Source organism: Carettochelys insculpta, chromosome 1, assembly GCF_033958435.1.
Source record: "Carettochelys insculpta isolate YL-2023 chromosome 1, ASM3395843v1, whole genome shotgun sequence".
NCBI lineage: Eukaryota > Metazoa > Chordata > Testudines > Carettochelyidae > Carettochelys > Carettochelys insculpta.
The window spans coordinates 307,300,889-307,445,067 of NC_134137.1; the positions used below are offsets into that span (position 1 = coordinate 307,300,889).

Consider the following 144,179-nt stretch of genomic DNA (forward strand, 5'->3'; position numbering starts at 1 on the left):
CAGATCAGGAAGAAAAAGAGCATGTGTAGATGCTCTGAGGACCCCTTTTTTCAAAAAAAACAGTCCTCATGGCGCCAGATATTTGAATCCCTGGCCCATTCTTTTGAAAGAGCGGGGGCTGTGTGGATACTCTCTATCAAAAGAGTGGATTATCTTTTGATCTGCTTGTTTGTGTGTGGATGCACTCTTTTGAAAGAAGATCTCCCTGAAGATCTCTTCTAGAAGATGATCTTTCGAAAGGTTGCTGTAGCGTAAATGCAGCCATAGAGTAGAAAGGGGAATTTCCTTTGCTGTAGTTAATCGACCTGTTCAAGAGCGGTAGCTAGATCAACAGAACAATTCTCCTGTTGTTTTAATGGCAACTATATGGGGTATTAGATTGGCTTAACTATGTCAATCGAGTGTGAACTTTTTATATGTATCTAGGTTGATCTAAATTTTAATGTGTAGACCTGATTCTCATGTTTCATAATTTTTTTTCAAAATTCATAAGCAATACAGTTTACCTCTTAGTTGTTACACCAATCCCTCACCTTCTTTCCCCTATCATTGTGATTTCCACTGTTAAATAACTTGCCTTGGACTGCAAATGTCAGACAATTTTTTATTTGCATGAAGTGCATCACATAAATATTAAGTAAATAGTGATATTGCATTGCTTTTTGGTGGGAATAGGCCACATGAATATTGGTTACTTACTTTAATGAAGGTGCATTTGGTCTGTTTTGGCACAGGGTGATCTTATGGACTGCCAGTTATACAAGTTATGTAAAGGTTTCCATCGAACACCATGGCGCTGAAACTCATTTAAACAACCATAACGACATATAGTCTAATCTGGTATGGGTCTGTCAGGCCTAATGGTCTGGTGAGATTGTGATGTGGCCAGCTTAGAAGAAGAGATGCATCTTTGCTCTGAGAGCTTAGGGTGCAAGTATTATGTTTTGGCCTGGGGAGGGGAGGGGGAGAATTGAATGTGTTTGTTTTTGTTATCCTGCAGCCCATGAGACCTGTGTATATTGTGTTTTGGCCAAGAGACTGAAAGTACCAGGCTTCAGCCTGGGGGGGATGTGTGGGTATTCTGCTCAGCTTCCGGCTGTAGAAAGTATGCATACATGTATGATGACACTTGGGATTTGGTGTGGTGACTGTGACTATTCACAGTATGTGCGAGAGAGATCACACTTCAAGCATGGGACTGCACTGTAGCCAGACAGCCAGCCCCCTCTCAGACCAGCATTGCTGGGAACACAAGGGAGCCAAAACAACAGGGCACTTAACATAAATTCCAGCACAGCCTTTGAAGCTGTGAGAAGCACGGGTGTGCTGCTGCAATGTGCCTCTGGGAACATATACAACGATTAGGCTCACAGCAGACAGAGAAGCTGTGACAGACATGGCTCTTAGCCCCTACTAAATAACGTGATGCACACACACCCACATCCTAGGTGGGAAAATATTTACCCTAATAAAGGAATGTCCAGTAGTCGAAACTTATTGTTTCTCTCCCTTGCAAGTGTAAACTACTCTTGCGAGAGCTGGCGTCGCCCAGACAGACCAGCCCCAATTTGGCATAAGAAAGGAGAAAGAGAATAAAGGAGTACAGAGGTATAAGTATGGGACCTACAGCACCATGATTTTTGAGTGCTTTTCACTATCTATCTGCTGGTCAGATAAGTGACAGCCTCCCAAGGCTTCTGCAGCTAAGAGGGTCCCTGAGCCTTGTCCCTTATTCGTCTTTCCGCGGAATTGAGTGACCGATCCTGGCTTGGCACCGCTGGAATCGAGAGATGCAAGGAGGGTAAGAAGCACCCACACCTGATCTCCTATCTTTAGTGTACACATATTTTGAAATAGAGCTCTATACTTTGTTTTCTTTCTTTGGGATTGTGGCTTCAGCTTTGTAACTTGTTTGTGTGTGTAACATCTATACATTTAAATAAGTAGGCACTAGCAATTTTGTAACCACATGATTAGAATCTAGTTTAATAAATTTTGGTAACCATTTGTGCATAAGCCTGACTTGTTTCTCTGGTTTACTGTAAAGCAGCCAACACAATTAAAGAACCTCAGCCATTTTGGCTATAAAGCCTGGCCATTAGGTGAGAGTACTAAGAGCCTAGCGTTGAGTTGTGCCGCCTCCACGGGGCAAACTCTTGGGGCGCCTGTCAGTCAATCCTGACTGCCCACTGCGAAGGAGCTCTGAGCTCTAGCAGTTAAAGTCACGGGTGGTTAGGACCTTGGGGCATCTGTCAGCCTAGCCCGGGCTGCCCGCCGCGAAGGGACAGTGCGTCCTAGCGGTTAAAATCACGGATGGTATAAAACGGGCATAGCTGGCACCTCACCAAACATCCTTGGCCATCGGCTAACACTGCACTCATGCTGAATGTGTCTGTCAGTGTATGACATGGTCACACCTGAGGCTGCCCGGGGCAGTGTGGGTGAGATCTCAAATGGGACCTGGTGTGCAGGTGGGTGGGTGAAGCTGTGTGTTGTTTATGGTGTGTGATCACATGTGGGGCCAGGGACTGTGTGTGTGAGGTATCAGGTGGGGCAGGGAGCTCTATCAGAGATCTCAATAGCGGCCAGCCTCTGTGTGTCTTTGATCTCAGAGGGGCCATGGGTGGTGTGGTCAGGGTGTATGTGGTGATCACAGGTGAGTCTGCCTGGAGCTGTTTGTGTGACATCTCAGGAAGGGCAGGGGGACATGTGTTGATCAAACCTGGGGCCAGGAATAATGTGTGTGTGAGATCTCAGGTGGGGGCGAGGGCTGTAGTTACGTTGTGTGTGATAATCACATGGGGGCCGGGGGCTCTGTGTGTGTGTGTGTGTGTGCGTGTGTGTGTGTGTGTGTGTGTGTGTGTGCGTGTGTGTGTGTGTGTGTGTGTGTGAGAGAGAGAGAGAGAGAGAGAGAGAGAGAGAGAGATGATCACATGTGGGGCCGGGGGCTATGTGTGCGCGCTTTCAGTTGGGGACTGGGGTTGCGATCACGCTGCGCGTGCTACGCCCTCACCCGGGGCGACCTGTTGGCCATGCTGCGGTCTTTGCCCGGGGCGTGCCTGCCCCCGCATGAGCCCGACCTCCACGCGCGGCCCATGGTCCTGCCCCTCGCGGGACGGGAAGGGGCGGAGGGGAGGGGGCGATGCCGGACAGCTCCCGCCCAGGCCCGCCCCCCGGCGCGCGCGCGTTGCCTAGGGACAGGCCAGGGCGCGCGGGGGGAGGGGGGGAACGTGGTGACGTTATTTCTATATGAGCGCGAGCGGCGGGAGCTTGGGTCTTTTTACCGCCAGTCGCGCGGCGGCTCCTCCTCGTTCCTGAGTCACTGCGAGCTCCGGCCCGGCGCAGGTACCGGGAAGGGGGAGGAGGCTTGCGGGGCCGTTGGCGGTAGGAGCGGTGCGGGCGGGATCCGCTCAACTCCTGGTGGCGGGGGGGTGTGGGAAGAGAGGCCGGGCCAGGGCCCCTGGTCCGGGTTGGGCGGGCAGGGGCGGGCCGGGCCCGGATGCGGCGGGGATTGGGTAGGGCCGGGCCGGGTCGGGCCGCGCCGAGTCAGTTGTCCCGGTGTCTGCGCGGCGCGGGGCTCCTCCCCTCCCGCGGGGCCTTTCTGCTCCGCCCCGGGGAACCGCGCCGGATCTGTGCCCTCCCCTGGGGCCGCCATGGCCGCCGGGGTCGCGCTAGGCCGCGCTGCCCCGGGCCGGGCTGGAGGAGGTCGGCAGGCCTGCAACACGTGGGGATGGCGCTGCCCCGGCCGATGCGGGTGGAGAGGGCTGGGAGCCTGGTGCGGGGGAGGCTGTCTCTGGGCGGATTGAGGGAGGTGGGGGTGGCTGTGGCGGGTGGGGTGTGTATAGAGGGGAGTGTGGGGCAGGCGATGCGCCCGGCGAGGGTAGTGAAGGGTGCCTTGTGCTAGCGCTGCTCCTCGTTCTCTACTCGGGAAGCGTGGATGCTTCTGTGCTGCGCAACTTGTTCCTGCCAGCGGGGCCCAGCGATGCAGAACCTGGCGGTGGGTCGTTTGTGCTCCCCGCCTTTTCAAAGAGCTCCAGTCAATGCTTGCTTCATAGCTTCTCCTTTCTGATGTATGGTATCTAGTGAGTTGAGTGGTAGGTGCCAGTCCCCTCCGGGTTTTCCTTTAGGTGCTTACTCTCAAGTCCAAGTAAAGGTCGCGTTTAGAGTACCATTTGTGGCTGTAAGTGAGGAGTAGTAGCATCACTTGTCAGATGGAAGCTTGATGTATTAGTAACTTCCACAACCTGAATACATTTCCAGCAGTGTGGAGGGGTTGTTTTTATACTGTTCTGACAGTAAAACCCAGTTTTATGCCATTTTGACTTGCTGATGACAACTCACATTAATCCAAGTAACATGCAACAGGAGTCAGCCAGCTGGTGCAGCCCCCCTGCCTGCTGGCCTCCAGCACCAGCTGGGGGAAGCCAGGGTGCAGCCTGAGACCTTGCTAGTCTGCCCCCCTGCCACTCACTATCAAAACAAAAAAGCAGTCAAGTAGCACTTTAAAAGCTAACAACATAACTTATTAGGTGAGCTTTTGTGGGACAGACCCACTTCTTCAGACCATAGCCAAACCAGAATAGAGGAACAGAACAGGTCTGTTCTGGTATGGCTGTGGTCTGAAGAAGTGGGTCTGCCCCATGAAAGCTTACCTAATACATTATTTTGTTAGCCTTTAAAGTGCTACTTGACTGCTTTTTTTGTTTTGATAGTATATAGACTAGGGTGGCTCCATCTCTGTTACCTGCCACTCACTGGTCAGTTTCCTGGCTCAGCAAGTGAGGGGCAACCAGATCCAGGGGACAGCCTGGCTCCCACCTCCCCTCCACTTGCACTGACCGGCCCTGCTGCGCTGGTCAGTTTCCTGGGTCCAGCTAGTGGCAGGCAGTCAGGAGCCTGGTGCAGCAGTGCAAGTCAGTTTCCTGCTCTTTGCCACTGGCAGGAGTTAGGAAACTGACCAGTGCTGCTGCACTTGGCTCTGGGCTCGCTGCTGTTGATAGGAGCAGGGAGCCAGGCGCAGCCAGGATGCGACACCTGTCCTGACTTACGTGTTGTTGCACACAACTTGCATGTAAGTTGAGGGATGTGGTCGTTACTGTAGTTGCATAATGTTACTACTAATTTCAGAATGTGGACCTCAAAATCCACTCACCACCAAGATGCCAGTGAGGCCAGGGAAGGTACTTACAGCAGGAATTTGGATATAACTTAATACCCCTGCCCTCCCAAAAGTGCCTAAAGTAAATAAAGGGGTAATCAGTATGCTAATATTTTCCTTAGTATGTATAGTCAAACATTCAGTGCCTTCATAGCAGTAGCAAAGTGAGATTCTTAAGATTTGTTAGCTTCCTTGCTCTTTTATGGAGCTTGGGTGGTAGAAGACTCATATATGGCATCGGGGGGTAGTCATGTTAGTCTGTATCCACAAAAACAAAAAGATCTGTGGCATCTTATAGACTAACGTGTTTTGGAGCATAAGCTTTCATGGGCAAAGACCCACTTTGTCAGATGAAATGTAGTGGAGATTCCAGAGGCAGGTCTAATTATAAAACTTAAGAAAAGGTCCCAGTCAAGTGGAAGGCCAGAGTTGATGAGATTGGCTCAGTCAGGAGGATGTGGCCCATGTGTGTAACATGTTCTTGGGAATAGTTAAGACCAGCAACAACAGAGGTAGATGCTAAGATCCTCACAGAGGAAGAGCAATCAAACAATTGAAAGACTGGCTTAGTGGTAGAAGAGTACTAGAGAATTCTGTTCCATCTTGCATCAGGAGAAGCAGAGAAAGAGAGTCTGAGAGTGGCTTAGAGCTGTGGTGTCCAATCATTTCTGAAGTAGTAATCTACATAGTGAGCTAGCCACATTATTTTGAAAATATATTTATTGTTCAAGCCAACTGGCCACATGTGACTACTGGCTAGCATGTTGGACACCATGGGCTTTAGAGTCTCTATAGCAGGTTGGGATCGTACATGTATTTTGGGTCTGGTAGGAACTTTAAAAGTTTACCAGTATTATACTGAACTTCAGTTGAAATAAGAAAGTGACCTGGTTTTGGTCTGTAACATATTTAGAAAAAATGTTTTAATCCATCATTTAGACAAACTTGTGAAAATGTTTACCTATGTGAAAAGATGACATTGAGCGGAGCTATTCATTGTGCATATATGTTGCAAAGCTCCCCTGCAGCTCTTCTTTCTTGGTGTCAGACTTCTAGGCAGAGACTGCATTCCTGAGAACATAACCAAGTTATGCTAAATTAAATTTCTGCCCATCAGTGACATGGGTAGGAAGTTGTCCATTATCTGTACTTCCAAAGTACAGACTAACCACTGAATAAATGTTCCTTATCAGAAACAAAGCAAATTAAATAGCTGTCAGAGGAATAAAAAAAAAATATGGAGGGTTTGAGTGTCTCATTAGTTTGTGTTATCCCAGTGGATGCAAGATACAGCTTCCATCTCTAATGCATCACTCGGGAAATGTCAGTTATGCTACAGTGGATGCTGTTACAAAACCTTTAGGTGTTTGTCTGTGATAGTATTTGAGCACCAATTGGTTTTGTGACCTGCAGTCATAAGACTTTGGGCTTTGTACCTGTTCCATCTTAAACTAAACTGATCAATAATTATGTAGGGAACTTAAGGAACAGCAAGGTTCTCCAGAAAGCAGAGACACTTCTTGCATTTTGAATATGTTCATCCATTATTCTGTGGACATGTATGAAATCTGGCTGATCTACAAAGTTGGGTAGCAGACTCGTTTCTAAATTGATACTGAACCAAAACTTCCGGTTATCACTAGGATTTAAGGGTGCCACCAGATGAAGTTTGAAAGCTGTTTTCTGATAGTGTCGTTTAAAGCCTGTGGCTTTCAAGAATATTGAACTGGTAGCCAGCTCACTTTCTAGTTTGGGTAATTGAATTTGATCTAATTCTTATTTGTCTTTAAACAGTAGATTTGTAGTAGTATCTTTATCTGTAGTATCTTAGAGCTGCCACCTGTTGTATCCTAAACTTGGTACATGTTGTAGATCTTTTTTTTTTTTTTGTAAGTTGCTTTGGGGTTTTCTACACTCTAAAGTGGCATATAACTAAAGTTAATTAATTAAAATAAATAAATGCCACTTAGCTGATCCTGGCTTGCAGAAGCATAAGGTTAATGAACCAACACTCATGTCCATCTAAATCCCATCTAGGTTTTAGTTTTTATGTACAAATGCTTGGTACATACTCTTGCTACTTATATGTATGGAAGATTTTACAAAATGTGTTTGAAGACATCTTCATTTAGTGCCTGCCTGACTGACTTGGATTTAAAAACACAATGGGTGAAACCTGCAGAACACTTCTTGTATGCATTTTAACCGTTCTACTAGATGCAATCAGATTAAGTGCAAAGGGGACAAGTAATTGTTAAGCTTACATTTGCAGGAATACTCCTGAGTTTGATAAACTAGAATCTTAGCAGCAGCAGCATATGTTAGAATTGATCCAAGACTTCCAGTGGGTACCAGGAAACTGAAAAATTCTGCTCTATGCATTCAACAGCTTATGTTTTCTTAAATTCTTCCTGTGAAACTGTTTTTGTGTTTTAAGTAGTTTGTTCAGTTTCAGGACAAACAAGGTCTTTCACATGTGAATTTTTTGAAGGTTTTTTTTTTTTTTTTTTGCTCTTAGCCAGCACTGTTTAGAACTCTTCAAGCAGGAATGGGCAACCATGGATGATGAGTGGGCCACGTGCATAGCCCTCCTTCACCAGTGGGCTTCAGCCTAGTGGTGCTTCACCTGTAGCTTCTCAGCTGCCTGTCTCCCCCACATGCCTCTCATGACCTGATGCATGGAGTCCTGCACTTCCTACAAGCCCCCCCACTCACATTTTGGAGTGCCACAAATCTGCTGATTCATACTTGTCCCTGCTTCTCTCCTCCTCCTCCTCCTCCCCCACTCCCCGCTGGAATGCAGTAGATGATTTGTAGTGTTCCAGCTCTGGGAGGGAGGGGAAGAAGTGGGGATGGAGCACAAATCAAGCAATTCACAGCCCTCCAAAAGTTCTGGGAGGGAGCGGGAGGTGTAGGAAGTGTGTGGCTCCAGTGTCCCAGTGTGTGAGAGGAGCCTGAGGGAGGGAGGCAGGCAGCCTTAAAGTGGGGTTGTGTAGTCTCTGAATACTTCAGAGAATTCCCTTCATTTTACATTTCTTGCATTGAATTTCATCTGCCACTGTGTTGCCTGGTCATCTAGCATGTGTCACCTTAAAAAGTAGGAAATAGGTGTTGGTGCACAGCTGGAGCAAGAGGAAGCTGAGTCACATACAAGTAACTTATGTGATTTTTTAAGTTAATCTAATGTTTTGTTGTATTGACTGTATCTGCGCTGAAAATTGTAACAAAACTATTCTTCCGTGAAATAGGTGGGGGCCTTAATTTAGACATGGGGGCTCTTGTGATCTCTGACAGTTGTACCACCATATTTTCTTCCGCTTTGTTGCCTCTACTTGGGGCTCCAATTAGTGGTAGAAAATACAAACTTTTTGTAAAATTTCATTGCATAGGCTGGGCTGAGTGGCCTATCAGTTTGATAATGTTTTGTCACCCACCTTGTTCACCTATTGTGTGGTAAAACTGCAGTGTTTCAAAGCCTTTTGTAAGTGTTTCCAGTTCCGGTGAGAAAATGCTCCGTCCTAGTTACTTCACTTTTTCCTTTGTCACTTGCTGCCTTTGGTATGTAGACTGAATTGTGTTCTTAGGATGAATCAAAATTAATAGTGGATCATTCATGCATCTGACAAAGTAGGTCTTTGCCCATGAAAACTTATCCTTCAAAATATGTTAGTCTGTAAGGTGCCACAGGACTTATCGTTGTTTTTAAAGATACAGACAAACTCTGCTACCCCTCTGATACTTGTACTTTAGTTGCAGAAGTTGAAAATTGTGTCATGAATGAGGTAGCAAACTGTAGGAAGAGAAGGTTGTTTTGTGGCTTATAAGACAGTTAAATGCTGCTCCTGAAGAAGTGGATTCTGTCTTTGCCTCTAGCACAGAATTCCTGTATTGTAATGGGCAAGTCACACAGAACAAAACTCTACAGTCTCCTTTCTGTCTCTCCCCCCTCCTCCCCTTTCCCACTTAGAGCCCCTTGGGGGGTAGTTTGCAGAAGCGTGGATCACTTGCTGCTTCAGCAAAGATCAGAGAGAGCTTTGCTGTGAATATCTGGAGTGCTCTACAGTTTTAGGTGTTCTAAAAAATCAGACTGGGCCTGTCAAACTGGGCTCCCTAAATGAGTTGAGATTTGAGTCTTGGATTTTATCTCTGTCACTTCCCCCCCCATGTAGAATCTGGATAATGCCACTTTACATTGAGGGATACTGTGGAGGTAAAAGCATAAATGTTTGTGAAGAACCAAGATACTAGGATGAGTACTATGAAGCTCATGAGGTGATCAATAATTGCAAGGTTTGGATGGTGTATAAAGGACACACTAACTTTTGAGGTTAAAAAGAAATATTCATTCAGTGAACACTTTTTTCAACATGTGCAGTGAATGAGGTTTAAACGTTCTATAGAAAAGCAGTACAGGATTATGTAGTTAAAGACCAGCAAATAAACATGCCCTAGGCAGCCTGAGCTGCTCTAATTCTGACATTTCCAAACTTCTGAGTGACTTTATGGTCTCAGTCTACTCTTGGATCTGTTCAAATCAGGATATTTATGGAAAAGGGAGAAATACTAAGGTTAAGTATATAAAACCTCAAAACACTAGGTAGTTAATGAGTTTTGGGACATATGTTTATAAATGAGGTTACAGGTGATTCAGAATTGCATTTTGGTTGGCTCTTCAGATATTTTTTTCCTCAAATAGCCACAAACTAGTACTTAAAAGAAGCAATGTGGGAGTAGGAAAAGGAAAATCTGGAAAAGTGTTGAAACTTTCCCATCTTTCCAAAACCTTCAATTGTAGTCCATACTTTGTTCTAGAACTGATTTTTTTTTTCATAGCGGAAGTATATATCCCGGAATCATCTCAGACTATCTTTTAAAACTTGAAGCAGTTAAGCCCTGTGCTAATAAAAACTGGAACATGGTGGCTATCATTTGCATAGTAAACAGTACATCACTAGAGTGATATGGGCAAGGGCCTGCAACCTGCAGCTCTGGAGCCACATGTGGCTCTTCAAGGATTTCTGGCTTCCAGTGCTATATTTTTGATAAACAGTGAACATCTAAATGCCCAAATATGAACAACTCATATCTAAATAGCAAACTGTGTGTGTGATCTCGAAAGTTGGATAACTCCCCGAGCGTCCTCCAGAGGGAGAAGGTTCAGGACTGAAAGTCAGGAAGACAGCAGTACAAATGCAAATGTAAAGTGTGAGGAAACTGAATACAGTAGAACCCCAAGGTATACGTGCACTCAAGTTCTGCAAATCTCTGGTTAATGTAACTCTGAGTGCTGGGGAGCTGGTGCCTGGCTCAGGGCTGCCCACCACTCGGGGAAGCTGGGAAACTGGCCAGTGCAGGAGCCTGGCTCCCAGCTCCACCCCACTTGCAGGAGACGGGAAACTGACCGGCACTGCTGTGCTGGTCAGTTTCCTGCAGCCCCCCCCCCCCGCCTCCCCCCCCCCCCCCCCGTAAAGCAAAATTTGACTTATGTGGGATTACACAGGAATGCAACCTCCACATAAGTTGGGGGTCTACTGTGTATGATAAGTTCATGAATGTCCTTCAGTAAACACATATCACGTTACAAACCATTGTGTGTGTGTGGTATTCTTAAAATAGGGGTTACAAAAAATATGGTTTGATGTTGTTAAGGACTGTCTGGTATTCGCATGCATTGCAGCTCTTGAATTTCAGTCTTTTAGCCAATGGGGAAAAAATGGCTGCTCTTGCAATTTTGGTTGCTGACTCCAGCCATGGACCTCATCACTTGACACTTGCATAGACACATTTTTGTTGTGGCTTATTGCTATAGTGACTTTTCCAGGCTGCAGTAACAAACTTCAAGACTGCTGCCGGATGCCTTCTCTGATTCTATGAGTAGCGAATTGGTGGTTGAAAACAGAAGAGGTTACTTTTTTAAAAGCTGGTTTACAGTTTATTGATGAGAGACTAGTTTCTATTGGAATAGGCATGGACTGTCGCCAGCAGTAGAGAAGTTAGCTACTCAAAGTTACAATGGCTTCAGGCTTGGAGCTGCTGAATTTTGTGCCTTGTCAGATATCACATTTCAAAAGACCTCTTCAAAGTACTTAATTTTAAAGAGACTAAGAATCTTTTTAAAAGCTTTATTCTGGAACAGATGTTTACAAATATGCTAAATGTAAGACAGTGGAAGAATATCCATTTTCATGGAGCAGCTCACCCAAGGTATGCTACCCAGGAAAGGTATTTCGAAATAACAGCTGGTTGTTTGAAATAACTGAGTGCCTCCATGATACAACCACTATTTCAAAATAGCAGATTGCTTATTTTGAAATGGGTTAACCTCATTCCATGAGGAATAGTGCCTATTTTGAAATTTGGGCTGTGTAGACCACAAATAGAGCTACATGTGTGCCAGTGCTTCGAAGTTTGATGCTTTGAAGTTGGCGCAGGGGAGAATTAGCCTAATGAAGTGCTGTATATTCACCGCAGTACTTAATTAGTAATCTCCTGTGGCCCTGGTTACCATTCCTCCTTTGAAGTTGGGAGCAAGTGTAGACACAGTCCATGAGTTCTTAACTGGTATTCGCTTATAGAGGATTTGAAAGCTGAAGTCTCGTGAAAGTTACTGCTATCTTGGGTAGGTCTAAATAGCAAAGCTATTTTGAAATAACTCCGCTAGAGTCCACACACTGTAACCTCTATTTCAAAATAGTGGCCATTTTATTTTGAAATTGGTAAACATCTTTTCACAAGGAATAGTGCCTATTTTGAAATAGCTGTTTCAAGGTTGAGTCTGTTCTGGTCTGGCTATGGTCTGAAGAAGTGGGTCTGTCCCAGGAAAGCTCACCTAATAAACTATTTTGTTAGTCTTTAAAGTGCTACTTGACTGCTTTTTGTTTCAAGGTAGGTACTGCTAAGATAGGGAATAGCATGGGGTGCCCAACCTATTTTCATTGGGGGCCCACATGGTAGGTTGTTTTTTTTTTTTTACATGTTCGAGGGGATGAACACAAAAGAGCCTTAAACCCATGTGCCTCCCATCCCCACCATCCTTAGGCTTACCCCCTCTCAGTCTCAAACTCCCCCTCCCATCTTAAACCTCTCACAGCCCCAAACCTGGGATTAATTTAATTTACACAGGAGCTACAAGTGCTGCTGCCCCCTGCTGCACCTTCCCTGGGCCATCATCTCCTCATTGTGGCTGCGTAGGTCCCCCCAGCTCTCCTACGCCTTCCCCCACCTGCAGTGCTATTTCAAAATGCAGTTTTGTGTGTGGCAGCACCATTTCAGAATAGCTATTTTAGAATATTTTATTTTGGACGAAGGCTGCTGTGTAGACATTTCCTTAGTCTCCAGGCCCATAACATTGATACTGGGCACAAGCTGCTTGGGCACTCATGAAAAGTTAAAATGAGGAATAGACACTGATGGAGGTTTCCACCTTGAATCACTAGACTGCATTTGTTGGAAACGAGGTTTCATTTTCAGAGGTATGACCATCTGTAACTCCCATGGATTTCAGTGGAAACTGGATACACCAGAACCTTTTGATTATCCTGTGGTGATCATTTAAGAGGCAAATGACAAAATGAAGGAAGGCTTCAGTTCCTGATACTATTTTTAATGTACCTTATCAGACCACTGCTGCTGAATATCTGAAACCTTGATGGCAGTTCTAGCAAGTGCTTGGTTGTGTCAAGGAAACAACTCTCTGATTTGCCGTTACACTCCCTTGATAGGCCTAGTCTAACCTAGGGGTGAGCAAACTTTTTAGGTCATGCCCTTCTTTTTGGCCCTGCAATAAGTAAGTCCCACCAAACTGTGGGAGGACCACAGGAAGGGATGCGGGGGACATGTTCAGGAAGGCGCTGCTGGGAAACTCCAGGGGATGCCCCAAAGGGGGAGGGGTGCTCAGAGGGAGGACCCTAGTAGACCCATTTTAATTAACTGAGTTGTTGACCTAATTTTTTTTTTTGGCAAGTCAAAAAAATCCTACTGGTGATAGCTCCCTCATCTGGGACCTGAGTGGTCCTGAACAAGGGGATTTGCCTGGCATGGGGAGATCAGGCCTCCTGGCTACTGTAGGCTACCTGCCCCCAGGCTGCTGGGGAGGGAAGGATGCTCACCTCCTTCAGGGCTTCTCTGCCCCAGCTGAGTTCCCCGCTGCTGTAGGGCTGCTGGCTGATTGCGTCCCAGCCAGCTCCCTGCTACTGGGCTTCCAGGCTCCCATGACTGGGGTCACTGTGGCAGTGGGGCTCTGTCAGCCAGCTCCACGCAGCTGTGGGGCTGTTTACAGGGCTCCATACCTAAGCCAGGGTTCCTGTCTGTGCCCTGCCATTGGGCTTCCTTCCCTATGTGGGCTGGGCTCCCCACAATGGGGCTCTCTGCCACCAGCAGGGCTCCTCTGCCGCCCAGCAGTTAGAGCTCTTGTCCAGGTGCTCTCTGGTTCAGCAACATTGGTGGCCCTGCCAGACAAGGGATGTAGCTGGATGAGAGTGCCAGATGAGAGTTTTAGCCTACACTAGTCTGATTACAAACAGAACTTATAAGGCATAGACTATGCATAAGATTTATCTTTTTTGTGGGCTTTTTGTTTGTTTAAACCATATGGAATATATAAAGCTGATATTTCTTTAAGACATTTCAGAGAAAAGACTGATGCAGGTCTGTCTTAGTGAGCTGCAAGTTTTAGTGTTTTTGTTTGTTTTTTTTTTTAACTCAAATAATGCATGGGTTTATTCTTGGAAAATTGCTTCCGTATTTAAAGCATGAATATTATTAATTCCTGGAAGATAATCTGTTTTACAACACAGGCTGAATCCATGCTTGAAGTGTAAAATAGAATTCAGTCTTAACTGTAGAGCTGCAATTTGCATGTCCATATTTCACTTATGTAACCATATTTTTCTTTGATGTGAGACTTTATTTCTAGAATTGACAATTCAGTTTGCGCTTGGGCGTTTTAACCTAGGTTATTCAAATAAATGTTAATGGCTTTCATACCATTTTTAAAACTTAGCAGTGATTTAAGTGTAATGGAAAACTGTCTCAATTGTTCTGTTAATTTTACTGTGGGGTCGTATTGTTTTCCAAAAATCTTGTTTGTTTGGTTTTTTTTAAAGAATCCCTTGATTTTTATTTTAATCCTAGAATCATAGGGCTGGAAGGGAACTCAGGAGGTCATCTAGTCCAGCCCCCTGCTTCAAGCAGGATCAGCCCCCAATCAGACTGAGTTTATGAATTAATGTGTGTTCAGGCAAAATACAGTTCAGTGTAAAAACAGTTGATCTGAAGTAACAGCAGTTGCACGAGTGGCTGAAGGGATGACTAAGCTTTCTTGCCTTGCACCTGGAGTAAAGCTAGGGGTAGCAAATTCAAGCAGCACATCACAGCAATGCAATCCCCATGTGACCGCCTGTCTCCAAAACTAGAAGAGACAACAAAGCAGCAGCATTCTTGTGAACCTTTGAGTACTGTACTAATGACACCCCTGATGTGAGAGTTGGCTTATCTAATTCAATTCTGTCCTACTTTTACTTCATCTGTCAGTTCTTGTTTCTTCTCTTCCGTGGCACTCTTGCTGCCCATAAGTAAATTGTTCCTATGGCGAATGTCTTTCTAGGCACTTGTTCCCCTCTATTTCTACCAATGTAATCCTTTTTTGAATACCATTTTTCATTTCCACACAGAGGTGTGTGCATGTATGTTTTTATGAATGTCGTTATAACTTGAGTGAATGGTAGTCTTGTAGCAGGTTAGTTTCCATAGTTGGAGATGGGTTGGCAGCCTGTGGCTCCGGATGCTGCTGCCACTGACTCCTGTTGCGGCACCCTGCCCTGCCGCCGCTGAAATAATGGAACGAAATTGAATCGGTTTAATGGCCAGCAGGGTGGCAGGAGGGATCCGACTGTTAAACCAATTCAATTTTGCTCCATTATTTTGTTGGTGGCAGGGCAAGGAGCCACCCATGCTGCAAATGGGGGATATGCTAAACCTGCAGGAGAACTGTGGGGAGGGGCAGCCCTGCTGGAGCCACTCAGCCCAGCTGCAAAGGAGAAGGGGAGGTGAAGAGGGGCAGTGACAGATTTACTGGGTTTTGCCCGCTCCTGAACTCACTTAAGCTGATTGATTGTTTGGATTTTTTTTAACTTTCTGGGAAAATAAAACAGAAAATGTACATGATCGTATTTTCAATAATGCAGCATTTTTATGAAGTTAATTTATTTTGGATTCCTTAAAGGAGTATTTTTCTATTTCATTTTTAAAGTGGGAATTGTATCGAGTGGTTTTTTTTCTTCACTATAAACTCTTATTTGCTATGTTTTTTTAAAAGGGGGACTATAGTCAATTTTTTGTTTTGAATAACATTTTCTTCTAGTTCTCAAATTTTAAGCTGTGATTTAACTGTAGCAAAACAGAGAACTACTCCAGATTTCTTGTGGTGGTGGTTTTTGTTTGTTTGTTTGTTTGTTAGGTTCATTGAGAAGCAATCCTGTTCTAGGTTCATTCTTGGTTTAGTCTTTCAGCTTTCGCTCAGTTGTGTCAGTTTTGAGGACTGTACTTGATTTGGTGATTGTCTTGTTTTGAGAAGCACTCCCTTCCAGGCATATCCTATTTTCCTGGCACAACCAAACCCTTACATTGCTTTAAGTTAAAAGAGGAAGCTGGATCCCCTCTGACTCTTGGAGTTCTTGATCAAGTGGACAAACTCTCAGGTATATAGTAGATTTGTAAAACATAATTCCATTGTACATTGAATTTCATCTGTGATTTTTGTTGCCCGGACACCTAGTTTTGAGAGTTTTCAAGCAAGCTCACTCCTCCCCCATCAGATTTCTCAGTCTCTCCTTGTTGATAGACATGCAGTCTACCCCCCACATTTTGGCCACACTTCGCCTCTAATTTCTGGGGCACATGGGTTATTGCTCAAGCCAGACTAGGCATAAGATGCCTCCTAAGCATGGTTGGGTTCAGTTTACAAGCTGAACAGAGACACCATAAACAAATTTTACATCAATGTCCAACAGGATCAAATGACCCTTGTAATACAGCACTCCTTTCTTCATAACAAAAGCACCTAATAAACATTTGTGTCTTTTGGTTTTTGATTTTTCTTTTTTTGTGCTCACTCTCCCAATATTTCTGACTCGTGATGCGTCCCTCATATGATTGAGTGCATTTCTCAGTAGTACAGGGCAAATAGTCTGTAGTGGGGACATGCCACCATATCAACCTGCTTGAGCTCCGATTGGTCAGAAACATATGTGGTCAATTCCTTCCTCTGATGGAGGACACGCCTACCCACCCACACACAGGCCATGATGGCCAACAATGCCTGCGTGTACTAGGTAAACTACTGCAAGTTGCTAGGTCTTATTCCCCCGTCCTAGAAGTAATAAAGCTGTGGAACTGATACATCTCCCACAACATCTTAGTGTCAGTGGTTCATCTGGGAATATACAACTATGGTACGGCCACATCTTGAATAGTGTGTACAGATGTGGTCTCCTCACCTCCAAAAAGATATTTTGGCATTAGAAAAGGTTCAGAAAAGAGCAACTAAAATGGTTAGGGGCTTAGAATGGGTTCCATATGATGAGAGGTTAGAGATTGGGACTTTTCAGTTTAGAAAAGAGGGGACTGGGGAGGGGTATGATAGAGGTATATAAAAGCATGAGCGATGTAGAGAGGGTGAATAAAGAAAAGTTATTTACTTGTTCCCATAATATAAGAACTAGAGGACACCAAATGAAATTAATGGGTAGCAAGTTTAAAATGAGTAAAAGAAAGCTCTTTTTACAATCACACACAGTCAACCTGTGGAACTCTTTGCCAGAGGAGGCTGTGAAGGCTAGGACTATAAGAGTTCAAAGAAGAGCTAGATAAATTCATGGAGGTTAGGTCCATAAAAGGCTATTAGCCAGGGGGTAGGAATGGTGTCCCTGTCTCTGTTTGTCAGAGGCTGGAGATGGATGGCAGGAGACAAGTCACATGATTGTTGTCTTTGGTCCACCCCCCGCCCCCGGACACCTGGCACTGGCCACTGTCAGCAGATGGGATGCTGGGCTAGATAAACCTTTTGGTCTGACCTAGTGATACCCATTTTTATGTCTTTGTGATGGCCTATGGTCTCAGCTGTAGATTTCTGCATGACCACCACTAGAAAGGAGAATTGGCCTATTCTTACAGTGAGGGGCTATGGAAACTGACTTGTTTGCTATTTGCCAGAACATGTCTGTAGTACTGCTCCAGTATGAACCCCTGTCTACATAGTCTCATTAACTCACTTTTCCACAAAGAGGGCATTCATACCACAGCCAAAGGTCACTCTAAAATGATTTCTGCATTTCACATAAATCACCTTATTGGGCTTTCCAACCAGATTTCATGAGAATAGCATGGGATCTATCCTCCGCACACTTGATGTGGAAAGAGCCTTTTGACAGGACAAGGGCTTCTGGAAAATCTCCAACACTCCCTTCATTGCAGATATGTCAAAAGCAGGGGTTGAGTACCCCTGATGTGTGGCTTGAGTGGGTGCAGCCCTTGGAGCTCCCCTCCCCGTTCTCCAGAGTGTTGTGGGAGGGGGAACGTGGAGCCCTGACCCTCGAAGGCTGGATTCTGACAAGCTGGGTCTGGATCTGTCCCACTGGGCCTGCTGGGCAGGGAACATGTCCACATGCTGCCACCGCTAGTCCCCCTCCCCACATCTGGGGACATGTCAGTACAGCACTGCTTGGAGACACTTCACCCTGCTGCCCTGACTGACCAGATTTCTGGCCAACCAGTAGCAGGGATTGGTACTTGGGAGTGACAGAATAGCTGTGTAAGGTAGAGCCCCTCCATTGCCCACTCCACTTCTGCACCACTTTCCTGCTCAGAACCCACCCTGCTCCTGCATCCCAGCCCACTCTTGCACCCTTCCTGCTGCCCAGACTCCACACCCCAAGCCTGCTTCCTGGCAACCACTTCCTATTGTGAACCCCTCATTTGTGACCACAGCCCAGGGGTTCCATAACATCTAGTGCTGGACCTAGTGTGTGGGGGAATGAGAGGAGTATGTTCGTTTTGTTTTGTTTTGTTATTTTAGTCATAGACTCAGGGGTTGGAAGAGACCTCAGGAGGTCATGGAGTCCAAACCCTGTTGAAAGAAAGACCGATCCCATCTAAATCATCCCGCCCAGGACTTCGTCAAGCCAGGGTTTAAAAACCTTTAGGGAAGGAGAGTCTGCCTCCTGCCTAGGTAACCCATTCCAGAGCTTCACCACTCTCCTAGTGAAATAGTTGTTGCTAATATCTTGCCTAGACCTTCTCCAGTGCAACTTGAGATTGTTGCTCCTTGTTCTGCCATCTGTCACTACTCAAAACAGCCACACTCCATCAATGAGGATTGCTGTGGGTTTTTTTTGCTTCTCACTTGTGTGGCTCCTGATTTTTGTTCTCCATCCTTGGTCAAAAGGTGCAGCAGTGTCAGTTCAGAGGCTCTCTAGGTAGATTAAACTATTACCAATTGTGTAAGGGATCAATCCTATCTTTAGCACATACACATTGCACACAGTCAGTTTCCTCATTTGTTGCATTCTCCCAAGAGAATCCTTATATCAGAAGTATTCAGAGTAGCAGTCTGCACATTTTGCACTTTCCTTCTCAGAACCCTGCTTTTCTGGGGGATCTGGCTGCAGACACCAATTTTGGTGCCACAGTGTTGATATCAGACATTGTTCTGAAGTTCCAGCCACTTTGTGGTGCAGTACTGCTCAGGATAAACCTACAGTGAAATGCTATACAGATACTCCTTGGAGTTACTCACCTTGTGCAACAACTATGGTTCCACAAGATGTCTCTGTGTGAGTTTTCCATGACCTACCTTTCTTCCCTCTGCTTTGGAATACCAGTAGTTGACTTTGTGGAGAAGGAACTGAGGATGGAATGCCCATGCAGGATGGCTAACCTTGTGGCAGGAGAGGAGCAGCACATACATACCGCTACTGAAAATCTGTCTGTAGTGCAGGGCACAGACACACACCCAATGCTGAGCACCCATTGGGGTGGGGAATGCATCTCTTAGGAACAGTTATTACTGTGCAAGGTGGCTATCCTCTTGTATTAATCTTGGCAAGCAGCATAAAACAAAAGTCCTTAAGCAGGTGACTGAAAGCTACCTGACATGGTACTTGAAACAGGAGCTACGGGTAAATTGTTCCCTGAGCTTCAGAATTTGCCTTTTAAAATAAGCCAAAATGAGGCAAAAATCCCAGTGAGACTTGCCCTGGCATAGTAGGTGGGAGGAGGTTGGGGAGGGTGGCTGCTTGGATATGAGGGAGGGAAAAAAATCCTGCAATCCCATGTTGCACTTGAAATAGAATGAATGTGGTGCAGGATGATAGCAAACAAAATTGTCCAGTGGCAAATCAATGTAATCCCATTAATCATTCCAGAGCAGTATGCAGAACGCTAACATAGATTATTTAAATGGTTGGAGCACTTCACTCTTCCCCCCCCCCCCCCCACCCCCAGTTGTAAAATTCCTAATTCTTCTTTTGATATCAAACTAAAGATGGGTAGACACAGAAGTTGAAGGAAAGACTTCTTCCTAAACACACAGTTTTGTTTTCTGGCACTTTGGTAACTGGTATAACAGCACTGCTGGCTTATGTCATCAGTAGGTGCTGCCTTCCCCCTCAGCCTGCCTCAAATTGCCAAACCCTTTGCTTGAATATCTTTGTCTCCTCTTTGGGTGTGCCAGGCAGTTTCAAAGGCCAGCTGAAGACTAAAGCTAATTCTCCTCCTCCTCCTCCTGCTCCCCCAAGCGGGAACCCTCTTTAGTCATCCCCTGTTCCCATGGAACAGACCAGATATGACATGGATTCCAGTACGAGGACGTATGATCGCATGGGTTTGTTTGTTTGGGACCAGTCACTGTTTGGACTTAGAGGACAAACAAAACTATTCATAAGTATTGAGTTGGTCACCAAACCATCCAGGTTCTGAGGCATCAGCAGTGGCTCTCGTTAGTACATTTAGAATTATAAACAGAGCCACATTTCATATTTCTAACTTCACATACAAGACTGATACATGGACAAAAATAGGATAAGCACATTCAGCAGATTGTAACTGTAAAATTGATATGTGACATGACCTATTTTGCCTAAAGCATATTTGAGTTACTCCATTTATAGGCATATGCTAATTTTCAGAAAGCTTGGGGGGCCCTGGGGCAGTGGTAAAGGGGGTTACACGACTACTGGTGACTGGGGAAGTTGTGAGGAGTCCCTGAAAAAGATGGGCTTTGGGGGAGTGGCACACATGGGGCTTAGATGGGGGATGCAGGGAACCCTAGTGTGTGGAATAAAGTAGGCCTATAAAAACTGATGTGAGAGACTTAGTGTGGTTTATAAATCAAGAAGGGGTGAGAGAGACTGGAATGGAGGTAGGAAGACTTAAGGAAGGCAAGTGGATAAAGTCTGAGGGGACTGAAGCAAAAAGCAAATTAGCCAAGGAAAGGGACTGTTTAAACTTTAGAAAGCATGGTGTTTTTTGACACACACCTATTTAGAAGGTGTCCTATGGTTGCTTCCTGAGTTTGTGTTGTCATACTTGTTCCTAGCTCATGTGAACTGGTGAGAGGGGGGATTCTATGTAGGTCCGCGGTGTCTGATACGCTTGTCATTCACCATAAGGTGGCAAACTGGACCCCACAGTGTGGCAAAACGTGCCTCCTTAGAGCTGCTCTTGTGGTGATGGCCGCGGCTCCTCTCGCTCCAGCCCCGGGGCCCGATGTGGCTCCAGCCCCATAAGGGTGGAGAGGGAGACATTGATGGGCAGTAAGGTAAAGAATACACTGCTGAGGGACATAGTGAATGAATGGTATTGGAGGAGAAGGGAGGGTAGAGTGCACAGGATAAAAAGATTGGCAGAACAAGAGAAGGTGCCTAAGAAATAGGAGTAATGTTAGGAAGGGAAAGAAAGTATATGAAGCAAGGGACATAGTGAAGTTTATATCCTAAATAAGCAGTGTTTCAATTACGTGTCCTGTTTCTTTTCTGTAAGGGCTTCTCAAAACACAGAAGTTAAATCCATTTAACTCAAATGTATTTGTAATTGATCTTGTTAAATTTTACTTTTTTTAAAAAAAAAACAAAACTGTCAACTGTTTTCATAGGGGTTTATTTAGGATTAGCTAAAAGTGTTGCTGCTCAGTTTAAAATAATTTGAATTCACTGGCAGAAAAATATGTGAATGCAAAATGCCCATTTGATTCTGGAAGATTCTGCCTACCCTTTAATGCCATAGCTCATGAGGCTATACAAAGGGAGCCTTGGAAGTAGCAAGGAGCAGTTCAACAGGCTGAGCAAGTGCAGAATGACAGTGGAGTGTGACTTTTTTCTTTTTGGCTGTTTAAAGTCCCGCAGGTGATGTCTGTATGGGAAGCTGGGCCTGAACAGGGGACAGCAGCCCTAAACTTATAGCCGCATGCTGTATACTCCATTATATTTGTGAAGAAAAGGGTGAAAGGCTCAGCATGTGGAGGCTGAATTTGAACAGCTAGAGACTAGGACACATCACGAGGCTATAAGGATCAGGAGTGCCTTGAGGCAGCAAATAATGCTGAAAGCCAGTATGTTTATTGCCATGCATGGAAGTGCTGGGGTTGTTATGCTGGTAGGTGATTCTGACTGCTCTGTATAGTGAACTAACTAATTTAAGCTTTAGACCTCTTAAAAAGTCTCAATGGCAGTTAAACCGTACATAAAGTCGCTAACAGTCCCAATTACAACAGCTTTATTCATGAATAAAGATGCAGAGCTTTATTGTTCAGGTGGTAGTTGTTAGCATTAGCTAGTCTTTGTTAATCTGCAGGTGGCTTTGAGCAAGCTCCTGGCTGCAAAGGGGAAGAGGGGTGGCACTAAGTTCCCACCTCATGTGCCCTTGAAAATTGGCTTGCATGCCGCTCTGGGCACCAGTGCTGGTGGTTTGACTCCTGAACTACAAAATTACCTGTTGCATTGCTGGGGTTCATTTACTTTTCATTTAGTGGAACAGCAGTAAGATGGAAGGCCTAAGGCCATACAGCACAGGCCTGGTTTGAGGCCTGAGGTCTAGCAACAATGGACAAAACATGGCTGAAAGTAAAGCTTGGCTGTGAGTAAGAGGCAGGCCTCTGCTAACAGAACTTGGCACAGATAGGGCTGAGAGTACAAAATGCTACTAGTTAATTGGTCCAGCTGCAGAACAATAGTCGGTATAAGTTGAGATCACAAAGTCTCACCAGCTCATTAAAAAAGACCTTGATACCTACTCCTTACAGATGCAGACCCAAGTTCAGGAAGGGGTCTAAAATGACAGCATGATAGATGGAGCTGATCTAGCTAAACCATGAGGTAAAGGAGGTGGGTTGTATCTAAGCAGCATCAGAAGGTGGCAACCTGACAGCATCATTGAGTGGTAACCTGATACGTCAACAGTGAGGTGTGCTTTGTTTGTACCCGTAAATAACGTGATGTCTTGGGGACTGTTTGTGTCAGTCCATGGCAGCAGGTGCATAAGTACAGGGTATCGGTACAGTATACTGTACCTAACAGTTGTTCTTCTTCGAGTGTCCCCGTGGGTGCTCCACATTAGGTGTCGGGCTCGCCCGGCGCCGCAGATCGGATCTTCCAAGCAGTTTCTGCTGGACCGCACATGCGCCGGTGCGCGCTGCTCCCTTGCGCGTTCCTGGCCACGTGCGCGATCCAGTCCCCGCCAGTTCCTCTTAACTGCCGTCGGCTGCAGACGGAATCCGACTAGGCTACGGCCAAGTTAGCGTATTCCATGGTTTTAACTGTTGTCTTAAAAGTTTTCAAGTTCTTAGTCTATTGTTAAGGTAGCCAGTTGTTGTTTTCCAAAAAAAAAAAAAAAAAACAAGAAACAACAAGCTGGATGGAATTCAGTCCAGTCCTAGTAACAAGCGGAGCACCGGAGGCCAGGAGCCTAGGGCCATTAGCCCTCCTGCCACAGCTATCCGAGAGGGGGAAAACAGCACAGAGAAGGTGCTAAGTACCCCATTAACAACTAAAAGACTCACCAACAGTCCTCTTCAGGATTCAAGAAATGTGAGTCTTGCCGAGAGGCAATGCCAGCGTCTGATGGGCACAGTCACTGCATAAGGTGCCTTGGGGAATCCCATGTCACGCAGAAATGCTCCTTCTGTGCAAAATTAACAGCCAGAGCAAGGAAGGACAGGGAGATGGGGCTTAAAATGCCGCTATTCGACGGCCCTCCAGCCAGACGTGCCGGAGCGGCCGCAGCAGGAGGGACCCTCCGGGGCCCATAAAAGGAAAGCTGCCTCCCTCACCCCATCAGCACAAAAACGGAGGAAAGTCTCCCCAACCCGATCCCTGCCGGCAGCAACAGCGAACGGGACGGGAGGAGCGCACAGCCCCCAGCCACAGCAACAGCTGATCGGCGGTGGCACAGAGAGCCACGTTGAGGCGGCTCAGCCTCCAATGATCAAACAGCCACCCCGCACCGCAGGCAGGGCGGCGGCTAAACAAGCGCCAGTACCGACGGCACCGCAGGCAGCGGCACCGACCCCCGGGGAACCGGCGGTGCAGAGCATGCAGGCACGCAGCCTGCAGGCACCGGAGGACGCCGCCCATGAGCGTGCCGAGCGCAGTGCGGATGGGGCCAAGATCCCCTGCACGTCAGGGGGCGGAGCCACCCCTCAAGGGAGGGGGAAGGCTGCACAGAAAACAAGGCACCGCAGCCCCTCTCCAGACAGGGCTGCAGAGTTGCTTTCTCTCAGCCCTCCGCTCATGCTGCAGACTCCAACTAGAAGGCAGGGGTCCCCCCTAGCCTACCCGGAGCCCCCGTCCCCATTTTTACAACCAGCCTCGCCCTGGCTGGGACCACCTTCACCCTTCTTGGGGTTTGAGCTGCTGGAGTACTATCACAAATCGCTCTCTCCAGTGTCCCAGGTCTCTTGACGATCTCGCTCCCCCAGACGCAGGGGGTACGCACCAAGGGAGTGGTCCAGGTCACCTTCCCAAGAACAGTGCCCATGCTGCCATGGTCGTCCCTATCACGCGGGGCATAGACACCACCGGCAGTCTACCAGGGAAAGATCCCCACAGACGGTCCCGTATCCCCGAGGGCAATCGCGAATGGGGACAGAGACTCAAGTATCTCAGGGGGAACTGGTTATGGAACCCCGAGATTTTCCCTTGCAAGCTTCCAGCGAGCGGATGTACCATCGCCAACAGGAACCAGAAGGGTCCAGAGAGGCGTATCCTAGTGGTTCCTCGCTCTCCTCCCCAGACGAGGCTACGGCCCCGGGGGGGGTCCATCCTCCAGACGATCTCAAACAGTTTCAAGAGCTGTTTAAAAGGGTGGCCTTCATGCAAGGCATCCAGACAGCAGAGGTGCAAGAGAAACACCATAAGCTCCTCAAAAATCTGAGACCTCCAGCCTCCTCCAAAATAGCAATACCGCTTGACGAAGCAATCTTGGAGTCCGCCACTATGATATGGCAGACCCCTGCGACTATTCCGCCTGTCCACAAGAGAGTGGACAAGAAATACTTTGTGCCGGTGAAGGGCATGGAGTCCCTGTTCAGCCACCCATAACCAAATTCCTTGGTGGTAGAGTCGTCGCAACAAAGATCAAAGACATCTCAATTCAAGACAGGGGGAACAGACAAAGATGCCAAGAAGCTAGAGCTGTTCGGCAGAAAGGTCTACTCCTCCTCCACTCTACTGTTGCGAATGGCAAATTACGCAGCGCATCTAGCGAACCACAATTTCAACAACTACACTAGGTTAACCTCCCTCATGGACTCGCTTCCAGAGGACAAGAAACCGGTGCTCAAGGCCATAGTGCAAGAAGGCTACGCGGCCTCGAGGACGGGAGTTCAGATCGCCCTGGATGTTACGGACACAGCAGCACGCTCCACAGCTACGGCAGTGGTGATGCGAAGGGAGTCCTGGCTCCAGACTTTGGGTATACCGAGGGATCTGCAGGCAAAGATAGTCGATCTTCCCTTCGACTCGCAGAAGCTGTTTGCTGAATCAACTGACTCGGTCCTTCATTCCAGTAAAGATTCAAGAGCCACATTTAGAACCCTGGGGATTTATACCCCTCCATACAGAAAGAAAAAGTACTACCCTCAACAAAGACGGTACCAGTACCAGCAACAGCGTCCCCAGTACCACAGGGGTTACGAGCAAGGGCGACATCAACAGCACCAGCAGTACAGAACTCCAAGGCGACGTTCCCAACAGAGCCGTGCGTCCTCGGGGCAGGGCCAAAGGCCACAAGTTTGACACACAGATCCAGGGCTGCGCCATCCCTACCATCGCACAAGATCATCCAAAGCGGTTATTCCACTATCGCCTCCGTCCATTCTACGACCAGTGGCAAAGGATCACCACAGACAAATGGGTGCTGGAGATCATAGCCACGGGATACGCGATCCCCTTCCAGCCGCTCCCACCACCATGACCTCCACCCAGGCCCCACCTCCAGGAGGCCTCCCACGTAGTGAGGCTCAAGCAGGAAGTAGACCATCTCATGCTCGTAGGGGCAGTGGAAAGAGTGCCGGAGCAACTGCAAGGGAAAGGGTTCTACTCCAGGTACTTCCTCACGGAGAAAAAGACAGGAGGCTGGAGGCCCATCTTAGATCTTCGAGGCCTCAACCGGTACCTGCGCAAGCAACACTTTCGGATGATCACAATCGCCTCCATCCTTACGGCACTGGACGATGGAGATTGGTTCGCAGCCCTCGACTTGCAAGACGCGTATTTTCACATAACTATCCATCCGGCTCACCGACGATTCCTCCAGTTCATGGTAGGCAAAGAACATTTTCAATACAAGGTCCTACCATTTGGCCTCTCCTCGGCCCCCAGAGTCTTCACCAAGACCTTGGCAGTGGTGTCAGCCTACCTGCACAGACGGGGTATTTATATTCCCGTATCTGGACGACTGCCTACTCAAAGGAGCCTCGAAGGAGGAGGTACTACGCATGATACGCATCACAGCAGGCACGTTCTCTTCGCTCGGCCTGGCTATCAATCTGGCAAAATCAAAGATAGACCCCACACAGGACATAGAGTTCATAGGGGCACGCATAAATTCTATTACAGCGAGAGTGTATCTACCAGAGACACGCTTTCGGGCCATCGGCTCCCTCGTGCAAGTCATCACCTTCCGCCCTACGGTGCCGGTTCTGACGTGCTTACAGCTGCTGGGCCACATGGCAGCAGCGACGTTCGTAGTACAGAACGCCAGGTTACACATGCGCAGCATGCAGCACTGGCTGGCGAGCGTGTACAAACCGGCAGCACACACGGTTCACAGGGTGGTGTCGCCCACAACAGAGGTGCGCAAATCCCTGCGATGGTGGGTAAACCCCAAGAACTTGCTAACAGGGGTACCCTTCCACCAACCACAAATATCGGTTTTTCTTACTACAGATGCCTCCCTCATAGGGTGGGGAGCACACATGGGTGAAGAGGTGACGCAAGGGCTGTGGTCCTCCATGGAGCAGTCACTGCACATAAATATACTGGAGCTCAGAGCAGTGTTCAGCGCCTGCAGACGCTTTGGAGACCGTATACAAGGCAAAGTAGTCTGGATCAGTACAGACAATACCTCCACCATGTTTTATATAAATCGGCAAGGAGGAGCTCGGTCCCGTGCCTCATATGGGGAAGCAGTCCGGTTATGGAACTGGTGCATCGCCAACAATATAATCTTGAAAGCCTCGTACTTACCAGGCGCTCACAATGTGAAGGCAGACCAGCTGAGCAGGCATTTCGCACTCACGCACGAGTGGGAGATCTGTCCCGATCTGCTATGACCGATATTTCATGCATGGGGTTTTTTCCCAGATAGACCTGTTTGCCACTCAACACAACAAGAAGTGCCCACGATTCTGCTCCAGGGCAGGACTGGGACGGGGGTCCCTGGGGGAAGCCTTTGCGATCTCCTGGAGGGGTCCCCTGCTTTACCCTTTCCTCCCACAGTTCTGATCCACGAAGTCTGGCAGAAAGCCAGGAGGGAAGGAGCCCGAATGATCCTGATAGTCCCAACGTGGGATCGACAGCAACGGTTCCCCCTACTCCTGCGCATGTCGGACCGTCCACCGATGCCCCTTCCGGTGGCGCCGGATCTGCTCACGCAAGCCCAGGGTTCCATAGTGCATCCGCACCCCCAAGGCCTGCGACTACAAGCGTGGTTAATCCATGGCTCAGCTCCCTAGAGAGCACGTGTACGGAGGAAGTGCAACGAGTCCTAGAAAGTAGCAGGAGGACTTGGACCAGGAAGACCTACAAGCAGAAATGGACTCGCTTCACGGCATGGTGTTCTACCAAACAGCTAGCCCCCCTTTCGGTGCCTATACCTGTAATATTAGAGTATCTACTGGACCTCAAGAGAGGAGGACTCTCACTATCCTCGTTAAAAGTCCACCTTGCCGCCATTTCGGCGTTCAGACACGAAGAGGAAGGGCACATGGTGTTTGCCCATCCCATGATTACCAGGTTCCTCAAAGGGTTGGTAAACCTATACCCCCCTCGGAAACCGCTTCCACCTTCGTGGAACTTGGACCTGGTGCTTAATGCGCTAACGGGACCGCCGTTCGAGCCTTTGGCCATGGTTTCCCTCCGCCTTCTTACGATAAAGACGACCTTTCTTCTCGCAATCACGTCAGCTCGCAGGGTGAGGTGAGCTTGCGGCAGTCATGGCAACGCCACCCTGCACTGTTTTTTCCAAGGAGGTGGTAACCATACGGCTGCATCCAGCCTTTGTTTCTAAATTTTCTTCTGAGTTTCACGTTAACGAACCTATTGTTTTACCCTCGTTTTATCCAAAGCCTCATAACTCTAACAAAGAGGCGCACCTACACCTTCTGGACGTGAGGAGGGCGCTAGCCTTCTATATAGACAGGACCAAGTCCTTCCGGAAAACGGATAGATTCCTAGTCTCTCTCGCTCCCAAATCGAAAGGAGGAGGTCTCTCTTCGCAGAGAATCTCGAAGCACATCGTATCCTGCATAAAAATGTGCTACAAACTCAAAGACTCCTTTACTGGCCACGCCCAGGGCTCATTCCACTAGGGCGGTGGCGGCATCAACAGCCTTTTTCAAGGGCGTTGCACTAAAGGACATTTGCAGAGCGGCGACCTGGTCATCCTATGACACCTTTGCCAAGCATTATGCCCTTCGCAGGGTATTCCCAGAGGATACCCAGCTCTCGACAGCGGTCCTCTCGGGGACAAGCTGTACATGATCCGATTACCCATCTCCTATCTTGGGTTACTGCTGGGTAGTCTCCTAATGTGGAGCACCCACGGGGACACTCGAAGAAGAAAGATTACTCACCGTAGTAACGGTGGTTCTTCGAGATGCGTCTCTGTGGGTGCTCCACTACCCGCCCATCCTCCCTGCTTCGGATCTCTGTTTAGTGTTTTTCAGGAGCATCCGAGGCGGTTGGTCAAGGAACTGGCGGGGACCAGATCGTGCACGTGGCCAGGAGCGCGCAAGGGAGCGGCACGCACCGGCGCATGCGCGGTCCGGCAGAAACTGCTTGGAAGATCCGATCTGCAGCGCCGGGCGAGCCCGACACCTAATGTGGAGCACCCACGGGGACACATCTCAAAGAACCACCGTTACTATGGTGAGTAACCTTTCTTTTTATACCTTGCTTGACAATAAACCCTGGCTGGGCATCTTCAGTCCTTATCTGGTCTGTGGTTTTCAGGGAACCTTGTGGGGTCTGCTGAGATTATTGATCCCATGTCATTGAACACGCACGCAAGTAGCTTTCTGGTTATCATCAATGGCGCCAAAGACCCATGAGGACACAAAGGCAGTAAATCCACCGAACTACAGGAACAAAGATTGCTTTCAAACTAAAATAAATCATTTACTACAAAACAATCATCGTAGACACATCTGTACTTTGCAGTGTGTGGGAATGGATAAGATGAAGCTCTGTATGTTTGCAAGTGCATATTTCCAGGTATCATATGCAGCCTTGTTTGGGCTAAACTAGATGGGAGTGGGGTTTGAGTGTGGTGGACATTGATGGGAGTCTGGAGGGGCTGGATAGTGATGGAGCTGGTGTGGAGTGCAGCAGGTGCCAACTGGGAAAAGCATGGTGCCCTGACTGTGTTGATGATGTCACAGGGAAGCATGGGGAAGAAATTTGGAACACTGGCGGCAGGGGAGGGTGGGCATGCTGCTCTTTCATCTGCTGCACGAGGAGTGTCTGGAGAGTGTCCTCGTGATGCTCCATGGCTTTGTTCTGGGCTTCTGTGTTCTTCCATTCCCTCCTCCTCGATGTCCCATCTCTCCTTCAAGTATTTCTTTTCAGCGCTGGACCTGCAGCATGACGTCATTCAGAAGGTCTCTTTTATTTTATTTATTTATTTTTTTTCTTTTGAGCTCACTTTCATACTCTGCACAGCCATTCAGCTGGCAGTTGCAAGGCAGGGTGGGATCCAAGGTTATATCTGAAGCTAGAAGGTCACATTTTACAGAGGCATCATCTGTCAGCTCTTGATAGAGCTCAGACACAACTATTCTCAAGAACACACACTATTCACATATCTATCAGTAGTTGGCTGTCCCAAAGTGATCGCAGATAAGTCACAAGACTCCCAAAATGGTACGTAATCCCAGGGGCAGGGAATTTATTGTTCCAGGACCTTAATGTACTCTGGCGATGTCTCTTGGGGATAGCCAACACAGAGAGGGGGTGGTTCTGCAAGTGTTCATAGCTGTCGGTGGCTCCTTGTCTGCACTCCCTTGGGAGTTCTCACGCTATGCCACCCCTCATGGATTACTGCTCTCCACTGGGGACAGTCCTGGGAAAGGTTCTACCAAATGTCAACACCAATGCTACACTTTTTTCATGTGTGCCTTCAGTATGTCCTTATCGCTTCCTCTGCCCTTCCTTCAACTCAGAAAACAGTATGTTTTGGGAGATGTTGATCAGGCATCCAAACCATGTGACTAGTTCAACAAAGTAGTTGGTGAATGATAGTGGCTTCAATGTTGGCCATGTTAGATTCTTCCAGGATGTAAATATTTGTGTTTCCATCCTTCCAAGAGATAGGATTCTTCCGAGGCAGTATTGATGATATTGTTCCGAGTGCCTTCAGATGCTTGTATGTTGTCCAGGTTTCACATGCGTATTATGTGTATGCATTTGATAATCCTGCATGACTCTTTCAGAAGCAAGCTAGGAAAATGTAGGCTGGATTGAATTACTAGAAAGTGGCTGCACAACTGGTTACTCTGAGAGGTTATCAGTGGTTTACTGTCACTCTATCTCATAGGGGCCTGCTGGGGTCAGTCCTGGGTTTGATCGAATTTCAAGTCTGTAATGTGCTTATTAAGTAGAGTGTGCTTTTAAACTGTGAAGAGGACATCAAGCCGAGAGGTGTTGCAAGCACTTTGGAGGAGAGGATTAGAATGCAAAATAAGCTGGACAAATTACTGAATTGGTATGAAATTCAGTGAAAACAAGTGCAAAGTACTCTCGTGAAAAGGAAAAATGAAATGCACAACAGTAAAATTTATAATTAGCTAGCTGGTAGCACTGCTGAAAAAGGATCTGAGGATCAGATTGGATCATAAATTGAATTTATTAACAATGTGATGCAGCTGCAAAAGAGTCATTTTAACATGTATTAATGAAAGTGTCCTATGTAAGACCTGGGAGATTAGTTGGTGGGGCCTTACCTAGTGCACTGTGTCCAATTATGAGTGCCATATTCTAGGAAAGATATGGACAAACTGTTGATAGTCCAAATAAGAGCAGCAAACATGAAGGAAGGGTTAGACAATCTGAAAAATGCTATTGTTTTCTCAGTTAATCATGTCCAGCAGGCAGAATTTGGTCAGTATCTTCAAATATGTGAAGAGCTATTATAAAAAGGATGGTGATCAGTTCTCTCTGTCCACTAATTGTTTGTCCAGAAGCAACAGGTTTAATCTGCTGCAAGGGAGATTTAGGTTAATGTTTGGAAAAACAGTTTAAAGAGTAATCAAAGAATGGCAAAGGCTTCCAAGCAAAGCAATGAAATCTCCATCACTGGGGGGTTTTTAAGAACAAATTGGGTGATCCAGGCTTAGTTGGTCTTGTCACAGGGAGCTGGAGTTGGTAACTTCCTGAAGTCTCTGTTAGCCACACATTTCTTCTGTAATTTAGTGCTGTGTGCATGCCTAATGAAGGGATACTTCTCTTACTGCAGCATAGTAACTATATTGTAAACTATTGCTGAGCTTTGGAAACTACGATAGCATACATCTTAAGCAGTTCCTAAACTTCATTCTAATACATGTGATGTTCGGTGGTCATTGGCTCAGTATATAAAATCTAATGCTGGGTTGTTTTTTGTTTTTTAAGGGTCTCTGAGGTCTGAGAATATGGCAGACATTGACAAGTAAGTTTACTCTTGGATGTTTACTTGACTAAAATTTTCACATGATATATAGATTAATCCTGTACTTTCAGCTGCTGTGATCTATGAATAGGTTTTTTTTTTTTTTTTTCTTTCCTTCCTTAGGCTGTTTCTACACAGGCCACTTCCTTTGGAAGTGGCATGCTAATACACGGAGCAAAATATGCTAATGAGGCGTGGATGCAAATTCACTGTGCCTCATTAGCATAATGCCATGTGCATGTAGAGGTGTGGCCGTGGGGGACAGGGGGAAGGCTTCCAGAAGGAAGTCCTCCTTCCGGAGGCCCCTTCCCGCTTCTACACAGCATTTTCACATGCATTGCAGCCCTTGAACTATTGAGGTTTTTTACCGAATTGTGAAAAAATGGTTGTTCTTGCTATTTTGGTTGCCGACCCCTGTAGTAGGACTAGTACAACATCTCTGGCAGCACCTTTTTCAGGACAGGTTGAATTTGGAAACTGGTTCTTTTAGCTTGACAGAAAAAAAAATCTTAACTCCTTACATTGAATGTTTCTACTAGCAAAGAACAGGCTGAACTTGACCAACAGGATATGGAAGATGTTGAAGAAGTGGAAGAAGAAGAAGCTGGAGAGGATGCCAACAGTAAAGGTAACACTGTAATGTGCTTGAATCCAAAGCCATTATGTTAAATGGATTTCACTTTTCTCAGTTTAAAGTGATTGCAAATCGTAAGCATAAGTCTTAATGCTTTTAAATTCTGAATCCAGAAAGGTAGTGCTCATTTAAAGGGGTTTATCACTTCATGGTTATTGCTGTTCATATGAATGAGAGCAGACACAATTCAGAAGATGTTACCTATGTTAATTTTGGACCACATCAATTGACAATCAATGTGTCTCTCTCAGTACTCTCAAATGAACTTGACTGCTCACTTAATTTAATTTCACAGACAACCATTCATTCAACTTCAAAATGATTCAATCATGATCAATAGAAATCCGCTAATGCCTAAAACTGGTCTGGAGGAAAAAAGAGAAACCAATGTACATGCTTATATCTAGTTAATAGAACATTGTTCATGGTATGCAATCCATGTGGAAAATGTTGGTGTGTTCATTGTGTTGTTAGTTTTGGATGATGAAGATAGAATTCAGAGAAGTAAAAGTGAAAACAAATGGCCAGAAATGCTTTTATCGCATCAGCAGTGGGAAGCTTGTAGTTCAGTTGTTAGAGCTGGTGAAAATGTCTGTTTAAAGTAACTAGCTGAGGAGGATGAGGGCAGTGTAGGTGAGGTGAATGAATTTTATGAAATCTCGAAAAGGAGAGTTAACTTTTGTGGTCTGAAAAGGATGAAGTGCTGAGGTTGGACTGTGAAACAGACTGATAAATAGCAGTAAATTCCCTTAATCAGAAGGTATAGCACCCAAGAGTTCTCAAAGAACTTGAAGTAGGTTAAATGCTTAAAAAATGCAACCAAGTTTAAAATCAGCTAAATACTGTAGCATGTATTGTACCTACCAGCAAAAAGACACCTAAGGGCACTTCAGTGTGAGGCAAACTTGGGCTGAAATAGTTAAAAAAATAGCTCTATAATACCCGGATGAATATATCCGCATAGGGACTAAGCAGTTGAACTTCAGTGGAATAAAACTGTGCTTTTCTAATACAATCTAGCCCTTCAGCATGTAAGCAATATAGGGCATGTAATAGACTTGCTTGTCATAATTTGTTTGGAATTTCAAGAGCCTGTTCAAAAGTTCTTTCCTGAATTCTACATTAAGGAAACCAAGTAGTCGTAGATGAGAGTTGACAGTTCTATCAGATTTAAAAACTTAAGAGTAGGACTAAATGGTCATTTAGCAACATGGTGAAAGATAGACCTTTTGAATGCCCTAAAATACTGTACTAGTGTTAAATATTTTAAATGTGATAAAACTGCAGAATTTGAAGTTGTGTGCTCTTCTGTCCTCTCTAGACCTAAACCGGAAAGCTGTCTGAAATAAACAGTTCAATGGCAGAGAAGTCATTGTTCACAAATTCAGGGTCATCCACTTTGGAGAAGTAAAACTGCAACTATTTCTTGAATATTACAGCCATCTAAATTGCGATCATGCAGAAAAGACTGGACTGCTAAGTGCGTAATTGCAGTCAAAGCAGCAAACAATTTAGACTGTATAATATTCAGAAGAAAATAAGTCTACCATCTTTGCAAAAAATTGCCAATCTGAAGTATTGGCTACATCTACGCTTATGAAAAACTTCGAAATGGCCATGCTAATGACCAAATTGAAGAATACTAATGAGGTGCAGAAATGAATATTCAGCACCTCATTTGCATGTTGCTAGCCACAGCACTTTGAAAGTGCTGAGTTTCACTCGAACGTGGCTCATCTACAGGGGGTCCTTTTTGAAAGAACCCTGCAAACATTGAAATCACCTTATTCCTATCAGCTGAAAAGGACCGCTGTGTGCAAGTGAAACACAGAACTTTTGAAGTGCTGCGGCCAGCGGCATGCTAATGAGGTGCTGAATATTCATTTCACTACCTCATTAGTATTTGATTTGTATTAGTATTTGTTTCAAAGCTTCTCGTGAGTGTAGGTATTGCCACTCTGCTCAATTCTGTGAGAGCTTAAAAAGATGACCGTTTAATTTGGCATACAGTAAAACCCTGAGTTATGTGGGGGTTGTGTTCCTGCAACCCCCATGTAACTTAAATTTTCATTCAAGTCGGCATGGGGAGCCAGGAACCAGGCTTCCGCTTGGTTCCCAGCTCCCCGCTGCTCCTGGGACCCAGGAAACTGACTGGTTTCCCAGGGCTGGTCAGTTTCCTGGCTGCTTCTCCCTGCCTTCCCCAAGCCACACAGCTTTCAGCCTGGCAGAGGCACAGCTGGAGGGAAGGCAGGGAGAAGGGGCTCTTAGCCTTCTTAGCTGGCTGCTGCTGCGGGCAGCTACGCAGGCTGACAGCCACAGAGCAGCTTCAAGTTGTACTTAACTTACGTCAAAATGAGTTGTGGTTAACTTGAAGCAGTATATTTTGGGGGTTTACTGTACGAAAGTGTGTGTATACACGTGCGCACAGCCTCTGACAGTATAAGATGAAAGATGTTTAGTGAAAGGTTACTTTAAAAAAAAAAAAAAAAAAAGCAGGTTGAAAGGGAATTTTTACACATTTTGGAATAATTATCCTATGGAATTCCTTACCACAAGATGTCAAAGCCAAGAGCTTGTCAAGAATTAAACGATGCTTTCATTATCCATATTAATATACACTTTTATTTAATGTATTTATAGGATATAAACATCCATGATTCAAGGTCTGATAATGGTTAGGAAGAAGCTTCTCCACTGACTAAGTTACTTTAAAGAGAGGAGGGAAGGTGGAGTTCTTGTACATACCTTTCTGAAGAATCTGGTACCAGCCATATATAGATAATGTGAATACACAGCACTTTTAAAAGTGGGATTAGGTGCATGGGTGGTCTGATTTGACATGGCAGTTTGTTCCTATTTCACGTTACATTTTTCTGATTACTGAGTTACTTATAATTTTCTACTAGCATTTTTCAATTGAATCTTTCAGGAAGTAAACGCTTGCAAACTAGTTACTGAATCCAATTCTGGTTTTGATAGTTGTACAAAAATTGTATGTCATTTTTGGTAGACTGTATTGACTTATTGCACAGTCCCTGCCTCTTTCCAAAGCAAAAAATACAAATCTTACTATCCTGGATTTATTTGCTTCATTTAGTTTGAAATAGGAGACAAGTTTTTAGACAACGTTTTGGTGACATCTTATAAACCTGTGTTTTCTGGCAAGAACTGTTAATAATTCAGTTAACATTTCATAAACTAAAAATCTCAAAGCTTTCTCTGTTTTTCTGGAATGGTCAGCTTTCAGATTTTTTTGAAATACTCAGAATAAGAGGGATCTTCATTAACCTTTGTACAGGATATTTAAGGCACGTCAGTGGAGGAAAATGGAATGTTAAATACTCCTATTTGTGCTGAGCTTCCTTTGAACATGTTTAATATTAAGGATTGTCACCCTGGCATCTTCCCTACTACTAAAACAAGTTTCTTTCCAGGTTGGCTACAAGATTAGCATTATGAATTTCCAAAACTTCTCCTCTTCTTGGTTTTACTTAGCTCGGCAGCTGACTGTGCAGATGATGCAAAATCCTCAGATTCTTGCAGCCCTACAGGAAAGACTTGATGGTCTGGTAGGAACATCTACAGGATATATAGAAAGGTACAACTTGTTCTCATTCAGTAGTTACAGTATCTTTTTTATATAATCTTGCTCTCTGTGGAAATGTTCACACCACTCAATGTCTTCACTTCCAGACAATTAATATTAATACACCCCAGACTATATTCTCTGGCCTAACGTATCAGAGGAGAGAACAGGAACTGAGTTCTCTTGTGTGTTTTGTTTGACGAGTCTCAGTAAAGAGCTTAAAATAAGGCTGTCATATTGAAACCGCTTACCATTAAAAGTCAGTACATTTGGCCTCTCTCTATTTTGAGGTTGCTTTCGCAGTCTTGTGGTATTTATTGATGAGAAAATTGGAGCTACTTTTCAGAAAGTGTAGATCAGTTTCTGTACTGATCAGTGGTTTTTGTTTTTTTTGTTTCGTGTTACCCTTATTACAGGATGTTTAGGAACTTGTAGAATGATTAAATGACACAACCTCATTTAATCAAGAGTTAAGGTTGCCCAGTTTACAGCTCCATGCGTTTCCAGAATGTAGAGTTCAGCAAAAATGCAGACTCAGAAATCCAGGAAATAGTTAGGTTGTGTGAGCATTTACCTTTAACTCTATCACCTGGAGCTGGGAATTATCTGCATGGACTTTAACTGCATTCACTGTTAAGTGGAGCTGTTGAGTGGTGGAGGAATAAGCTTGAGCAGTTTAGAAGAGTTATTGTGAGAAGCTTGAGATCTGGGTCTCTGTACATTCTGACCCTCCCCACCATGTATCTTATCAAAGGAAAGATACACAGGTACTTTGATTCTTCTAGTCTGCGTCACTTCAGTACAGAATTTGGTAGGTTGTGTCAGTAGCTTGGCCCTAGGATCATCTTGGTAAGGGTGTTGTCATCAAATACAATGAGAGCAGTCAGTGGATGTAAGTTGGAGGAAGTACAGGTCAGGGTGGTATGTACAGGTGTTAGTGGGTTATGGAGAGGTACAAGTGGGGTTGAAACATGGTATTCTTTCCAAGAAATAGTTTTGAGCACATGGCAAGGGCATGGAAAGCCCGTTCATTGCAACAATAGGGCAGAATGCAGATACATGAGCTATGGGCATTTTGGGGCACGCTGCAGTCATGTCAGTAGGTGTACCTCTAAGTTTTGTAACAGCTTGCTGGAAATGGAAATACTTCATCTGCGGAGAGCATAAGAACAGCCATACTGGATCAAACCAAAGGTCCATCCAGCCCAGTAGCCTCTCTGCCGACAGTGTCCAGTGCCCCAGAGGGGTGGACCGAAGACAATGATCAAGCAATTTTGTCTCCTGCCATCCATCTCCAGCCTCTGACAATCGGAGGCCTTGGGCACCATTCCTACCCTTGGCTAATAGACTTTTATGGACCTAACCTCCATAAATTTATCTAGCTCTTTCTTAAATTCTTTTATGGTCCTAGCCTTCATAGTCTCCTCTAGCAAGGAGTTCCACAGGTTAACTATATGTGCTGAGTGAAGAAGAACTCTTAGTTTTAAACCTGCTACCCATTAATTTCATTTGGTATCCTCTAGTTCTTGTATTATGGGTACAAGTAAATAACTTCTCCTTATTCACCCTCCCCACACCTGTCATAATTTTATATATCTCTGTCATGTCCTCCCTCACTCTCCTCTTTTCTAAACTGAAGAGTTCCAATCTTTTTAGCCTCTCCTCATACAGGGCCTGTTCCAAGCCCCTAATCATTTTAGTTGCCCTTTTCTGAACCTTTTCCAGTGCCAGGACATCTTTCCTCAGGTGAGGAGACCACATCTGTATATAGTATTCAAGATGTGGGCATACCATATATTTATATAGCGGCAGTAAGATACTCCTGGTCTTATTTTCTATCTTTTTTTAAAAATACATAACATCCTATTTACCTCTTGACAGCCTCTGCACACGGAGTGGATGTTTTCAAGGAACTATCCACGATAACTCCAAGATCTCTTTCCTGATTAGTTATACCTAATTAGCCCCCATCATATTGTAAGTATAGTTGGGGTTATTTTTTCCAATGTGAGTTACCTTACATTTATCCACATTAAATTTCATTTGCCATTTTGTTGCCCAGTCACTCAGTTTGAGATGAGACGAGCTTCCAAAATCCCCTCTATTTATAAACCATGGAAAAAACAATTTTGAAATTTTCTGCAAACAAGAACTTCCAAACTTGGTTGTGGAAATATTTTGTTTCAACCTTTTCACAACGTTTGTGGTAATAGGTAGTTCTATGCTTCTGGGAGCCCTCAGAAGTCCAGGCTGCTGAGGAGACAGACAAGCTGTCACGAAACCAAGCAAGTGTCCATTGAAATTCTACTGGCCAAGTTTAGGTATGACTAATTCTGTTATAAGCCCCTCTGTTCATGTTTATTCCAGTGAAGCTTGGCTCCATAAGCAGATCTGAAATTTTTCTGTAGGATAGACAAACTTCCTGAAGAGACTAACTCTGCTTCTCATTTAACTATACATTCATGAAATTGGCTTGCATTCAAAGGAACAAATGCCAACTGGATGTTATCTTGTGTCTGTTCTTCTTTCACTTTGAATCTTTTAGACTGTTGCCTCTCTTTTTGGAGCTATTGCATAATGATGCCTTTTTAAACTGCTTATAGGTGACACTTGCTGAATGAAAAGACAGGGCATGCACAGATAATGGATATATAAATCTCAGTTGAAGTTTGAAATGATTTGACACTAACAGGTCTGCAGTTTACCTTTTAATCCAATATAATGCTTCTGTGAAAGGGGTTAAATTGCATTAAATCACTCTCTGGCTTGAATTTACAATAGGTGTCCAATATTAACCTGGTGGCCTCTAATGCAGAGAAACAGGTGTATGTATGTCTGTTTCTTTCATGTACAGTTACTGGGACCTGTCTGGTGTCACTAGGCTTGTAAAATATTACTCTAGTGACCTCAACTTAATGCTTATCATATACTGTTTCAACAAAACTCTTTCTAATGTTTTTCTATTAACATTTTTAGACAACGAACTGACTTTTTTTTTTTTTTCTCCCCACTACTATTTTTTCAAGTTAAAATTGCCACAGAACATTAATGAAAATGTGACCTTTAAATTTTGGAACATCTCATTTTAGTGTGTGAAAGTAATAATGTAAATTTCAATAATGGATGGATAAGAACTTTTTTTTTCTGAACTGTAATGAATGTTCTGTAGTAAATATTGCAGATTGGTTCTTCAGCAATAGCCAGATGCTGAATTATTGGTGGCCTATGGGAAGTCTTCCAAATTTTCTTTGTGAAAATGGGTAAAATATTTATGTATCCAAGCATGAAATCAGTGACAAAATAGTGATAGGAGAGCAAAGAAAGGGTTTTAAGTATTTTCCTTCTGTTTGTCCTGTGTTAAGTAATTCTTTCCCACAAATTAATTAGCTCAGACTTAACTGAGTTTCGATAGCCATACATTGAATAAAGGGCAAAAATTCAGTTTCTACTCCTAGACACGTCAATGTCACTATGTATAATTCCCAAGGAAGGTACTCGGCTTGTAAGAATACCCAGTTTATTCTCCAGTTCAAGTAATGTGCATTTTTTCCCCATGAAGTTTTTGCATAAAATACTTGAGTACAGATCTTTGGTTGTAGTATGGCCAGTTCGTGCTCTACTGCAATTGGATGTAAAGCCACTTACATTGGCTTCATGTTTAGGAAGCTCCCTGGCTGGCACCAATAATGGTATCCTACGGTATATAGGCTCTTGACACCCTGCACTTGAATGTCAGCTTAGAGGGCAAAGCTGGGGACTACTGTACATCCTGCTCACAGGCCCTGAGATTAGCTTCTGAAATTTAGAGAGCTTGCTATAACCTGGTGACTGGCCCAGTGCACAGCCAGTCCAGGACAGGAGGAGTGTTGCAGCGCGATTCCCACACAAATTCCACTGTAGCCATATCAGTTGTAGCTGAGCCATTGGAACATAATCTTTTAAATATATATCATCATTGGAGCCCAGATGTATGGAGAGCATCTAGATGACTGCATGTTATGTTAATATTTCAAGGAGTTGTGACCCAGATTATAAATTACATTAATCAGTACTGTCAGCACTTTCCCAGCAAATTCACTTAAAATACTGATCTACCTAGACAGGGATTGGCAACCTTCAGCAACCTCTGAGAGCTGGGGGTCAGGTGGGGCATGCCCGTGGACAGTCAATGTCAAGGTACCCTGTAAGCTGTGTGGTTCTGCAGCTACCTAGTAAGCCTCATACAGGGGCTCAGGACTGTGGCAGCTCCTTGCTAGAACCAGAAGAACGTGCCTCTTCACTGCTGGCAGCATGGTGGAGCTGCCATGGTGGGGGAAAGGTCCGCTGCTCTGGCCCCAACAGCACAGCCAGATTTAAAAAATTGTCTTCATGGGCTTCAGCCCCAACCTGAGAAGGCCCCTTTAGGCTGGGATCCTGGGCTTCAGTCTGTAAAGCCCCTGTGTTTTGGGCCAGCTCTTTGTGGGGAGGGAGGAGAAATAGCTCTGCATGCTGCTGTTCCTCTTGTCTTCTGCCCTTCACCCCTTCTCCCCTCACCTCCCCAGCTCCTGGCAACTGGAACCACCTCCCTCTGAGCGCAGAGAAGCTTTGGCTCTGCTGCTCCTGTTGGCCAGGAATTGCAGCCCGTGGGAGGTATGGGAGACAGTGCCCATGGATGAGCACGGGTAACACAGAGCTGTCTGTTCTCCCTCCCTTCCCCTGCATCCCCAGCCCCTGGCTCCCTCCTAAACCGCACACCCCACCTCTGAGCCCTCTTCTTCATAATAACTCTGCCCTGAGACTGTTCCTAAACACCAGACACTTCAAACCAGAATCCTGAGACTCAGAGCCCCTCAGCTCTACCCCCACCACAGATCGTCCACATGCAGAGTAAACTTTGTTACCAGCACCAATATGGAAGGGGGGTGGGTGGGTGGGTGAGGGTGGGTGGGTGTGTGTGTGTGTGAGAGAGAGAGAGAGAGATCACCTCCATATTAGTGCACATATCAAAATTCATTCTACATGTGGGCCTAAAAACTTAAAGGGAACACTGGTTCATGTAAACAAAATGTTTCATGGCCCACCAGTGGATTACCATACCACCCCCGGTCTAGGAAAACTTCTTAATTTGTGCAAATATTACATAATGTGTTGCGACTACAGCAACATCCTGGTTCTCAACTGGCTAATATACAGATGTAAATCTCAAAGTGACTTGATTTCCTTGAAGAAAATAGTGCGTTGGGGGGGCGGGGGTAGCTTGTCTTCTTGATGCATTGGCCATTTTTTTTATAAAGAGGAGGGAGGAGAGCAGTTTCCTGTTAATCATTTAATAAATGACTTACAATTCAGTTAATACTCTTCCTACTTAGAGAGCAGCCTATCATTATTGCTTAGGCTCTTTAGGCAAATCTTTTATGATAAAACTTACTGTTTGTCTGCATTCTGTGACATGCTTTGACCCTAGCTTTAATGAAACTTCAGGTTAGGTTGAGTTTGCACTAACCTTGGATCAGCATGGTATAGCGAGGCTTGTTCTCATTTGTTCTTCTGTGAAAAGTGTACATGTGAAAAGTAAAACCGCATAAAACAAAACCTAGCTGTAGTGTAGAAGGTGGCTATAGGGCTTGGGGAGACATTGAGAAGGGAATTCAATGTGTGTTCATGGAACACTTCTGTTAATAATAGTAATGCTGTGTAACTGAACCTTACAGCTTGCCTAAGGTAGTTAAGAGACGCGTGAATGCTCTCAAGAACCTTCAAGTTAAGTGTGCACAGATAGAAGCAAAGTTCTACGAGGAAGTTCACGAGTTGGAAAGAAAGTATGCTGCTCTCTATCAACCTTTGTTTGATAAGGTAATGACTGTGCTAATTTTGACTTTTGTTTGAAAACTAGGCAATTGTAATCCTTCCTTTTTGAGTTTTAAATGGGAATAAAGCTCTGTGATGTATAAGTATAGCTGTATAGTGTTACAGTCCCTTACGAGGCCAGTTTGTGAAACTATCTGCCCACGCATGAATTAATTCCAGTAGGGTTATCAATGACACTAGCCTTTAACGTAAGACAGGATCTGGCCAGCCAAGCTGCTGGATCCAGCCCATGTGAGCCTCGTTCAACTCCTGGCCTGCTTCACCCTCATTTGGTTCTCAGAAAAGCTGGCTGTGGGACTCTGTCAGTGCTGGGAGGGCTGGAGAGTTGCCTCATGCTGCTCCCCCTCCTTTGGCCGGTTTCTGGACAATACGAGCTACACAGCAGCATAGGCAGAATATGAAGTACCTCTTCCCTTGACCCACAGCATTCATTTTAAAACAGCACCTCCTGGCTCTTGCAGCTGCTCTGAGCATGTGCAGGGTTATGGAAGGCTGGGGCCCTGGCCAAAGAGTTTCCTGGTCTGCTCACTGGGACCCTCCTGACCACAGACTGCCTCTGGCACCCCAGCCCCTCCCTCCTCCAACTCTTTGCAACTCTACCCATTGTAATCCAAAACCCTCTGCACACCACTGCACTCATACCCCTTAACAGACCCTTCACCCCTTCATACTCCTCATCTTTAGGTCCCAACCCCCTTGCAAACCTTGCCCCCCAAGTCCCTACCAACAGTCACAACTCATCCCTGCACCCCCTCCTGTACTCCTGCCCCAGATCACAGTCCTATTGCACATATACTTCTTTTTGGACCATGCATCACCTCCTGCACCCCAGTCCCCTGCCACAGGTCACAACCCCCTCCTGCACCATTATACCTTACCCCAAACTCCCTTCTACACTCAACGTCCATCCCAGACCCTGCACCTCCTCCATTAATAGCATGGAAGAGTGCAGCCCCTGACAACTTTCCAAATTTTTTGAATGTTTCCCTACCCCACCCCCCCACCTCCCTGCAAATCAAATTATTGCCCACCTCTGCTTTAAACAGTGTGATTTAAGCATCTCGTAACCTATGGCTACCAAAACAATATCCGTATGAGTCCTGTCCAGTCCATTGCAGTGTGAAGTCTGACTGGGGCCTCTTCTTTTTTGGAGCTGGTAGGAGTACAAGGTAAGTTTACCGTTTAGTGGCAGAGGAGGCCAAGAGGCAAATACAGGTTTTTCTGCAAAGGCAAAGCTTTGATTGTGGTAACTGTAACTCTGAAAACATACAACTTACTGGGAAGAGTGGTTTATTATGGGTATTGTGTACTTCAGATTTAATATTATAAAGTTATACAGATTTTATATTTAAGTAAAGGTGAGAGACTTTGTGGCTTTATTTTCTAGCGAAGTGAAATCATCAATGCAATTTATGAACCTACAGAGGAAGAATGTGAATGGAAGGCAGATACTGAAGAAGAAATTTCAGTGAGTATCTCCACTGTATTTGAAGAAAGTAACTGATGGGACATTTCAAGCATTAACACGTTATTTTAACAAAATTTAAAATGCCCATTGTGAAATTCTCATAGTAACTTTTTTGTGGCTCTATAAAATAGCTATAGAGCTTGGATTTTAGTTGTGGGCACACTGATCTTAGCATAAAATCCATATGCTTTAACAGAGTGTCAGGTATTTGTGATAAACTCTTACTAATTTTAGAAAGATTAACATTTTTATTTTATCAAGGAGGAAATGAAAGAGAAGGCCAAGCTTGAAGAAGAGAAAAAGGATGAAGAAAAAGAAGATCCTAAAGGAATTCCTGAGTTTTGGCTGACAGTATTTAAGAACGTTGACTTGCTTAGTGATATGGTTCAGGTAGGTAGTGACCTAAAAACAAATGTAATCAAAGTCTTTAAACCTTTTACTGGTGTGCTCTTAGAAGTTATAGAATTGGTGATTTCATTGGGCCGTTTGATATTTGTACTGTATCGTATTTCAAAGGCTATGCATAAATTAAAGGGTTTTGCCAACAAAACAGAGTTTTGTTGGCAAAACCCACAGGGTGTCCAGATTGCCAAGTGCATTCTGTTGACAGTAAGTCAACGTAACAGAGCACTTTTGTCAACAGCAACTCACGCTCGTCACAAGGAAGAGCACCACTGTTGACAGAGGTCCGGCAACAAAATGCCAGTCTGGATGTTCCGGGGCAGGGGGCTGCTCCTGTCGACAGAAAAGGCCTCCGGGGTCACTGCACCAGCCCTGTCTTCTTTGGTTCTGGGTGGCCTTTTTGCCAATAGAGTGGCCAGGCAGTCTAGACAATCTGCTCTGTCAACAGAGCACCTTTTCAATCCACCTTGCTATCTGGCCGTGATCCGTCGACAGAAAATATCTTCTGACGCAAACTTCGGCTGACAAATCCGTGTAGTATAGACATAGCCAAAGTGCTTTGTCAATGAAATGATGTACCATACTCCCATGGCTATTCAGTTTTATGCATCATATTCTTTGTGCCATTTACATTCCTTACACAGGCCTTAGTCATAGAGCTGGAAGAGACGCATACCAAATGCTGATAAATTGATTTGAATAAGATTGAGGAGGCTTACTATAATGGAAATTCTTTTCTGTGCCTGCTTATTACTTTACTTTTTGACCTCTAGTCAAATATTTATATAAAACTCTCTTCCAAATGCTCATCGTAGGTTCTTAGTTAATGTAAAACAAATATTTAAATGTATCTGTGTGAATTTCACTCCCAATGTTTTTTTATTTTGTATCTTAACCCAAATGCTACTTGTATGAAAACACACTGTGCAGTGATTTTTAAATGTGGGGTTTTTTGCTTAAGGAACATGATGAACCTATTCTGAAACACTTAAAGGACATTAAAGTGAAGTTCTCAGAAGCTGGTCAGCCCATGGTAAGCATAACATTTTAGACAAACTGTATGTCTGCATGATAACATTAGAATTGACATGGGGTACACGGTGATGATGATTGCTACTCAAATATCTTCTGCCTTTTGGATTCTGAAGAATTTTTAGTTTGTGCTGAGCGATAAATGGAACTAACATACTGTTAATACAAACATATATTATATGGTCACATGGCTCTTGTATCACTGCAGTTTAATCAGTTAGACACAGAACTTAGCTTTAGTCAGTATTTGCAGATAGAAGTTTCAGATTTGGACACAATTTTTAAAACATAGCCACTTAAGCTAGCAGTTGGGACATATAATTGTGGTTTGCAAAGAAGCTAAAATGACTAACTTCTGTAGAAGCCCATAGGATTAACTCTACATTATAATCCACAGATGACCGTTTGTCAGGTGATTTCACTGCAGATTTCGGAAGGTATGAGGCAGAAGATAAAAAACCTAAGTGCCATTGTGAAATTGAGAGAGAGTTTTAGATTTGTGATCAAATATATTAAACAGAATTGACACTAAGTCAAGAGTTGCATCCTCATTTGGGATATCTGATTCTTGGATATTAGATGTTAAACGTGATTGACATTAAAGATGAATAAATACTGCTCTGTTGCTAATGACGTTGTCTTTCTGCACTTTTTCCAGAGTTTCACATTAGAATTTCACTTTGAAGCAAACGACTATTTTACAAATGAAGTGTTGACAAAGACGTACAGAATGAGATCAGAGCCAGATGATTCAGATCCCTTCTCCTTTGATGGACCAGAAATTATGGGTTGTACAGGGTAAGTGTTAACATGGAATTATTTTTGAAGTTAACCACCTTTTCATGGCTCTTTCTGTGCTTGGATTGACTTTATATTTCACTCCCTGAGATTTCTGTGTTTGGCTATGTATGAAATGCAAGAACTTTGTGCACTGCATCCAGTCACAGTTGCCTCTAAAATTTCAGACAATGTTAGGCAGCAGTGGTCAGAATCTTGTTGACTCTGGAGGGAGAAGCAGTGGGATGGTCCATTAATGAATGAGGAGTACATGAAGCCCCATCCAGCTCTTTATTATAACTGCAGCCTCAAATATGTCTGCAATTGTGTAAAGAAGGAAAAGTAAAAAGCTGGTACCTAAACACTGTTCAGGGGTATAACTTGCTAACCTTCTGAATATGTTTCATTCTCGGGTGGATTGATCATTATTCTTTCCAAACTTTTTATGTTGCATCATTCTGTCACTTGCTCTTCTAAATGAAACACACGGTTCAGCAAGATGGTCCTGCAATAACTGCTAAATTTAGACTCCTTAAACTTCTGGGTGTAGCTCATTTGCAATGTTTGTCAGATACAGAGATCCATGCAATCAGTGCTTCAGGAGTGAACTTTTACTAACTTGATTTTTGCTGGTTGTCTGAACTCCCTGCCTTCCCAACTATTTTTGTTCTTAAGTTCGTTTACTTAGTAACCGAGTGGGATTCATCCTTTGCCTGTCTTTGGTAGGTTGTGCCAAGAGCCCATGTGAGTCACTGTGCAGCTTTGCAGACAATCATTACTTTAGCAAGTGACAAGTCTTTGAGTGATTGCTCATGAGCATTCCAGTGTAGGTGTGTGTGTGCATGTGTTCATACGCATGCCCAGTTGCTGGACAATTTTTCCCCTAGCCAGTAGCTATTGGAACAGTGCAACTCCTCCTGGAGTTCCAGTATAATGCCCAATATAGGTACCACAAGTCTCAGTCCCCAGTTCCTCCTGCAGCATCAAAGCAGAGAGAGGATTTCCCAGGCGCCATTTGGTGAGCTGCGCCATGGGCATACCTCAGAAGGCCGAGCATCGACACCAGTAAGAAGGACCGTTCACTGTTCCCTGTAGCTGCCATCGATGCTGGAGGCATTCAGAGCGGCACAGAATCTCCTCCAAACTGCAGCACCCTTCTCACTTCCAAGGACAACAGCGTCCCTCAGGCAGTTGTTACATCGTCCTCCCTCCCTGGACAAACCCGCCACGATGCAATGGACATCTGTGCTCCTGGCACTGCCTGTGACTACAGTGCAGACTCGATGCAAGTGCCCTCAGCACAGGCGCTGCCTTGGTCTTCAGTGTCAGAGACATCCGAGTCAGTGTCCTACTTCTCTGGTTTGGGCAGGCGGAGGAGTGCCCGTTCTTTCTCCTGTTGGAGTTGATGCTCAGTGCAGTGGCAGCAGCCACTGAACTGGCAAGCCAGCACCACAGTGACCCTTTTGAACCCTGTGGGCATTTCAGGAGAGCCAGGGGCACTTAATCCAGCTGCAGTCCCGAGCCCTGTCACTGCTGCCAGCATCAGGCACTCCCTCAGTACTGTGTTCGGCACTGGTGGCTTCGCTAGGAGCCCTGCTGCAGGATGCATTGTTGGAGCAGCTACTCTCCAGGGAAGGTTTCTTGTCAGCACCTTTGGTCTTGGGGCCGGTACCGTTGTCGGCTCTGGGGTACAGCCAGCATCATAAACAATGTGACCAAGTTACCTGCCAGGATGTCCAGAATACCCCCTATCCCCCTGGCAGAATCACTCTCCTGGGGTTAGAGAGACCAAAGTTCAGCCCCCCTCTTTTGGGCAGGGTGGGGTGGATAGCTCAGTGATTTGCGCATTGGTGTTCTAAACCCATGGTTGTGAGTTCAGTCCTTGAGGGCCATTTAGGGATCTGGGGCAAATACAGTTTTTAAAAAAAAAAAAAAAAAAAAAAAAAAAAAAAATCAGAGGTGGTGATAGGCCCTGCTGTGAGGGCAGGGGACTGGATTTGTTGACCTCTGAAGGTCCCTTCCAGCTCTACGAGATTGGTATATTTCCATAATTCATTTCTATTCTAGGTGTTGCATGTTGCACCATGAGTGTACAAGCTGCCATGTGTCCCAGGAGTTTCATGCCAGACTTCAGCTACATCCCCTCCAGTTGTGGCTCATGTCAGTATACTGCCCTGTGAGGGACAATATAGACAAATTAGTAACGTTGCTGAAGCAGGTGTTGTGGACCCTGCATTAGTGGCTGGACACTCAGACCATGTGCGCAAGGCTGCGGTTTAGGACTCCCTGGCCTTCACTGTCCCTGGTAATGGACATGTCAGATTTAGGCTGGGGGGTGCATCTGAGGGAGTGCCGCAGCTCTATGCGGTGTTAGACCTTGAGCTTCACATCAGTGTGAGAGAGCTTAGGGCAATCAGGTTGGTGTGTGAGGTGTTTAGGAACAACTTATAAGGGCATTGCATGTCAGTGATCAGAAAGGACATGACAGCAATGTATAAACAGATGGAGGTTTGCACTCCTGTCCTCTGTGTCAAGAGGCCTTCAGAGTATGGGAGTTCTGCATTCATTACAAAAATTTCCTGCAGGCTCATTGCTTACCTGGGGTCCCCAGTGCCACAGTGGACCACCTCAGCAGGTCCTTCGTGAACCATGAGTGGTTTAGTCATCTGGACGTGCTAAAATCAGTTTTCCAAGTTTGCTATCCCCATGTGGATCTGTTTGCTGTGCACCTCACTGCAAAGTGTCCAGTGTTTTTGTTCTCACAGAAACCGAAGTCCTGGGTGGATGTGTCTGATGTATCCTGGATGGACGTGCTGCTGTATGTGTTCACTCTGGTTCCCTTCATCCACAAGATCCTCCTCAAAATTCGAGCAGACCAGGCATCCGTAATCTTGGTAGCCCCCAGTGTGGGCTAGGCCACATTGGTACTCTGTTCTGTTGGACCTGTTGGTGTGCAAGCCAATAACACACCTACTACGCCCAGGCCTATTGACTCAGGAGGAGTGGCAGCTCCTGCACCCTAACTTCATATCCGTTCACTTCACAGCATGGAAGCTTTGTGGCTGAGTGCCGTGGAGCTTTCCTTCTCAGATCCAGTGAGGGAGATGCTTTTGAATAGTAGAAAGTCCTCTGTGAGAGCCACTTACTTGGCAATGTGGAAAAGGTTTGCGGTTTGGTCATCTCAGAAGGGGTTGTCTGTCTTGCAGTCCATAATCCCCTGTATTCTGGATTAATTGGGGCTGTCCTTTTCTTCCATCAAAGTACACCTGGAGGCTATTTACGCCTTCCTTCCTGGTCCAGGCCTTTCATCAGTGTTCTTGAACCCTGTGGTTGAGACTTACGAAAGGCTTGGAAGTAAGGAGTTTGAAAGGGGGCTTTATCATCTTTGCCAAAACCAACCCAAGGTCCCAGAAGGATAAGGTGTCCCAGCCTTCTCCATTTCCCTGCTGTTTCTAAGTTATGAAACAGTCCTTCTGGTGGTTATCACGTTGGTCAGAAGGATATCTGAGTTGAGGGCCATCTCAGTGGACCCACCCTATGTGGTGTTCCACAAAGACAAGGGTAGACTGAGGCATCACCCAGCTTTCTTGTTGACACAGAGAGAACACCTTCAATCAGGATATTTCATTACAGGCTTGTCTACACTACCATCTTCCTTCAAAGGAAGGATGGTAATTAGGGTGTTGGGAGTTTACTAATGAAGTGCTGCCGTGCATAGGCAGCACTTCATTAAGCAAATTCCTTCCCTCTCCCACCCTCCACGTGGCAACTTTGAAGATTTTGAGGAGTTGCTCCAGCACTTCGAAGTACCAGCGGGTGAGCTGTGGCTAGACGTGTGCTGGTACTTCAAAATTTAAAACTTAGAAGTTGCTGCGGGCGCGGGGACTTGCTTAATGAAGTGCTGCCTGTTCACGGCAGCACTTCATTAATAAACTCCCAACACCCTAATTACCATCCTTCCTTCGAAGGAAGGTGGTAGTGTAGACAAGCCTTGCCTGTGTTTTACTCAAGTCTTGTGCTGCCCCAAGGGAGCAGAGTTTATATACCCCCAGATGTCTGTAGGTCTTTGACTTTTTACATAGACAGGAGCAAGCCATTCAGGAAGTTGCAGCAGCTGTTCTTGACTGTAGCAGACAGGATGAAAGGCCTCCTGGTTTCATCCCAGAGAATTTCCTCCTGGATAGTGGCTTGTATTAAGGAATGCTACAGGATAAGAGGGGTTCCTCCTCCTTACATCAGGGCTCACTCTGCAAGGGCACAGGCCTCTTCCACGGTATTCCTAGCCCATGTCCCTGTTCAGGGAAATGTGTAGGGCTGCTACCTGGTCTTCAATTCGTACCTTTTCAGCTCATTACCTTATCATGCATCATGCTAGAGAGGAAGCTGCAGAGTGGGAAGGGCTGTTCTGTGGTCATTCTGGGACTCTGACCCCTCCTCCTAACATGAGATTGTATTTGCCTACGTTGGAACGCACATGAGCAATCACTCGAAGAAGAAAAGACACTTACTTCTGTAACTGGTGTTCTTTGAGATGAGTTGCTCATGTCCATTCCAAAACCCTCTTGCCTTTGTCCACTATCTGAGCAGTCCGCAAGAAGGAACTGAGCGGGGGAGGGGGCAGGGCAGGCAGTTGTTATATTGGGCACTATATCTGTGCCACTGCATGGGGCTCCACACTGACCCAACAGCTACTGGCTAGGGGGAGAATTTTCTGGCTACTAGGCATGCGCGTGCGCACACACACACACACACACGCCTACGTTGGAATGAACATGAGCAACACATCTCGAACACTTCTTAGTATCTGAGACTCTGCACACCTCTATTTAGAACTAGATTTCCTTCTCATTTTTCTTTTGTCTCTGAGCTATGCTCTTATCCTTCCCCCTGCAGAGGTTTAAGAGTGAAATGCAGCATATGAGGGTCCCAAAGAATTATTCATGCAGGAAATAAATGTGGTGGGAAACTTTGCTTATTAAACTTATTTATATTAGAAATAAAGAAGGGAAACTGGTTACGGTAAAGTGGTGTGTGGGTGTGGGGGGGAGGGGTTAAGTTGTGGATTGGCAGCAACTTTGGGGAGTAGAATGAGTGTACTCGTGTGTGCTATTGCTAGTCCATTTTTTTTTTCCCTTCAGATATGAAATTTGCAAGATTACCTTTAAATATTCAACTGGCTATACTTAAATGTTTAACTATATCCTCACGTTAGTGGTATCTAATGGTAGACTAGCGGTGTGTAAGAACAATCAAGTTGTAAGCAAATCCCAATTTGACAGCTTTTTTCTTAAATTTTTGCAGGTGCCAAATAGACTGGAAAAAAGGAAAAAATGTTACTTTGAAAACCATAAAAAAGAAGCAAAAACACAAGGGACGTGGGACTGTTAGAACAGTAACAAAAACTGTTTCGAATGACTCTTTCTTCAATTTCTTTAGTCCCCCTGAAGGTAAGTAGTGTGTGGATTCATTTGCAATGAATTATTTGAAGTATCTTTTAAATTACTTATATTTTTCCCCTCTTTCTTACAGTTCCTGAAAGTGGAGACCTGGTAAGTTGAAGAAATTCAATATACCAAATTTGGAAAGAATGTAGCCTACTTTAATTTATTCTAGCTATTCATGAAATAAGGGAACATCTTTTAGTATGTATTTTGGCTTGCTTTAGACGAAGAAATATTCAGATAGGATAAGAGTATACTTAACAGTAAGTTGTAATTAGTATGTTTTGGGATTGATGCTTTGAAGGGCAAACTAGCATTTTCATATAAATGTTAAAATTTGAATAAACTTGTGGCTCTTGAAAGTAAGGAGCCAATACCAGCATAAGGTAAGTGTCTAACATAATTAAATCTTTCTTCAGAATTTTTACTTTAACCTGCTTGGCTGTTTACCCCATAAATGCTGTTTCTATCCACTTTTCACCACTGTTTGAGTGGTAATTGTTCAGGTGCCCACAGATACTTTGTCAGCTCTAGTGTTCATCTTGACTGACGATAGTGGGAAGCATTACAGAAAAATCCATATCTATAAGATAAAATGTCTTTTGTCATAAACATTGAAGCTATGTCTACACTAGAGTTTTGTTGACAAACCCCATGTCAGTTGACAAATAGTGGACCATCCACGCTAAAAACTCATTCTGTTGACATACAGTCAGCAGAAATGGGCACTTTAGTTGACAGCCTTCTACCTCTCCCACATGAGGTAGAACGCCTTTCTTGAAATCTGTCGACAGAAAGGCTGCGTGAACACTCCAGGGGACCTCTGTCAACAGACAAAGCTTCCCTGTTTGCTGTGCTTCCGGTTGGCCATTCTGTCATGAGTGGCCAGGCAGTCCGGCCACTCTGTCGATAGCGTGGATCAGAGAGCGATTTGCTTTCATGTGTGGTCGTGATCTGTCAACAGAAGTTTTCTCAGGAGATATCTTCCAACCCTAACTTCTGTCGATAGATTGCTGTAGTATAGACATAGTCTGAATGTAGATGATGATTGTTACATAATGGACGTGCCTTTTTATCAGTGGAGATTCTGAATATGCTGCCAGAAATGCCACAACTAGTGCAAACTCAGTCCCTAGGTATTTTGGCATCTATTTAGTGGAAAAAAAGTGACAAATCTGGCCATTTTTGGTTTGAAATTTTCTCCCCCCTCCCTCCCCAAGGTAGACAACTGGATTTCCATTTACCTGATTCTATAGATAAGAGTGGAAAAATTTCAAGTGTTGCTCTCCTCTCTTTGGGTTGTCAGTGTAAATCTAACTTAAATATCAGATATTTTGGAGCATAAAGCTTTTGTGGACAAAGACCCGCTTTGTCAGATGCATCTGTCTGATGAAGTGGGTCTTTGACCATGAAAGCTTATGCTCCAAAATATCTGTTAGTCTATAAAGTGTCGCAGGACTTCTTGTTGTTTTTTGAAGATACAGACTAACTTGGCTACCTCCCTGATACTTAAATATCAAGCTAATTAAATTATGGGTGAATAGATTACTGTCACTTTTGGTTGAACTGCTTGGTAGACACACAATTTTAGCAGTAAGCTGAGCCTTTTAAAGGATTTGGATATTAACGTTTATCAGCTAATTAAGAGGTTTTAGTGCTTAGCAAACTTAGGAAGGCTATGAAAAGCCCTACAATGATCTGGAGAAGTGAAACTGAAGAAATGGGGAAACTTCATTTTTAATAATTCTGTGAGGAAAATTTTGATCTGAAAGCTCAGGAACTCCAATGTATTGTCATTTTTGTGTGTGTAATTTGTACAAAATGTTACTTTTTGCCATTTTGCTTTTTTCAATGTGGGCAAATGCATACATTGTCTGTTTTACCATAGTTTGCAAGTTGTCCCTTTAGTTACGATCCAGTAAATGTAGAAATTCCTGAACATGTCCCCTTGTGCAGAACTCTCTTGAATAGCTGATCACATCAGACTCCTAAAACAAATAAGTTACGAATTTATCACTTCACTGTTTCTTCTAACATTTACGTGCAGGACGATGATGCTGAAGCAATCCTTGCTGCAGATTTTGAAATCGGCCACTTTCTACGTGAGCGTATAGTTCCACGATCAGTATTGTACTTTACAGGGGAAGCTATTGAAGATGATGATGATGATGTAAGTTTTTTTTAAACTGTCTAAAAATGCTCAAATAATAGTACAGGTTGAAACTTTCATCCAGGACTCCCTTGTTTGGCTGGACAGTGGATGTTGCTGGACAAGACAGCTTCTTCAGCTGCACAGGGCTGGAGTGGCACCGGGAAGGTGGCCCGCTCTAGAGAGCTTCAGAGGCAGCCCTGGGCCAGGGAGACGGGCTGGGGAGTCTTGTGATGTGGAGCCAGCCCTGCCAGCAGCCCCGGAGCAATGGGAATCCTGGCAGGGTCAGGGGAGCCCAGCAAGCCTTGGGGTGCGGAACTGGCTGGGGCAGGAAGCTCTGTTGGCAGCTTTGCTACTGCAGGGACCCTGGCCAGTCAGGGGGAGCCTGGCAGCCCTCAGGGCAGGAAGCCTGGTAGGCCAAGGAGCCCCACCAGCAGCCTGGCAACTTCAGGGCCTCAGGTTGGGCTTGAGGAGCCCAACAGCCCCATGGCAGGAAGGTGGCTGGGCCAGGGCGCCTAATTGGCAGCCCCACAGCAGCAGGGACTCCAGATGGGGCCAAGGCAGTGCCCCACACCTCAGTGAGAAGCTGGCTTGGGCATGGAACCCCAGCAGCTGTGCAGCAGCAGGGAGCTCTGCAGGAGTGGGCCACCCTCCAGGCAGCTTGGGGGGGCGGGGGGCAGGGGCTGATCTTCCGTCATCCAGCAAATCCCCTCATTCCCGATACGGTAGGGCGAGGGAGGTACAACCCGTATTAATAAGATTCCTAATGCATAAGATTTCTGTTGCTTTAGTGGTGTTTTGTGTGGATTTTTCTGCACAAATCTGTCTGAGCACTTCCAGTTGTGTTCAGGGTAGGCCCTTACATGTGACAAAACCCTGAGGGTTGTGGTGGCCACTTTCACTGTAGACAGACATACCTTAAAGCATTTTTTTCCCAGATTGTTTTCTGTGGAACCGTTCTGCGACGAAAATTCCATTGTGGCTTTTCAGAGAGTGACTTGCAGCTCTGGACACTGCTGCCACTGACTTCTCTTGAGGTGACCTGCTGCAGCTGAAACAGTAGAACTAAATTTAATTGGTTTAATGGCCAGCAGGAGGGATCTAGCCATTCAACCAATTGAATTTAGTTCCATTATTTCAGCAGCAGCACACAGCCCCTCATTCAACCTGCTACCCAAGCCACCTCACCCCTCTGGTGGGTGTGGCTCTGCTTATCCATGCCAGCCTTCCTTTCACTGGGTGCATGTGGCTGCCCAGCGTAGGCTTCCAGCCATGCCACAAATGGGTTAGTCTCAAGGACCAGTTTGAGGCTGGGGTGGGTTAACCCTGTGTGTGTGTGTGTGTGTGTGTGTGTGTGTGTGTGTGTTGGGGGCAGGGGTGTTAATCCTGGGGATGTAGGGGGTGGGGGCGGCTTGGGGCTGAGGTGGTTTAAGCCTCTGGGGATGGGGGGTAAGCCTTGGAGATGGTGGCCGGTGGGGGTAGGGGGTCAGGGAGCCTGGAAATGGGTTTCCACAAAATACTTTCATGTTTAAAAGGGTTCTGTGGCCAAATAAAATTGGGGAACACTGCCTTAAAGTATTACAGCAGCACAACTATGACTTTCCTTCTGTAGCACTTACCATGTAGACACTTGCTACAGCAAGTGTCTAGAAAGGATTTCTCATTCGCTGTAGTAAATAACTTAGCCACTGTTTCCCAGTTAGATTAACAGATGCAGTTCGGTTGACAGAATTTCTGTGTTAGAGGTAGGCTAGACTGAACTGTTCATACAGAACAGGTAACTTTCCACAGCGCTGAAAAAAATTAAGGCCAGGTCTTAAAGGTATGCTAGTGTAAAACACTGAGGCTATGTCTACACTTCCACCTTCTTCAAAAGGGGGCATAGTAATCAGGCTGAGGGGAGATTACTAACAAAATGCTGCAATGCATATGAAGCACTTCAAAGTTGCTGTGGGGGAGAATCAGTCTGATGAGGTGTCAAACTTCACAGTATGGGCGTGCCATGTAGCCACGGGCACTTGGAAGTGCCTTTACTCACCACTTTGACACTCTGAAGTTGGTGTGGGGGAGAATTAACCTTATGGGCCGTGTCTACACTAGCCCCAAACTTCAAAATGGCCATTTAGAAGTTTACTAATGAAGTGCTGAAATACATATTCAGTGCCTCATTAGCAGGCGGGCGGTCGCGACACTTCGAAATTGATGCGGCTTGTCCCGATGGGGCTCCTTTTCGAAAGGACCCCGCCTACTTTGAAGTCCCCTTATTCCTGTGAGCAGATGGGAATAAGGGGACTTTGAAGTAGGCGGGGCCTTTCGAAAAGGAGCCCTGTCGAGACGAGCCGCGTGGCGGCGAGCCGTGTCAATTTCAAAGTGCCGCGGCCGCCCGCATGCTAATGAGGCGCTGAATATGTATTTCAGCGCTTCATTAGTAAACTTTGAAATGGCCATTTGCGTGGCCATTTCAAAGTTTGGGGCTAGTGTAGACACGGCCATGAAGTGTCAAAGTGGGGAGTAAAGGCACTTCCATGTTCCCGTGGCTACACGGCACGCTGGTACTTTGAAGTTTGTCACTTCAGAGTTTTGGGGGGGGGGGGTGCGAATTAGCCTAATGACATGCTTCGTACGCTTCTCAGCACTTTAATTAGTAATCTCTCATCAACCTGATTACCATGTACCCTTCAAAGAAGGGAGCAAGTGCAGGTGTAGCCTGGCTCTTCCATTGGCGCATGACTCCACACAGTGGCATGAGCTCATCTATGCTGGATGTAGGGTCAGAAAATGCTGACTACAGAATAGGGCCCATTTTGTTTGTATGTCTTCTAATCTAGACAGAACTCACTGTTTTAAAAAAAAAAAAATCCATGTGTATATAATGTAAAAAAATACTTAACTTTTGAATCATAATTTTCTTTTAAATCATGCCAGAATTTAAGTTGCTTGGGTAAAAATAAGATAAAAAATCAGGTCCAGGATTACTCAAATTGGGTACCCAAAATTAGTATGAATTTGTAGCCATGATCTCTGTCTTGGTTTTCAATCTAAAATGAGGGGTAAATACTCAATCTCAGAGGTGTGAAAATAATATTTGTGAATCACTTCTGTACTTTTATTGTAATAAGCATCATAGAAAAGACTGAGGAAATTATTAATTTTGTCTTTAAATCAGGTGAAATAATGTAAATGAGGGGCTCATACTGAACAGTCATAAGAACCAAATTTTGAAGTGTTGCCTGTTAGAGGGCATCATTCTTTGTATTCAAAGAATGAAACAACCTTATTTTAAAAATATATGATTGTTTCATAGTAGAATATATATCTAAGGGTGTCAGATTAAGGTTGCACAAGAAGCCCTAATTCTGTATTTTCCTAACCTGAGTTCTTTGACTATTTTTATTTATTTTGCAATCTGAATGTTCTCTTTACAAGTTTTTAGTTCCATCTTCCTTTGAAAGAGCAAATGAGGGAGGGATTCAGTCTTGTGGCCATCATATTGAGAAATGGATCGTGAGTAGCATTGGAACCTTTCGGTCCACTGCCACTTTTATGCTAAGGAAGTTACCTGATTAGGAGCAATAGGTTGTCATCCTGTGTTTATTGTGGGCAATCGTTTAGATGAGGATGAAGCACACTTTGCCATTGGGTTCATAGATACTTGCTGGCACTGGCAGAACTGAAACTTGATCTTTGGTTTCTTGCTAGCTCTGAAGGAAACTGTTGTACTAGGCATAAGTTCTTCTATCTCCTCGTGCTTTGGTGCACGTAACAAAATTTAGTCTGCCCATGGTTGGAAAGAATTAGGAGGAACATTGGCTGGCACGTGCAGTCTGGTCAGCACTAGGAGCTAATGGGAAGCTCAAGCCGTGCTCAGCGAAGACAATCTTCGGCAATTCTACCTGTTAAATCGTGGCAAGTCTTGACTGAGTGTGTGCAAGCTTCAGTCTTCCACAGACTCCTAACTCCACCAAATTTGGGTGCATTTCATGGGGACACCAAAAGGCTCATCCCTGCCAGATTTCTAATTCCCACTCCAAAGTTTTGAGTGTTATTCAGAGACAAAGTCACAACAGTTTTGTCAATATTAATACATTATCTCTTCCTAGCTATATTCTTTAAAAAATTAAACCTGAGGCTGACACTTGGCATGGAAAACTTCAGCCAGAACTGTTAGTTATGCAACTTTTTCCAGCTAAAAACAACTGAAAGTGGTGTCTTACTAGGGGAAGAGCCAGAGATCAGTGATAGGTGTGGCTTCCAACACTGTCTTTAATAAAATATATACTTATGCCTGTGAAATAAATATGTTAACACTTAACTATAGGCTTTATTCTTAAAGTAGAAGACTGCTTCTTCTTCGAGTGTCCCCGTGGGTGCTCCACAATAGGTGTCAGGCTTGCCCGGCGCCGCAGATCGGATCTTCCAAGCAGTTTCTGCTGGACCGCGCATGCGCCGGCGTGCGCCACTCCCTTGCACGCTCCTGGCCATGTGCGCGATCCGGTCCCCGCCAGTTCCTCTTAACCGCCGTCGGCTGCAGACGGAATCCAAACTAGGCTAAGGCCAAGTAGTGTATTCAATGACTTTAACTGTTTTTCTTTAAAGTTTTTCAAGTACTTAGGCTACTGCAAGTTAGCCGGTTGTCTTTTTTGCAAAAAAAAAAACAAAAACAAAAACAAAAGCAACAAACAAACTACAAGCGGGACAGCTTCAATCCAGTCCCAGTGACAAGCGCCGGAGGCCAGGAGCATAGGGCCATCAGTCCTCCTGCTGCGGCAGGCCATCAGAAGGGGAAAACAGCACAGAGAAGGTGCTAAGTACCCATCTAACAACTGAAAGACTCACCAACTATGTCCTCTTCAGGATTTAAAAAATGTGAGTCCTGCCGAGAGGCGATGCCAGCGTCTGATGGGCACAGTCTATGCATAGGGGAGTCCCATGTTGCACAGAAATGCTCCTGTGCTAAATTAACAGCCAGAGCAAGGAGAGACAGGGAGATGCGGCTTAAAATGCTGCTTTTTGATAAGGCCCTCCAGCCAGACGTGCCGGAGCGGCCGCAGCAGGAGGGACCCTCCGGGGCCCATAAAAGGAAAGCTGCCTCCCTCACCCCATCAGTGCAAAAACGGAGGAAAGCCTCCCCAGCCCGATCCCTGCCGGCAGCAACAGCGAGCGGGACGGGAGGAGCGAGCAGCCCCCAGCCGCAGCAACAGCTGATCGGCGGCGGCACGGAGAGCCACGTGGAAGCAGCTCAGCCTCCGATAATCAGCCAGCCGCCCCGCACCACAGGCAGGGCGGCGGCTAAACAAGTGCCGGTACCGGCGGCACCGCAGGCAGCGGCACCAACCCCCGGGGAACCGGCGGTGCAGAGCGCGCAGGCACGCAGCCTGCAGGCACGGAAGGACACCGCACGTGCGGCACCGCCTTCGAGCGTGCCGAGCACAGTGCGGACGGGGCCGGGATCCCCTGTGCGTCAGGGGGTGGAGTTACCTCCTCCAGGGAGGGGGAAGGCTGCACACAAGAGGAGGCATTGCAGCCCCTCTCCGGACAGGGCTGTGGAGTTGCTTTCTCACAGCCCTCCGCTTATGTTGCAGACTCCAACCAGAAGGCAGGGGTCCCCCCTAGCCTACCCGGAGCCCCCTTCTCCATTTTTGCAACCAGCCTCACCCTGGCTGGGACCACCTTCACCCTTCCTGGGGTTTGAACCGCTGGACTATTATGCAAAATCGCTCTCTCCAGTGTCTCGACGATCTCCCTCCCCCAGACGCAGAGGGTATGCACCAAGGGAGTGGTCTAGGTCACCTTCCCAAGAACAGTGCCTATACTGCCATGGTCGCCCCTACCACACGGGGCATAGACACCATCGGCAATCTACTAGGGAAAGATCCCCACAGACGATCTCGTACCCCCGAGGGCAATTGCGACCGGGGACAGAGACTCAAGCATCTCAGGGGGGACTGGTTATGGAACCCCGAGATTTTCCCTCGCAAACCTCTAGTGAGAGGATGTACCATCACCAGCAGGAACCGGAAGGGTCCAGAGAGACGTACCCCAGCGGTTCCTCGCTCTCCTCCCCGGACGAGGCTACGGCCCCGGGGGACGTCCATCCTCCGGACGATCTCAAACAGTTTCAAGAGCTGTTTAAGAGGGTGGCCTTCACGCAAGGCATGCAGACAGCAGAGGTGCAAGAGAAACACCATAAGCTCCTCAAAAATTTGAGACCTCCGGCCTCCTCCAGAGTAGCAATACCGCTTGATGAAGCGATCTTAGAGTCCGCCACTACGATATGGCAGACCCCTGCGATTATTCCGCCTGTCCAAAAGAGAGCAGATAAGAAATACTTCGTGCTGGCGAAGGGCATGGAGTTCCTGTTCAGCCACCCACAGCCAAATTCCTTGGTGGTGGAGTCGTCGCAACAAAGATCAAAGACATCTCAATTCAGGACAGGGGGAACAGACAAAGATGCCAAGAAGCTAGAGCTGTTCGACAGAAAGGTCTACTCCTCCTCCACTTTAACGTTGCGAATGGCAAATTACACAGCGCACTTAGCGAACCACAGTTTCGACAACTATTCCAGGTTAACCTCCCTCATGGACTCGCTTCCAGAGGACAAAAAGCCGGTGCTTAAGGCCATAGTGCAAGAAGGCTACGCGGCCTCGAGGACGGGAGTTCAGATCGCCCTGGACGTTGCGGACACAGCAGCACGTTCCACAGCAACGGCAGTGGTGATGCGAAGGGAGTCCTGGCTCCAGACTTCGGGTATACCGAGGGATCTGCAGGCGAAGATAGTTGACCTTCCCTTCGACTCGCAGAAGCTGTTTGCTGAATCAACTGACTCGGTCCTTCATTCCAGTAAAGATTCAAGAGCCACACTCAGGACCCTGGGGATTTACACCCCTCCATACAGAAAGAGAAGGTACTACCCTCAACAAAGACGGTACCAGTACCAGCAACAGCGCCCCCAGTACCACAGGGGTTACGAGCAAGGGCGACTTCAACAGCACCAGCAGTACAGAACTCCCAGGCGACGTTCACAACAGAGCCGTGCGTCCTCGGGGCGGGGCCAAAGGCCACAAGTTTGACATACAGATCCAGGGCTGCGCCATCACTACCATCGCACAAGGTCATCCGAAGCGACTATTCCACCATCGCCTCTGACCATTCTACGACCAGTGGCAAAGGATCACCACAGACAAATGGGTGCTGGAGATCATAGCCACGGGGCACACCATCCCCTTCCAGTCGCTCCCACCGTCACGACCTCCACCCAAGCCCCACCTCCAGGAGGCCTCCCATGTAGCGAGGGTCAGGCAGGAGGTGGACCATCTCATGCTCATAGGGGCAGTGGAAAGAGTGCCGGAGCAACTGCAAGGGAAAGGGTTCTACTCCAGGTACTTCCTCACGGAGAAAAAGACAGGAGGCTGGAGGCCCATCTTAGACCTTCGCGGCCTCAACAGGTACCTGCGCAAGCAACGTTTTCGGATGACCACAATCGCCTCCATCCTTATAGCACTGGACGATGGAGACTGGTTCGCAGCCCTCGATTTACAAGACGCGTACTTCCACATAACTATCCATCCGGCTCACCGGCGATTCCTCCGGTTCATGGTAGGCAACGAACACTTCCAATACAAGGTCCTACCGTTTGGCCTCTCCTCGGCCCCCAGAGTCTTCACCAAGACCTTGGCAGTGGTGTCAGCCTACCTGCACAGACAGGGGGTATTTATTTTCCCGTATCTGAACGACTGCCTGCTCAAAGGGGCCTCGAAGGGGGAGGTTCTGCGCATGATACGCGTCACAGCAAACACGTTCTCTTCACTCGGCCTGGTTATCAATCTGGAAAAATCAAAAATAGACCCCACGCAGGACATAGAGTTCATAGGGGCTCACATAAACTCGGTTACAGCGAGAGTATATCTACCAGAGGCTCGCTTTCGGGCCATCGGTTCCCTCGTGCAGGTCATCACCTTCAGCCCTACGGTGCCGGTCTTGATGTGCTTACAGCTGCTAGGCCACATGGCAGCGGCGACGTTCGTAGTACAGAACGCCAGGTTACACATGCGCAGCATGCAGCACTGGCTGGCGAGTGTATACAAACCGGCAGTACACACCGTTCACAGGGTGGTGTCGCCCACAGCCGGGGTGCGCAAATCCCTACAATGGTGGTAAACCCCAGGAACCTGCTAACAGGGGTACCCTTCCATCAGCCGCAAATATCGGTTTTTTTCACTACAGATGCCTCCCTCATAGGGTGGGGAACGCACATGGGCGAAGAAGTGACTCAAGGACTGCGGTCACCCACGGAACAGTCACTACACATAAATATACTGGAGCTCAGAGCAGTGTTCAACGCCTGCAGACACTTTCGAGACCACATACAAGGCAAAGTCGTCGGGATCAGTACAGACAATACCTCCACCATTTTTTATATAAACAGGCAAGGAGGAGCTCGATCCCGTGCCTTATGCGCGGAAGCAATCCGCTTATGGAACTGGTGCATCGCCAACAATATAATCTTGAAAGCCTCGTACTTGCCGGGTGTGCACAATGTGAAGGCAGACCAGCTGAGCAGGCGTTTTGCACTCACACACGAGTGGCAGATCCGTCCCGATCTGCTACGGCCGATTTTGCACGCATGGGGTTTTCCCCAAATAGACCTGTTTGCCACTCAGCACAACAAGAAGTGCCCACGATTCTGCTCCAGGGCAGGACTGGGATGGGGGTCCCTGGGGGACGCGTTCGCAATCCCGTGGAGGGGCCCCCTGCTTTATGCGTTTCCTCCCACAGTGCTGATCCACAAAGTCTTGCAGAAAGCCAGGAGGGAAAGGGCCCGGATGATCCTGATAGTCCCAACGTGGGATCGACAACAACGGTTCCCCCTACTCCTGCGCATGTCGGACCGTCCACCGATGCCTCTTCCGGTGGCGCCGGATCTGCTCATGCAAGCCCAGGGGTCCATAGTGCACCCGCACCCCCAAAGCCTGCGACTGCAAGCGTGGTTAATCCATGGCTCAGCTCCCTAGAGAGCACATGCACAGTGGAAGTACAGCAAGTCCTAGAAAGTAGCAGGAGGACTTCCACCAGGAAGACCTACAAGCAAAAATGGACTCGCTTCACGGCTTGGTGTTCTACCAAACAGCTGGCCCCCCTTTTGGTGCCTATTCCTACAATACTAGAGTATTTACTGGACCTCGAGAGGAGGACTCACTATCCTCGTTGAAGGTCCACCTTGCCGCCATCTCGGCGTTCAGACATGAGGAGGAAGGGCACACGGTGTTCGCCCACCCTACGGTTACTGGGTTCCTCAAAGGGTTGGTAAACCTATACCCCCCTCAGAAACCGATTCCACCTTCGTGGAACTTGGACCTGGTGCTTACCACGCTAATGGGACCACTGTTCGAGCCCTTGGCCACGGTTCCCCTCTGCCTCCTTACAATAAAGACGACCTTTCTTCTTGCAATTACGTCAGCTCGTAGGGTGAGCGAGCTCGCGGCAGTCATGGCAACGCCACCCTGCACTGTTTTTTCCAAGGAGGCGGTAACCATACGGCTGCATCCAGCCTTTGTTCCCAAAGTTTCTTCCGAGTTTCACATTAACGAACCTATTGTTCTACCCTCGTTTTATCCAAAGCCTCATAACTCCAACGAAGAGGCGCGCCTACACCTCCTGGACGTGAGGAGGGCGCTAGCCTTCTACGTAGACAGGACCAAGTCCTTCCGGAAAACGGATAGACTCCTAGTCTCCCTTGCTCCCAAATCGAAAGGAGAAGGTCTCTCCTCGCAGAGGATCTCACAGCACATTGTATCCTGCATAAAAATGTGCTACGAGCTCAAAAAGACTCCTTTATCGGCCACTCCCAGGGCTCATTCCACCAGGGCGGTGGCGGCATCAACAGCCTTTTTCAGGGGCGTTGCGTTAAAAGACATTTGCAGAGCGGCGACCTGGTCATCCTACGACACCTTCGCCAAACATTACGCCCTTCACAGGGTATTCCAAGAGGATACCCGTCTCTCTGCAGCGGTCCTCTCGGGGACAAGCTGCACATAATCCGATTACCCACCTCCTATCTTGGGTTACTGCTGGGTAGTCACCTATTGTGGAGCACCCATGGGGACACTCGAAGAAGAAAGAGAAGTTACTCACCATAGTAACGGTGGCTCTTCAAGATGTGTCCCCGTGGGTGCTCCACTACCCGCCCATCCTCCCCGCTTCGGATCTCTGTCTAGTGTTTTGCAGGGGCACCCGAGGCGGTTGGTCGAGGAACTGGCGGGGACCGGATCACGCACATAGCCAGGAGCGCGCAAGGGAGCGGCGCGCGCCGGCGCATGCGCGGTCCGGCAGAAACTGCTTGGAAGATCCGATCTGCGGCGCCGGGCGAGCCCGACACCTATTGTGGAGCACCCACGGGGACACATCTCGAAGAACCACCGTTACTACGGTGAGTAACTTCTCTTTTCTTTGTTGAAGCTTATTTTGCATTCTTATTTGCACAATAAATGGTTTCAGTGTTCATTATATGTGACCACTTTTAACCTGGATCTAGAAAAACTTTTTGATTAGAGCTGAATTAAAGTTAAATGCCCCTTTGGGCCGGGGGATGTAGAAAGTAATGCATTTTAACATGGAAATTCTTTGGTTTCCGCATACCTTACAAAAACATCAAGGAAGACTATTTACAACATTGTACAATAAACCTTTTTTTTCCTCTCTTAGTATGATGAAGAAGGTGAGGAGGCAGATGATGAGGTGAGTTATAAAAATGGGTTAGATGAGTATGTATGAATACTTCATTTTGGGGGAAGCTTTTTTCATCTCTGACAGCTGATGCAGTTTGCAAGTTACTGAAGTTTCTTAACAGTAAATGCAAATGTTCTGTGTATTTCTCCAATGTGTAAGACTTTATTGGTTTAGCTGTTTTATAAACGTAAGTTTGAAATGACAAAAGCAAAGCTGAAAGATATTAATTTGCCATCAGATGCATGCAGATTTTGTACTAGTGGCACAAGTGTATTTAAGGGCAGAGCTTTCATCCTAAAAGTAGTATAGAAATTTATTCTAAAAGCTAATTCAGGATAAACACAGATACCCAATTCAATGTTCTTTTCATTCTTCATTTTGTCAATTCCAAGCAGATGTGTGTGCACCACATGCATGATCTTTGGAAGATTTTTTTTTTTTTTTTTTGTTTTTCCCCTTAACAGTACCTGTCGGATTGGCTGTGGAAACCCCCTGGAGCGGCGCCTTCATGGTGATGTATGTAGTTCCTTGCTGACCTACCACCTCTTGTTTTTTGCCTTACTGTAAATCATGGTCATTGGAGCAGCGTCTGTCTTGTTCTTCAACATTTGTTGCTCTTGGCAATTCCAAGGCCCACCTGCCTTGCCCCTGTTCACGTATCCGGCAAGAAGGAACTGAAGAGTCAGTAGGTTGGTAGGGACCTTTATACATTGCCATGAAGGCACCACTTCAGGAGCTGCGCACGTAATTTGACAGGTACCAGTAGGGAGAAACCTTCTGATTTTTACACACATGCCTACTTGTAATGGTTATGTATAATGCATCTTGAACAGTTACGAAGCGTAGATAACCAGGTTATTTTTACGCTGATTAAAACTTACACATATCAGAGGAACCTGTTAACTGCACTCAGTGCATTTAATTTTAAACAAACACTTTATTTGATGCTTTCTGCCTTTCAGGAAGGAGAAGAAGAAGCGGACGAAGAAAATGATCCAGATTATGACCCAAAGGTGGGTAGTGCCAGTTAGTAGTATTAGGGTATTTCATTAAAATAGCTTATTCAGTTAATTTAAAGTGACCTTTAAATCTGCAATATCCAACTCGTAATTCCTGTAACATAGTTAACTAAATTGTTCTCTGAGATGGTTTTAATACCTCACTTTTTACTTTAAGTTTTGCCAAGCAACATTGTCACTCAAATTTTATTTCAGTAACATTTTAAAATATGTGGTTAGGGTTTTCTTAAAAAAACTGAAGTATTACAAACAAGTTTTTTGTGTTTAATAAATACACAGAAGCAAGCTTTTTTTCAGCAAGTTTTCCTATTCATAAAGAAAATAAAATTTTACTTCATCTTAAGTAAATGCTGTTAAAATCTTCTGTAGTTGGATAAATTTATCATTAATTTGGCTAGTGGTTGTAACAAAGTTTATCCTGCATTTGGTTGCACCATCAAGGAGAACATATCCTTTTGGGTTGGGTGAAATTTCTTAAGGGTGACTAGAGCTGTATTTTAAGACTAAGGAGAGGATTTGGCCTGTCTTCCTTGAAGATGATCATTTTTGTACCAAGTAGAACCTACAAGAGAGCTCTAAAGAAAACTAAACGTAGCTCTTCTGATGATAAGCAATGGGTTATATTCCCTCCTTTTGTGACAAGGAATATATCGCTTGGCTGAGAGCCCATCTCATTGCAGTCTTTCCCTGCACGCTTCCAAAAAAGGGAAACATCATAGATGTTTAGTGGTTAGAGAACAGAGACTTCATGATGACATTAAAAGATGGCAATATGAATGTTCAGAAAGGATTGCTGATTGTGTTTTGCATACTTCCAAATTTGATGCAGATTCTCAGCTTAATTTGGGTAGTATAGGGCATCTGAAAATTCTTACTCTTCCTCTACATCAACCCCTTATTCTAGATGAGCTAGTGGGATTTTTTGAAACCTAATCGTCAAAATAGATAGCATTTATCCAGCTACTTCTGGGACTGCTGTGCGCTGATCAAGGATCTAAATCCGGTCTTAATGAAGACTATTAGTAACTTTTGAGGTGGGGACCAAACCATACTCAAATATGCATGATGTTGGAAGCACCACTGTTACTCGGATGACAATGGATAGTTGGTTATATCCATTATAAGATGCCTGCTCGGGGTGGTTTCAGAAAAAAACATTGCAGAAAAGGGGGATGCTCATAACATTAAAAGCAACTTGATCATACTTTATCCCCATTCTACACATTGTTAGGCAGATAATGCAGATACTTGAAATACCTGTAGCTCAGTGGCTTTCCATCTGTGCTCCATGGACCCATGGGGTCGACAGACTCAGGGGTCTGAAAAAGATTGTCTGTGGTGATAGCTTCAGATTCCAGAAAAGGCATTGTTTTCTGTCCAATCAAAAGTATGTGAATGCTCCTATCTACAAGTCAAAAATCCAGAATTGTTGTCTCTACCATAGAAGCCCGTGGTTTAGAGCCCATTCTCATGCTGCATCTATTGCCATGTTGAACATGTGCAACATTTATAATTTAATTCTGTTTCTTCAGTTTTTGATCAAAAATGTCAATGGCTGTGGACCACTGCGTTAATTTCCAAAGGTGTCTGCAAATGAAAAAAGACTGCAAACCACTGGCTTAGATACCATGCTTAGTATGTCCAGGATTTAGCAAGATATGAAACCCCTTTGCCAGTTCTTCCATTACCACAATTGATTGAGACTTGTCCTTAATTGAGATTATGAAGAAAATAGTTAGTGTTAGACAGACTGTGCCATATAATCCAATGTATATCTTACTACTCACCCTACCATATTGTTCGTAGCAAATTAGCTGTAAGCTTGCATTTGATGTCTAGGGGTCGGGTTCTGCTGACTCATTTAGGTTGTCATTTCCAGATCCATCACCCTGTAGGTCGGTCATTAAATCACTTTACGTGTGAAGGGTATTCAGCATGTCATCTCAGTGACCATCATCCATTTTCAGGATTTTATGCTTTTGTTAATGATGCAGGTCAGGAGCCAGGTTTTCAAAAGGTGACGTCTGCTGTGTATGACGTTCGAGCAGTTAAACTTTCCACTACTGGTAGTCATTTGAATTTGTCCATATCTTATAAGATTTGGCTTTCCTTTTAACCCAGGTAACACACTCAATGGCTCTTTTCCTGAGCAGTGCAAACAGGGATTGATTTGTATGTACGTCACTTGTGACAAGTGCTGCGAAATATGGTCTTAGAAACCACAAGCACCATGGTGTACGAGTGTTGTTTTGTTAGGTTGTATGCCTTGGGAGCCTTGAGGGGAACATTTTATCCTTCATGCCATCATTATACATGATGACCTGTGCAGTGAGCCTGTGTTTGGACTGCTGATGCTCCTGGGGTTAAGGAAAGACCTCCTTGGCTCAGAATCCTGAAGTATAGGAGCATCCTACAGCAGGGTGATATATCTGTTATGAGGAGTGCTGTGTTGCTGCCAATGGCTACTGCAGCTCCCATCCAAAGATAAAAACAGGCATCCTCTTGTATTTAGTTATTCAAAGATGGCTTTAACGTACTGAGCTCATCAAGAGGTTTGAATACCCGGTGGTATAATATTATGTACAGTGGGGATAAGGGAGAGAAGATGCAAGATTCTGAACAGCTGAACTGTTAATTCTGAAAAGCTTTTAATTGAAACTTGATTTCCTTGACAGCTTTGATAAGTGGCTTAGAAAAATAAGTTGATATCTGTACACTGACTCTTTCCCACTCTTCAACAGAAGGATCAAAACCCAGCAGAATGCAAGCAGCAGTGAAGCAGTGTGTATGTGGCCTTGAGGATTACCTGCACTGTAATAGCCTAAACACAACTATTAGTTACTTACAGCCTTATGTTTTGTATCTTCTTGGTAGAATTAAATAAATAATTTGTTAAAATAAAATCAAACACAAGGATCAATTTAAAATGTAGGTTCCTTCTACCTAGCATTTTAATAGTATAATTTTCTGCCAATATGTAGAATGCAGTAAATTCCCAAAAGCATGAATATGTTAATTCATTGCTACGTAGTTTGGTTCTTGTGAAGTCTTTTGTCATGTAGCTATTAGACTGCAGCTGTGAAGATTATCAGAACTTGTTAGCCAAGACCAATATTTGTTTAGAGAAAATCCTCTCCTGAAGAACCAACCAAAGTATTTTCAGCCCAGTAGTTTGAATGGGTTCATCTGCTTGCACTAGCTGTGCCTTCATTACCTTGTTAGAGAAATGGCAGTGACTTGTACTAACTAGGAGACAATGCATTTTTGGATTTGATTACTTCAGAAGACTAGAATAATTTGTTTAACTTCCAACAAGACCACCTTAAATGTTCATAACTGTCTGCTTGTTTATGCTATGGGTTTTGTATTTTATGTGACAGTGATCTTTAAAAGAAGCCTAGTAATCATATTAAGGTTATTGTTTACCACTGGGGTGTGAATAAAACCTGGTATTTTCAGAAGTTAGTCTTGTTTTATTATGCTGTGTACATCTGTATATGTAAGATGTTAACAGTTTGTATGCTGCAGTTTTTATTAGACAATCATTTCTGAGAACTTATAAGCAAATTGTTTAACACTCTCAGTGGCTGACATAATCAACTCGTGCACTGTTGTCCTTCGAGACAGTTGTATCCAGGCTTATTGCCAGTATAATGGGGATAATAAGGTCATGTTGCCACTTGTCAATGAAATATGTAGCTCAAATTCACTCTAGTCAACCAATGTCATTTGGGGAAGAAATTCAATTTCAGGTGCAGTTCTGTATCTATAGGCAAACCTGGAACCATGGAATAAAGATGTACAAAACTTTTCATAATGCTTTAGTGATTTAAAGAGGTTTCCGCTTTCACCACATGAACTCTGGCTTATATTTTAAAATGTTTTATGGACCTAATAATGCATAGATAAGTCTAAATATTACATGGCTAGAGGAAAAAAACCTAACCTCTTTTTGTCAGTATAGATAGTTCTCCAATTTGGGGAACTTTCCAGTTTTTGAATTATGACTCTGGGAATCTGAGGACTTCTGAGTGCAAACTACTAGTTCAGTTTGGGAACAATATCTGTGTATAGGTGATATAAAAGGAAGGGACACACCACTGGTAAATATGGAGATGGCTAGCAGGAAGTGCAGTGCCAAGGATTTAGACCTGTGTGGTAGAAGGAATACTTTTACAGGGAGTTACCCTTGGACGAGAGCAGCACCATCCAAATTGCTTGACCGTGTTTCTTTCCCCTTCCCCCCAGCTCCCCCACTTCTTAAACTGCCCTGGTTATAGACTTTGCATTACCATCTCTTCCAGATAGATACAAAGAGCCTTAGCATGATGTTGTCCCTTTTCTTTAAGTAAAACTCCAGGCTAGTTGTGGCTTTCTGTGAAACATTGGTTTTCCTTCCACTCCCTATTTCTGAAATAACATGGTCACTTTCATTTGAGGCTGTCAAAATTACTTTACCAATTCTAATTTCATATTGCCTATATGGGGGGAGTAAAGATATAGGTATTGCTGTCCTGCTCCTGATATACAGCTGACTGCAGGGCTTGAAAAAACCTAGAATGCGTACTCTTTTTTTGGTCAAAGTCCAAATTACTTTGGTCAAGGAAACTGGCTCTGATTTTTGTCCTCTCTGAAGTAAATGAAGACTTTGGGGTCCTTCAAGACAGTTTTCATTGAAACTTAGGAATTAAATTGGAAATCCAGCCAAGGCATGCAAATATTAGTGCCATCTACTATACAGTGTGGTAGAGTTCATTAGACCTTCCATGTGCATTGTAGTATCTGTAATATTCTTTCCACTCTCCCTCCCCCACTTCAGCCACGTCATAGTGATTAATATTTGGGCTTAATAGGATTTACCATAAATAGAAACTGCTTCTGCCACTGTAACAAGTTTGTGTATACAGTGCTGTAGCTGTAGTGTGTGCAGGATAGACATACCCCTACTTAGGACAAGGGCTTTCAGCCACCTTGAGTGCAGAACCCGTTAGTAAATGATTATGGCTTGTCATCACCCACTAAATTGTCACTAGGTGGAGGACCTGGGGTGAATTTTGGGTTGGATTCTGCCCCTGGTCAGTTTGTTCTTACAGGCGCTTAGTGCACAGTGGCAGCTCTGGTGCTATGGAGTTGTGTGGGCTTGTCTCTATGTGGGGTGTTACACCCTATGTTGTGTGACCCTCTTTAAGATTCAGAGGCTGTGTAGATGCCTTAGTAGACCTGGATGTATATCAATATTCATGAAACTAAAAGCAGTCAGACATGCCTATACTGTATTCCTCTAACCCATATGATCCTGACGTGTCTGGCAAATGTCATACAACTTGGTGACCGTCTTCTGTATAAACAAAGAGGGGCAAAATCCATCCCACTTTTTTTTAAATAGAGGAAGTCATTTTATGGAATTAGTATGTGTGGAACCATGTCCCCATTTCTGCTGTGTACATGCTGGGGGCTCAGAACTTATAAGCAGACTGCTTCGGCTGGCATTTGACCACCAAGCATTAATGTAAATTGTACACTTCATTGCAGAACAACCTCGTACACAGTGGAGAACACCATCTCAAACCCAGTTTGCCTCTCAAATGAAAGAATTTCAACATCTTTTGTTCCAAGCAGTGCGACATCAAGATTCTAAGAGCAACGGTCTCCTGTTGTTGTCCTGCATGGGCAACTTGAAGTGTCCCTTTTCTCCCATCTCTTAGTCATCCCAGTGTCTATTCTATTCAGAAAATTCATTCTGAAAAAACATTATCATTCTGTTGCACTCAGTTCAAAAACAAGAAGTCCTGCAGCACCTTATAGACTAACATATTTTGGAACATAAGCTTTTGTGGGCAAAGACCCGCTTCATCAGATGTATGAGTTACTTGAGCAACTCATTACTATTCCAAAGAGGAAGGGTCTGTTGAAGCCTCAAATCCAGTGGTAGAACTTCCAACTCTTGTAGCAGCTTTATGTAATATCAAGGCCAGGGTTGGCAATAAAAGTCAGTGACCTGGAACCATAACCAGCTCCCAGAAATGCCCACTACCTCCAATGCTGAGCAAAGCTTGGCCTATGAAAGAATGCTATGCTATTTTTTTCATCTGGTCCAGTCTCCATATGACCTGTCACATGGTTTCCTTGTACAGGTTGCACGTCCAAAAACTGGCACTCTCTTGTCTGGCAGGATGAAGGATATTCCTGGACCAGAGTATTGGGGCATGGGGGCAAGTAGGTAGCATCCCTGCAGAGGGCAGCAAGGCCCAGTTTGAGGTCAAGTCCACTGACAGCTTTCCCCACCCCACCCCCCGCACCCCGGGAGACTGGCAGCCTTGGGCAGGAGGCCAGAGCACTGGCTTGCCTCAGGCAGGACACCAGGGCCAGAGTGCCAGCTTGCTCTAGCAGCCCACTGTGGGAGACCGGGGCTTGAGTGCTGGCTTCCCCAGCAGCCCCATGGGGCTGGAGCTGGATGGCCAAGCTGCAGTAGCGAGCTGCACCCAGAGAGCCAGGCAGCTGTGTTTGGAGGGAGTGATTGTGGTTGGCCAGAGAGTGGGGCATTAACCTTCTCTGGTCTGGCAAAATCCCACATTCAGGACCACTGAGGTCCTGAGGGTGCCGAACAAAGGAGGTACAACCTGTTGTAACTATTCCACTCACTGGAGATGCATTGGCTTCTAATGATCTTTTATGTGGAATTCAAGGTGTTGGCTTTAACCTGGAAAGAGCGAAGTAAAGTAAAATTGATAACATTTTGGGGACAAACCTCAAATAGTTGGACAGCTGAGAGACTGCCTCTTTCCTTGTGCCATGCTCCCACTGTTGGGGTCAGCACCAGAGGCACTTAAAATGGAGGCCCTGAACATAAGACGGTGCTGCCAGCAGGTTATTCTTTGTGAGAAGATTTCAGTTTTGGAACTCTCTTCCCCACCTACCCACTTCTGCTTTGGCATTGGCCAGTTTATCCTTCATGCTAGCATTGACAGCTGTACATCCCACACCAATCTTTTCACCTTAAACCATTTTGAGGAAGGGCCTCAGGGGTAATATGTTAGTCTGTAACTTCACAAATAACAAGCGGTCTGGTAGCACCTTAAAGATTAACTCATTTATTTATGAAGCGGGGGTTATTACAAACTGCCCCAGGACCTCCTGGTTGGTCACCTGTCATGAGTAGACCTAATCTCTGGATCCTATTTACTTCTAAACCAACTGTGTCTTGGCAGAGTCAAATAGCTATTTCTAGTGCTGGGAATTGAAGGCATACTCTCAGGCTCGGGCATCTTGTTTGCCTTTCCTTGGGACATTGGATTCTGCCATCTATCCTCCCTAAATCCCCAAGCCAGTGTTTAAGGGGTCCTAGACTCTCACAGTTGCTTGCACTTGTCCAGAGCTTTACCTAGGCTATGGGCACCCTTGGCTTCTAGTTTAACTCCTTTAGGGACTATGTGGACTGGATGAACTGTGGTTGGGGGAACTGTTAAAATCTATCGGAAGCCTTTTATATTTCATTTGTTTTAAGATGTGTGTCTAACAGATCAGGAGGTTCAAACTCAGATCAGTAGAGAGAACCAGATTTGATTATGGTTTGAAGCTTGGGCTATAACTACAAGAAGTCCCTTTTACTGATACCAGTGGGAGGTTTGTACAGAGATCAAGAGGAGACCAGAGTTCCTTAAGTAACTACTTTTAATTGTTTACTTAGTACCTTATTGTCATATTCTTTGAGGAATATCTGCACTGTGATGTTCCTGCTACTTCTGTACTTTCTTTTCTTTCCCTCATTTTTTTGACTGTTTATCTTGCTCTTCTCTGTTTCTCCCTCTGCTTTTTCCCCTTCAAATACCTCTCTGTACCTGTCTCTTGCAGACTTCATTCTCAGTCTCCTCTTTCCCATTACGTCTGCTCAGTTGATCAGGAGTGAACAAGGTAATGTTGATGTTGAAACGTTATTGCTGATTTTTGCTTCATGGTGAACGTTAGTTCTCACATCTGACGTGGTGGTTCAAGCTGCCTGTAAACTCAGGCAAACATGACCTATTTGTACTCACTGTACAGTTGGAGGGTTATTGCTATAGCTGAAAGGGCTGGAAAATTACTTTTTCCTTTTGCATAATCTCAAATTATGCAGAATCTGGTGCCATGCAAGCCCTAAAATACTCCCTCAATATTTATGAATGTGAGAAGAAACTGAGCCCCTCAGTAAGAGCCTATACTAGATATTGCAGTTGATTGAATAAATTCTGCCACCATCCCCTTTCTTTCAAAGAAACTAGTGAAAAGCCACAATGGGCAACAGAACAAATCTTGTGAGGAAATACACAACCAGTAGGGGAACACTGCAAATGGCACCTTCCCCACTCCCCTCCCGTGTGGGCTCTTTTTGAGCCTGTTCTCTGTAGTTCCCAAAAACTTTGCCAGATTTCCCTCAAGCTTTACACAATAAATACATTCTACAGGTTTTCAGGCACATCAGTCTCTTGACTTTCAAATCTGGGAGTCTTGTAATATTATGAAACAGGAGCAGTGGCTGTACAACACACTTCTTTCAGCAACCTCTCTGGGCATGCAAACAATAGAGGAAAATACCAGAAGAATATGAAGGCTTACCATTCATATTTTCAAAGATCACGTTCAAAATTCTTGCAGTATTAATGTTTGGCACTAGGAGGCATCTGAACATCAGATATATTCAAAGAGCTTGCAACCAAGGAGTGTACGCAAACCTTCCATAGGTTTTAGTTGAACTTCAGTAGAGGGATAGAGTTTTGGATATGTTGTGATGCAGACAATCTTTTGCCCATATTCCTTGCAAAGAGCTCCCACTTCAGACTCTACAAGCTAACTACATCAAACATTTTACAGGATATTTATTCATAAAGAGTAACATCTATCCATAGAAAGTGTGTAACTTGGCAAGACTCAGAATTCTTGCAAGATGCATGTATGGGCAATATTTAAGAAATAATGTATTTGTATTGAAAGTGTGCTTTATGGACTGACATTAAAATTAGTCACTAATGGTACTGTCTCAGTCCTGGCCCATTTGAGCTGAAGCTGTTGACCTGCCCTGTTTTGGGTTGACATTTCTCTCCCACAAACCTACTACCAGGAAATAATTAGAGGTCACTACAATTGAAAGCACTTGAAGGTAGAAAAGGAACATTACAACCAGTAGAGGTTCACCCTGTCTGAATAGAAACAAAGGGATGATTTTTGTATAACACCCAAGGGGGAGTAGCATTTTTGATCTATTCGCTGCAGAGAAAGGGAGCTTTCATGAATGTTTTGATTCTGGATCTTGTGAAACTGAGCTGTGCAGGGAAACTTACTTCATATGTAATCAAGTCTACGAGGTTGGCAGTTTATGGTTTGTGTTGTGGTGTAGCTGCTTGTTTTTGCCACTTTGTTTTTGCCAGTTAAATAAACCAACTTTTGTTTTATTACAAAGGCTCAAAAGTTCTCTGTGGTTTCCAAGATGGATGGTGTAAAGTAAAACTTACAAATCAGGGTGTGCAGCACCTTTGGGTATGAAGGGTCTGGAACTTCTGTGCATAGCCAGTAGCAAGAGGACTGGGGTACAAGGTGAAGCAATTGCCAAGATGCAGGTGCTTGAGTTTCAAAAGGCTGGTTGTGTGAGGAAGCTGACACATAGCCAGGGATAAGTATACTGGAAACAGTGTGTAAGCTGGTTCTGGGGCCCCTGGGACTGCGAGTTACTGTCACAATAATTACACCAGTTTGAGTGGGTACTTCATGCAGGAATGACACTATTTAGGTCAGAACTGTTGCAGCATCCAGTGTAGTTCAAAATAGTGCATTTGGTCATTCTCAAACAATTCAGAGTGATAAGGAGTTTTGTTTCATAAATCCATGTCTAATTCTAATTTATCAGTCAAGGAACTTGGATATTGTTCCATCTGGAAGTAAATACTTGGATCTTCAGCTGTTCAAAATTGTATTGTACTGGATAGGTTGAAGTAATTCAGAGCAGCTGCATACATTACCCTCAGGGAGGGCTGACAAAATTGCTGGGCCCCTGAGCATGATGGGTGTGGGGGTGGCTCTTCACTCAAGGTACAGGGCTGTGGGTGGGGTCAGGGGCAGCCCTTGCTGCCTGGACTGTACTGTGCCTGGCTCGACCAGCCCTTAGCACCTCTTGAACTGTGCAGGGCTCCAGTGTCAATTTTGAAGAAGCCGGCGCTCTGGCCAGTGCAGTTACAGTGGTGGACGTGACTGGGAGCCTTTTGCCCCTTTTGAAGAGCTGGGCCCTAGGATGGGAGGCAGGAGCAATTGTTCTGTCAGCAGGCCTGAGTACATCTGCTACAGCAGCACGACTGCTGTGGTGTAGATGCTACCCCTGTTGAGGGGGAGGATTTTTTTTTCTTGCTGCAGTAAATCCACTACCTGTTTTGAGAGGAGGTAGCTGGGTCAACAGAATTCTTCCATTGACCTAGCCCTGTGTGCCTACCCCCAGGGTTAGGCTGACCTACCCATGGTGCTGAGGGTGTGACATTTTTCACAGCACTAAGCCTCACAACTAGGTTTAATCTAATCTTTATGTGCAGACTGGGCCTTAACCATATCTAGTCTTATTCTCTCTCTCTCTCCTTTTCCACTTCTACTGTGTCTAGGCTGGAGGTTTTGGTCTTGTAGGGTCCTATTGGTGTTACTCGGGGGGTGGGCAGGCATAGCCTGCCCACGGCTAAAAGGCCCCTCTCACACTGAGGTGGGGCCCACTAAAAACACCCAGTCACCAAGTGAATACGGGGGACAACAAAGGAAAAAAACAGGGACGGGAGTGAGGGTCAAAGGTTTAGAACGAGGGAGCCGGAAGGGGATACCGAGCAGAGCGCCCCGGCCAGCGCCCACCGCTCCTCGAAGGTGTCCAGGGAGTCGGTGGACGCCGCCCAGAGGAACTCTGCCCGGATTCGTGAGCGAAGGGAGAAACGGAAGTAGGCCCCACAGTCGCAGGTCGCCCCCTCTGCCAGCCTCCTCTCCCTGGTTTTATAGATGGTCATTTTGGCCATGGCCAGGAGGAGGCAGACGAGGAGGTCCCGCGACTTTGTGGGGCCGCGGATAGGGTGTGACAGGATAAGGAGGTGCGGGGAAAAGTGCAGCCAGAACCTCAAGAGGAGGTTCTGGAGGAGCCGGAAGAGGGGCTGCAGCCTGGCGCACTCAACGTAGATGTGCGCCAGGTTCTCCCTCATGCCGCAGAAGGTGCAGGTGTCTGGGATGGGGGTGAACCGCGCCAGGTACACGCCCGTGCTCACCGCTCCGTGGAGGATTCTCCAGCTGATGTCCCCGGCGGGCCGCGGGACCAGAGTGGAATAGAGGCTGGCCCACCGGGGCTCCCCACCCTCCGCTGGCGGCAAGAGGTCCCGCCACTTGTGGTCGGGGCGGGACACGAGGGTGGGGAAGTGGAGCGTGTGAAGCACGAGCGCGTACAGAAGATGTCTAGGCGCGGTTCGGAAGGGGACCGGCTGCAAGGTATGCAGCCGGCTGAGGTGGTGGGGGGGAGGGGGGCGGGCAGGATCGCGAAGCCGGGGGCCCACGGAGAGGTCCGGAGGGCTAGGAGTGAGAGGGGGGCGGGGTGCACCCTCTCGCAGGACCCGGCCGAGGTAGACGTGAGCAGTGGGCGGCAGGGCGGCCTTCACCTCCTCGAGTACGCGACGGGGGGAGCGTAGGCTGGAGAGCCCCATGCGCTGGGCGAGCGCCGGGGCGTCCATCCAGTCTCCCCGGTCGTAGTCCAGGAGGTCTCCGACCCTGGTGATTCCACCTAGGACCAACCTCCGGCGCACCACGGGGGACTCCGCCGCCTGCACACGAAGGTGGGGGTTGTGTAGCAGGGGCTCCGCGAGGAGGTCTTCCCCCACGGTGGCCCCCAAGGACCTGGAGGCTGCGAGCAGCCGCCAAGTGCGGAGGAGGTCCTGGTAGAAGGCCGGCAGCTCCGAGAGGCCTCGCGGACGGTCTCTCCAGGATAAATCCTGAATTGTCAAAATGAGTCCCTGTCTGGAAAAGGTTGAGAACTGCTGGTCTAATGCAATCTAAAGGGATGGAGATTTTGATATCTAAAGGTGACTACACATGCATAAGAACAGTAACATTTCAACATTTTTAATGAGCTGGAGGAGCCTGAGCCCCAGCAGCCAATCGGGGGAGCCCCCCCCGCCCCCTTGTCACCCGCCCTGCAGATGCTTCACTGGAGTGTGACCGTTAGCCTCAGCCAGCAGCGGGGATTTGCAAAAGTGGATCCTCAGTTTGTACCCGGGGCTGCGGGGAACCACTGAACTAAACTGTAAGTCCTGGGTGTGATGGGGGGAAACCGCCACAAGCTGCGCCCCTCGCACCGCTGGCTGTTAACGGGCTTGGGACTTGCCTCTTGGCAGTTAACGATTTAGGACACGGCGCTTTCTGTCCCCGGATCTCGGCTGGAGCGAGGCGCGCCGACGAGGCTGCAGCACGAGTACGTGGCGCTCTTCAAGGCAGCAAAGCGGGAGCGGAAGACAAAACGCGCTGCTCAGCTCTAACCATCACCCGGGGCGGCAGGGGGCGGCGTGCGAGGCGAATCCCCGGGGCACTTGAGCGCCGCTAGGCAGCCCAAGGCCGGCCCCCGCCGGGTGACCCCGCAGGGCGGCGCCTACAGGAGGCGGCCCCATATTTGGAAGGGAATCCGAGGGCGTGAGCCAGGGACGCGGCGCTCGCCGGAGCTGGGCTTCCCCTGCGCCTCGTGTCACTCCGGGCTGGGCGCACCGCACCGATCGCCGGCTTGGCACGGGCGCTCGCCGCCTCGCTAGGGTCAGGCTCGCCCCGGCTCCGCCGGCGCCTGGCCGCTCGCCGCCATCCGCTCGGGAGCGGGGCTCGGGAGCGGGGCTCGGGGGCGGGGGGGAGCGGGCCCGGCTGCTGCCTGCCCCGGCGGGAGGAGGCTCAGCGGCCGGGCGGCGCAAGGCGCCCCCTGGCAGGAGGATGCTGGAGAGCGGCTGCAAGGCGCTGAAGGAGGGCGTGCTGGAGAAGCGGAGCGACGGGCTGCTGCAGCTGTGGAAGAAGAAGCGCTGCATCCTGACCGAGGAGGGGCTGCTCCTCGGGCCCCCCAAGCAGCCGGGCCCGCCGGCCGCCGAGCCGCCCGCCGCCAAGATCAAGGAGCTGCACTTCTCCAACATGAAGACGGTGGACTGCGTGGAGCGGAAGGGCAAGTACGTGTATTTCACCGTGGTCATGGCCGAGGGGAAGGAGATCGACTTCCGCGGCCCGCAGGAGCAGGGCTGGAACGCCGAGATCACGCTGCAGCTGGTGCAGTACAAGAACCGCCAGGCCATGCTGGCCGTGCGCTCCACCCGCCAGAAGCAGCAGCACCTGGGCCAGCCGCACCCGGGCCCCCGCCTCCGCAGCGCCTCCAACTCCGCCTAGGGCGGCCCAGCCCAGGGACCGCCGCCGGGCAGGGCGCGCCGGGCCCGGGAAGCTGCCACGCCCCGATCCGCCCCCGCGCTCCGACAGCCGGGGCAAAACCGGCCCTTCGCCTGCTCGCCCGCTAGGGATCCCCTCTGGCCGGCGGCGACGGCGAGAAAGAGCTGCCTGCGCTCCCCGCCCTTTCCGGCTTCCTCGGCAGCGTCGCCCAGGACAATCGGCCACGGCCGGGGAGTGCTGCTGCCTTCTGTGCCCGGGGGCTGCAGAGCGCGCGGCTCCGGCCCGGGACTGGCCCCACCAGCGCCTGTGATCTTCCGCCCCCCCGCTGCTCCTGGTTCCCTGGGGCGAGCATCTCGCGCTCTCGGTGCGCCAACCGCTTGTCCTTTCCGGAGCTGCTTCTCCACACTTGCCGCTGGACTCTCCGTGAAGGCACCCCCCGTCTCAGCTCGCTCCCAGCCCCCTCCTGCCGCGTGCGTTTCTGCTCCCAGGTTGAGTTGAAGAGCGAGGCTGAGCACGCTTCTTTCCTGAACGTGTTCCAGGGGATCAGAAAACTTGGCAAACAAAAGAGAGCAACTAGCGGGAAGGCTGGAGTGTGTTCATTCACTAAGGGGGAAACCCAGCTACTTTTCTGCACAATCCCTTCCTTGAGGGGGACATTTCAAGTCATTTGGGCTCTGGTTGGTATTTATGAACATTCAAAAGGATCATCTGGCCTGATGGGACTTCTAGGGCACATGAAGTACTGTAAATTTTATTTTAAAGTATTTTATTTTATGGTTATTTATTAGGGACTTTTTAAAGGCTGGTTTGTTTGCAAGACATTTTTGAATGTAGGTCATTAGCCAGAAATCAATCTCAACTCAAAATCCAAAGCACACTTTAGCTCTCTCCTAGATTAGAGCATTTGGAGACAGTGAGAGATGTCAAGGGAGAAGCCAATGATTCATATGACCATGAATTTTAGATGGTCTCATTTTCTTACCCAAAATAGTATTTTAGGAACTGTTGTGTTATCATGGAACATATAATGCATGGTTTAGAATTAGGATAGAGATCTTAATGCACAAACAATTGCTTCTCTCCAAGTGTTGGAACCTGACGTCACAGAGAAGCATATTTCATTGTATTAAAACATAGGGGGAAAGTGTTACATTTTATATGCGAATCAGTTATGCAGAAAAATCATCCCATTTGTTAGCTAGAATACCTTTGTTTCATTTATCACAGTGGTTAAAGTGAGAACTCTGGCCAATTTGATTTGTGATCTGATACATCAGATTAAAATTGTTGCATTTATGTGCTCATTTATTTTAAGATATGGAAATGGTTGGAAGAGTTGAGGGCTGTATATTCAGACTTGTGTGTTTTGAGTTCAAGGCTCTCCTGCTACTGAAGGTTTATGAAAGAGGCATGTTCTTTGCCCTTTTGTGAGAGACTTTAAATGTCTTGCATTGAAAAATCCTATAGTTTTTAAAGTCCATGTCAGAAATGTCTTAATGTGTTTAAATGAATCATTTCAATTGTAATTTTCCAAAACTGACAAATGCCATATTGCTGGGATAAACTTATTTGGGTGTGTAATATAAACAGATGTTAAGAGACTTGTTGGGATCTTGTCTGCATTATGTTAATGGAGCCTGTAAAGTTAGAAAACGAAGTACTGGGCATACATGTCTTCCTGCTCCTACTGAAATCTACGGGCTTTTGTTGTCGATCTCAATGGGGGCAATGTGGGGCTAATAGGCCCTGTTCCAGAAAAGGAACTAAAGTGTAGTGAACCACTTCCCATTTTGCACAGCTAAAGCTCTGTGGTTTGAAATAAAAGGTGAGATGGCAGCATATGGCCTCTTAGCTCCAAGTCAAGGTACAGAGCTTCAGCTATGGAACTGTTGCTTTTCACCAGCTCAGTAGGGAAAGTGCTCAGCCCCTGTGTCAGCTAAAGAAATGGAAACCAAGTCTTTCAAGTAATTTGTTTAGGACTTTTTTTTTTTTTTTTTATTTGTAGCTTCACTTTTTTTTTTTTTAAGGTATCACTCATATTTTAGTACCTGGATAAAACAAAACATGAAAATGATGTGAATGTGAGCTCTGCAGCGGCTATTGCATTTGATGGGTACCTTTTAATCCCCTTCCCCCCCCCCCGATTTCAGACTAAAGCCCAGTGTTGGATGGTGAGGAGTTCATTCTGCTCCCCTTAATCTCACAGAGAGTTGATAGTACTGAGCCTCTTGCAGGGTGAAGGAACTTCTTTTTTAAGCCCTTGTCTTGCAAATGTGTAAGTAGCCCCATTAACAACATTGGGACTATGCATGTGAATGAAGTTAAGCATGTGCATAAGTGTTAACAGAACTCAAGCCCAGTCCTGCAAACCATCAAGTGAACAATCCCATAGGATTACTGGAATTCAGGCACTTTATAGGGGTACATATTGACTGGCTTGTAATGATAGGTTACAGTTGACCTAAGAAAGTCATTCCTTTTGAGGCTAATTGAAACAGAGGACGTTCAACTACTACAGCAGCTAGTTTTCATGTCTCGTTCTGCTGCAGCCTGACTTGGATGATTGTGCTGGAGATTCACAAAATAGATTGAAAGTTGTAGTGGCTCCTTCAAAACCATTGCCCTTGGCTGCGTAAAGCATCTACCTTTTAAAAAAATTGCCTAAGTACTGATCTGTGGGAAAACATGATCTCTGTTTCAGAGCTGCGAATTAGTTTGCCAGGTAGCTAATTCTCTTTCCGATATATACCTAGAGTACAGAAAAATGACCTTTCTGAACACGTTTAACCAGTTTCAAAAAAAAGAAATTTATTCAAAATGTCTCTTATTCAAGCTTCATATTTCCGGAGGAGATGAAGCCATTTCTAACGTATACAAGCCTGTTCCAAAGACCACTGAAATCAAGACTGCTTCTTATTGCTAGAACATCTACTGAGTTCAGCAGCCTTTGGAGCAGCCCCTGGATCATTAACTTTATCAAGGTCCCTCAGAGTGCTTGTGCTTTTAAAAATAAGGGTCTTTAACCATTTAAATAGCATTAAGGTTCTTTCTCAAACTGAAGGGTAAGATTTTTCCAAATCAAGCCTGATGGTATCCTTAGCTCACACTTCCATACATTTTCCCACTAGTTGAGCTCAAAGTGTCCTCCTCCCTGTTATGTGTCTTGGTTTATGGTGACCTGACAGAGACACTCTTGGCGTCATTTGAACATTTGTTTTAAATGTTAATAATCTTCATCGTGAACCAGTTGTTGCTTGTTGATATTGCCAGATGCATGACTTATTTCTGTTTTTTAAAACATTGCTGTCAGCCCAGACGCTGGTGTGACAGGAGACCATGTCACAAAAGTCACTAGTGAGTTGACATCAGTGCATGTGGTATATGTAAAAGGTCCAGTAGATGGCTGAGATCAGGACATTCTCTCCCTCAGCTCACTAGTGCGAGGGTAGCCTTGCACAAGCTGCTCATGCTATCCCAGTATCAATAAGACTTCAACTTCTGGGGCACGTGATCTGGCAGCTTTCTTGTGTACTATTCTCTTCAAAAGTAGCAATATAGATCAAACATTGGGTGGGCTTGTGAAGTACTGTGCCAGTAAACAAAACCAGGAGCCCAGTGTAGTGAGCAGCAGTGTGGAAAGCTAGTTAAGGTCAACGTTTTAGGTCTTAGTAGAAGACATTGGTGCAAACTGAATGTGCCTGCATGTGAGGAGGGAAGTGTTCAGTAGGAAAAATCAAGCTGCGGTGACTATTCTATAGTTCAATAACTTTGTGTTCAGAAGTGAAAGTTTGACCAAATAATATCTTTGTTACATCCCAAAGTAGCTCCTCTTCCTTAAAGTTCATGATCTGTAACAGCTGGCTTCTAGTTGCAGTAATGTACGAAATGTCTTCTGGCATATGCCATCATGAGCTGAAATATCAGTGTTGTCAAATCTGTGTGTAAATAGGACTCATAAATGATGTCTGAGAGATGTGATTTATTTTTCATATTTTTCAAAATGCATTCCATTTCAAATAAAGAGGAATCTATTCAATGAACGAGTGTCATGTTGATGGAGAGACCCTTTGGAGGGGGAAGTATAGCATCTTAGTTTAAAAATATTTGAGGCTGATCTAGAGCTCACTGAAGTTAATGCAAGTCTTTCCATTAACTTCAATAGGCTCTAAAAGAGGCTCTTTTGGCCTTTTTCTATTTTGAAAGACAACCTGAGTTCAAAAGACCTATGTGTACCCTTCCGAAAAGAACAGCTGATTGAATTAGTAATACCATTTAGTTACTTTAGATCCAGATCTGGTACCTTCTACATAGGATGACCATCCATCCCATTTTTCCCCAGGACCGTCTCTTATTTAAGATGTCCCACAGGCATCCTGACTTTAAGAAAATGGGTTAATTGTCCCATATGTTGTGGGCCTCTGTTCCTTGACACCCAGTGTCTCAGGGTGGCAGCCTCTGCTGCCAGGGAGCCCTGCTGCAGGGCAGCTGCCCAGTTCCCTGGCCCCCTGTGCCTGGGAGCAGCACCCCCTCTCCACACCCTGCCCAGGGAACTCCTCTGTGAGGAGGCTGCCATGTTTCCTGGTGCTCTGTGCGTTGGGGCAGCAGCTACTGCTGCAGGGGAACTTCTCCGTACGAAGCCGCCCCATTCCCTGGCACCCCATGGTGTCAGCCCCTGCTGCCAGCAAACTCTGCCATGGGGTATCTGCCTCAGTCCCTGGTGCCCCACGCCTAGGGGAGGCATTTCCTGCTGCCAGGGAGCCCCTCAGTGGGATGGCTGCCTTGTCCCCAGCACCTTGCTCCTTTGTGAGGTAGTTCCTGCTGCAGAGAAGCTCCTCTGCGGGCTGACTTCCCTGTTCCCTGCCGTGTCCCACCCTACATGGAGAGCCATGAAGCCCCTATTCTCAGCACATGCACCACCTGCCAAGAGGTTGCTGAGCCCCCATCCTCTGCTCCCCCTCACTGGAAGGCTGTGGAGCCCCCAGCCTCCATCGCCAACAAACCTAAGCATGGGAGGGCATCTCTGGAGGTTAGTGTCTCGTATTTCCCATAAAGCAATGTGGTCACTCCACTTCTGCAAGAGTGGGCTGCCTGCTCATGAGGCTCTGCCTAGCATAGATGTCCACCCACAGGGACAGAGGCGTCATACCTCTTTTATCAGTGAGTATGGTTCTGTCTAGGTGTGAGGTAAAGAAGTTGGGTAAGAGTCAAAAGAGCAGCCTGAGGTTTGCCTTGTTGCTGACGGAAGAGTATCTAAAAGCACCAGTGGAATTTCAAGTAACCTTATCTAGCCCAGAAAGGACACTTCACACGTTAGGAGTATCTCTTGTAAGTGAAAAGGAATTATGTTTGAAAATAAAAAAATGTGCCATTGCCACTGTTGCTTCTGGAATCTCTGTGGAATAACTCTTCAGGTGTGTCAAGCTACCTCGGAGAAGTTAAGCTGCAATACCCATGATATTTAGCACCTTATCAGTTATATTAAGTTCAGTTGCACAGCTCTGGCTCTCTCTAAGTATATAGAACACCACACATTTGCCATTCTCTTTTATTTGTGAGATATCAAAATACCTGCTCTCATGGCTATTTCAGAAGTTCAGGTCACAGTAGGTACCTAAAGGATAAGCACTTTGGTACAACAAACAGGTTTATTTTTTAAAGTTCTTGAGTTTCCACTTTTGCTGAACTGCTAGTGCTCAGCTACTTTGAAAAATCAGGCCACTTTAAGTTGCTTCAATTTGCCTCAGGATGACAATGTTGCTCACAGCTTCTAAAGGCTATCAGTTACCTTATATTTGTAGCTTGAAAAATGTTAAAGCAAAGATATGTTACAAAAAGGAATAGAAATATATAACAGAATTTTAAAAAGGTCAGTCTATTCCCCTAACAAAGAACAGGTTAAAGGGTGAATTGTTGTAGTTTACAAGTGTCTGCCTGGGCTCCAGATACGTGATTCTTATCGGCCAATGGCTGATAAGAGCCAAAGTCAAAGCAAGACATTTGTTAACAGCCAGGGTTGTTAGCCAGTAGAACAATTTACCAAGGATTGCTCAGGGTGGATATTCCCTCACTAGCAATTTTAAAATCAAGATTGGGTGTTTTTCTAAAAGATCTGCTCTGGTTCAATCAGGAGTTATTTGGGCAATGTTCTATGGCCTGGGTAATGTAGGAGGTCAGACTAGATGATCCCACCAATTCCTTCTGGCCTTAAAATCCACACCCTTCTGCTATGAAAGACTGACAGTGGGAAATGTGCAGGACATAGTGGATGGTTTTGCTGCAGTGGAGTTCCTTAACTGCGGTGGGATGATGGACTGCTCGTCCCTTTGGAACCAGGCCACCTTGCCACAGAGTACGTAAACCGCAAGGGGTACTTCATGATGGTGTTGTAGGCGTTGGTGGATCACAAGGGCTGTTTCCCTGACATCAGCGTGGGATAACGGTTGGGAAAAGTGCATGACATGCACATGTTTAGTAACTCTGGTCTGTTCAGAAAGCTGCAGAATGGAACTTTCTTCATAGATTAGAAAATTACCATTGGAGACGTGCAGATGTCAGTAATTAGCCGGTGAGATCCAGCTTACCCCTTGCTCCGTTTGCTCATGAAGCCATACTCGGGCAGCCTGGGCCATTGTAAGGAGAAGTTCAGCTACAGGCTGAGCAAGTGCAGAATGGTGGTGGGATGTGCATTTGCCCATGTAAAGGTCGGGTTCAGGAGCCTTCTGGCTCAGTTAGACCTCAGCCAAAGCAATATTCCCTTCATGGTGGCAGCCTGCTAAGTGCTCCATACCTTATGGGAGAGTAAGGTAGAAATTTTCAAGCCTGGCTGGAGGGCAGAGGCAGATCACGTGGCCGGTAATTATGAGCAGCCAGATACCAGAGCAACGAGGAGAACACAGTGAGGGGCGCTGCTACTCAGAGAGGCTTTGCAAAACAGCTTCATGAATGACCAGACAGCAACATGACAATCATGTCTGTTGTTGTTAGGGCAGTGCCTCCTGCGTGGTGTGTGCTAGCGTGTAAACCCTGTAAAACCCTGACCCCTCCCTTCTGCAACACAAGCAATGAGAGGTTGTGCATTTTTATTTAGGCGGCAAAATGAAGCACATAGTAAAGGAGTTCGTGACGGGCTTTGGAGCTTCGTAAGCAAGGGCAAGAGGCATTTTGCAATCACAGGTGGGGGTATATCAGCCTTCTGCCGTGAGAAATGTCCTTGGGGGTTGAACAGAAGGCTGCCCTTGACTCTTTCTCTCCCTGCATTCTGGGGAGCTGATGTGGGGGGGAGTATATGAAATATGGTGAGGAGGGCATGTGGTTCAGCATGGGCTGCAGTGGGGCTCTGTTGCTCCTGTACCAGGAGCCTCAGGAGCTCTGTTTGCTGCATCATGTGTCAACATCTCCTCCTGGGTCTAGACTTCATGCTCTGAGTGCCTTCCTCTCGTTCAGATTCACTGTCCCGTCTTCCCAATCCACTCTCCTCTCCTCCATTCACTTAACTGTGCCCTGTCCGTGGGGGCAGCTTCCCTGTTGTCCGGGAACGTATTTTCCTGTGGTTTTTTTGTCTTCTGGTCTGTACCAGTCTAACTGCTGGAAGGGCAGTCAAGAAAGAAACCCCTGTTGCAGACACTGTAACAAAACATAAGTGAAGGACAGACATTGGGAGATAAGTTTTACAACACACAAAGTAATTTCATGAAGGAGAAGTGTCTGTAGGAAACAATAGGGATGTGCTATGTACACGGGCAAATTTTGGCCTTTAAGCCTCCTCTGTGCAGCAAATACTACCCAGATCTTAAGGGACCTGCTTGCTTCAGTTTGCATGGTAACACAGCTTGGGGGCATACTTTCTAGTCATGTGCGGAGCCGTGCATTCAAAAAGCATGCTGCAAGGGATAGATGGGGCATAGTGATTATCAGAACTGTGGCATTGAGAGTCTCTCTTTCTCCAGGAGCTTGGGGAAGGAGAGGGAGATTGGGCCAGCATGGAAGTGCAGCTTGTGGTATCAGGGCTGTGTGGCTCTCATGACCCTGTGTGCTCCCCATCCCCATTTTGCTGGGACAGTGTAAGTTTCCCTTCCACCAGGAGCCCAAGGATGGGAAGAGAGAAGGGTGGACCAGGCATAGTAGTTATCATGCTGGCTGGCTTGGTTTGGAAAGGTGTCCCATCAAGGAGGTTGGAATGAGGCAGCCCTCCCCAGAAACCTCATGAGAAGGATTAAAGAATACCTGTCTGAGAGCTTTATGGAGATTTGCAGGGAGGACCAATGCTCTCTGTCCAGATATGCTAAGTTCTTCCAGTGGCTTTGAGCTGTGTCGGTCCGGCACAGATCACACCCATTTGCCTCAGCCCACTTGTAGCATGATTAAAAATGAGAACTCACCAGAAGTGCTTCCCACCCCCCAACCATCAGGGTCTGGCTGCAAAATGTCCTGGGAGAAGGGATGAGCTCTGGACTTAAAAAAAGGGTCCTGGCTGTCAGTGAGACCAGCTGCTCCATTCGTCTGCTCACCATTCACCTTCTCCTTCTCTGTGTCTGCCCTGCTGTTACCAGAGGCTTTCTGAAGAATCTCTTGGGAGGTACGCACAGACTGTTTGTGGTCAGTGGTGGGGTCCCCACCTACAATCCCATACAGCTACTCAGAAGCAGCATGTTTGTGGCAATTGCCCAGAATGTCCTTCTGCTTCCTTTCTCTCCTGGCACGCCTGTCTGAGTGCCCTTATTTTCATGTGGCACTGCTGGGTGTCCCTGGTGCATCCTTTTTCCACCATGCCCTGTGAGATCTTGGCATAGATGTCTAGGTTTCTGTTATTGGCAGCACAGCCTCACTCCACCCCTGCACACCAAGGAGGTCCTGGATTTCCTGCACACTCTATGCTGGAGTTTGTCTGTGACCCTGAGAATTCATGGCTGGATGTGGTGCTGAGGTATACTGCCTGCCCCGCTCACCACACTGACCAAACAGGAGATGAAATTCAGACTTTCCAAGACTGCTTCCTGCCCACTTGGAGAGCATCGGAGCTGAAAGTGGTAGAGTGGTACCATTGGGGCACTGTGGGATACCTCCAGGAGGCCAAGAATGTTGAATTTCACAGTGTTCCATCTGCACTTTCTAAAGTTGACCAGGCAGGGTTGAATTTAGTGTTACTCCTCATGAAAAGCAGAAGTACCAAAATCAACATTAGGAGGCCTTAAAGTCAGTGGAAAGGACCCCACAGTGTGGATTATTTGCTTAGAAAATTGACCCAAGTCAGCTAAGTTTGACCTAACATCCTAGGTGAATTGGGCTGTTGTCTTCCCTCACAAGAGCAATCATTTTAATAGTGCCTTCTAGAGCAGGGGTTCTAAAAGTGGGGGTCAGGACTCCTCAAGGGGTCACGAGGTTATTACAAGAGGAGTCACAGGCTGTCAGCCTCCAGCCCAAACCCAGCTTTACCTCCTGCATTTATAACGGTGTTTTAAAAAGTTTTTCATTTATAGGGGGGCGGGGCTCACTTGGAGCTCTTGCTATGTCAAAAGCTTGAGAACCACTGTTGTAGAGAGAGCCTACCTGATGTCAAGTAAGATGGAAAGAATGCTGGAAGAAGCCATTAGGAATCATTGCAAGATGTAAAGGTAGGATTTGTCGGCCTGATCTGAAACCCACTGAATTCAACAGGAATCTTTCTACAGATCAAAATAGACTTTGGCTCAGGCCCCATACTCAGACTGTCGGTGCTGTGCATAAACGTATATACACATTTAATTCTGTCTGTTTGTGTGGTTATTTTTGTCTTGGTTTATTTAGTTCTTTTGTGTGCACTTAAATTATTAAACTGACCTTTAGATTCAGTCATTTTTCTGATGAATTTAGAACAGTGATACTTTTGATTCCTAAATGCTTTTCTTATCACTTTGTCATCATTGTGAAAATAGTTGCTCCCCTTTTTTAAGAAACACGCCACTTTTCCAGTGATTTACTTGTTTGCAATTAGACGCTCTGATGAGGTTAATTTACAGTTATTCCAGGTTTTCACTTTCAATTTCTACAGTAAAACTTGGGAAAAGGTAGATGGAACATGAAGGCTGTGTCTACACTACAAAAATAACTTTGAAGTTGCTTACTTCGAAGTAAACAACTTCAAAGTAGAGTGTCTACGCACACCATACTTTGAAGTTAAACTTTGAAGCAGGGGCTACTTCATTTCTGGGAATGGAGTGAGGACTTCAAAGTTGGGCTCCCTACTTAGAAGTTAACTTTGAAGTAAGGGAAAATGTGTGTAGACTCTCTGCACTACTTTGAAGTAGTGCCTAATTTTGAAGTTAACTTCTAAGTTAGTTCCTAGTATAGATACAGCTGACATGAGCCATATACCATTTTCTAAGTATTGATGACTCTGCCTTTTTAAAAATGCAGCTAAAAGGTCTTTTTTTCTTAACGCTTTTAATAGCATCGAATGTAATAAGAAATGGCAACTTGTTCTCTTCTAAGAAATTTTATTTAGCAAGTATAAAAATGTTGGGGGCAGGTGTGTCTTGGGAGTGGATTGTTTTTTTAGTAAGTTTCTATCCTTGTTTTCATTTAGAGATTTTGAATTGTGACACAGACACTGGAATCCAGTTACCAGCTAATTCCTGAGTTTGCTGTGCTCCCTGCATTGTTTTTGTTTTATGAGTGTGAAAAACCTGAGAATACTGACTGAGGACGGGCTCCTGCAAAGAGCTGAGTAACCTCAATATGTACCTATCTTGGATGTGATGAAGGGAGCTCAGCACCACACAGGATGGCTCAGCAACCTGCAGCATCTTGCCATAATTTTGCGTTCTGAACTTATAAAGGAAGTACCTTACTCATGTGTCAGGGTGATATCATTTGAAAAACACCCTCTGATGCTTTGTCAGATTTCATGCTCTTGCTGTACTTGCTCTGGAGCATATGCCCTGACTCGACTGCCGCAGTTCTAAATTATTGTTAGAGGGCTTTGCAATAAATCCGCGCCCCCCCCCGAGAAAGATGGAACTCTGCTGTATAGTTAATAAAGAAAAAACCCAAACCCAACTGTAATAATTGATTCCTCTGTAAATGAATCACTGCTGCTTTAAAAAGAGGAATTGTGTATCCTTTCCAATTGTTTTGATGCATAATCTACTAGTGATATCCAGAGATTGGCAGGAAACGTCTCTTTGGATACCACTTCAATGGTTTACCTTTTGTATAATGTGCGATTACAACACTGAATCTCTGTATTAGCGAAATGATTTGTATGGACCCTGTTTTGTAATTTTATCTTGCAATAGCTAATTTAATCCAGTATTGGGAGTTAGTTACACTGGTAAATATATATAGAATGACTAACCTCTATGACAAAACATACAGCTCTTTGTGGTTTGTATGTAAAGGAGCCAACGTTACAACACATTTTGGCATGGTTCATTCCCAGTTTACAGTAAAATGAGGAAATTACTACTTTTGTATTAAGAGCCTTGGCACTATTTGTAAATATTGCTGGTATATATGACTGGACCTGTTTATTTAGAGTTGAGTATTGGGTCAGGTTATGTGTAATTTGGGACTGTCAAACGGACTGTAGCTTGTTTCTGTGCCACATGTAATGAACAACCCAGTTGTTTTTACCAGTAGCTTATGTTGCAATTTATGAGGACAAAATACGTTGTATTCTAAAACCAATGGTCCTAGAATTCTTTGAATCAGAGACTAGAAAAAAGTGAGAGGGCTCGTTTGAGGCTGATTAATGGAACGACTTAGTCAGCCTTTAGTCCCCTGTATAATTCTTACAGGAGTACCTCATTCTAGTGCTCACTCTACTTCTCATTCTACTGTAACACCACTTTACAAGTGAGGACGCTTTTATGTGGAGAACTTGAACCACTTGCCTACAGCCTCCCAGGACTCACCATGTGTGGCAAGACCCAGATTCTGGATATCCTGTGTTAAGCCTTTGGTATAAGATAACCCTTTCTCCTTATGCCTGGTAAATAAAATCATCTCTGTCAGCAGAGAACAGGCATAGCATCTGCAGCAATGCGAGCTGCCTCACCAACATGCCGTCATCCTGAGTGAGAACGAATTCTTTGGAGGAGTTCATTCTCTGTGTTCGTAAATGAATGGGTCCTCAGGCCATGTTGAAGTTGGTCGAAAGACTCCCAATAACATCCAAGGCTTTAATTGGGGTCCTAACTTATTTGACTTTCTGCCACTTTGATACTAGGTGTGAAATAGTTTGGGATGCAGATACTTGTGTGTTAGAAACTGGTGGGAGATGAGACTCAGAACAAGCACTAGGTGGCCTTAGGATATACAGTCAGTATCTGGTTTGCTACCAAGACTAGCCATTATCTGACCAGTGGCGTAGAGGTGATAGGACTGTAGATATTTACCAGTTTCCTGAGTTATTAAAGTCCCTCTGTCTACCTCATCTTCCAAAAACAGGTACAGGATATGAACAGCCTAATAACTGATTATTCAGATCTGAACCCTATTCTAAACTTGCTCTTCCAGCCATCGAACTGAAGGAACTAACTAACAAAGAAAATAATTAAATCATAAAGGTAAAATATTTTCCATACTTGTTTTGTTTAAAAATATACTAGGCAAAATTTGTCAAATTTGTTTTGAGTCATAAATTCAAAATATTGAGCTGAATTAATTCTGGCGGAAACATTCAGTACAACTTTTCCCTTTCTCCCCCAGAAACAGGTGTTGGAAACATAAGGTCAGAGTAGCTCATAGACAACAGGTTTATCTTAATCCGCTGCAGAACATTAATGGAATTCTGCAAGGCTAGCTTGTTTGCTTTTGCAAACAGCCTTTTAAGTTGTGTGAAGAATTGAAAAACACATCAGACTTTCTCCTGTGCCTGAAGTTACTGCCATGAGCAGACGACCTTGTAGAAGCTTTTTTTGCTTTTTGCACATAAAGTAAGATGAGCATAGTAAAAATGAGTCTTGACAAAACCTTAAAGAAAAAGTTAAGCTTTTGTCTGCTTTTTAACAGTATTTTATCAATGTTAGCAAATCACGGACTGGTGTCTTGCAACACAAAAGCACATTCTCTCCTTCTCTCTGTTCTCTCATTTTATCATAAATTGTTGACATTTCCTGTTTCACTAAGTTATGTTTCCCTAATATTCATTCTTAGCGCTTGGCTCTTTAACAAAGTCAGCACTCTTGTCACAAGGCAGTGGGCTGCATGGTTGTCCTTTACGTAAGTGATGATTGAAAGATCAGCAATAGGGAAGTAATGCTGACAGCCTCAGTCTTTGACAGCAGATTGTCAGCATTCTTAACCAGGGCACAGTGAGAGCCTGGGAAAAGTCTGGTATTTGTGTGGGGTTTTCTAAAGAAAACTGTCTATTTGAAGCACACAGAGATACAGAAGGATGGAGCTTGAATCATAAATATGTTGTATGTATCGGTGGCACTGCAGAAGTAAAAGATCATTTTGAAGAGTGAGTAACTGTGGTGGTGAAGAGTTAGCCACTGATGGCTGGCAGAGTAATAAGGCATTTGTTTCCATGAGTCAGAGAAGAGGCAGTAATTTGTCAGGAAGTGGGGCGGCTTAGCTGATTTTACAATGTGTGCCGCTGAAGTAAGATGCCCACCTTCGTGGAGCCCTGTTCAATCTCTTCTCTCCCACAGGCAGGGGGGGAACTGTACCAGGCATCTCCTGTATCTTAGAGGAGCCCCTCAGACACTGGGCTAAAATTGCAAGCGAAGGCATCCTATTCGTCGCCGCCATTGTGTGTAAGCTCACCCCCTGCGCCTGATCCAGGAGGTGAGCTCTGAACACACTGTGGGGTGGGGGGCAACCCTGGGAGCAAGTTACCCAAGAATGCTATCGTCCCTCAGTTCAAGCGTTGCATTGGAGCTTGGGCACCCAGATGCCCAGAGTGAAGCAGTGGTGCACATATCCAGTGGTTGAATCACAGGCACTTAGGGAACTTCTGCCCTGGAAACTTAGGGCAGGTCTACCCTAGACCATAAAGTCGATTCTAGATATGCAATTCCAGCTATGGCAATTGCATAGCTGGAGTTGACGTATTCACAATCAACTTATCTGGACATGCCCGTGACAGGAGAAACTTTCCTGCCAGCCTCCCTTACTCCTTGCGAGAATGAGGAGTACAGAAGTTGACCGTCAACCCCGGCTAGTTCAGTTTCACACGTTCCCACTGGGGGTTTGAAATTGAACCCTGGAAGATCAACCCTGATTGGCTCAATCTGCTGGTGAGTGTAATTGTACCCCGACATGCTGAGTGAGTTGAGGTTCCTATGTGGGTCAGTGGTAGCTGAGTGGTGGTTTTGTCAGGGGCCTGTGTCTGTAATTTAGGTGTCTAAAATGAAAGTTGGGCTCCTGAATCCTTTTGTGAATCTAGCACGTAGTCCATATTTTATATATTTTCAAATATTTATATTTTATTGCCTTCTCCATTTAGCTTTCACCCAGAATGGGCTGGGGCTGTAAAGATTAATTTTCCTAATTAAATACTGTTATCGTAAAGCTTTTTAATCATCAGCATTTGTTAGGTACTCATTAAGATTAGCTAGGAATCTCAAAACTAGCATTATTATTATTATTATTATTATTACTATTATTGGTATGGGGCAAGTAATTCAGTCTCCCCCAGGTTTAGATGTGTCATGTTCTTCCTCCCTTCTCCCTCCCTGCTGTCTTTGAGCTGAACACACAAGGTACAGGGAGATGTCTGTAATACATAATGCTAACTGCTCTTCCCCAGTTCTCTCAGTGTGCTCTACTGATAAGCTTAGAGTCACAGAAAAAAAAATCATGCATTTTGATTGGCCTCAGATATGCTGTGTGTTAGGTTTGCCCTTGAAAAATGAAACTTCAGCACAGCTGGGACATGTTCTTAATTCAGCTATCACAAACCTCCCACGTTTTAGGCTGGGCAGAGTGGAAATCTCATTTTGCTTAATGGTTGGGAGGTGCTGAAGCTGGCTTAGAATCAGTGCTTGATTTGTGCCAGAGCTAGCCAGGGCTGATCCCTGACACCTCTGGGCTTGCTGCATAAGTTATGAATGCCAAAAATAAAATTGCTTGAGCCCTGACACCTCTTTCATTACAAACCTTAGGCACTGCTTAGAATAGTCTGTTGGCATCTCCTCCACTTAGGCAAGATAATCCAGAACCTTTAGAACTACACTCTTGTTGAAAGAAGAATCAAAACCCAGCATCAGGTGACTATGGTGGAGGTAAGAATTCTTCAGTGACAATCATGTGCCAAGGTATTTCAGTGGTGGCCTTTTTGCCATATCTTTAGGTGAGAAGTATTTTAAACGATTTTACAAACACTAAAGAGAAAGTGGATCTATCCCACGAACGCTCACCACCTAATAAATTATTTTGTTAGTCTTTAAAGTGCTATTGGACTGCTGTTTTGTTTTTTTAAAGAGAGGGATCACTCTTCCATTCCTGCAGCTGCAAACATTGCTTCCTGAATGATATCAGTGAAGGTGCAATCTGGTTTCCATTTACAACAGCCCTATTCATTCATTTTTTATTTTATCGATGCTGACCGTGGGCTACAGTAAATTTAGGGAACAAGAAAGCAAGGAAGCTTTTTCAAAGCACTGTTTATCTGTTATGTGGCATTTTCAACAGTTCCTTGTACCTTTCTCTTGCTTTTCTTTAACCTCTTGTTTTATGTAGCGGTAGCACCAGGCTCAGAGGGTGCCTCATCCAAAGCCCATTGAAATCAGTGGGAGTTGGGATCTAAGTGCATAAAGTTTGGGGTACATTTTGGAAAGAAAATGCTGTTATAAGCCTTTCTGTTCAGCAGTATATTTAGGTAAGGAAAAATACATGACTGGGTGCAGCAGGCATAGAAGCCCTGATTCATCAAGGTACTTAAATGTGTGCCTAACTTTAAGCATGCAAATACTTCTTTTGAAGCCAATTGGATTGTGTGTGTATATTATGCTGAACTGGGCTTCTGGAGTCATAAATAAACAGTTTACATATGTTAAGGCTCAAGGAGAAAGCTGCTTCCAGAACCCCTGAGAACATCAAAAAGCCACATTAGCAATTAATTGCTGTTGTTTACCAGTAATTTACCTAATGACTTATTTGTGAGCTATTCTGACTTTTGTAGGGCTGTAATATCTACCCTGCACAACATTTTAATAAACTGCTCTGATTGCTCCTCAGTCTAAACCATCATACTGTGTATTAGACACAGCCAATAATTAAAATAATCGGTGACTGGGCTGGAAGGACACAACAAAAGTATTGCTCTAGGGCTCTGTTTAGTATATACATTTTGAAGTATTATTGTCAATTTGCGTTACAATAAATTGTACTCAGAGGGTTGTCTGAAAGAGCAATTTGCTCAGTCTGGGCCATCTGGTTTCCCTGTGCCGCTCATAATTTGCAATAATCTGGTGTGTACTTATTTTGTAACTATACCGCAGCATCTAACAGGTCATATGAAACTGCTTAATATATAATAAGTAACTGCAAAGATTCTGAATGCTTTTTTTTAACATGTGCAGTCTTCCTAGTATCTAATCTATTAGTCTTCCAAAAATATTCAGCCCCTTAGAGAGATTTTAGCCATGGTGGGTTTGTTGCTGCTCAAAAAAGAAGGAAAGAGTTTTGCTGAAAATGACTTGATGGGGCCCATGAGTGCTTGGCAAATCCCTCTGTGGTTTAAGGACATTCTTAAAGATAAGCCATATTAAAGGTAAACCAAAAGCAGGGGATAATACCAGTGAGAAATCCACAAATACTACTTCCTGTGACTCTCTGTGGCAGTGTTTCTTAAACTTTTTGAGGCTGCTGAACACCAAACAATAATATTTTTACGAGAGACACCTATGAAAATTTTCTTAAAAAAAAAAGTTGTCAGACCAACAAAACAAAAACAAAACAAAAAACAAACAGCAACATATACTGCAAAAACCAAAATGAAATAATTTAATCAGGCATCATAGCAATGAAAAAGTAATACTGTATCTGGTTTTAATAACAGAAAATATATACCAGTGTATGACATCAAAACAGTGGCAGATGCTTGCTGCACACCCGTGAGCTGTTTGCAAAGCATAGTTTAAGAAATGATGCTCTGTAGAGAACGCACCCTATTTGGCAGTTTAGATTTTTCTGTTCAGACTACTTTCCGTGGGGCAAGCCTGTTTCCTGGCTTAGAGTTACCCAAACTTAAACATTCGGGTACCGCTTTCAGAATTTTGATCTTATCAGCGTACCTCCTCTCCCAGTGCCATCCCAGTGCTTATCTCCTGATTTTTAGTCATTTGTTTTCTGTTGTGTACCCCTTGAAACCCTTTCATGTATGTGTACCACTGGTGGGATGTGTACCACCATTTGGAAAACACTGTCCTGGCTCATTTACCCAAGAAGGATTCAGTTTGTTTCGTATCACCTCTGCCTGCCGTTTTCTTGTGACATTTTTCAAATCGGTGGCAAATATTTAAATTATTTCTGGAATTTAGAATACCCCGTCCATACTGATGGGCACAGATCCCCTACATGCCTCTGTCAAAAGCAGGTAGTTTTGTGGTGAGTCATAGTGCAAATGAATTCAGACAGCACTGGTAAGTGGCCACTCCAGATGCCCCACTGGGGCAACAGAACCCAGGGCGGACAGGGGGCTGTCGTCAGTTTCACTGGTAGAGGACTTAAACATTCTCTTGTGTTCTTTCACTGAGTTCTGCTGGCCTCCAGTTTCTCACACAGAAATGGGGGAATCCCTTTCGGCAGTTTTGGGCCTAAGGTTAATGAATAAGGTGGCTGAAGGCCCCCAGTACTCTGACTAATCATGTGACATCCTTACTAATCTGATCTCCTACTTCAGCAGGGGGAAGGACACTGTGTTAACAGGACATGGATGTTTCCTTTGCTGGACACTTTTTCCTTATTATATATAGTCCAGCAGCATATGTGACATTTCAGTTCTGTGTGCGGGGAGCGGTGCATTTGTCAAATGGCTTAAGAAACACTGAGACTCCGGATGGTGGGACTATTCATTCTGAGGCTAAAGGAGCCCTGGATCTCTCCCTCCCACTTGCTATTAATATAATTAGATACAGTGATAGTGTAAGAGGGAGTCTGCTTAAAGGACATCAAAACAAATGACAAGCTTGGCCTTTCAGTCCTACTTTAACTCCATTGACTTCAATGGAGCTATTCCTGATTTACACCAGTATAAGCAAGAGGACAATCACCCATTGTATTCAGAGCTGAACCAATCCACAGTTGCTGGCATTCTAAGTACCTCTGGGATGCCATATATAATGACAGTCATTTATAGTCTACAGTAAGGTGATTTGCTCTTTATACAGAACATCTCAGACCAAACAGAGGGGCTTTCACTACAGAATGCCAGCAGCTATTCAATAGCAGCCAGCCCACAAACGTGGGACTTGCAATCTCAGAAGAACAAAATGTAAAAGAATCAACAAGAGACTCCTGGGAGGATTTAATATACAGCTTTTTCTTGTACTAATCTTACATTTGAATGTCTTATATTTGAATTGTAGAACATTTCCTATGTTTTGCAGAGAACTAGATTAGATTAATAAACCCTTCCAAAGATGTTGGAGGGGCAGCCAAAGAAAGCTAGTTGGGCATTCAGGAAAATACAGATTAATTAAACTAACGATTAACTACAGTTGAATCCTGGCCCCATTAAAGCCAATGGGCAAAACATCATTGAATTCAATGGGGGCAAGGATTTCACTCTGCGTATTGATTTCATTTTGAAAGTTGTGATATGGTATGTTCTTGGCCTCAATAAAGAATACATTGTTATCTCAGATTTCTACTGTTAAATCTAATTTCATGGAACCAAAGAAAAATGGAAAACGTAATGAGAGGTTTGCCTGTGCTATGTAACTGAAACCTTTTCTGTTCAGATAAAAGGTATTTAATTTTGTTACAGCTCTCTGCATCTGTCTAGACATTTTTGTATCTTCTCAGCCAAACCCATACATTTCACTTTGTGCCCTGGAAAGTGTCTTTTAAAACCCACACTTTGGTATGCAGCTTTGGCTTTATATCTATATTTTCATTAAGCCATTTTCATTTCAGCTTTCCTCGTGTGAGAGACTACTCTCACTCTATTTTTATAAGCTAACCTACATGCACACACTCATTTGTCACTTGTAGAACAAGCCCCAGTGAGTGGAAAGAGAGGAATGCTTTTTAAACTCTATTTGGACTTCTGTTAGAACTTCTGAGCTCTGTGCAGGACATCAAAATAAGTGGCTGGATTTTCAGAAGCTCAGCTTCTGCCCCGAGGAAGTCTCTGGGATATGTGGCCATCTGTGTCACCCTGGATGCTGTAGGAAGCTGAGCACTTTTGAAAATCTGGGTCTTCTTTGGGCGCCTAAGTGGGAGACAATTTGAAAACCTGTCTGCTTCTGCATGCACCAATCACGCGAAAACCCATCCTTGCATGGTTGTTCAGACAACACCCACACACATTCAGTTTCCCAATCTTCTGTACACATTCACAATTGGCTTCTGATAATAAAATAGGCACACGGCTCATAAATTATTAAACTTTTCCATTATTCATGGCCTGCAAATCCAAGAGGCTTTATCATCTTTGAAAAGGCAACACAGACTGCTGGTGATATAGTTTTCATGAGTTACATGCCACATGACTGACAAATAATAATAGTAACAACGTGCTGCAGATCCGGAGCTGCTTTACTATAAGGGAAACATTTGTGGTGGGATGTGTTCTACCCAAAGACCGAGCCACGTTGCTCCCATTAAAGTAAAATCCTTGCAAATCCCGATACACCATCCTCTTGTTCCCAGCTAAAAATCCACTTCTATAATAGCTAGCACTCCTGTGGCACCTTAAAGACTAACAAATTTAGGTGCCACAAGACTGCCTGCTGCTTTTAAAATTACACACTAATCATGAGACTTCTAATAATGGCAGTCCACTCCATGCACCTCAGTCTGTAACGTACCATTGTCCAAGCTCGTGCAAGTGTTGTTTGCTTTCATTTTGTATAAATTAAATACACCCATGGAGCAAGACTCAGCCTGAAGAAAACCATAGGAAGTCTTCTCAATATTACACAGAAATAGACCTCTCCAAAGTGGTTAGATCCAAGCATGGGATTCCTCAGTGTCTCTGTAGCCAGACATGAACCCCCGCATTTGGCCTTTTCTTCCTCTCCCCCACCACTGGGAGAGACAGAGAGAGAAACAAGCAGGGGAGACAGGCAGCTTTTGATGTCCTGAGAACGCAGGTGTGCTGTCTCGCCCAGCCTCTCTACTATACACAAAAACCAGACAGTGAATGGGCTAGCTAACGGCTGCCCTTCTGGCTGATCTTGGTGATTGACATGCCTGATCACTTCCCCAGGAAGAATGGGGAACCCCCACCCATCACCTCCAAAGGTGCCCAATTGTCCACAATTCACAGGTGCAAATTGAGCTTTGCACCTTCCCTGGGAAACCTGGGGTTCAAAAAAAAAACATTCCTCCCGATTGGCCACTTCAGACCAGGAAGAAGCATACGTGACAAAAGGGGTATAAAGGGGTTTGGCAGCCCACCCCACTTTGAGTTTCAATCACCTACACCTGCTGGCCAGGTCTGGAATTAACTCCCGAGACTGGGGACACCTGGTTCGTATCTACTTCTTCCCGAGGGATTGAGAGAAAGATTCTGGATCACACCGGATCTAGGAGGCAGGGGTAAGAATTACACCTGTATTACACTTGTTTCCTATAGGAATTGAGGGAAAGACTCTGGTTCCACCAGGTCTAAGAGGCAGGGGTGAAAATCACACCTGCAATGTGCCTTTCTTGTGTACACATTAATTGTATTAGTTTAAGCTAGCTAGTCTAAAACTTTTCTTAAGTTAAATTGTGTTGTTTCCCCTTTAAAAACCACGAGTACTAACTTGTACTTTAATCATTTGTCTTAGTTAAATTGTTTCTATCTTTGTATAAATAAAAAGTAACTGTTAAAGCCTCTCTAAGTGTAATTTTCCTCTTGCTGCTGTACCCGAACTAAGCACAAACCAAAGAACCCAGCCTGCCCTGGCTGCTTAGCGTAGCTGCTGGTGTGGCATCACCCCCTTTGCCCCACCAGACCCTTAGCTGGCACCTGGGCATCGGCTCACAGTCTCCCTTCATAACGTGGTATGATTCTACAACCTAGCTTTGACCTCATGTCTTGGAGCACGTGAAAGGTCAGTATAACTAAGAGGAAGGCAAGAGCTGTGCACTGTCAAAGTTTATGGTCAGGTTCTGTAGGTGGGAATTTAAGTCTATCATACAATGGAAGAACGGGTATCTGTAATGTACGGGCATGTGAGCCACTGCAACATGGTGCTGCAGTGAATGAGGGGGAAGAAATGCCACTAACGCTTTAGTCCATTGGATATTATTTCCAGCCAGCCTGCTCATGCCGTTTGCCCAGCATGTTAGCTTTCCAGGAGCCATTCTTACAATGAGAGGACTGGTTCCCCTTGCCAACTCCAGAGAGGACCAAAACCAGCCAAAAGGCTCCAAATAAATTCTTTCTCCAGGCAGCTTGGTGGTTGTGCTTTCTTGATCTTCCACAACCTCCACCCTCTCATTTACACCAGTATAAAACTTAAGGACCTCCTGTGATGCTGGTAAACCAGGTACCAGCTCTTGCCAAGGCTGTAGGCATCAGCTGAGCACTGATACACTCATAGCTAGAAATCAGACCAGTTCCTCTGTATGTTAGTATTATTCAAGGTAAGACTTATAAGGATGTGATAAGTGTTGCGGCTCTATAAATGCTTCTGCATTGCTGCCTTATGAGTAATGTCTGTATCTCGAGCTGTAAAATAATATGCAAGTTTTGCTTCAGCTCTGGTCTTCAAACTCAGCCAGGAGCAGCAGCTCACCCAGCCCATCAGGAGGATTTTCAAAACTAAGTGGGACATTGTGGAACAGACTGATACAAAGAGTGGGCTAGGCCCTTTCAGGGCGTGAAGCTGCTATGTGCCAGAAAGCTTGTCCCATCATCTCTGAGTTCTGGAAGAAGGAAATGAAGATTGCCGACATGAAAATTCTTCATCTCTTTGCTGTTTGGCCTCTCTAGACCTAGAAAACAAAAGCAGAGCTCCGCTGCATTTGCCATAAAAGACATTAATTGCTGAGAGATTACTACCTCTCTTTCCCCTTTTGGAACAATCACCTGCAAATCAGTAGTACTGTATGTTGCTTACTTTAACCCAGCAATAACTCTTTTTTCTCTTTCCTAATTAATAAACCTTTAATTAATTGTTGGACTGGCTACAAGCATGTCGTTGGGGTGAGATCTGAGGTATCAGTTGAGCTGGAGTAAGTGACTGGTCTCTTGAGCCTACCAGCAACCTGAATATGTTGTGATCTTTGGTGTAAGTGACCATTTACTACTAAGTTCTGCTAGCCTGGGTGGCAAGACAAAGAAAACCCAGGGAACTGCTGGTGATTCCATGTTAAGTCTGTTACAATGCTTCAGGAGTTCACATTTGTTAGTGGGCTGATGAAATCTACCTATAGAACCTCCAGCCTATTTCGAGTTTCTGACCCCCTGCTTGGTTTGGACAGTATGCACTGAGGTTGACCCTCGCAGGTGTGAATGATTCAGGCAGCCTGACAGCTTCGCAGAAGTTCGTCATTACTTTGCTCTCACATTCATGGGCCTGAGAGCAGACACGGGCTTCTCCATCCCTCCCAGCTTCACTCTCGGTGCCAAGATCTAGATTTACACTTAAAGCCGCTCTTCTCTTCCCTTCCCTTCCACTGGGCTAATCTGTCTTCTCTAGTGTCCTCGCTATGATCCCAGCAGCGGGGCTGACAGCTACCACAGGCCCTGGGACAAGGCGATCGGGGGCCAGCTCCGGGCCTCTGGAAGAGGCAGGTCCAAGGCAGAAGGAGAGGGACCTAGGGATGTCAGCCCTAAGCACCTCTTGGACTGTGGCACTACCCCTCAGAGCTGCACAAAACAACAAAGTGGCTCTGCTGCGATGGTTCAAATGGGCCTGGATCTCTGGTTGCCGCCACTGCCAAAATAGCAGCAACCAGAGTTCCAGACCCCTTTTGAAATGCCAGGCCCCTGTGCACCTGCCCTTTTGGGTGCCGCGCATCCCTCCTTGTCAGCACATCTGGGTCCCAGACGTCATCCCCCTCCCATTGCACAGTATTTGCATGCTCCAGCTCTTCTCTATCCCACTACTTGACTGCTCTAGGAATGTCCTTCGCAATGCCCTCTGCTGCTACTTCCTCCCCCAGTGCCGATCTCCTCCACAGCATTCTGTCCGGACTTCTGATAGGAGGGAGGATCAAGCACCTTCCCTGCTGTGAGTCAAGCGGCCAAGTTGACAAATATTCCAACTGGCTCTAATAGGAATTGTACCTGTTTAGCTGAAGTGAGTAGGTGGGTGTGACTTTCACATACATTATCCAGGCACACCACCTCTAACTCTGACTCAGAGTTTTGCAGCTCGATGTTTCATAGACCAGACACCTTTTCAGGGGTCAGTTCTGGCAAGAGATGGACTTAGAATTCCAACCAGTGCCAAGCTTTGAATGGGTGGCATAACAAATGAACCCAGATCTAAATTCTGCAGTGTGCCTCTTGGGCTATAAAATTTCCAATTACGAAGAAAGTCTCCTGAAAGAATAAGTATTTAAAATACATATCTATGTCTCCAGCCTTGGGCTAATCTTCAGTTCTGATAAGGAAATTTTGAATTGACTTGAAAAAATTCCCCAATTTTTTTTTCCATTTTAGCAACTATCTCTTCCCAGCTCTACAAATGCCTCTGACTGGCCTGTCACAGCTTTTGTATTTTTTCTTTAAAGATATTGGATAAAATGTACTTAGTTTGGAAATCTTTTTGATCTACTTTCACCAATTGTGGAGTACATGCCATCTTTTACTTGTAAAATACTACATAAAACCAGGCAGGCAGGCAGACAGTCTAGCTGGGGAGTAGTTGCAAATCGTAATAAGGAAGTTAGAGTGGGTTGTCTTTGCCGTCATTCCCTGCAGCAGCAGATTACAAGAACATAATATGAAGTTAAAATTGAATACTAGTGCTTGCTCACTCGTTCTTTTTGACATTCCTGCCTGTTTAATGAGGTGTTTATGACTATAGTTTTACTGGGCATGTGATGCATCCCTGGAAGTTCTTCTCTTTCTTGGTGATGGAGGAGGAATGTGATTACTGTTGCTGTTGCTCTAGGATCTTCTTGTATTTTGGTCTCCTGTGTTCTGAGACCCAAATATATAGTTGGAATATTAAACTGTAAACCACTTATGAGCGATCCTGCTGGAAATGGTGCTTAATCTATTATTTGTTGGTTGATGGGACTAGGCTTCTAATGGGGCTCAAGTGTCAGTATGATGGCTGGTGAAAATGTAAGCCAAATTTTGTGTATGATGCAATTAGTTCTTCTACATGCTCCATGGTTGATCTGTTCTTTAATACAGGAAGTCAGCCTCAAGTTTGGTCTGAGAGGAAATGTTCCCCTGATCCTCTCAGCCCAGTAGCACCACTCTGTCTCTACTGCCATTGGGAACTCCTGATAGCCCTGCTCCTTAATGAGCCTCCATCTCTTCTTAAGTCTCAACTCAAAACCTATTCCCACCTTTTCGTGATTCCTTTTCGTTTCTCTCTGACTCTATTAGTCTTCCTGTAAAAGAAGACATTTGGTTGTAAAAAAGACACTGTGCAAAATGTGCTGTTCCTTTGTATTAAAGACAAGAGAAGCTGCAAGCCGCTCGGTTTTGTTCAAAGATTTCCTATGGCCTTGTGGACACTGGCAAGTTGTTGATATGAACATGATTTGTGCAAACTTGGGGTACTTTTGCTAGAAAGTGAGGTTTCAATCTAATCTGATTTGGTTGGCTCACCTATTTTCGTACAATTGCTGTAACCTTTCATGAGCATCTCATGCATATGATGCATCTGACGAAGCGGGTCTTTGCCCACGAAAGCTTATGCTCCAAAATATGTTACTCTATAAGGTGCCACGGGACTTCTTGTTGTTTTTGAAGATACAGACAAACTCAGCTACCTCTCTGATACTTTTCATTAGCAGTAATAGCTGCTAGAGGAGACACATCACATTGTAAGAGCAGAAGTGGCTAACTTGTTACAGCTCATGGTCATTTCAGAGTTTGGAAGAAGAAAAGGGAAATCAGTAACCATTGCCTAAAGTACTATTGGGAAGATGGTTGCAGGATATACTGACCAACACAGCAAAGATCTTAAGCATGTATTTACCTGTAAGCACGTAAGTAGTGCATGTGCTTGGGGTTAAGTGCATGCTAAGGTGCTGCGAGTCATCTGAGCCCTGCAAGGAAGGGGAGAGAATGCGGTCACTAGGCTACGTCACCCCTCCTTCTGCATCTAAGAATGGAATAGAAGGCCAGGTATTGCTGTGTGTCCTATAGCACGTAAGTTGACTGTATCCTATATAAAGAGGTTTTTTATTGATTGGATCTTCATTTTCTTCCTTTCAAGGTCATGAGGGAAAAGGTATCACCTTGTTATGTTATTAAGGAAAAGGAGGAGAAAGGACTGATCTGTTTGACTGTGCCCTTGGACCGTAGCTACTGCACAGCAAAGAGTAGGCAGTGCAGTCTACTAGTCAGACCAGGAGTCTTACCTCATGGTCAAAGTAGAACCAGTGGCATGGTCTGGAGACAAGCCAATGGGCAGAGCCAGGAGTCAGAAGACAACCATAAGGCCCAGCCAGAGTCATGGACAAGAGACAAGCCAGGAAGCAGGAGTTCAGAGGTAGGCAGGGTCCAGGGAACAGGCAGGTGGAGAACAGTGGCCAAGGGCGGACAGGAAGTGGGTCTGGCACAACAGGGGGGTATGAAACACACTGAGAAGCCACAGCACTGCTGTTGCAACAGGGCTTAGAAGGTGATTTACTGCCTTTTCTGACCTATCAGAGACCACAGTCAGTGAGTGTTCATTGGGCCCAGCTGAGCTTATAGGGTTGCTAGGAAACTGAGCAGGGGGTATCTGCATTCCTGCCAATATCTGTGTAATCTCATCTCCTTCCAGGCTAAACAGTCTGTCCTTGCCAGGATCCACCCCCCACCTCTCCGTTTACTGCAAACATCAGGCCCACTATTCCCAGGGGGGTCTCTAGCTGCCAAGGGTCACTTGAAGCATCTGGTTTGCCTAGGCGCGATTGCCATGGCTCCAGTTCTGTTAGCGCTGATGTGTGTGGTTTGATTTAGGAGGGGGACGGGCAGACGTAAAGGTCAGGGATTATGAATCATTTCCTCTTCCAATGAGCTGGGTGTGCAGAGTGAGTCAGGCAGAAGCAGCACAGAGTAGTGGTATGCTCCAAGCGGCAGTGCCAGGGCCACAGCTGACCTTTGGACAGCAAGGCCCAGGTCTTGATTTCATCTTACCTTTCTGGTCACAAGCGCTGTCTTGTACAGTAGACCCCCCGCCCCCGGCGTACATGGAGGTTGCGTTCTTGCACAACCCCGCATCAGTAAAATTTCATGTAACTCAGGGGAGCCAGGAAACTGCTGCGTTGGTCAGTTTCCCCGTTCCTGTCCGTGGCGGCAGCCAAGAGTCAGGCTCTCTCCCCTGACAGGAGCTGGGAACTGCTCCTGTCGGTGGCAGCCTGACTCTCACCTGACAGCAGTTTCTCAGCTCCTGTTAGGGACGGCAGCCAAGAGTCAGGCTCTCGATTGCTGCCCCGACAGGAGCTGGCAAACCGACCAGCACAGTAGCACTGGTCAGTTTCCTTACTCCTGCAAATGTCAAGGAGCTGGTGCCTTCCTCCTGGCTGCCCCAGATGCGCAAGAGCCAGGAAGCTGACCAGTGCTGCTGTGCCGGTCAGTTTCCTGGCTCCCCTGAGTGGTGTGCGGCCTGGAGCCAGGCACCGGCTCCCTGCCACTCAGAGCTGCGTGAACTTGAGATATGTGTGACTCGAGTGCACATTTCTCAGGGTTCTACTGTGTTTATCCCTCCAGTGCTGTAGGATATTGCAGGTGTGTGAAAGGAACCTCTTTCTTCTGAAGCCATTGCTGAAGTTCACTGCTGTGAGGGAGTGGGCAGTTTGACCAAGCTTTGCCCACAGCAGGGAATCAGAAGAACCTTAAGCCCTTCCCCTTTTCCAATTAGGACTATACCCTTCTTTTAGTGGAGGTGAAAGCTGCATGCATAAGGACTCAGGACAGCGACGTGGTGACAGCAATTGTTACCATGCTTAGATAACATGCCATGTCATAGGCACTAACCATAGTTATCTCCACCGTCACAAGTGGGTTATTCAACCATGTCACTTAGGCCATGTCTACACTACAAAGTTAAGTTGACTTTATGTAAGTCAACAGCAAGCCTCTGACTTAAGCAATTTGATCTTGTGCATCCACATTGTGCTCATTGTGTCAGCCGAATGCATCCTCATTAGCAGGGCTTGCATTGATTTGCAGAGCTGTCCCACAATGCATGTAGATGAGTGGAATTTTGTGGCAGGCTTGCAATGCCTTATGGGACCAAAACATTAATGCAGGTGGTTATGGGAACACAGCATTAGCCTCCCATGAACCACGTACCTCGCCACCTCCCTCCCTGAAATCAATGGCAAACAAAGCAAGCTTTCATCACATCTTTTTTGTAAGCCTGAGATATCCTGGCAGACACCTTATCAAAATAAGCATGGACCCTGCTCAGCTATCCACTGTTGTTGCGAGCATTACAAACACCTCACTCTTTGTCCTGCAGCATTTACACAGCCATTACAGGAGCTGCTGAGCAGAACAACGTGACACCCCAGAAGCAGCTCTGCTAGGACACGTAGAGCAGGGAAACATGAAGTTGCTGGCAAAAGTCACACATCAGCTTGTTATCAAAACAAAAAAGCAGTCAAGTAGCACTTTAAAGACTAGCAAAATAGTTTATTAGGTGAGCTTTCGTGGGACAGACCCACTGGTCTGAAGAAGTGGGTCTGTCCCACGAAAGCTCATCTAATAAACTATTTTGCTAGTCTTTAAAGTGCTACTTGACTGCTTTTTGTTTTGATAGTGTATAGACTAGCACGGCTTACTCTCTTTCATCTTGTTATGAGTGAGCACAGTTTCTGGGCTCTGGAAACAAGCACTGCCTGGTGGGATTGCACTGTTGAGCAGTTATGGGTTGTCAAGCAGTGGCTGCAGAACTTCTGAATGCATAAGGCCATTTTCCAGAAACTGTTTCAAGAGCTTCCCCCAGCCCTGCAGTGCAGCAATATTAACATGAGAGCTGCTCTGACGCTGGTGGAGTGACTGGCCAACAGCTCTGTGGAAGCTTGCAACATCAGTGGCCAGTGAGTGAGGCATCAGTTTTGAGTGGGTAAATCTACCCTGGGATCTGCTGGGATCCAGGTTTGCAGAGCCATTAACAATCTTCTGCTAAGAAGGGTATCCATTCTGGGCAACATACGGGACATAGTGGATGGTTTTGCTGTAAAGGTTCCCAAACTGTGGTGGGATGACAGATGGAATGTATATCCCTATCTTGGCATCAGCCCACCTTGCCAAAGACTACATAAACCTCAAGGGGTGCTTCTCAATGGTGTGTCAAGCCCCAGGTGATCACAAAGGCCATTTGACGGACATCAATATGAGATGGCCAGGAAAGGTGCATGATGAGGGCAGGTCTGTTAAGAAAGCTGCAATAGAGATTTTCTTTCCAGATCATTAGTGATGTTGAAATGCCAATTGTGACTCTGGGAGACCCAGCATGTCCATTGGTCCCATGGTTCATGAAGCCAGACGCTATCATCTTGGACAGTGGTAAGTAGTGGTTAATCCATTGGCTGGCCATGTGCAGAGTGGTGGTAAGGCCGTGAGACAGGGGTGAGAAGTCTTGTGCTGCTGCTTTTGTGAAGACAACCTGAGGATCCCAGGTTGGAACTTCAGATGGATGGTTCCTAAGGACAGACGCCAATGTAAAGCTCCCAGAACAGTTTGTTACAAAAGCTGCACTAGTATGGGGGAGAGGAAACAAACAGGAAGCCATCCCCTTTTTTCCCCCCAGTGCTGGTTGCAGTACCTGATGATCACTTCCAACCACAACTGCAGCATGTTAGGGAAAGGAAAGCATGGCTGTGTGACCCGTATTTCATTAAGTTTGGGGTGGTTTACCTGTTGCCTCTGCAATATCATTCCCCTGAGGTAAACAGTGGTGGCAAAGGAGCAAATGCTGCAAGCGCCTGGTCCTCATGCTACAATGCACTGTGCTGCACCAATGCCGGATGAGTTAATACTGGCGTGGTATGAGAAAGTGTCCTACTGCAATGGATGAAATAAAGCAGCCCTTTCCAGAAACCTCCTGTAAAGGATTGCTGAGCACCTCTGTGAGAGCTCCCTAGAGATCTCCATGGAGGATTCCTGGCCATCCCCAAGCACATAAACAGTCCTTTTTGCAGAGCACCTGCTGTGTTGTTGTTTAGAGTTGCCCAGGGCTCTGGGAAGGTATCTACAGAGTGTTTTGAGGTAGTGATGGGATTGCCGGTGAGAATTGCATGCAGCACCTCATAAAAGGGGTGTCTGTGGGCAGAACCAGAACCAAGGTGACCGTTTGCCTCCCTTGTTGTCTGGTACACTTGCTAAAGCACCTTTATTTTCACGCGGCACAGCTGTGTCCCTTGGGGGAAGCCCTTCTCCCCATGCTCCATGCAATCTTGGCATTGATTTCTGCATTTCTCCTGCTGGATCGGAGCTCTACCTGCACTGACTCTTCTCCCCACATCGTACTCCATGGTGGAGCATGTTTGTGTCTTTGAATCTTTATGCTCAGCTGTGTGGGCAAATTCTCCACACTGCTGAAACAGGACATGAAAATTCAAAAGTTCTCAGGGCTTTCACAGGGGAGCAGCTGTTGCTTGTGTGTCTGTCTGACATACAGTGGAGGTGAACATGCTCTCAAGAGTGGTCCCAACAGACCACGGTGGGATACCTCCTGGAGCCCTATTCATTTGAGTTACACAACCCTGCATCTGCCCTATCGCCATGCCAACCAGTGGATGTCAAATCAAGTGCCGCACCTCTTGGGTACGTGGAGCACAAAAGTCAACTTCTGTGATCACTTAGGTCAATGGAAGGGATTCAGTTGCATAGATATGTGCATTATTAGATCGATTTAAAGCAGTTTATGTCAACCTGTCCATAGATTAGGCCTTAAACCTGCTGTTCATTCCAAAGTGGATACTAATTCACACTGACAGCTGACATAACTAGAGAGTCTTCAGGAAAAAAAAAAAACTGCTGTATATACATAAAAACCGTTGTTGTTGTTATTATAGCTATTAGGTTGGTGCCCCAGTGACAACTGAGACTGGGGATTCATCATGCTAAGTATTGCCCAGACACAGATTAAGACAATCCCTGCTCTGACAGAGGCTAGGGGCCAGGGAGATAACATACAATTTATTTCTTTACGTTTGTTTTTGTTCAGTTGCCATAACATCCATTATTACCATCAAAGAGGTGTTTAGAATAAGCCCAGAGATGCTGCTTTCATTCAAATATTGTAAGGCGAGGTAAAAAGTTTATTGATTTTTTTTCCCCCCATAAGAGTTGCTCAGGGACAGAATCTAAAATCAATAAAGCTTCAAAATGGAAAGGAACCACATGTAGTTACTGGCCTTTTTCTTTGCTGCATCAATTTAGTCAATGGCTGTGATTTGTAATATCATTCTTCATTTCGACTAACTCAGTAAAATGATTCGTGACCCAGTCCTTGGGCCTGACACCTGCATTATTGGAAGTGGTGAGGATAACAGAGGTGAGCACAACCTAAACTTTTGTCTGAGACACATTGTAGAATCAAGCAAAATTCAGCTGAGCAAGACCTGACTGGCTCAGAGTCACCAGGTTCAGAGTCCTTTTCTGTACTTCCTGTAGGGACTCTTTAGTGACAATACTCCTAGCCTATGTGCCAGCACGCAGGAACTCCTGTGTTGTGATAGAGCTTACATTTGCAGCAAGTAAGGGTACACGTTCAAGGTACTAACAGCAGGAGGGAAGTACGTTGCCTAACTAAAGTACCGTAAGGTCATGGCTGAGTCTTTTCTAAATAACGTTCCCAGCTGTTTCCCAGACAGGACATCAATCACAACATTGTTCAAAAGCCACCCACAGCTTTCCAGTTGACCTTGTACTCCACCACTATGAGGCTGCTGGCCTACAGCAGTAATTGTACATGAGACAGGAAATCTAATTAGAAGGGAGATGAGGTACCATGGAAGCCCGTATGGTATGTTCAGTGTCAGCAAGTGCAAACAGCAACCAAAGGAGAAGTCAATCACACCGAGAGCTTTAAAGCACATTGGGCAATTCCTTTTCCTACATCTCCAATGATGCTGTACGTCCACCCAGTGTTAAAGCGAGGTCTGAGAGTATTTATTTATAGTGAATTTTGTGCTGGCGTAACGTGCAATTTGAAAATCCTCTACCTACAGATCAGGTGCAATACCAGCCATAACAACAGCAGCTTTGCTGCACTTCCTGGCTAACCAGCTACTTCTCCCCCAGGGAGTATGAGGCTAATTCAGCCCAATCTATCCCCAGTCAGTCTTTGGACTTATTCCACCATTGGGGTGGTGATTTTAATGATATGGGCAGCTGTGCCTTAAGGCCAGTAGTGGTTTAAATGCCCATGAGACCCACAGCAGAGAAAGGGGAGGGATAAGCCACGGGGGAGTCTAAATATGGTAAAGAAAGTAAAGGTTTTTATTTAAATCTGGAAAATATAAAATGAAATTGAGGTCTGTGGTCACATATGCAAGGTGTTGGGGGGAAGACCTAATGGCTCCAATGAATGAATGAAATTTAACGCTGCCCTGTTTAAAGACTGGCACTTCCTTAAACACACACAGCAGCATGAAGTCTCCTAGGTAATTATTTCTGTGTTTCATTCGTTCTTCCTAACAGAAGCACTTTGTTGGCTTTCATCTTGTTGATTTCAGACCAATTCTCTAATTTGTCAAGGTTGTTTTGAATTCTAATCCCGTCTCCAAAATACTTTCAACCCCTCCCGGCTAGGTGTTATCCCAGTAATTAATGAAAATATTCAATCATATCAGACCAAGGTCTGATTCCTGCTGGACTCCACTGGAAAAACCCTTCTCCATTGACAGTGAACCACGGATACCTACAGACTTTTAACGAGATGTGCATCCATCTTATTGTAATTTCATATTTTTCCTAGTTTGCTGATGAGGATGTCATGTTAGCCTGTGTCAAAAGACTTATTAAAATCAAGACAGATAACATCTACTGCTGCCCCACTATCCCTATCAAAGAAGGAAACCCTATCAAAGAAGGAAAGTATGTTGGTTTGACATGGTTTGTTTTTGACAAATCCCATGTTGGTTATTTCTTGTAACTCTGCTATCCTTCAGGCACTTAAAAATGGATTATATGTATACATACTGGATGTTAGGTCATCCACAGAGATTTAGATCCTGATTCAACATTCTTAAGGAAAACAAAGCTTCAACTGAATTCAGGCCTTTAATATTTTTTCAGGTAACTGCAATATCTGTAATACGGGTTGAACTGCTCTTGTCCAGCAACATCCGTAATCCGGCAAGATTTTAGTTAGCCAAATGACCATTTATCATGGATGTAGCCAAGTTTCCTATTGTCCCTTAAGGTTTGTTTACAGTCATCAGTCCTGGCTCTCAGTGTTCTGTGCTGTTATTTAGCTGTGATTACCCCTAAATGTCTTCTAAGAGCCTAGGAAGCAGCGGAAGTGTTGGTAATGCTGCTAGACAACACTGACGTCCTGTGGTCTGGCAAATTCTCTCATTCAGCACTGGTCAGGTCCTGAAGGTGGCAGACTAGAGAGGTTCAACCGGCACTGTTACATGTAATTCACAACAGGCGGTGTTCGCTGTTGCTTTGCCTCACAGATTTTAGTCTCTTTGGATTTGTAGTGCTCATTGGCAACCATTTTCAGCCTAGTAAGAAGGGCAGGAAGCCTCTTCCACATCACTTTTACCCATCCTTGATACAGGATTTGGCTAAAGCTTTGCTCCAAGTATTTGTTTATACTCATGGTCCGGGAAGAAAATAAAGTACAGTTAAAGCCTCAAAATGCACGATTTCGAGTTGCACCTACCTTGCATTAGTGAGAGTTAAGTGCAACTCAAAATCTCGCTCCCCTCCGGACCTGGCTCAACCCCGCCCCCCCCACCCCATCCAAGCATGGCTCCGGCTCAGCAACCCCCCACCTCCCCCCCGAACCACCCATACTCTGAACCACTCCTCCTGGCTGCAAGCAAGCCCCGGGGAAGCGGCAGCTGCAGGCACTCCCCGCCTGGAGCCCCAGAGAAGCGGCAGCTGTGGGTGCTCCCAGCTTCAGTTCAAACCCACCCTGCAAGGGCTCCGGTTCAACCTCCCCCACCCTGTTGCAGCCCTAACCCTAACCCCAGGCTTAACTCCCCTGCCCCCGCTCCCACAGCCCCAACCAACCCCAGGCTTAACCCTCCCCACCTGCCCCCGCCCCAGAGCCCCAGGACTTACCTTTCAAAAGGAGCTCCGGGTGCTCCTGCTGTTTCCCTGGTGGCAGAACATGCATTCCTCCAGGGAAAAAAAGCCGCCCCCGACTTACATGAAGTTGGGGTTACGTGAGGGAACGTGGGACCATAACCCTCACCTAGATCGAGGGACTCCTGTAATGATAGAACCAGTGAGAGCTGCATCTCAGGAGCTAGGAGGTGTGGCCCCTCACAGAGGCAGCTGCACAGGGAACATGGCAAGTCACCTGACAGGTGGAGCTGGGGGGCTATGCCCTGCACACTGGAAGCAGAGAGGCGGGAAAGGAAGGGGAGTTATAAAAGATCAGCCCAGTTGCTCAGCTGGGGAGAAGCCGATGGTGGTGATAGAAGCTCCTTCCCGGGGAGTGGAAAGTGAGCCTGAAACCAGGTCGGTGTGTTGTGAGTGGATCCCCACTGTACCAGTGGCACTTTGCTCTACCACTGGTAGGGCCCTGGGTAGGGACGTGGCAGAGTTGGGTGGGTGCACAGGGGTAGTAGTACTCATGGCTGTAGGCCCGGAGGCCTGCGCTACTTAGTCAGCCCCTTACCTGAGGCCCACAGACTGTGTTCAGTACTCTTCCCACACCTGAGTCTACAGTCTGTGGGCGGTGTTCCTCCCAGCCCCTAGCTAGTGGCTGCCCACCCCTCCTAAGGCTTGGGTGAGTAGATGGTTGTATCTCACCCTGGTGTCCAGCCTGTATACGGCAGGGGTGGGGAACCACTGGCCTGTGGGCTGGATCTGCTCCCCCAGCCTATTTAATCTGGCCCAATGCAGTCAGGCCCATGGGGGGGGTCTATTGGCCACTTGGCCCTGACTTCACCCATTCACCTGTAGCGCTGCCAGACACTGCCAGCTCCTTGTCCTGCATTTAGGCAGGGAGGCAGGTGAGGTGGCTGGAAGGGGCAGCACGGCAAAGGCTTGGAGCCACTTCCCGGTCAGGCCAGGTGACCAGACAGCAGTGGGGAAAGGCAGGATCCCTTCCTGCTTGAGTGCTCACTGCCCAGAGCCTTGCCAGGTGGCAGGCAGCAGGTAAAGGCACAATCCTCTCCTGAGCCTGTGGGGACTGCAGCAGGGAGCCAGGCAGCTGCTTCCTGGAGCATCCAGCCCCAGGAGAAACCTACCAGCAATTCCTCCTCGTCCTCCTGAAGTCAGGTAAGGAGGCATATGGGAGCAGGAAGGAAGGGGAACCCCTGACCCTCTTGCCATCGCTGCTGCTGGGAGAAGGGATGAGGTGGCCACAATAGTTCAACCCCCCGAGCCCCTTCCCAGCACGGGGTGCAGGAAAAGCAAGACGGGGCTCCCTTTTTTTGCTTTTCATGTCTGCATGGCCCCCGGCTGATTTCTTTGTGGGTTAGTGGCCCTCGACCCAGTAAAGATTCCCCACCCTTGGTGTCTGGCTTGTCCCACTTGAGGGATGGGCCCCCTTGTGAAGAGCTAATTCCTTCACTCTTCTTCTGACTAGAGAAGGCTCTAGCAGACCCAGCTAGTGAGGTGGCTTGGGCTCCCTCAAATGCAGACTGGGACACAGCGCAGTGGACACGCAAGCATACAGTCTGCCACAACAAAAAATCTCTCCATGAGAAACATGTCCTCCTGTTAGCCCATGTTCACACCATCATACACATGGCTAGTGGCTAATTGCCCCATCCACTTGTAAGGAAGCCATTTAAAGAGAGACAATTCCCGTAAGTGGAATCCCAGTCAACTCTTATAGCTCAATAGCAAATGTTTCCTTTTTTTTTTTTTGAGTTACTGAACAGTACATTGTTTCCATGCACTGAGGACAAGGGTAATGCAGTAGGTTGGTGGAACACCTGTTGTGTAAATCTTTGTGATGCTTATAATATGAACCCCTGCTGGTAGAGACAGCTGGGCCTCACATTTAACCCGAAAGTATAAGGTATCAGAGGAGGAAGAAGAAAAAAGACTTAGCCCTGGGAAAATAATACCTCAGTGGCCGGAAGCTGTTGTCAAGATTGATATGCTAAATGAGTAACAGTTCATCTGGGATTGAAAGAAGCCGGCTTTGTTCCTAGAAGACAGAGCATGTTTTCTTATCAGCATTCTCCAAGGATTTCACATTTCTGAAAATGGACAGCTGGTCAGCTCAAAACTGGATGCACAAGTTAACCTATCAGTTGTGTTACAACCCGTGAGCACTTAACAAGCAGGGAGTGAGAAATCGCAGTGGAATTTTGGCAGAACATATGGGGATTTCCCTTTATAGAGCCAAATCCTGCTGTATTAGTGCCTCAGTCCCACTGGCTTCAGCAGGATAACTTGAATGAGAAAGGCAGGTAGGGTCTGGCCTCTGATTGGTAACACTCGTCAAGGATTTTGTCCAAAATCCATGGAGCTTTTTCATGATTTGAATTCTACACAGCCTTGTTCCTTATGCTAATGCCTGGTACCGCAGGGAGAGCGCAGAGCCAGATTTTGTCCTACCTTACAAGTAGGACTTGATTCCATGGGCAGTCCCATTGACTTCACTAAAATTACTCACAGAGGAAACTCCTATTCAGCCTGTGGAAAAAGGGTGGTGGATTCAGGCCCACAGAGAATATCACAGTGACATTTATGGAGGGCTAGATTGTGTCCTTGTCTAACGCAGGCCTATAGCAGGGTCCTTTGTGCCCCCCTCAGTCACCCCAGTGGTGATTTAGAGGAACACAGGCACAGTGCCCCTTATTTTTTCCCTGGGACACAACTGGGCAGGCAGTAGGTGGAGTCATGGCCCCATCCCGCCGTGCCAACCACTGCAGCCAACAGCTCAAGCAGGAGCAGAGTACGCTGCATCCTGTAAAGTGATGTTGTGAAACATTCCTACTAACTCCCATCCCAGCACACTCAGGGGGTGGGAGTAAAGGGGAACAAGGAAGAGCATTGCTAAAAGCCCTGGAAGACCTTCCTCCTGCTCTCCTTGGCTCCAGGAGCAGTCCACCTGCACCCACAGCTCTCCCTTCTGTTTGGCTGGTTCTATGAAAACTCACCCTCGTGGTTCAGGCTACTTCATGTACTGCCAGAAAATCTTAGGTGGGATTACGTGCTAGCCTGTACTCTGCTCATAGCGCTAAAAGAATTATCAAGCTTTATTTTCTTACACTGGACAACAATGTCCTAAGAGGTGGAAATATGAAAAATGGATATGCCTTTTAAAAACATTTTCCTTAATCTGGGGCTACAAACACCAAAACAGATGGTTATTCCATGGTGCCACGATGGAACAGAGTTAAGATTGTATAGGTGCCTTAACTCTGTATTTCCATACCGTAAAACATGTTTGGATTTCCTTTCATTTTAACCTTAATTCTGAATGTCCTAGGTTTGTGATGCTTGTTTTTCAGATGATTACAATTTTCTTATAATTTTTTTACCCATAGATGACTGATATGACCTCTCAACCTTCACATAGTTTTTGTGTGGAAATAGTTTTAAAGCTTTTTTTCTAAGGTGTTCGTGTATGTAAATTCCTGTATAAAGTTGTCGATCCTCATTAAAGGAAAGAAAGTATTCCCCCTAGAAGTTACTGAACTGTGTGGCTAACAACATCAGGCACACAGCTGCTAAGACATTAGTGCTTATGTGACTTCATCAGGGCTGACGTTACAAAGTGCTCCGTTATTAATGTATTATACTCCCCTGGTCTGGGGTTTGGAGTTTTGAGAAAGCTTGGAAAACTTTCTTGAACAGATCTGGGTCACAGAGGAGGGGGACATTAAGATGGCCTTGGAATTTGGTGTTCTGGCTAAAGATTTGAAGGTTGACGGGACTGAACTAAATGGTTGTAGCACATCGGCTTTCTTCACCTTTGTTCTTCCAATACACCTTTGAATGTGTTTTCTTTGTCTACGCTGGTGGAGATAAAGCAGTGTCAGTTGCAGCGCTGCTCACAGAGCACAGCAGTGAAACCGCTGGTGTGCGTCCACACTGGTAATAATGTTATCACACTTGCAGCAGCATTCAGAGCAGTGCACTCCGGGCAGCTATCCTGCAGAGTGGCTCTTCCTCTTCTCCTGGAGAGGTTTGTAGGAAGGCTGAGGCAGGGCCATGGAGCCTCCTGTCTCAGTGTTCCAGGGTATACCACTACACAGCCTGGCAACACCTGTTCTTCCGTCCACATCTGGCACCCTCTTTCAACAGCTTCTGTGCTGCATGCTCTGCCTTCTTGGGCTGCGGGAATGGATCCCAAACTGTTGAAGAAAAGGCTGCTAAGTCTCACTACCATCTCACAAATGGCAGTCGTGTTACTCTGTACTTTGCAAAGTGATGCAAAAGAGTCAGACACTGAGCCACATGTCGTACATAGGACGTGAGGTTTCTTGTGGCATTTATGGAGGTGCTGTCCACAGTAGAACACCACTTTGGGGCACGTGCCACAAGGACTGAGTGGTGGGATCACGTTGTCATGCAAGGCTGGGATGATGAGCAGTAGTTGTAGGACTTCTGGATGGGGAAAGCACTTTCATGAGCTCACCCCCCGACCCTGCAGCACAAGGACAGGAGCTCAAGAGCTGCCCTGCCAGTGGAGAAGCCTGTGGCAATGGTGCTGTGGAAGCTGGCTACTCTTGGCAGCCACTGGTCAGTCACCAATTAGTTTAGAGTGGGAAAATCAACTGTAAGATTTGTGTGACTGGAGGGGTGTAGGGCCATCAGTCTCATCCTTCTCTGAAAGACTCTGAGCAATGTGCATGGAGCTGAGGATTGCTTTGCACAAATGGGTTTCCCTGATGGTGAAGGAGTAATAGATGGCTTGCATTTTCCAATTCTGGTATCAGATTACCTAACCTCTGAGTCGGTGAACTGGAAGGAATATTTCTTCAGAGTTCTCCAGGCACTTGTGGATCACTAGACATTAGCACAGACTGGTCCAGAAAGGCGCATGTTGCATTCATCTTTTGGAAAAGTGATTTGTTCAGGAAGCTGCAAGCAACAATTTTCTTCCAGGACCAGATCACTGTAGGGGAAGTAGAAATGTCCATTTTAATCCTGGGAGACCCCACCTACCTCTTAATTCTGTGGCTCATGGAGCCATACACTGGGAGCCTTGACAGCTGTTAGGAGAAGTCCAATAAAAGGATGATCTGGTGAGGAATGACTGTAGAGTGTACTTTTGGCTATTTAAAAGCCTACTGATGATGTTAGTGCAGGAAGCTGAATCTGGCTGATGATACCATCTCTGTGCTTAGAGCCACATGCTCTACCTTCCACAATATTTGTGATGGGCGGGGTGCAAGCTCCACTCAGGGCTGGATGGATGAATCTCTGTGGCGGAGCACAGTGTGGGGCCATAAGGATCAGGGAAGCCTTGAGACAGCAATTTGATGTTGAAAGCCAGAAATATTTGTTACCAAGCATGGGAGCACAGTCCCATGCAATGCTAGTGGGGGCTCTGATTGGTCCCTATATCACACACGGTATAATTATACCTGTTGCTTTGCGGGGGTGTGCTTGCTTGTTTTCATGTATTGGAATAAATGTTTTCAAGCTCAAGAATTTCATTTACTGGAAACAACAAACATGGGCCACACAGGCAGCATGACACATCTGCAATTTATTGGGGGGAGAGGGGGGCAGCAGGAGAGAGGAGAGGCTGGGGCACATTTGCAGATTTGTGTCGGTCCAGGGATCATTTTAGAGCCATGCTGTCTGAGGTGCTGTGTCATGGGTGCTACACTTCAGTGGGGGTAGACTGCACAGCAACAGGGGTGGAGAGCATTGGCCACCCGAGGGAGTCTGCAGGGCTGTGGGAGTGGAGGGCAGTCATGGAGCTGGTCTGTTTGCTGTGCTAATAGTACCTGGAGTGTGAGCTTGGTGCTCCATAATGTTTACAAGCCACTTCATGGCTTCTTTCCAGCACTCAGCATTCTCTTCCAGCCCCCTCCTTTCACTGTCCCCCTGCTCCTTCACGTCTTTCTTTTCAGCAGAAGCCTGTAGCATTACCTCACACATCAAGTCATCGTGACTTCCCGAGGTTGCTTCCTTGCCCTGTGCTGGCATCCAGCAGGCAATCACAGGAAGGCTGGGATCCCAGGGTTAAGTCTGTGAAGTCAAAAGGCTACATTTTACAGAGGGGCCATTGTTAACACTAGGCAGAGCTACCCTACCCAGTTTAAATACAAGTACTCTTCATATACCTATCACTGCCTGCCTGTCCCAGGGCAAGCCCACGTAAGACACAAGACCCCTGAGACAGTGAGTTAACCAGTGGGGCAGAGGATTTCATAGGGCAGGGCCTGACTGTAGTCTGCACAGATGTGTCTGAGAGGGAGCAAGCACTGTGGGGTGGGGGTGGTGGGGGGGCTAACATCCGTAATGCATCACACATTTTCCACAGGCTGTGGCAAACCTGGCTGATCGTTCACTGCTGTGGATGAGAAGGAAACAAGGGCGGGTTTTTTGGGTGACCGCAGCTTCCACATTGACCCTTTCATGGCTTGACTCTATGCAATGTCACCTGTAAGAGGACAGTGAACACAGCAGCTCTGCCATGCAGCCCGCGGGGGTGGATTGTATAGCACCTCCAGGACACTTTCGATGAGACCCGTGAGGCTGATCAGTGGCAAGTGAGAGCGCCCATCAACACCCTTCTCCACACCTGCTGAGCCCTGTGTTGGTACTAGCACCACACAGACCCACATCTACTTTCTGCAACTCCCCCACCTCCAGCTACTTGCGTCAGTGCTTCCAGAAACCAGAGCCCCTTACCAGGCACAGCCTCTGCTATTTGTGCTTCCCCGGTCTGACTGCCATGACTGGCTGGCCTTCCACGGGGTAGGAAAGAGCTCCTGGCCGTGTGCATCTGTGGTTGCCAAACCATCCTCTAGCTCTGGGTCTCCCTCCCCTTTAGCACACTTACCCAGCCTTTCCTCCTCCTGCCTCTGGGACAGCCCCTGAGGTCCCAAAGTCACCATGGAGATCTTCAGAGCAGAGTGGGGTCACCAGCAAGTATTTCATCCAGCTTGTTGTGGAACTGGCAGGTCATGGGCTCAGCACCGGAGCGGGAGTTTGCCTCCAGCGCCTTGTGCTAGGCATCCCACAACTCCTTCACGTTGACCCCCCACTGCAGTCCCGCTCCGTCACGGCCACTTTTGGCCATGCATCTGGAGCTCTGCCTGAGGGTATCATAATTCCTGCAGCTGGCTGCTCAGCTAGGACTGGACAGCCTCCTCGCTCCAAACACTGATAGGTCCAGCACCACGACATGTCTCCATGTAGGGGATTTCCTGGAGCCTGGAGCAGGCACACGCACCGAGACAGAGGCTCTGAGAACACACCACATGGCCCCAAGAAGAGGGCTTTCAGAATTCCACAAAAGGCAGGCGTGAGGGCTGGTCACCTGAGAGGGGGGCAGCAAAGCTCAGACCTGTGACTGGAAAGTAGTGAACAGGCACTGTGGGATGGGTACTGGGGGCCTGTCGCAGCCCTGTAGTATACCATGGCGTTCACACTGGCACCGCAGTGCTGGAGCCACAGGGCAGCAAGCTCTGTGCTTCTTGCTGAGGGGGTGCAGCAACTGCAGAGCTGGTGCACACTCCGGCTGCATCTGTACTGCAGGGTACTTTCAAAAGGCCGTCTTCCGGAAGGCACCTTTGGAAAGCCTGGGCTTCGAAAGAGCTCGGACTCCAAAGCAGAGCCACCCTCCGAGCCGTTCTTTCCAAAGGGTGCGGCACTCTCTGGAAAGGGAGCGGCGACACCCCACGGGAGCCCTTTCAACAGAACAAGCCAGGAAACACCACAGATGGGGTCACATGGTGGACAAGCCCTTCCAGGCCCCTCAGCCAGCCGCTCCCTTATAGGGCCCCCTCCCTAGCACCCCCGGCCTGCATACGTTGAGAGCTGCTCTGCCAGATACCACATCACAGGCCCTGTGCCTGGAGCTAATCCAGGATCCCACAGACCCCCCACCAACCCAGCTCCCCGACAGGGATGCCATCCATGACGTGGTCAGACTGCTGGCCGTGATCATCATCGTCCTTCTCCACCTACTGCAGAGGTGGACCCCGCCCCCCCATGCAGCCCTCACCACAGGGCACCGTCCGTGCTCTGTCCCCTATGCCAGCCAGTGCTTTTGGCACTACCCCTCCAGCGCTGAGTGGTGGGACTGGGTGGTGAGGCATGAGTTGGCCCTCAGACTCTGGTGCTGTGGATACAAAAAGGAAGAGGGGGCAACCCGTCAGCCTCATTATCTGGCTCCAGGGGCTGTGACCTCACCCTCTGTGGCCAGCCCCCACCCCCTCCAATGGCCTGTGGGATCCTGGGCACTCAGGGGTCCTCACACGAGTGGGCTGTGTACCAGGCGGAGTCTGTCCTCCTCCTGGTCCCCCTCCCTGGGCTTGTGGTGCTGTCCACGGGGGGATGGGGGGGGCTGAGTGCCATTGGGGGCTGCGTCTAGCCAGCATGTGGCCAACCCACTGCCCGGTGGCCCCACCCCTGGCCCAGAGTGCCTGAGTTGCCGATCACCTGGCATGGCCCAGGTGGAGGGGTCCTGGCTTGAGGCGCTAGAAGGGATCGTGATCACGAGGGCCCCCCCGCCCTCATCTGAGGATGTCTCTGGTTCCTGGTCCTGGGACCTGGCTGTGGCTCCTGTCTGGTTGCATGGCACCAGGTGGGGCTCCACCTTGGGCACAGCTGTGTCCAGCATGGCCTCTGGCTCGGCTGCCTCCTTTGGCCTCTGCAGCCGGTTGAGCACCTCGTAGTGGGGGGAGCTGGTGGGCACTGCCCCTAAGTGGCCGACCACATCCCAGGCCTGGGTGTACGACTGCTGCAGCTCCTTCACCTTTGACCTCACCTGGTTGTCTCAGTGGTAGGGGTGGCCCTGGTTCCTGAGTCCCTCCGCAGCCCCAGCAGCTCCTTGATCTCCCCTTCACTCCAGGAAGGGGGGGCCTCTTCTTTGGCCCTTGGCTGGCCTCTGGGGATCCCTCTGGTGGGTCAGAGAGGGACCCCTGCGGGGAGGCAGGGGTCTTGTGAGCTGGCCGTGGGGCTGGTGGCGTGCTTCACTCTGTTCTGGCCTCACCAGGCAAGCACGCTGCTGAAGGCTCGTGAGGTTCGTGCAGCCAGCATGCGCTCAGCTTCCTGCCATGGGGTTTCTGGGTTGCTGCCTCTTTAAATGCGGCTGGACCATAGACCCCTGTATGTGCTGGCAGGGGCGTCTCCGCATGCCAGCTGGCCGGATCCCTGGAGGACTGTTCTTTCAAAAGAGTGGTCTGCGGAGCATCTACACTTGCCTTCTTTCAAAAGGGGAGGGTCTTCCTGAAGTGGAAAGGGAAGCATGATTCCAAAAGGCCTGCCATGATCTCTCGAAATTTTTTTTGAACGTGCACTATTTGTGCGTGTACATTCCACAGGATGTTTTGAAAGGGGCCCTCCTTTTGAGATCTATTTCAAAGAAACTTGCTAGTGTAGACACAGCCTCAGAGCCCCATCAGCCAGACAGCTTAGGAATTACAGCACTGCGAGCTGATTTACTGCACTGTCACAGGCCAACGTTGATGAGGCCTAACACAGCTTTAAAACTGCAGGTAAAAATTTTTGCTGTCAACTTACTGTCCCCTCAAAAAAATTACAGGTGTATTTCCAAAAGTTATGGCGTTAGATCAGGCAAAAACTTGGATGAGAGAAATTGCACCTAAAATTTTAGCAAGTAAATTGAGGCCTTTTGAAAATGTGGGGTGAAATTCTGGCCTCACTGAATTCATTTGAGCCATGTCTACACTAGCCCCTTCCTTTTGGAAGAAGCATGGTAATGAGCAAGGTTGGAAGATGCTAATGAGGCGCTGCCATGAATATGCAGCACCTCATTAGCATAATGGTAGCCACAGAGATTCAAAAGTGCCACTTTCAAAAAGCGTGCCGCCCGTGTAGATGGGGGCCTCTTGAAAGGACCCCCAAGTCTTCAAAAGCCCCTTATTCCTATTTGGTTTTAGGTATAAGGGGCTTTTGAAGACTGGGAGCGGGGGTCCTTTCGAAAGGCCCTTATCTACATGGGTGGCATGTGATTAGAAAGCAGCACTTTCAAATCGCTGTGGCTGCCATTATCCTAATGAGGCTCTGCATATTCATGGCAGCAGTTCATTAACATCTTCCGACCTCATTCATTACCATGCCCCTTCCAAAAGGAAGGGGTAGTGTAGATGTAGCCTTGGTGTTTTACCGCTGTCTTCAGTAGGGCAAGAATTTAATTGAAGGCTTTTAGTTCTGTGGAAGACATTTATTAGCTTCTTATGTTGTCCAAGAACCAAATTCCCATACCCTACCGCTAGCTGTGCACCTCTTTTAGTAGCACGAGCTTTTCGGGCCTGATTCTTTACTTCTATGCAGTGGGAGTTTAACCTCTATAAAAACACAAAAGTGGGCCTGAAGGGATTAGCCCTAAGAGTAAATTAAAATGAGAGTGTGGATTGCCTGATCATTAAGGAGAAGGTAATTGGCGTATGAATGATATGAAGATTTACAGCAGAATTATTGTAAATGTTTACCAATATTTTCCATTTGTCTGTGCAATTGTTTACATCTTTTTGTTTGTCAAGTTTACCAAAATACAGTAGCCTGTTGGCTCCATAAGCAGCTCCCAAATTTTAAAATGGATTTTTTCCTTTCATCTGCTTTCCTTTCCCTCGTCTCCTTCAGTAGCACCATCGTCAGTTCAACAAATACACTATGTGGGCAGGATAATGAAATTATTCTATTGAAAGAAATATTGAATTCCTAAATTACCCTAAGAAAAATGTATTTTTTAACTTTTATATGAGTGTATGGAACGGTATGCTTGTATTCCTCCATCTCCTTAACTTCAGAGGAAGTGATTCATGTAGGAGATTATCTAGGTTTGAAAGACTGACCGGATATAGTGAACTTCTATTTATCTAATAAATTCCTCCATGCAAGAGAATAGAATTTTCTCCTTGTGAATAATGCAACACACACACGCTGGAATCTGTTTTACGCTTTTAATAATTCTAGTTGTGTTCTAGGAGAGCCCCTAAGAGCTTTCAATATGTTTGTATTTTGGTTTTAGATATCCCCAATCTTCCTGTTTTAATCCTTTTTCATATAATCTAGTTTTTTCAGTGCTTGCCTTCTATTTTTTTTAGAGCAGAGAAGGAGGTAAGTAAAATATTTGATGCAGTGAGTTTGTCAGGTTTCAAATGAGATTTCAAAGGATAGGCTTGTTTGCACAGACATGATCAAACCCTCTTTGGATTAAATTTCAATATATTGGTGTTTTTTCACTGCCTGCCTAGATGATTAAACAAACAGCCCTTTTGATGTAATCTGCTCTCTCTTTAGGGCTGCTGAGTTAATTTTTATTGGTGCTCTAAATATTGATTGTAAGATTACATGATACTAGTACTCTGATAACATGAATTATAATCAACAGATGCTTTGATTTCTTGTGTGTGTGTGTGCATGGAGTGACATTTGGGTTACTAGCCACATGCAGGATTTGTCAGCAGTTTTTTACTTTCCGATTGTCACAGCTGTCCTTCGCTCAGCCAGCTGGGTAGAGAGTCAGATTATTTACCCAGCTTCACTGGTTGCGCAGGACAGTGGGATCCTTTTGGTTGAGCCCTTTGCCGTCCCCTGCTATTCACCTGGCCCTTTTCCACCCGGATGGCAGAGCTCCCATCACAGTTTATACTGTCCATTTGACTATTGTGGGCAAATGGGAGATCTGACATTCATCCAGGACAGTGGAGTGATTAACACAGCAAAGAAGTGCTGTACTTTAAAGTATTTCGGTGCTAATAATAGCTTTGCTGTGGGGCTACATTCTTGCAGTAGCAGAGGCAGTAATATGGTAGCCGGGCACCATAAGGTATCAGCAGTATTGCTTTACCCAAGCCGTGATTACTGAGAGGGTAAAACGATCATGGCGGTGTGTCACAACTGCTCTTGGCAAAGGGGCTCCTTTTAACTTTTGTCTCTGTCCGGACAAACTGAATACATTCATCCCTCTCTGTACAAGCACAATTGGTTCCTAACTTTTTGCTCATAGGCAAAAACTCGTCGGAGGGACACAAAATTCCTATTAAAATACATGTAAAAGTCTCTGATTGGTTCCAAGTGCTCGGAGTGGGAGCACGTGGTGCTGCTTTTGAATGGTAAGTGCACTTGAGGTTGGGAGGGGGTTAAAGGCTGGGGGCAGTTTGGGGCCATGAGCCGGAGGGAGGGTTAAAACTTGCAGGCGGCTCAGGTGGAGGAGGTGGTGGCTTGTTCCTCCTGGCTGCAGCAGAGGTACCTGGGGGGGGTGGTGCAGGAGGCAGGGGGTGTTAGAACAGGATGGGGTGGGTGTTGGGAGCAGGCTGGCGGGGTGTTGCCTGGGGAGCTGTGGGCTGGGGAATGTTGGGACTGGGCGCGTGGGTGGGTGGGGTGTGTGTGTGTGTGCGTGCGGGGAATTGCCACTGGGGGGGGGGGTGTTGGGAGTGGGCCCTGCGGGTCTCCCTGTGCCCCAGCCAGGGACCCAGGGGCTGGCTCGTATAAGTGGGGAACTTCACGCGCATAGCAAACAATTCTAAGCATACGTGTCCCTCGTTTTAGGGAGTACTTGTAAGCAGAGTACTCGTTAAATGAGAGATGAGCGTACGTCAAATGCATTACTTACAGAATATTTATCCACGCAGGGTGACATGTAAGGCAGAGGTGAGCAAAACGTGTCTTATGGGCCTCCCCACCGCCACAGTCCTGCACTAAGGTGAAAAAGTACACTGTGAGCCCCAGAGGGGAGGGGCTTTTCATGCTGCCTCGCCCCCAGCACAATCTTGCAACTCCAGAAACCAGCCAATGGTAGCTGTCTTGGCCAGCATGCAACACCTGCCCACCCCCAGGGGCTTGCAGCTCACAGAGAACATGGCTTCTGCAGCTGGCCCCTTTGAGTGGTGTGTGGGGCACGGAAGGCAGGGAGCTTGCCTGGGGGCCTGCTGGGCTGCTGGCTGGGAGCCAATGAGGTAAACACCTCCCAGCCAGAGTCTTTGCCTGGCATGCCAGCCCCTCACTCCCCGAACCCTCTGCTCCCCTGCCTGCACCTCTGCCCCGGGTCACAACCCAAACCCTCTGCACCCGTAACTCATCCCAGTCCCTGCAAGCCAATCCCCTGCCCAGGTCACACCCCAGATCCCTGCACCCCTCCTCCTGTACCCTTGCCCCAGGTCACACACCCCTCCTACATCCTGCACCCCCTTCTGCACCCCCTCCTCCAGGTCAGATTCCAATCCTGCACCCACACCCATGCTGCCTCTCAGACCCGCCACCCATCCCTCACTCCAGTCCCCTGACCCAGGTCATAACCCTCCTTCAACCCAGCTCCCTCCTGCACCCCAAGTCCCTCCTCTGAGCTTCCTTCTGCACTCAACCTTCATCCCAGACCCCACACCTCCTCCATTAATAGCATGGAAGAGTGCAGCCCTTGACCACTTACCAAATTCTTGGCGTGTTCCCGCACCTAAAAATGATTGCCCACCCTAGATGTACGGTCTCTATTGAAAGCATGCAGCTTGTTGAGGTTCATAATCATGATATGATATGGCTACTACCTAAGGAAGAATGTGGTTATGTTGATGTTTATGCCCAGATGGATTTAAATTTAAAAGGAGTCACTCGGAATATTAGTGAGTGAGGGTTTGTTCATGGGAGTTGCCATCCATCGCTGCTCAGCTAGCGATGTATCATAGAATCATGGAACAATAGAGCTGGAAGAGACCTAAAAAAGCCATCGAGTCCAGCCCCCGCCTGCTCTAAGCAGGACCAAACCCATCAGATCAGCCCCGCCAGGGCTTTGTCAAGGTGAGACTTAAACACCTCCAGGGATGGAGACTCCACTACTTCCCTGGGTAGATCATTCCAATACTTCACCACCCTCCTAGTGGAAAAGTTTTTCCTAATGTTCAACCTGGACCTTCCCAACCGTAACTTAAGACCATTGTTCCGTGTTCTGCCGTCTGTGACCACTGTGAACAGCCTCTCTCCAGCCTCTTTGCAACCGCCCTTCAGTAAGTTGAAGGCTGTAATCAAGTCCCCCCTTCAGTCTTCTCTTCTGCAGAAGAAACAGTCCCAATTCCCTCAACCTTTCTTCATAAGTCATATGCTCCAGCCCCTTAATTATTTTGGTTGCCCTCCAATGGACATGGCTCAATTGTCTGTCATTGCTCCACCACAGACCAGTCAGTAGAAAATCATCAAAGACATCTGCAAACCATTAAAACCAGGGGAAGGTCAAAAAGCAGCATTCTAGGAGACAGGGTGTTGCCTGCCTATGAGTAAAGACCAAAGACAGTTACAGGAGAGCTGGGTCAAGGAGCCACTCTCTGAGGAGACGTATTGTGGAGCAGGAGTGTTTCTTCATAAAAGTTTAGATCCCAATTCCTGTGAAACCAGCCAGCTCTGCAACAGATTGAACCCTGGGGAGAAACCCACTGTAGGAACAATCACTACTAATACATCTAGGCCCTTGTTCATCTTTTATGATTTTGTTTTATATTGCAAGCGTTTGTTTCCACCACCCTCTTTAGTTTCCTGTTGAATCTCTATTCTTTCTAAATAACCTCATTTTTATGTTGTTATAAGAGCTCACAAGTGCTGTGTTGTTCACAGGAGGGGGTGTTTTAAGGTGAAGTAGTAAAATGTGGGCAGAGGATCTGGGATTTCTGCTGTGCTGTGCTGTGCTGTGGGCAGAGGATCTGGGATTTCTGCGAGAAGCCAGTGACATGGAACTGATATCACTGAGGGATGCTTCAAAGTGGCTGGGGAACTGGTGGGCACCTACTGTTAACCTGCAAGCAAAGACTGGGTTGGCCAAGCCCAGTGGAGAATGCTGGAGTGGCTAATAGGCTGGTGGTGTTAGGGCAACAGCATGCAGCTAACACAGGCCTGGCTCTCTCTTGCTAGAGGCAAGGGCTACCTCTGCAATAGAGAGGTTTGTTGCCAAAACTTGGAGAGCGTAAACACTAAAACTGTGTTCTGTTGACAGTAACTCCACAGAAGCCGGCACTTTTGTCGACAGCCTTCTGCGTCTCCCCCAGGCCTTTATCGACAGAATCTATTGACAAAAGTGCTGTGTGGATGCTCTCGGGGGGGGCCCTCTGTCGACAGACAGGGCTTCCGGGTCACCTGGCAACCCTGTCTGCTGTGCTGCCAATTGGCCATTCTGTTGAGCGCGTGGCCGGGCAGTCTGGCCACTCTGTTGACAGAGTGGATCGACAGAATGACCCACTCGTGTGTGTGGCCGCACTCTGTCAACAGTTTTGTTAGAAGATCTCTTCTGACAGACACTTCTGTTGACGACTGTAGTGCAGATGCAGCCAAGGGATGACACGGTGACTCCTGCTTTAGTGTACACCAAAACCAGAAGGCTATTTCATTTGTGAACATACCTGATTTTCTCACTGTGTTGTGCTTTTGCACAACCTACGTTTTAACCTAAACAAACAGTTAGCCTCTGGCTGTGAAGCTCTGTACAGGGACATATTTTGCCTTCTTATTGCTCCTTTTCTACGAGATCTCTTCACTGACTGTATTCTGGAGTGTATAGAGTTGTAAGATAGTCATGGCTTAGCTGAAGTCTGGGATAGCCTGTACAGCAGGATTCAAGAAGCCAAGCCAGATGAAAACAGCTGACAAGAGAGTTACCTCAGGAGGCTTAACCTCAAAATTGTGGGGATCCTTCTACAGTGTTAACGTTATTGTTGCTATTTTACCTTTTTCTTTTTAGCAGCTGCAGTCATGCACCAGCATTCCATCGTGCTAGGGGCTGTACAAAAAATTGGCCCCTGTCTCAAAGAGTTTGTTCTGGTGTAAATCATGCTGGTTGAGGAGGCACATTTGGAGTAGTAGACTGCAGGAGTCATTGGAGTGTATACAAGCTTCATATCGTACAATGGTGGGGAACAAAGCAGCAGGGGAAGGAAGAGGGAAATGTGACTAAGGAAACTGGGGTGAACCCTTCCCTTTAAGAGAGAGGCCATTGGTTCTGTAAAGTACACAGCAGGAGACAACAGGAACTAGGTCAGGTTTTATCTGCACACAATGCTCATTTGTGTTTATTTCAGATCCATGAAGGGTTTCAGCAACATACCCTGCAGGGTGCCCTTGACCTTCCTGAAAACAAAGGTTTCCTAGATAAGGTGCTTTCACCACTAAGCCCAGAATTCAACATTCACAGAGAAACACACAAATCCCACGTGGAGACCACTGCTCTCCACCAATGAGCCAGCTTAGAGTTTCACCCGACAACGGCAGCCCGCCTGAACGGTCTTCTCCATGTTCCTTCATAATGGCGTTGTCACTGATTTGTTTTTTAAGCAATTTGGCAGCCACCAATTCAATCACTACTGGGCATGAATCACTTAATGAGCTGATTAGGATGCACATTACTCATAGACATACCACTGGATTTTTGGGCAAAACTGTCATGGGCTATTTTGAAAACAGTATCTCTCACTTATTTCCTAGTACATCAGACATTAGTCTCAACAACAACCTACTAAAACAGCATATGATTTGTTTCTAAGGGAGCGTTCCCAATTATCTTCATTTGATCATTCTTTACTGATGGAACACACATGCATGTATAATATATGCATTGTAACAGGCCAGGGGGTTGCAAGTGTTTTTTATGCAGAGCCCTTTGGTGTAACTCTCCAGCTCTGAGCTATTTACGTTGATTCAGCGACCACAGTTCATCCTGCCCCCTCTCAGTTTCACAAATAACTGAAGAGACAGTCGTTTTGGCAGAGATTCTAAACTCTTGTTTGGGTAGTGAAGGAGGCGCCCTGTGGGAAGGACTTAGGAAGGTACTATATCTAGAATACTCACAAATATTTTGAGAGCCATCTAGCAACAGGGATCAGACAGAAACTCCTTTTGGAAGTGGAAGTGTTCCATAAAGGCAATAAGCAATAAAACCCATCCTCAAACAGCAGGCACACAGAATATGTCTCAAGAACTCCAGGGTAGTTGCTGAAAAGTGCTTAAGCAATTTGTCAATGTCCCTGGAATGCCTCAGCTATAAGACACTGAAGATGACATGCAATGGAACAGATGATTTTTGTTCAGTATGTTTACAGTTTTTCATCCACAAGGAGTCTGGGGAAAGAGTGGGCATAAACCGGCTCCTAACACATAAACCAGTTAACACTTGACCTACAATTGTGCACATATTTGACTTCTTAGCAATGCTAATTTTTCAGTCAGGAAAGCCCAATTAGGAGACAAAGTAAAAATCCCCTTCCAGTGAGAAGTGGTGTTCCAGTTCTACTGACATAGGAAAGCCCCACGCTTTCAAACTCCCAGTCTGCCCCCCACTTTCAAACTCCCCAAATGGCACCCTCCTTTCTCCCAGTAAAGCCGTTCCTGCCCCCAGAGCATGCCAGGAACCCCCTGACTCCAAGCAGCCCAATGAGCTTACCCCTCTCTTGCTCATTCCCTACTTTCACTTTGTTGCTCTGTTGCCTTCAGAATTTTTTTCATTAAGCAGGTTCCTTTGCGCACTCACTGAGACCATTGCTTCCTTTTAAAGCCTGACACGACTTCCGTGGCTTGTCTGTATACAAAGTGGTGGTGGCAACATTTCTGCTGTTGGAATTAGAACAGCTGTTGTGTGGCCACACTAGCACCGCACCTTTCTGTTGGCGGAGTATATTCCCACTAACAGTTCTTATATGGACATAGGCTATGGCTACACTATAGTTTCTATTTCAAGTGCGGTATTTCAGTTCCAGTGCTCCTTGTTGTACGAGACATAGCGGAAACTTCGAAAAAGCCTCTTATTTCAAACTTTGGTGCTGTGTGGATGGCGCCAAGCTGGAAGTAAGTTAATGCAAAATAAATTATGCAATTTACGCAATGCAAATTGCATAAGTTGTTTTATCTTACAGCTACAGAGAACAGCGCATGGTGGTAGTTGTCCCAGGCTATGTCTACACAGCAGCCTTATTTTGAAATAAGCTATTCTGAAAGGCTGCATCTACACTAGCAAGTTCATTCGAAAGATTTTTCTTGAAAGAAGGGGGCTCTTTTGAAAGATCCCACAGAGCGTCTACACACGAAAAGCATTCTTTCGAAAGAATGGGGTGCTCTTTTCGAAATCATTCTTCCTTTCCTGTTTCAGGAAGAGTGCCTTCTTTTGAAAGCTGCTTTTGAAAGAAAACATGTGTAGACACTCCACGGGCTTTTTTTTTTTTTCAAAAGAGTAGTCCTCATGGGGCCTGATTTTTCAGTCTCTGGACAGTTCTTTTGAAAGAATGGAGGCTGTGTGGACACTCTCTTTCCCAAGAGCAGATCACTCTTTTGATCCACTTTTTTGTGTGTGGACTCTCTCTTTCAAAAGAAGTTCTTTTGGAAGAGATCTTCCAGAAGTGCTTCTTTTGAAAGATCTCTGTAGTGTAGCCGTAGACAAAGAGAGTTTCCAGAATAGCTTAAAGTAGACCCTCGCTTTGCAGGGACTCAACTTATGTGTTTTCATATTAATGTGAGTTGAGTCTTGGGGGGGGAACTCTACTTTCCCGTATCCCACCTCTCTACTTACCCCGCACTGCCGGCTGGCTCAGGGGCTCTTTAGCAGGCAGCTTCTTCCTTGTGGCTGCCCGGTACCACACTGCTGGGGGTGGGGAGGGGCAGGCATGGCTGGAGTAGCCCAGGGCTCCAGAGCTGTGTCTGGAGCTGCCGCCACCCAAACAGCCCCAGGGCCAAGCTGTGCTGCAGCTGGTGGGGGTGGCAGGGATGCCATGGCTGCTCTTCATGGATGGCAGCTGGAGCAGAAGGTGCCCCGCCCTGCCCCGCCCCAACCCAGCCCCCTGCCCCCCCACCTGCAGGGGGAGCCAAAGCCGCCAGCTGGAGGAGAGGCTCCAGCTGCCTGCTCTCCCCAGCCAGGGGAATTCCAGGGATCTCCCCACCCTACCCCAATTTACACGAAATTTGATTTATGCGGCGGTTGCCCAGGACGCAACCTCTGCGTCACTCGACGGTTTTACTGTAGTTCAAAATAATTCTGCTACCCACAAAATGCATTTTGAAATAGCTCGACACGATTTCGAAATAAAGCGTTTAGATGCAACAGAGCCTATTGCGAAATAGTCACTGGATGCACTATGCCTTATTTCGAAATAGGCTCTGTTCCCTAGCTGTGTCTACACTAGCCAATGGACATCACCCATGCAGGTCAGGAGCCCCAGGGCCCCCGCTCCGAGCATGACCAGGGCTTGCAGGGATCCAGCTGGGAAAAAAAGTGAGCCCCTTCCTGGGCTGAGCATGAGCTCCAGGGCCTGCTGGTCCTCTGGAGGGAGGAGGAGGTGCTCCAGGTGATGGGCATGAAGCGGAGGAAAGTGACAGCTTTTGCCCAGCTGTCCAAGGGCCTGAGCTCCCAAGGTCACTTTGCCGGCACTCCTGACCAAGTTAGGAGCAAGGTGAAGGAGTTGTGGCAGGGTTATGCCTGGGCTTGGGACTCAGCCATCTGGTTGAGGGCCACCCCCACTTCCTGCCAGTACTACAGAGAGCTCCAGAGCCTCCTGGACCCCAGGACACCTCCTCCCCACCTGCCATGCTGGATGCCTCAGCCAAGGAGCCCCAGCCCAGGGGTAGCAAGGCGCTGGGACCATCAGCCAGCCCACACCACCTGAGCCAGAGATGGAGCCAGCTGCAGCCAGGGAGTAGTCCAGCGAGGAGGGAGACCTCGTGATCGACCTCCCTCCCTACACCTCCAGATGGGCCTCAGCCAGCCAGGCATCCCCTGATCTTGGTGGTGGACCTTCAGGTATGTACCCTGGATCACAGGGTGGGGGCACCACCACCACCTGAGGGCTCCCCACACTGCCAGAAGACCCTGGCCGGCCATGGGCCAGCCGGGCTGTGGCCCTCAGGAAGGTGGCATGGCCACCAGTGCCCCTCAGCACCCATTCCCATGGACAGCGCCATGCCCCGCTCCATGGGGGGGAGTAGTGGGGGGGGGGACAGACCACACAAGAGGGCCACTCACAGGGGGATGGGGACCCCTCCACCACCACCATAGGTCTCCAGGGCCACCCCACTGTTGGACAGGGATGGGGAACAGGGACCCACCACCCACTGGAGGTATAGCGGGGTATGGGCCACAGCCCAGGTGTCGGTACTCCTGGCCTGTCCCTCTCTTCCCTCCTGTTACTGTAGCTGCACCATCCATGGGCTGGGAGAGCTTTGCACCATTTGTTGTTCCGGAGAGCCCCCCCGGAGGCGAGGGATGGTGTCCAGGCAGAACCATCCCGACACCAGGGTGTCCCCACTCCCCAGAATCAGAGGGGTAGCCGTGTTAGTCTGGATCTGCAAAAGCAACGAGGGGTCCTGTGGCACCTTATAGACTAACAGAAACGTATGAGCATAGATCTGCATCTGACGAAGCGGGTCTTTGCCCACAACACCTTACGCTTATACGTTTCTGTTAGTCTATAAAGTGCCACAGGACCCCCGTTGCTTTTACTCCCACTCCCAAGAGAGGCCAACGTTGGGTGGCAGGTAGAGCTGGTGGAACAGAGGCTCTGCTTTGAGGAGGGCAAGGCCACCTGGCACTGGGTGGCCTGGGGGAGGTTTACTGGGGCATTCTGCGACGTGGAGGCCACATTCTGGGAGATGCTGGCCCTGATGCCCCCTCCTGCTGCCTCTCCTGTAGCCCCAACTGCAGCCCCTCCCACTGCGGTCCCACCCACCAGTCCCCTGGGAGAGGGCCCTGCTGTGCCTGAGCGCTGGCCTGGGGCTGGTCCCCATCCCTTCCTGCCCAGCCTCCCTGCCCCTCCCAGCCCTGCCTTTCGATACTCTTTTTCGAAAGGTGTCCGGTTGAAAACACGCTCTCGTGTAGACCTAGCTCCTGTCTTCACAGTCCCTATTTGGAAATAGGCGTTGTTCCTCGTACAATGAGGTTTACTAATCTTGAAATAAGCCAACTGCTATTTCGAATTTATTTCGAAATAGCAGGTGCATTGTGTAGTCACTCGCACAGTTACTCCGAACTAGTGGCCATTATTTTGACAAAAGCCTCCGCTGTGTAGCCATCCCCCGAGTTTGCAATGCCCACAAGGTGCTCTTGGGAAGGGTTTGCAATGCCACAGGGGGCAGGTAGCGCATCACATGGTGCAGGTTTCTCAAGCCCATCATTCCAGGAGCAAGCTGAGGTGGCTGCTTTGGCAAGTGATGGGTGTGGGGGATAGGGGAGGAGAATGGTGTGTGTGTGGGCCAGGGTGAGGGGCGGGGGACACAGCAGGATGACCAGCCTATCCCTAGGCAGGAGGAGAGGAACACCCTTCTACAGGCTCTGCCTGGCACACAGGGCCACCCTTACCAATGGGCCACCTGGATGACTGCCCTGCTCAAGGGGCACAAAGGTGTTTGCAGCTAGTGATGAGTCAGGAGCTGCTCCCCTCTGGCAGGAGACCACTGTGTGGGGAGCACCCAGGTCTCTTCCTGCTTCCTCCCAGCAGAGGAATGTGGTAGGGGCTCCCTGCTCCCCGCATGGGGCTCTGCAGGTGGGAGTGAGGTGCGCCACGTGCTCAGTGTGGCCAGGTCACTGTTCCCCACCTGTGTGACATGAGCATCCTCTGCTGCTGCTTTCCTGCCCTGCCCCCCAACCCCACACAGCCCACATGGGGAAAGGGACCCGTCCGTGGGGCGCTCTGAGGTCAGTCCTCACTCCCCGCCCTTCATCACCTCACAGGGTGCTCAGAGATCCCGGCTGGGGGGAAGTGTGAGCAGCACTGCCAGCTGCACCGTGTATCCAGCGCCCTGTCCCTGCGTGGGCGCAGGAGGGGAGAGCAGGGGGAGGAGGTGGAACACGACACCCAGGGCACCATTTTCCCTCAGGCCGGCCTTGCCACCCCAGCCGTCTGTGCCAAGCGCCCCACGCCGCCGCCCTGCCCAGGGCTTTGTGACTCTCGCCGAGTTCTCCACCACCGCCTCAGCTGCTGCTCTGCGAGCTCGCCCTGCTGAGGAATGTCAGAGCAGCCCAGCTGTCCCCCCTCCGCCCTTCGCTCCCTCGTGCAGCACAGAAGAGGCGCATTCTACCGAGTTAAGGATATGCTATTTGGTCCCCAAGTATCTCAGCTGTCGGATACTTCCTGGAGCTTTGAGTGGGGAGGGGTCTGGGCCTGCAGGGCAGCAGAGATCAAAACAGTGAGCACAGCAGTCCTTCTACTGCACTGGGTCTCAAACTGCCCCCTGTGGCCCACTGGTGGTCTGGGGCCACCTCGCAGATGGCTCGCGAGGCTCTGGCCTCACCCCTGGTTGATCTGGTGCTCCAGCCCTACGGTGCCCCTGCCCCCCGGTGAGTTCCTAGTGCCGGTGCTGGCTTTCCAATGAAGGGGCCGGGGATGGGGGTGACGTGGGAAGCCCTGAACCTCACGGGCCAGATCCAGCTTGCGTGGGGAAGGAGCGTGGCTCTGCACAGTTCCACTCGCCCTCCCCCAGCTGGGTGAATGAAGCACCAAAACTGCTCCTGGGAGGGTTTTCTTGCTGCTCCCATTGACCCGAATTTGGCCAGTGGGAGCAGCAGAGAGTGGTACTTGGGAGCGATGGGGAGTGCGGAGCCAGGTGAGCGCAGCCCCTGCATAGCCATCCCCTTCCGGTGCTCACCCTCCCGCCCGGCTCTCTCACCCCTGCTCTACTCCTAGACCCCCCTCACTCAGCTCCCACCCCCAGTCTGCTCCTGAACCCACTGACCCTCAAATCTCCCAGCCCACCCTGCTCTTGCACCCCCTCACTCCCTCCCAGATCTTCCACCTCCAGTCCACTTCTGCACCCTCTCTTGCTCCTGCCACCTCTCCCAACCAGCTCTCCAACGCCCAGTCTGCTCCTGCACTTTCTTCCCTAGCCAGACTCCCTACTCCAGCCTGCTCCTGCACCCTCTCTCCTGGCCAGACATTCCAGACACCCGCTTGTTCCTACACCCTCCCACCTCTCCAGACACACCACCCCCTGCCCAATCCTGCACCCTCCCTGCCTCCCTGCCAGACCTCTACTCCCAGCCCACTCCAGCAGCCTACCTTCTTCTAGTCCCCTACCCTTACCCCCATCCCTATCCCACTCCCTCACAGCCCTCTTCCACACACTGAACTCCTCATTTTTGGCCTCTCCCCAGAGCCTGGTGGGAGGCTCACAAAATCTACAACTCTGGGACCCCAAAAGAGTTAATTTGGCCTGTGGGAAGCCCTGAAACTTGGTCCTTGCTGCGCCCTCTCCCCTTCCCCACCAAAGGGCTGGAGTGGCAGGGGAGTGAGGTATCTCAGTTGGAGGTCATATCAGTAAGAGTTGTGGGGGGCTCGGGTTGGCTTTGCCTCTCACTTGTGTGGCCTGCTGACTGATTTTTCTGTAGATCAGTGGTCCCCAACCGGAAAAAGTTTTCCCACCCCTGCTGTAAATCCAGAGAGCGGTGAAACCATTTGTGGGGACGGAAATTCATATTTTACTTCATTTAAAATGAAGTTTGGAAAACTAACATGATAAAGTTAATGCACTTCATCTGGTTAATTATTTTGATTAATAACATTTCCTCACTTGCTGGCTATCTACGCCCCCTTATGTTATAGCTCCTCTAGCCTAATATGACTAATTTAATATTTAAGGTATTTAGAGCTAAACAAAGGCATTTTGTCATGGGGGTGGCTGGCGGGCAGGCCACAGAAAGGCTTACACTGAGCTGGGAGGGCCAAAAAGTCTGAGAACCACTGCTGCAGTGGAAGCCGTTTCTAGCACCAAAGCACAGACATGTCCACACTGGCTGCTTTGTCGCTTTAACTTTGCTGCTGAAAGCTTTATGCTTCTTGTTAAGGGGGTTTAATTTGTGAGCACAGCAGCAGAGTTTTGCCACCAAAAGTAGCTTCGTCGTATGCAGGCCTTTGCCGCTTTGTTGACAAAAGACAGATTTTGCTGACAAAAGTTTGTAGTGTAGACAAGGCCTATTAAGTAAGTTAAAAAACTTCTGTTGATTTTAGTAGGCTTTGGATCAAGGCCTTAAGAACCACATAAGCCTTCTAGACCTCCCCTGAAGCAATCCTCACTACCCCTCTGCCAACCTCTCTTGACCCTGTGGCGGGTCAGCCTTGCCCTGGACCCCAGTCCATTGTTCTGCTCACAGTCCTGCAGGTAGCTTGGGTACTGCAGGCTGGGGCCCGCATGCTCTAGCCATGGTTTGGACTTCTGTCTCTTGGCTGAAGAGGAGTGGGCTCCCCGGTCTGCCTCGGTTGGGTGCGCTGTCCTCCCCAGCCTCCAGCTGACCTTGGCAATGACCTGGCGGGAGGAGAGTCCAAACATTCCCTGTGGGAGCTCTTCACCTCCACCCCCATCCCTGGTAACCCTGGTGTTCTTCTCTGCTCTCCCTTCACTCCATCTTCCACTCTTCTCCCCTTCTCCCAGCAGGGCAGGCCTTTTAAATAGTCCACCTCAAGTGAGCTCAGCTGGCCTAACTGGCCTCCTCTGCTGCTTCCCCAGGTCAGCTGCTCCTCACTGCCCTGACTTATCCCTCTGTTCATTAGCCAGGCTGCTCTCTTCCCTTCTCAGCTAGTCCTCTGGCCTGTGCCTACCTTAACCCATAGAGCTGGCACACACCTCAGAACAGAGTCAGCTCTCCTGCTGCAAGGCACTGCCTGTTTAATTCACCAGGGAACGGTAAGTCTTCCTTGAGTTAAATTTGAAATATGCTCAGCAATATAACAACAACTGATATACTTAATGGGAAGTCTTGTTCTGTGTTCCGATTCCAGTGGTCAGGGCTGGCTTATGTAGTGCACTAGCCTCTCTCTCTCCCCTCTCTCTTTACGCCAATTTTCACCACGTTTGCTCACACCCTGTAGTGCCTGACTCCTCATACAGGCTGTGTCCTGCTTGCCAAGACCTGCCAGCAAAAGATACGCAAATTGTGCACCACATTTCCATATGTCTTGCCGACCGTTCCATTGGGAAAGGCTTTCCCAACATTTGCCCTGTCAATATGAGACCAAATGTCAGGAAACCCCCGCCCCTGCCGAGACATCCCTTCTGCCCCATGGAACGAGGTGTACAGGGATGTCAGCAGAATAAGCCCAACTCAGCAGACTTACAGCAGAAACCTGCGGTTTAGACATAGCCTGAGAAGTAAGACCTTGGGAATCCATGATATTACATGAGGAAGAAGGTAAAAAAAGTAAAGGAAGATTAAATACAATAGCTAGCGTAAGGTAAAGCCAGCAACACTCAGTGCATATTAACATCAGCATGAGCTGTTAAGGAAGTACATTACGTCATACTTCTATTCTTTTGACAGTCTATATTTTTCTTGCTCATGATCAATATATTTCTATTAATAGTTCTGTGCCCCTTTTTGCAGCATGTTTCCCCCTCTATTTTATATAGTGACTTTATTCAGATCTTAAGGAACAGTATGATGGAAAATGCTGAAGTCCAAAAAACCTGTAATTAGATCCATTAATGTTTAAAATTCTTGGCCAATGGCATGTCGGAAATATCATATTAACGAATGAGCAAAATTATCTTTGGTTTGATGGGCTGTCTACAAAAAGTATTTGTGAATATTTGAATAAGAATGGCAAATTCAATCTACAACAGCAGAGACTTCCTAGGAGAACTAATGCGACTCCTAGATGTACGCTGGTCCCCTTGAGTTTCTGAATCTAAGTCATTTCACTTTGTCTAGTTAAAGGGAAGTTCCCACTATTTTAATTCCTTGCAGGAGGAGCACAGACTCAAAGAAATGGGTATTGATTCAGGAGCCCAAGACAACATGGCTCCTGTATGTCTAATAACCTGTGTGGTGGTTGTAGATTTGGGTTGAAATTGTGGCCCCTCTGAAGTCAATGAGGCTATGCCTACATGGTAGCCTAAACTCAAAATAAGCTACACAACTTGCGCTATACAACTAGCGTAGCTTATTTCAAATCACTTTCAAAATACGCTATTTCAGCATGTAGCGCTGTGTAAACCGCACCATGTGTTGAAGTAAAGCACTATTTCGTGGCACCCCTGTACGTCTCCTGCGATTAGGTGTACTGGGATGTTGCAACAGTATGCCCATTATTTTGAAAAACATTTGGAAATGACAGGAGCATTGTACAGATACAGGCAGCTATTTCAGGATACGGCCGTGTCCTGAAGTAGTTCCCCCTGTGCAGACATAGCTTCAGTGTTAAAGTTCCCAATTGACTTCAATAGTGACAGGATTTCCCCCTTGTTCTTTAGGCTTTCCTTTTCAGGGTTTTATTGACCTTTTCCCCATAGCTTTCTTGTTTAGCTGTTTTTTGTTTGTCTGTTTCTTTCTTACCAAGGATTTCTGGGAAGCTTATTGTTATTTGCGTGTATGCGTTAGTGAAGTGAGAGTGACCTATGTCTTGTCTAAGTTTATGACTCAGATGCGGTTGGTTTTTAAGTCCATTGTGTCTAGATTTAATACATACATTACCATTTTATCCCCAGTTAGGCACATAAAAAGTACACCTTTACAAGAGTTTGTCTCTTACTTCTAAATGTGATTTAAAAGAAGGCAACTGAGGGAAAGTAAAACCAATTTCTAGAAAATGGGTTCCAATTGTCTGGCATGAGGGCTGAAGAGGATAAGCCGTTGGCTTACAAGGCCCGTGTCCTGGGGGTCTTTGGCCCACTGGGAGCCCTGGAGGTGGAATAAATTCTGTTCTGTGCACCAAGGCTTGTATGAATGTGCACCACCAGTAGAAACACCTGCTACTGGCTGTGGGTGATTGTAGGCGCTCTCCTCTCAGCTTACAGGGCACACTACCTCTGAGTCCTGGGTGAGTGGGGAAAACCTCTCTGACCACATTCCCAGCTGGGACTGGCAGAGGGGGAAACCTGCAACCCCCGACCCTGCTCCCCAGTGGCAGTACCAGGTGTGCAGGGCAGGTACTGCAAGGGGGGAAGCCCCAACCATGCCCCTGGTCCTGTTCCCCAGCAACTGGGCATGGCAGTTAGGAAGCCTCTAGCACTGCTTGATCCCAGCAGAAGCCAGGAACCAAAGGGGAAGCCCCAGCATTCCTTAAACCTATATCTGGCAGAAGCTAGTTGTGCCTGCGGAAGGTCTTAGCATAACCCTGATACCATCTTAAAGGGCATCATCAATGCTAAAAAGCAGAAAAATAATTTCCTTTGATTCTTCTCAGTTAAACAAATTTACTAGTTTTTAAAAATGCACAGAGATCTGTTCCTCCCCCCGACCCCCCGCCACCCATCTGCTGCCCCAGTGTGTTCACTTGTGTCACCTCCAGTTCCATCCTGGTTTCACATATGGATTTGCAGAAATGAGGTCGTTACATGAACTGAAGAGCACCCCAGAGGAGAAAATAACCAGACTGGCATTTTGTCCCACAGAGACAAATTTATTGCCGAGCTAAACTTCATTAACTCACAGTATGAAGAGCATCAGCTTTAGTTGCAGTTTCCTTAGTGCTTTCTATAGTTAATGGGACCAGTTCCTTATTTCTGTCCATGTAAATGTAAACCCGTAGTCCTGGATGTTACATTCCAGTGAGATTTACACCTATTGTTTAATGTCTTACTGTCTGATTTATGCATGTATCCCTGTGGAGCCCTTTAAGCCTTCTAACTCTGGTGCTCACATAGCTTAAATACAAGTTAAATACAAGTTCTACTGGCAGTTAGAAACAGCATTGTATTGACAGACTATTTGGCCCATTATATTTTGAAGATGACAAAAAATGCTGTCCTGTTGTAGCATATAGTTCTGAGTCAGTACATGGGAAACACTGTAGATCTATAGTAATTATATGATCTATGACTTTTACAGTGATTATTCTTGATTATCATATGTAAGTAATAATCATGTTTAATATAGTTTTTAGCACTCATGGCATTGCTTTAGTTTATAGGAAGAACAATCCCTTATTATGGTATGTCAGTGTGTCTATCTAGATTTAAGGCAGTCAGCTGTGAATTACAGGGCTGTAAATAATTTCATTGATGTGTTTTGGGGAATACCATAAAGGATGGGGTAGCAATGTAGCATTGTGGTTTATGCAGTGACCAGAACCAAGCGGCAAAATTATAGCGCTACAATTTAGCAGTGCCAGGTTTTTTTAATATGTTATATGGACTCAGGGCTTGGAAATCTCTTTTGTTTTCTCCCTTCTATATGGGCTACTTCTTTTCTTCCTCCACCCAGCCTCCCAGAGTGGCTGGGTTGTTTTGATTTACTTCTCATCTCCCTCCCAAGAGAGAAATGGAATTTTGCTGGAGTGACAAAATGGGAGTGTGAATGGACCTAATTAGCAAACAACTCTTCATCAGCAAAAGGGAAAATTAGATTTGGTGGTTGGCGGGTGAAGCTAGACCCATTCGGACTGGAAATAAGGCGCTCATATTTTAACTGTGAGGCCAAACAGCCACTGGGACAGCTGTGGATTTTGTATCATTTGCAGTTTCTAAATCAAGGTTGGATTTCTTTCTCAGTGGTAAGCTAAATGTAAACAGAAGTTAGGGGCTTGATGCAGAAATTATAGGGGCAAGTTTTACGGCCTATTATGTATAACAGGTCAGACTAAGATGATCACAGTGGTCTCACCTGGCGTTAGAATCTTTAAACCTATTAAATACATCTTCAAGTGAGTGCTTTAAATAAAAAGTTGTCAATCATTTGTATGCAGAAATTGGCTTGTTGAATGAAGCACAGATAAGGCTTTCAGTGCTGAACTTCATTCCACATATTGGCAAAATCATTCATATAAAGGCTCCAATATTGCAGCCCATACTCATGTGTGGTCCATAGGTGTCAGAGGAGTGACTCATGTAAGTAAGGGCTCCCTTATTGTCCATTTTCATCTTTGTACCACAAGTGATGCTGATAGCTTTACGGATGTGTTTGCCCTGGTGCTGTCAATGTAAATAATGCACTTGAATCTTAAGCACATATTTCACTTTAAGCTTATGACTAATTTCATATCATTCAATGGAACTACTGAAGGGCCATAAATAAGCACGTGTAAAGGCTTGGTCCCAATCCTGCAAACACAAATGCATATCAGTGACGTCACAAATGTGAGCCTGTCCACTGACAGCAGCAGAGAGGGGTTATTTTATGGGACTACTCATATTTTGAAAGCTACACATGATATTGGTACCTAAAGTTATCCAGTATCAGGAGTTAAATCTGTTAGGGGAAATTCATTATATCTTATCTTTGATCTGCCTATCCACAAATGATAGCTAAAGTTACTATTTCCATTATAAAATCCTTGCTTTCTGTAAAATGTCACCTTTGAGATTTATACTGTTATGCTTTGTCTCAGCCCTGAAATGAATGTCTGGAACATTTGAGTAAAAATCTCTTCACTCTATTGTTAAAGAGATGTGATCTCAGGCAGAGGAGGCATTCATACCAAATGTGTGTGTGTATGCATGGTAACTTACATGTATGTGCACAAACACATACAGGATGTTCAGAACAGTTTTATATAAAATATTCACAACTATATTGTCATGGTAAAATTTGAAAAAATGCTTTGAAATTCTTCAGTGTACTAGGTTCTGAATGCTAGTTGATTGTTATAGCCCTAGCATTTATACACACAGTTTATGTCTCTGCACTGATGAGCAGAGGATACCCCTTAGATGTAGTAGCCTAGAGGAAGAACAAGAGTATTTTTCCAACAGGCCCTCCTAAAACACAACCTGTGCAGTAAAGTTTTCTCTGATCAATTATAGCAGATACTTTTTGCTTCATTTTATTAGAAAATTATGAAAAATAAGATGAAATTCTGTATATTTCTACAGACTGCAATTATTTCTGTATAACTAAAAATTACTCTATTACTGTCTTTAAGAATAATTTTATTTAATGTAATTGAGCATTTCTTCCAGAGATACTGCCTTGCTCTCTCTCTGACTTTCATCTTTGCCAGGGCGGATTCAAAAGCCTGCTTATGGTTGCTTTCAGCTCCTATTTGGGAATAAAACTGACATCCAATGTTGCAATTACTGCTGCATAAAGGGTTTCTTTGTTCCTTATCACATGTCTGAATACTGAAACCTGACTGCCCTAGAGGCACACGCCCATAGGTCATGAGGCCAGGATGTGCCCTTTTCCTGTGGTCGACATTGGCGCATGGTCATATGCTACACACCATGGTATGAAAAAGCAAATATTGTGTAGCCTGGAGCATCTGACTGCACTGTCTGCTGTTTCTCTTACCTACTTTTACCCCCTGAAAAAAAGATTAGAGGAGCTGTTATTTGCTTAATTATAAGGTTTGCTTTATTTATTTTCTTTGCCTTGATAGCAGATCGTTGTAACAAGCAAACTAGAGTAGGCTGTCTTTAGGCAACATACAACAGACATAGTTGTCTCAGGGCAATTAAGATGCAATCTATAAATGAGAGCATTTAAATATAAGAACATAAATGCAGCTGCTTGTCTTCTGGATGCTGTGTGATGTTGCTGAAATACATTCATGCTCTCTCACCATATTCTCTAGTTTGCATTATATCGTATGTACAATGCATGTCTACTCCTCCTGTTTCATTTTCAGACTTCATGATTCTCTCTTCCTTCCCCTATGCTTATTATTTATATTTTCTGTAACTTGCATAAAAAATATTAACCTCCCAGATAGAATCATAGAATCATAGGACTAGAAGGGACTTCAGGAGCACATCTAGTTTAGCCCCCACTTTAAGCAGGATCAACCCCCACTAAGTCATCCCAGACAGGACCTTGTCAAGTTGGAGCTTAAAAACCTTGAGGGCTGGAAAATCCACCACCTCACTAGGAAACGCATTCCAGTGCTTCACCACCCTCCTGGTGAAGTAGTTATTCCTCATATACAGCCTACTCCTCTCCCTCTGTAACTTCAGACCATTGTTCCTTGTTCTGCCATCTGACACCATTGAGAACAGTTTCTCACCCTCCACTTTAGAGCTCCCCTTTAGGAAGTTGAAGGCTGCTATTAATTCACCCCTAAGTCTTCTCTTCCATAAACTAAACAAGCCCAAATCCCTCAGCCTCTCCTCATAGGTCTTCTGCTCCAGCACCTTAATCATTTTTTTTTGCCTTCCACTGACCCTGCTCCAGCACATCCACATCCTTTTTATACCAGGATGCCCAAAACTGGGCACAATATTCCAGATGTGGCCTCACCAGCGCCGAATAGAGGGGAACGACCACTTCTCTAGATGTGCTCGAAATACTCCTCCTAATGCACCCTAGTATGCCGTAAGCCTTCTTGGCTACAAGGGCACACTGTTTACTCATATCCTACCTTTCATCCACCATAACTCCTACATCCCTTTCCACTGCACTGCTGCTTAGCCAGTCAGTCCCCAGACTATAACAATGCTTGGGATTCTTCTGCCCCAGGTGCAGGACTCTACACTTCTCCTTGTTGAACTGCATCAGATTTCTTTTGGCCCAATCCTCCAATTTATCCAGGTCACTCTGGATTCTCTCTTTACCCTCCAACGTATCTACCTCTCCCCCTCGTTTTGTGTCATCTGCAAACTTGCTGAGGGTGCAATCCAGTCCCTCATCCAAGTCATTAATAAAGATGTTGAATAACACCAGATACAGAACCAAGCCTTGCGGCACTCCGCTTGAAATTAACCACCATACAGATATTGAGCCACGGACTATTACCCATCGGGCCTGACCGTCAAGCCAGCCTTCTCTCCATCTTACAGTCCAAGTATCCAGTCCATACTTCCTCAACTTATGGGCAAGAATGTTGTTGGAGACTGTACCAAAAGCTTTGTTGAAGTCAAGGTATATCATATACACTGACTTCCCCATGTCCACAGAGCCTGTTACCTCATTGTAGAAGCTAATCAGATTGGTCAGGAAGCACTTGCCCTGGTGAATCCATGTTGGCTACTTTTGATCACCTTCCCCTTTTCCAAGTGCTCTGAAATGGATTCCTTGAGGATCCCCTCCATCATTTTCCCAGGGAGTGAGGTAAGGCTGACCCATCTATAGTTCCCTGGATTGTCCTTCTTTCCTTTTTTAAAGATGGGCACTACATTTGCCTTTTTCCAGTCATATGGGATCTGTCCTGATCTCCAAGTGCCTTCAGAGATAATGGCCAAAGGTTCAGCAATGCCTTGACAGAGCTGATTTTTAGACCTTCCCCCAGCCACACAATTTGTGCAACAGACCTGGGTTTTATGTGGGGCTGTGAACATTAGGGGTCTCTTCTCTGTGAGCATACTGATCAGTGCTTTGCTGGTGGTACCTTATTAAAGTAGGATGAAGATTACCATGGTAATGAGTGAGGTATACAAATTCTGGTCATATAGTGAGTGAGGTGTGAGGTGATATTATTTCCCATGAATAAATGGGGTGAATTCTCTCAAATTCACCTGCCCTGTGCCTTGAGAGAATATTTTGGCATTTTATAGGGTCTTCCATCTAAGTCTATCAAAGCATTTATAAATGTATAGGAAAAGGTGCAATTCAATGCTTTTTTGGCATTTTCCCACTGATAGTAGAGAAGGATTAGCCACTAAATCACACAATAGTCTTGTGAGGTAGGTAACTGTGGGTATCTGCATTTGAGAATAGTGGCATACAGAGGTGGAATGACTTGCCCCAGATCATACAGAAAGTCTGTGGCAAAGTTGGGAGTAGATACCAGATGTGCTGATCTGCCCAGCCTGA

General features: G+C 46.5%; 2 protein-coding genes across 3 annotated transcripts; both read left to right on the forward strand.

Annotated features, from left to right (window-relative positions):
* The first annotated feature begins 3,232 nt into the window (after window positions 1–3,232).
* Window positions 3,233–68,114, forward strand: NAP1L1 (nucleosome assembly protein 1 like 1). 2 transcript variants are annotated; one of them, XM_075012587.1, is made up of 15 exons: window positions 3,233–3,345; window positions 31,537–31,573; window positions 32,113–32,201; window positions 35,703–35,805; window positions 41,484–41,625; window positions 43,028–43,108; window positions 43,370–43,498; window positions 44,472–44,543; window positions 45,201–45,340; window positions 50,621–50,766; window positions 50,849–50,868; window positions 52,808–52,930; window positions 63,611–63,643; window positions 64,597–64,647; window positions 67,395–68,114. In XM_075012587.1, exons 2-15 carry the CDS (start codon window positions 31,557–31,559, stop codon window positions 67,428–67,430), a joined length of 1,182 nt encoding a protein of 393 aa, XP_074868688.1. In that variant the 5' UTR covers window positions 3,233–3,345; window positions 31,537–31,556; the 3' UTR covers window positions 67,431–68,114. The 2 variants fall into 2 exon arrangements, with proteins under 2 accessions (XP_074868688.1, XP_074868695.1); XM_075012594.1 differs by having other exon boundaries at window positions 43,373–43,498.
* A 9,362-nt stretch (window positions 68,115–77,476) lies between these two features.
* Window positions 77,477–82,075, forward strand: PHLDA1 (pleckstrin homology like domain family A member 1). The gene has a single exon (XM_075012607.1). It carries the CDS (start codon window positions 77,602–77,604, stop codon window positions 78,040–78,042), a length of 441 nt encoding a protein of 146 aa, XP_074868708.1. The 5' UTR covers window positions 77,477–77,601; the 3' UTR covers window positions 78,043–82,075.
* The last annotated feature ends 62,104 nt before the right edge of the window (window positions 82,076–144,179 follow it).

What these genes read in the sequence shown, in the direction of transcription:
- NAP1L1 (XM_075012587.1), top strand. An exon ending in TTCCTGAAAGTGGAGACCTG is followed by an intron (nt 50,869 to 52,807) that starts GTAAGTTGAAGA and finishes ATTTACGTGCAG; the next exon opens with GACGATGATGCTGAAGCAAT. An exon ending in GTGAGGAGGCAGATGATGAG is followed by an intron (nt 63,644 to 64,596) that starts GTGAGTTATAAA and finishes TCTGCCTTTCAG; the next exon opens with GAAGGAGAAGAAGAAGCGGA.
- PHLDA1 (XM_075012607.1), top strand. Translation starts at nt 77,602, where the DNA reads ATGCTGGAGAGCGGCTGCAAGGCGCTGAAGGAGGGCGTGCTGGAGAAG.